Source organism: Thalassophryne amazonica, chromosome 17 (genome assembly GCF_902500255.1).
Source record: "Thalassophryne amazonica chromosome 17, fThaAma1.1, whole genome shotgun sequence".
NCBI lineage: Eukaryota > Metazoa > Chordata > Actinopteri > Batrachoidiformes > Batrachoididae > Thalassophryne > Thalassophryne amazonica.
The window spans coordinates 9,173,332-9,283,684 of record NC_047119.1 but is presented as its reverse complement, the minus strand read 5'-3'; the positions used below and the strand labels follow the sequence as shown (position 1 = coordinate 9,283,684).

Below are 110,353 nucleotides of genomic sequence, written 5' to 3'. Positions count from 1 at the left end.
GAGTTTGCAACTGTCACTATGATCCAGGGCCCGTATGGACAAAGCACCCTAAGGCTAAAAATAGCTCCTAGTGACATCATTCTAAGAAAAATCTTAGAATTCCTCAAATTCTAAAACATTTCTTAGAATTTTCCCTTGGTAAGATGAAAGTTGTCCACAAAGCACCTTAGGATACACTTTTCACTTATGGTGACACTTAACTCACTAAACCAACTGAACTACAAAAACACAATAAATCAACAACACTAAAAACATTTTTAAACTAACATAAACCACAACAGCAACATTTAAAACTGCAAAACCCATAACTCCCATAATGCATTACAGCACAAGAATTTACAGGTTTAGCGACCGGCCTGGCGATCGCTCCAATTTAATTTTGCTGAGTATCACCATCATGACATTCAATTATTTCCACGATTACGCATTTCTTAATGCAGTTATATGATCGGTTGATTTTACTGTTCATTCATATGTAGGAGCGCAGAGTGCATTTATTTTTTTATTTCCCTTTCCATGGCAGCCAATCACAGCTCTTATGGGACCACGTCATACCTAGCAACGGGGTCAACCCCGCCTCCTCACCAAGATAGGAGTTTCAGTCTCCTTCTTGCTCAGACTCATTCTCACCTGCTGGCTCACTCTTAGGCTAAGATTCCTTGCCAAAAATTTTTAGGCTAAGTTAGGAGCTCTTTGAGAGGACTTTGAGATGCTTCGTGGATATGGGCCCAGACTATCAATGACTTTCTGGACTCAGCCATCAGAAGTGTATCTGTATGCGGTGAAAGTGGTGACCTTGTATCATTGCAGTGACATGTCTCTCGATAGTTGGCCTTTGAGACTGAGAGACACCTGGGATGAGCTAATAGACTCAGGAAGTCCTTGGACAGATCTATTTGGTCATGTAGATACCTTTTGTATAACAATGGTGTAGGTCAGTGGTCTCCAACCCTGTTCCTGGAGAGCACTTGCCTTGCATGTTTTCCACATCTACTTGCTCCAGGACACCTGATTTTTTACAACAATGGTCACAAATGTTTTAAAGGTTTCGAATATTAACATGAAGGTAGGCAGGCACCTTTTTGCTGTCCAAGACTTTAGATTTTACAGTACAGGGAATTCCAAAGTCAACCATTATCCGTCAGTGTCCAGGAGCCTCGTTAATAAATTGTGTATACACAAAAACCAAGCATATGCCATTTTCCCCCCACACATGAACTTTCATTTAAGAAGGAAGAACCTAGAGTCAGAATGTGTGTACCTGACACGTACTTCATACCACACATTTTTCAGAGCAAGTCGAGCCTGATGTGTTGAAGTGGAAATGAAAACTAAGTCAAGACAAAAATGAACATAATTCAAAACATCCCATGTGTGACAAAGCTTGCACTTCATATTAACATACACTTTGCTACTAACAAACTGCAGTTTAAACAGAATGTGTTCTCAATTTTAATAAATACTTTTATGAATTATTATTTATTTTAATGATTGTTCAGTCAGGTGACATTTGGAAGCATGCACTGGTGGAAGGAATCGTCGTATCCATCACACTATGGAAGTGCCCTGGGTCCTTGATTCCAACAACCCAGGAAGACAAGTGGTCCATCCTCACTTCTCGAACATACCAATCAAACTGTCATGAGTATCTGAAATGTGGGTGTTCCCTTGGTCATTTCTGGTTTCTGGGGTTATCAACAACCTGCTGGATCATGACATGATAAGTGTGCCACATGGCCTTACCTTAGTTCAACAGAAGGAACAGAACACGAAACATTTGGACCTTCATTTTTCTGCAAAGTATCAGTATTAAGAAACAGCTCTGTCCAGGGACCTCATGACTCCATTAGTTCTTCCAAGGCATCTCTCAGTCTCAAAAGCCAGGGACCCAGAAATATAAATGTTACTGCCACGGTAAATCAAAGTCTCTACAGGCTCAGCACTTTTGCTACATCCAGGTAAACTTCTGGTGGCCTGGTCCAGGAACTCATTGAAAACCTGGACCCTAGTCTTGAATCAGGACAATCACAAACCCAAACATTCTGACGTTGCACTCAGCTTCTCAACTGCTTAAATCAGGGCATCCACTGAGTCTGCAAAGAACACAGTGTCATCAACGAAAGGTCAGTAAACCATTCCGCATCAATAATTTTCACTGTTTCCACAATTAATCAATCAATTTTATTTATATAGCGCCAAATCACAACAAACAGTTGCCCCAAGGCGCTTTAGGCGGTTCAGGGTCACCTGATCCAGCCCTAACTATAAGCTTTAGCAAAAAGGAAAGTTTTAAGCCTAATCTTAAAAGTAGAGAGGGTGTCTGTCTCCCTGATCTGAACTGGGAGCTGGTTCCACAGGAGAGGAGCCTGAAAGCTGAAGGCTCTGCCTCCCATTCTACTCTTACAAACCCTAGGAACTACAAGTAAGCCTGCAGTCTGAGAACGAAGCCCTCTATTGGGGTGATATGGTACTATGAGGTCCCTGAGATAAGATGGGACCTGATTATTCAAAACCTTACAAGTAAGAAGAAGAATTTTAAATTCTATTCTAGAATTAACAGGAAGCCAATGAAGAGAGGCCAATATGGGTGAGATATGCTCTCTCCTTCTAGTCCCCGTTAGTACTCTAGCTGCAGCATTTTGAATTAACTGAAGGCTTTTCAGGGAACTTTTAGGACAACCTGATAATAATGAATTACAATAGTCCAGCCTAGAGGAAACAAATGCATGAATTAGTTTTTCAGCATCACTCTGAGACAAGACCTTTCTAATTTTAGAAATATTGCGTAAATGCAAAAAAGCAGTCCTACATATTTGTTTAATATGCGCTTTGAATGACATATCCTGATCAAAAATGACTCCAAGATTTCTCACAGTATTACTAGAGGTCAGGGTAATGCCATCCAGAGTAAGGATCTGGTTAGACACCATGTTTCTAAGATTTGTGGGGCCAAGTACAATAACTTCAATATGATTCAAACCACCGCAGCGCAGTGCCTTTAATACCTATGGCATGCTCTAATCTCTGTAATAAAATTTTATGGTCAACAGTATCAAAAGCAGCACTGAGGTCTAACAGAACAAGCACAGAGATGAGTCCACTGTCTGAGGCCATAAGAAGATCATTTGTAACCTTCACTAATGCTGTTTCTGTACTATGATGAATTCTAAAACCTGACTGAAACTCTTCAAATAGACCATTCCTCTGCAGATGATCAGTTAGCTGTTTTACAACTACCCTTTCAAGAATTTTTGAGAGAAAAGGAAAGTTGGAGATTGGCCTATAATTAGCTAAGATAGCTGGGTCAAGTGATGGCTTTTTAAGTAATGGTTTAATTACTGCCACCTTAAAAGCCTGTGGTACATAGCCAACTAATAAGATAGATTGATCATATTTAAGATCGAAGCATTAAATAATGGTAGGGCTTCCTTGAGCAGCCTGGTAGGAATGGGGTCTAATAGACATGTTGATGGTTTGGATGAAGTAACTAATGAAAATAACTCAGACAGAACAATCGGAGAGAAAGAGTCTAACCAAATACCAGCATCACTGAAAGCAGCCAAAGATAACGATACGTCTTTGGGATGGTTATGAGTAATTTTTTCTCTAATAGTTAAAATTTTATTAGCAAAGAAAGTCATGAAGTCATTACTAGTTAAAGTTAAAGGAATACTTGGCTCAATAGAGCTCTGACTCTTTGTCAGCCTGGCTACAGTGCTGAAAAGAAACCTGGGGTTGTTCTTATTTTCTTCAATTAGTGATGAGTAGTAAGATGTCCTAGCTTTACGGAGGGCTTTTTTATAGAGCAACAGACTCTTTTTCCAGGCTAAGTGAAGATCTTCTAAATTAGTGAGATGCCATTTCCTCTCCAACTTACGGGTTATCTGCTTTAAGCTGCGAGTTTGTGAGTTATACCACTGAGTCAGGCACTTCTGATTTAAAGCTCTCTTTTTCAGAGGAGCTACAGCATCCAAAGTTGTCTTCAATGAGGATGTAAAACTATTGACGAGATACTCTATCTCACTTACAGAGTTTAGGTAGCTACTCTGCACTGTGTTGTATATGGCATTAGAGAACATAAAGAAGGAATCATATCCTTAAACCCAGTTACAGTGCTTTCTAAAAGACTTCTAGTGTAATGAAACTTATTCCCCACTGCTGGGTAGTCCATCAGAGTAAATGTAAATGTTATTAAGAAATGATCAGACAGAAGGGAGTTTTCAGGGAATACTGTTAAGTCTTCAATTTCCATACCATAAGTCAGAACAAGATCTAAGATATGATTAAAGTGGTGGGTGGACTCATTTACATTTTGAGCAAAGCCAATTGAGTCTAATAATAGATTAAATGCAGTGTTGAGGCTGTCATTCTCAGCATCTGTGTGGATGTTAAAATTGCCCACTATAATTATCTTATCTGAGCTAAGCACTAAGTCAGACAAAAGGTCTGAAAATTCACAGAGAAACTCACAGTAACGACCAGGTGGACGATAGATAATAACAAATAAAACTGGTTTTCGGGACTTCCAATTTGGATGGACAAGACTAAGAGTCAAGTTTTCAAATGAATTAAAGCTCTGTCTGGGTTTTTGATTAATTAATAAGCTGGAATGGAAGATTGCTGCTAATCCTCCGCCTCGGCCCGTGCTACGAGCATTCTGGCAGTTAGTGTGACTCGGGGGTGCTGACTCATTTAAACTAACATATTCATCCTGCTGTAACCAGGTTTCTGTAAGGCAGAATAAATCAATATGTTGATCAATTATTATATCATTTACCAACAGGGACTTAGAAGAGAGAGACCTAATGTTTAATAGACCACATTTAACTGTTTTAGTCTGTGGTGCAGTTGAAGGTGCTATATTATTTTTTCTTTTTGAATTTTTATGCTTAAATAGATTTTTGCTGGTTATTGGTGGTCTGGGAGCAGGCACCGTCTCTACGGGGATGGGGTAATGAGGGGATGGCAGGGGGAGAGAAGCTGCAGAGAGGTGTGTAAGACTACAAGGTGGTGTACAGTGGTCCCTCGCTATAACGCGGTTCACTTTTCGCGGCCTCGCGGTTTTGCGGATTTTTTTGGTCCAATTTTGCATGCTTTTTTTTGTTTGTTTTTTTACAGTGCATTGTGTTCTGCGTCCTCATCAAGCAGGCCGGTCGCGGCACCGCAATGGGAGAGCACACGCATTGTGTTCTGCATGTCTGTTTATAAGAATCTTCTCGCCCAGAAGAAAAAAAAAAAAGAGCGCCAACAACTACCCATAACTGTGTTCTTCACTCGGAAAAAGACACCTGCACCGAGGTGTCACTTAGTGGATAAAGACGCGACAGCGGAGCGACGCCAGGACGAAGAGGCACGATCAAAGGCACTGTGAAATACTGGTCAGTCACTATTAATAATTTCTTATGTGTCCAACCTCGTAGGTTAGTTGTTAAAATTAAATTTGTTAGTCCTAAAAGCCATCATAATTATTTATAGGAAAACATTCTATTTTTATTTCTCAAAAAAAAAATGTTTGGGCCTGAAAACAGGTTGGTCTTATTTTTCTACTAAGGATTGAACTTTGAGAGTGTTTACACACGAGAGAAAAGTGAGAAAATGTTAATGCCTGTTTGAGTGTATAAAGTGTGTAGTGAGGGGTTTTACAGTCTTAAAATGTCTATAATAATTGTAAAAAAATAACACTGACTACTTCGCGGATTTCGCCTATTGCGGGCTGTTTTTAGAACGCAACTCCCATTTCAATACAATGCTCCATTTCCAAGATCCACAGCCACAAATGCATGTGCTGTAATATTTTAGAATTAGTAAATGGATACACTGAACAGCAAGAAATGTAGATGAAGACCTGATCGTGAAAAAGGCATTTTGTGAGTTACAAGATGACCCGCATTTAATGTTTTTGTGATTCTGTTAAGATGCATTTTACAATTATTCCATTATGAGGGCAGGTATGATTGTTTTTCTATCAACATGTGAACACAGAGTAGGGTTCAGATGGGACATTCATGCATCCTTCCCACCCTCAGAAAATCCTGGCTATGCCCCTCCCAATGGCATACATAAAGCAGTGTTTCCCAATCCTGGTCCTCAAGACCCAAAGTACTGCATGTTTTTCCATTTGTCCTCAATCTACTCAGACCAGTCTCAGCTCAGTGAGGTGTGTTCAGCCAATCAACATCTAGCAACAACAAAACACAAATGATTTGGCTCATTATGCATAATTAGAGCAGACAGAATATGTACAGTACTTTGGACTGGGAAACACTGAGATAAAGTCTGTGTTGAGAATGGGACTATCCTGTCATCAATTGAAAGCACTCTGGGAGTTTTCAGATACAGTGGTTACTGTACAGCTTGTGTTAGTGGAGGAAGACTTGTTTAAGTGAAGTTATCAAACTTAAAAACTTGTGGTGAAGGACTACCATGTGGTCAAACTGCCACAACCACACTCTCAAACAAGAGTGCAAATTTTTCACCTTTCCACCTTGCAAACACAACAACTGAGCCCAGATCTCCAAGAGGCATCAAAAAGAAAGGATCACAGCAATAACACCATATGCAGCAAAAGTCTACAACCAATGTCTGTTTTCCACAAAAGACAAGTTATCAAAACACATTAACGTATGTGATTACCGCTAGCTGCACAATGTGCACATACACATCACAGGGTTGTTGCAACACAACTAACTTGCACAACTTGCCAACTGGCTACAGAGGTAGCTATATAACTCAAAGATTTTGGTTTGGAATGCAACATGAAAGACTGGACCACTACTCTTTTTTTTTTTAAGGATAAAATCCATTAATTGCCTTTATTTTCACCAAGTACCGCTCCTTTGCCTCTTTGCTCAGTTTGTTTCAGTGCAGAATCTAACATTTGCTTTTCTCACAGTCTATTTGTGGGTTTCTTCATCTCTATATATCCAGCTTCTTCTCTTTTGTTACTGTGTTGCATGTCCTTCAGTATGGCAGCCACTACCCAGAATGCAGTGCTCTATGATATAATTGTCAGTTCTCTGTGGGCAATGTTCAAATGAGGTCAAATAGACCTGATTAAAGTATAACACAACATAACTGTAATTATTATATAGCTGTCTTATTCATTCAGTCATTACATTTTCTGAAGTCACACTGGTCTGTAAGGGGAAACATGCAGTTAATCTCTGAAACTTTCATGTTTCTGCAAAGAAAAAAACTTTTTTGTTGTATGAGTGCTGCATCAATTATTCAATTAATGGATTATCCATCCATCCATCCATCCATCTTCTACCGCTTAGTCCAATTAAGGGTTGCAGGGGGCTGGAGCCTATCCCAGCAGTCATAGGGCGTGAGGCAGGGTACAACCAGGACAGGACGCCAGTCTGTCGCAGGGCCACAAACAGACAAACAAACACAGACACACCTATACGCACACCTAAGGACAATTTAAAGATTCCAATCCACCTAACCCGCATGTCTTTGGATGTGGGAGGAAACCGGAGCACCCGGAGGAAACCCACGCAAACACAGGGAGAACATGCAAACTCCACACAGAAAGGCCACGGGAATTGAACCCACAACCTTCTCACTGTGAGGCAACAGTGCCAACCACTAAGCCACCCTGCCGCCTAATGGATTATTAAATGACTGAAATTAATCTACAACATTTTATTTATAACTGATTGATAATTTTGAGCATTTTTTTTATAATTACCAAATTCTCTGATTTCAGCTTAGTAAATGTAAACACATTTTAGTTTATTTCATTAGGTTTTTCTTAGCCTACTCCTATCCTGGATTTTGGACAAAATAAGACATTTGAAGGTATCATGATGGGTTCGAGAAAACATTGACATTTTTCACCATTTTCTGACCTAACAACTAATCGATTAAATCAAGAAAATAATCAGTTTGATTATGAAAATAAACGTTACTTGCAGCCTGATGACAGTCACTGTCTTAGTTGCTTCTAAAACTAACTCTGTTGTTACAGTTTTATTATTTAACAAAAAAAAGCAAGTGTGTGACAAGCACTGTAGAACCAAGAAACTAAAAACATGTCCAACTGCCATTTGAGTGCGAATTTGTATTTTTGAACCTATCCTCTGAGCAACTAAATATATGGCCTCTCACTGAGAGGGAAGAATACGACTCAATACGGTCACAAAATAAGCTGAATAATAATACAAATAATAATAAGAAGAAGAACACAAATAATAGTGCAAAATAATAAAATAATAAATATAACACATTATATATATATATATATATATATATATATATATAAAATAAAGTAATAATAAAATAAATAATAAAATAATAATAAACAAAATAACAAAAATAAGCAGTAAAAAGGTGGAGAGATTTCATGCCAGACTTGTAACGCTCAACCTAAAAAATAGCCACGATTAAAAAAGGTAACAGTGTGATACGCACTGCAAAACCAAGAAACTAAAAACATGCCCACTGCCATTTCTGAGTGAATTTGTATTGTTGAACCTATTCTCCGAGTTACTAAACATCTGGCCTCTCACTGAAACTTCGCGACGGAAGAATACGACTCGGTACGATCACCGACTTTGACTGACAACCGCACCAACCAATGGCATTCGAGGAAATGACTATAAACATTCCAAGCGAGCCCGTGACAGCCAATTAGCGGCACCGCTTTAATGGCTCATGTTAGATAGGGTCAGAGAGGCCCAAACCCCGGGGAGGCAAAATAAAAACCGCCGAGGAAATTAACGAACGTCGTTCAAACGGTTCGTGGTGCAGAGACAGCACCGCTTCAGCCGGAACAGGCTAACGTCTGTCTCTGAAAAGAGTTCTGGCTGTCATGACCATGAAAGAAAAGGAACACAGCTCGAAAAGGAAGAGCACCGGTGGAACCATAAAAAGCAACACTTACCCAGAAACTCTCCAGGAAATAGGGCGTTATCATCTTACTTCACCGCAAGCTTTTATTTTCGTTGAAATGTAACTTTTAAACCGTTAAGACTCCACCGTCCTCCCCGCTCCTGTTTCTGCCGTTCCCGTTTTCCTCCTCTCCCCCCTTTCTTCTCCCTCCCCTCCTCCAGGCTCCTCCTCCTCCACCCGGCGACTCCGCTCTTCTTCACGCGGTTTTACGGCAGCTTTTAACCAAAGAAGCGGGAATTACCGCTACCAACCGGCGATAACTGCCAACAGCAACACAGAACGAACCCCCTTCACACAGCATTTTTCCTGCATTCTAAAGCAATCTGGGAAGCTAAATGCTAACATTTTTCATACACTATTTTAAACACCAGTGGGCTTTTCATTCTGCATGCAACAGCATTCACCAGTAAGCCTTTGTTTATACAATTTTCCAATTTCAATTTATTTTCATTTATATAGCTCCAACAGAGTTGCCTCAAGGCGCTTCACACAAGTAAGGTCAAACCTTACTAACCCCCAGAGCAACAGTGGTAAGGGGAAAAACTCCCTCTGAGGAAGAAACCTCAAGCTGACCAGACTCAAAAGGGTGACCCTCTGCTTGGACCATGCTACAGGCATAAATTACAGAACAATTCACAAAATGAATATACAGGAAATGCTGTTGGTAAACAGAGGGGAAAAAAAACAGAATCAGGCATCAGAAAGACAAGAAATACAGTATAATTTGCCAACATTAAACAAGAAAAACAGGAAATACTTAGGGCCACTAGCCCTAAGCTTCACTAAAAGACCCAGAATTTAGGTAAAGTTGAGGTCGCGGCACACTCCATTTCTTAATAAAATGAATTAAATGAGTAAAAATCGTAGAACTATACTATGCCAGTATGCTAGCCATAAGAAAGCGCGTCTTAAGTCTGGACGTGAAAGTCTCCACAGAATCTGTTTTATTGACACAGGTAGATCATTCCACAAAACAGGGGGATGATATGAGAAAGCTCTGTGACCCGCAGAGTTCTTATTTACCCTGAGAATGCAAAGCCCAGGCCGGTACGTACGTTTTAATTAGGTCAGGTAGGTAGGGAGGTACCAGTCCTTAAAATCTGATCTCACTGGGACAGGAAGCCAGTGAAGGGGTGCCAAAATGGGTGTAATGTGGTCAAACTTTCTGCTTCATGTCAAAAGTCTGGCTGCACCATTTTGAACCAATTGGAGAGCCAGAATGCTGGACTGCAGTAAACCAGAAAATAGAACATTGTAGTATAGTCTAGTCAAGAAGAGATGAACGCATATATCAGGGTCTCACCATCAGCCCTGCAAGACCTTTACTATACTTTATCACCTTTGGTCGAGATCTGCAACTGTCCACGGTAAGAGTATTCCCACTATTACTCAATGAATTGATCAAATATTTGAAGTTCAACGGGCTGTTATTTCAGTTCAGTGGCTGATTTTGGCAAGACACCAAGTTACTTTCAGTGAAATTCAGTGATGCCACAGTTACTTAGAAAAGTGACTTTATTAGTTACATTTTACAGGTACTTCAGTAGCAGCTGCTGAATATATAACAAAATAACTAGTAACTTATTTTTAAGAGTACTCAGAAAAGTAGTTACTTTGCTGATTACTCAGCCTTAAGAGTAACCAAGTTAGATTATTAGTTACAAGTTGCTGGTAGCTGCTAATGAAGTAACTATATAAAGTAACTGCCAACACTGGTGGAATTTGCCTTTCCATCACAAGTGTTTCCCAAGCGAATGAGATTTGAGAATGTTTGTTTCAGTCCATAAAATGAAGCTTTCACAGAGCCTAAACAGGATTTTCAATTCAAAACTTCAGAAAGACCGCAATTTTAATAGAGTTCTCTTGAACTTTCTGAAGACTCTAACAGCACAAAATTTTCCTTTTTAAGTGTCTTGATATTTTGGACAATAACACTTTTCTGTATTGTTTAAAAGCATACTGGGTGGCTTAGTAGTCAACACTGTAACCTCACAGCAGGAAGGCCCTAGGATCGCTCCCCGCCTGGTTCTCCCCATGGTCGCGCCAGCTTTTTCAAAAAAACATGCAGGTTAGGTGAACTGAAAATATTGACTATAGGTGGGCCCAATGTGTGCTCTGAACTAAATATGCAAATGTATGCAGATGATGCAGTAATCTTTACCCAGGGAAAGTGTGACAAAATATCTGTAGACCTCACAAATTTGTCTGTATATGGATCTGTGATCAGCTGGCATCCTGTCCAAGGTGTACGCCACGTCTCACAACTAACTGCTGGGACACGCACCAGCACCCACTGCAACCCTTAATTAGAATAAGTGCAGAAAATGAACGAAAGATGAAAACTTACCGTTATGTCCCATTTACTGATCCAGTTCTCAGAAGCAGTCACTGACAAATTTTATATTTTCATCTCACATTTGCAGCAATTTTAACACAAACCGATTTCCGTGTACAAAACAAAATGTAAAAGTTTAGGAATACTTTGTGACAAGGAAAGATTTAAAAGAAGGAAAAAAATTACGTAAATTAGCAAAATGGGTTTGTATCCCACCTTATGGTATTACATACAGCCCATCCAGAAAGTATTCACAGCACTTCGTTTTTTCCCCCGCATTTATCTTACAGCCGTATTCCAAAATGGAGTAAATTTTTTTATCATAATGACATGAAAAAGATTTTTTTTAATAAAATAAAAAAAAAAAAGAAGGTACCTAAGTATTCACACCCTTTGCTCAATACTTTGTTGATGCATCTTTATGATGCCACAATCTTGGTGCACCAATCTTTAAGCTCCATCAGGTTGGATGGGGAGCATCAGTGCACTTTTCAGATCACTCCAGAGATGTTCAATCAAATTCTGGTCTGGGCTCTGGCTGGGCCACTCAAGGACATTCACAGAGTTGTCCTGAAGCCACTCCTTTGACATCTTGGCTGTGTGCTTATGTCATTGTCCTGCTGAAAGATGAACCATCACCCCAGTCTGAGGTCAAGAGCGCTGTGGAGCAGGTTTTCATCCAGGATGTCTCTGTACATTGCTACATTCATTTTCCCCCCACAATCCTGACTAGTCTCCCAGTTCCTGCTGCTGAAAAACATCCCCACAGCATGATGGTACCTGGTTTTCCTCCAAATGTGACACATAGCATTCACAACAAACAGGATGCACCTGAGATCAATTTTGAGCTTCAATCAATGTCCTTTATTTAACCAGGTAAAAAAAGAAACTGATTTAAAACCTTTTTCAATGGTGACCTGGCCAAGAGGGCAGCACAAAACAAATTAAACAAAAAATTGTCACCATTCCACACATTACAGAAAAACAAGTGGAATTTCATGACTAGACAGTGCACAGCTTCCTGGCAAAGGCTGTGAATACTTGTGATTTCTTAGTTTTTTTATATGAATGTGCAAAAATCAACTTTATCATTGTTATTATGGGGTATTGTGTGTAGAATTTTGAGGAGAAAAAAAATGAATTTCATCTGTTTTGGAATAAGGCTGTAGTAGAGAAGCTTGAATCTTCGACTGGTGAGCAACCCAGTCCAGTCGAAGATTCAAGCTTTTCTACTATGTAAACCACCTGGACAACTGAGAGCCTACACAGAAACAATAAGGCTGTAACAAAATGTGGAAAAAGTGAAGCGCTGTTAATACTTTCCCGATACACTGTATCTGACAGGGACAGTGAGTTTCAACTTGTGATCTCTGCCGCCATATCAGAGAACTGGTGTTAGTTGCTGACCGAGATAACAGGAGACTCCAATTAATGTCATACCAGCAATGGCACGTCAAGGCAAAGCTACACAAACACATGACAAATTTTTTTAGTATATTGTCCACTTGGGACACTTTGCACTATATAAACAACTTGCTTAACAATTTGTAATTTGTATTTGGGGAGCAGTGTTTTATTGTGAATATTTCACATATATTAGTGTCCTCGGTTCAATTCCCTATCAGACAGGAAACACAATACGGCAGAGGTCTCAAACTCGTTCCAGAAAGGGCCGAGAGGGTGCAGGTTTTCTTTGCAACCACCCACTCTACCAGGTGATTTCACTGATTCCATCAGTTTGTGCAGTTGTAATCAGTTATCAGTGAAATCACTTGGTGGGAGCGGGTGGTTACAAAGAAAACCTGCACCCTCTCAGCCCTTTCTGGCGCGAGTTTGTAACCTCTGCAATAAGGTGACCTTGAGCCAGGTCTTTTAACCCCCAAACTTGTCTGTTGAGTGCCTTGTGCAGTGGAGCCCTGACATCCGCAAATGGATGAGTGTAGCATCTGTTCCATTATATAAAACCTTCGCCCCATAAAATAAGAATCATCAAACCTACGGCTCAATGACGGGCTAATCTCTAAAAGTGAGATTAGGTTTAGCCAAGACAGACGTGCCTACTGTGGCTGAAGGTTTACTACAAAAGTTTCTGCCTGAATAAGGAGAGGTGGCCAACAGATATCCATTAGTTGTTTGTTACTACTTTGACTTCTGTAACATTCTTAGATCCTGAATGGTGACGTGAGGTCTGATCTGTAAACCTAAGCCAGAAAGGTTGTTGTGTCACTATTCATCTATTTTGCTTCGATCTTCATTAGAGAATCAAAGGGGGCAGATCCTGACCTTTAACCTTGAATGCTAAACTTGTCAGTAACCCCAATTACTCTTCCAAATTGATCTAAAATCTGTCCATGTCCATTTGAGACATCCTGCTAACAATCCAACAGTCTAATGGCAATGACAACCTCCTTGGTGGAGGGGGGGGGGGGGGAGAACCTGTTCTCCCATCAGAGGGCCCAGGGCTCTCCACCCGAAATTCTGCCTGAAGAGGGGATGGGTCAATGCATGAGCATAGCCCGTATCATTATTCTATTTAATTTTAGGTGGGCATTTATTTATATATATATATATATATATAGGGCCAGGAGGGGGTGTAAGTAAGTAAATAAGTTTTATTTGTATAGCACCTTTCACAGACAAGAGCCACAAGGTGTTTCACAACATAAAAATCACAATACACCACACAGTGGCCAAGACATTTAAAAACATAGCATAGCAGCCCAAAACCTAAGCAAAAGCTTGTGTAAAAAAGAAGGTCTTAAGTTGGCTTTTAAAAGTGTCAACAGAGTCCAGTGAGCGTAGAGACAGCGGGAGACCATTCCAAAGCCTGGCACAGACCTCAACGCCCTGGCAGGGGCATAAGGCTGGATGAGATCACAGATATACGGAGGTGCCTGACTATGTAGAGCTCTAAAGGTTAAAACCAAAATTTTAAAATTGATCCTGTAGAACACTGGCAGCCAATGAAGCTCCTTTAAAATTGGGGAAATGTGAGTCCTCCTGTTGGCTTGTGTCAGAATTCTCGCTGCAGAGTTCTGTACCAACTGCAGTCGATGCATCTCCTTGTTTAGACATGAAAACACAGTTACAATAGTCTAAACGTGTTGACACAAAAGCATGAATAATAAGCTCTAAATCATTTCGTGACACCATTTTCCTGAGCTTAGAGATGTTTCTTAGTTGAAAGAAGCAGTTCCTCATCAGCTGTTTACAGTGCTGTACTAAAGACATATTTGTCAAAGATGACACCTAAGTTTCGAAGACTTGATTTTGCAGACTGGCCCAGGTCACCCAAGTACTGTTGAATACCTGGAATATGGGCATCAGGGGCAATAACCAATGTCTGTTTTGTCTGCACTGAGCTGTTATTCCTTAGCCATTGTTTTATTTCCACTAAACAATGGAGGAAGGAATCGAGCCTCTTAATCTCAGACGGCTTAAAGGAGCAGTAAAGCTGGATGTCATCCACATATAACTGGTAAGAAACATCAGTGAATCTTTGAATGATCTTACCTAAAGGGATCAAATACAACAAAAACAAAATGGGGCCCAAAACAGAACCTCGAGGGACTCCACATTACAGGTCCGCAGGCTCTGACCTTATCTGGTTAGCAGAAACGCTAAAGCTACGTCCGGACAGATATGAGAAAAACCACCGAAGAACTGACCCCGACAGTCCGACATGATCCCTCAATATACTCAGCAAGACCTGGTGGTCAACAGTATCAAAGGCAGAGGACAAATCCAAAAGTACTAACAGTGCATTTCCCAGCATCAGCAGACATCATAATGTCGCTGGACACTGTCAGAAGAGCCGTTTCCGTAGAGTGTTGTCTACGAAAACCGGACTGAAACCTGTCGTGAATGTTATTCTGATCCAGGAAGAGTGTCAGTTGGTCTGAAACCACACTCGAGGATCTTAGACAGGAATGGGAGCTTAGAAATAGGTCTAAAACTACTTAGCTCCATTTGATTTAAACCTGATCTTTTTAGTAGAGGCAACACTATGGCATGCTTGAAAGCACTGGGAAACACACCGGTGGACAGAGAAAGATTTACCATTTTAGTAACACACGGACCTATTACCTCAAATACTTTAAAGAGCCTGTAGGGAAGGATGTCCAATGAGCAAGAGGAAGGTTTCAAGGGTGGGCTGATGCTTGGCCCTGGGCCCTCTGAAGGGCAAACAGGGTAATATACAAATGTAACATTCAGAAGCACAGAATAATGTAAACAATTTATTCCAAACAATGTACAGATTTCAAGCAATGGCAACCAGTCACACCCACTATAATCATCTTACAAATATTGTTACAAAATTACAACAGTACAATATAGATTCTTTGCATGATCCAAAATATTTGGTGGCCCCAAAAGTATTTTTAATACAGCAGCAGCTTATTTAAAAACAAAACAAAACAAAAAAAATGTCTAGTAAACTGATGGCTTTTCTAACATTAGTAAAAATGATGAAGGCAGTCCAATAGTCTGAAGGCTAAACAATATAATTTGACTCTTTTTATATGGGCAGATAACCTACAAAATGCAAATTTTCAATAAAACTTCATAGAAAGTCAAAATTTGCAAACATTAAATTGATAGAAGTCGCCTTATTCGAAATAGTTTTTTCAATACACAATACTGTATATACTGAAGGAAAAAAAAAAAAAAAAGCTAAATTCTCATAAAAAAAAACCCCACTTCTTCATGGCATTGTTTACGCATTGATCTACATATCTGCCATAGAGTGATTACAATCAAATTTGATTAAATAAAAAGTATGAGCAAGTTAACATTTCCAATTTATTCTTTCCCTCTGATTGTAATTACAGGTCTGTGTCGATTAACACGCAGGTATGAAGGCCAGAAGCTTTACTAACCTCAACTGTCAAGGAGCTGCATATAAAGGCGCACATAAAGGGGAGGAAAAAAAAAAAAAAAAAACACAACAACACTGGACACAGACAACCTGAGGTTAATCCATAAAACATTCAAGTAGTGAAACAACTACAATGTACGTATAGCAGCAGTCACGTCAGAGATACAGCACAATAATGATGGGAGCATGTGATTCATTGTAGACAGAGACATGGCTGCAGCCACCCCCCCCCCCCCCCCCACCATCATGCCATGATTACTTTTTTTTTTTTAAACATGCTGGAATGTGACAGACAAAATTACTTCAACTTCAGAACACAAAAGGACATAGCACATAAACAAATGCATAATTGCCTCTGTATTCCATGATGCTTTATGTCATGTATTGACAACAGTGTTCGAATTGACCAGGAGAACGATTAAATATATTTTACGATCTGAATGTATACAAACAGGGCTAATTTCACAATATCAAGACCTATTCACATTAGGATATTTATTACTTCCACTTACCAACAGTGGAAGGTGGAGGTGTACCTCCAATAACAATGTTTTATTTTGGGGGGGGGGCAAGCTCCCTGCTTTACCTCACATACTAACGGTAACAGCAGTTAGCACCAACGGCAGTTACAGGTTTCTTTAAGAACACCAGTTAGTCAAATGCACATGTTGACGCAACAACGTCCAAGAGTGATGTTTTGCAATTCTGGAAATCTGGTTATTTCCAGAAAACTATTACTGGCCACTAACAACTGCACCCTGTGGTCATCCCTATTTGTCTGTTTGATTAACTACAAGATATCTCAAGTAACTGACATGTGTTGACTATATTTTGTAGCGATACAGTCCTTCGATGAAGAACCAGCCGTTTTCGTGGTGATGGGGACCAGACCTCATTTCCTGCCTTTCTCTCTCCCTCTTGCCTTAACTACAAATTTTTGAGTTAATGTTGACATCAAAATGATACAGGGGAGATACTATACCACACACATGCACAGTCTCAATGTTTCTAGTATCCTGTGATTTGGTTTTTCGTAGTAAGTTTACATTAGGTTCTGTATATGTGTATACAGACTAGGTTTCCTCCTTCAATATGGCACTGGGCCACAATTACTCCAGCAGAGGTGTGCAGTCCAAGTTCCCTTCTCGTTGCATTATACGATTATAATTTAGCAGCAACAGTCTTGTGATCTGTGTCAACAGTGAGTTCATATTCTGAAGTGTACTGCATTCATTCTGAGCATCTACAAATCCACCTGTCACATGCATCGCAAAGGGTTTAAAACAAAACAAAAAAACCTACCATTACTTCTCTGGCCAGCAGAAGAAAATACATTGAGTACCTCGGCATGAGAGAAGAAAAAAAAAATATATATAGATATATAAAAAATACTTCATATCTCCAATCCATCATGGAATACATTCAGGCTAAAAAACACTTACACAAAAAAAAAAAAAAAAAAAACACAGGGCAAAACAACCAAAGATACATTGCATATTCACAGTATTCAAACTCTATACATCCAGCTACAGGGTAAGAGTTTAAGGAGACCACCCCGGTGAGAGTCGAGAAGTTGATGAAGTCCTAGTGTTGATACAGAAATGGTTATTGTGAACTTTTTAAACTTGATAGCTGATGGAAGCGCCCCTCCCTCCCAGTCTCCCCATCCCACTCTATGCTGAAGTGTGAGGGGCCACCAACATGCAAAAGATGAAAGCATCCAAGTACATCACAAAGCACAACCACCCACAGAATTACAGCGATCCTCACTATCATGCTTTTAACACAAGAAGCCGACGACCAATATAAACCCCCGTACTCTAAAGAAAACACATTTAACACAGATTTGATGGTTTGTATTGTTTCCGACAGCCACTATCAGGAGACTGGTGTCTTTACTGTACAAGACCGGAAAACGAGAATGACGACCAGTACGCGTGCGTCTGGTTTTTCCCTTCACGAGACTCGATGAAAAGGCTTATAAGCGATGATACACTTGCTGATGAACATCTATGTGCAGAGCACATCACATTGCCAGCACAAAGGCAGGGATTCACACCAACATCACAGCCTCACAGTCACAATCTTACACATTCCCTAAATTCTGTGTAAACCCAATTATGCTACATTACAGCTGACCACTGTTAAGTCAGTGAGAAAATGAGAGGAGAAACAAATTACAAGGTCAAAGGACCTTATCACAGGGTAATGGCAGCCATCAAAACAAACAAACAAGTTCTACAGCTTCCCACTTTCATACAGGCATGGTGCACAGAAACCGTACTTCAACTCTAATCTTCTGCTCCCCGCAAACGTAATTTAACAGCATTTGCCTGAGTAAAGAACAGCAACACATATTCCGTGTGACAGTTACAAGTACTGAAATGATCCGATACTACACAGCTGACAACTTTTTAGTGGTATGTGGTGTTGTAAGATATATTCTACAGTCAGATCCCAAACGAGTCGTTCACAGCCTCAGATGCTATTCTTTAGCTAAAACCTAGCTTTGTGTTTAGAGCAAATATGTTTTACCTTCAAATTATTCCCATGACATTTGTTTGAATGCTTTTCTTGAAAGCTGCCTCTCACAGAGGAGGGGCTAAACGGATTATAAATGCACACTGAACACTTCCCGCACTGACCATTCACCGTGTGCACACTGCCCCCCCACCCTTAATCACAATTTAACGGCAGATGCTGTTGTCGAGATTTGCAGCACTTTCGCCATTTTTTGTTTACATTTCTTGTCAGTAGTGTACGTGAGCAAACAGAAAAAAACATTTTGGGCAGGGGGGAAAGTGGCAACATAAGGAGACATTTGTGACCGAGATGAGATTATATTAATTTTCCTCCCACGATGAAGATTTTCTGCCAGTACTTTTCCCCCTTGCCTGTGCGTAGGGACACTGAGTGCTGCAGCCACCACCTCCCTCCCACCCCAACATCCAGGATGGGGAGAGCACAGCATCCCTTCCCACCCCTTAGCAGGCAGACCCTTCCCCCCCCAGTCGAGGGCAGTACGTTCCCTGGGTAAAAGAGGTTTCCTACACAGTAAAGGACCTGTGCAGGGAAGAAAGACATCCATTAAATTACAATGCACTCACACAGAAATGTCTTTTATAGTGAATAATCAAAACTGAAATATTTAACCTGATCTCTCACAACAGTGAGTCACGTCAGAGTAGAAACTGACCTCGGACATGAAGCGCACGCCTGCGGAAAGGGTTACACCCCGTAGAAGGATGCCAGCCGCTCTTTCAGCGGCATGGGGAACTGATCTGAGAAGCGCCTCCAATTGTCCTCTCCCACTTGGTTCTTAAATCCGTGTAGGATCTGAAATCAAAACACCGTGACCGTTTCACGCCAGGTTATACCATTCTAAACACAGGGTTGTTTTTAGCAACACTTATTCCACCTCTCTGCAACACTGACAAAGTTAGGTTAGTAACATTATTAGTTGTCACAAAAGAGCTTCATGTGAAAACAAGGCTGCACAATCATGGCCATCACAATGCGCTCATACGCAAGTCCTACTGCAGGAAGCGAAATGTCAAGTGAGGCCAATTAAATCAAGCATGTAACCAGACAACATTTTTTTGCTTGCCTGTGGTTGTCAGTAGTAAACTCTAGGGAAGGAAGCTCATGAAATGTGAGCTTGTGTACCAACCACCCAACAAAACTGACCTCAAGAGTACAATATTGTAAGCTACTTTATCACATTATTTCTTAGCATGAAAATTATAAAATATCTGAGCTGTTGTAAACTCAAGCTAGTCTGCAGCGGTGTATTTTGAACTTTTGTTGTGAAAAGTCAGAACAGAAGAGGTGCATCTTTGAGGGGTTTGTTTTTGGTGACTTTTAAAGAAGCTCGATTTGAGAAGCTGTCCTTAAAATGAGTGAGAATCATCACCAAAAATGGTTGCAAAAATACGAGTATGATTTTACACTCAACAAAAATATAAACGCAACACTTTTGGTTTTGCTCCAATTTTGCATGAGATGAACTCAAAGATCTAAAACTTTTTCCACATACACAAAATCACCATTTCCCTCAAATATTGTTCACAAACCAGTCTAAATCTGTGATAGTGAGCACTTCTCCTTTGCTGAGATAATCCATCCCACCTCACAGGTGTGCCATACCAACATGCTGATTAGACACCATGATTAGTGCACAGGTGTGCCTTAGACTGTCCTCAATAAAAGGCCACTCTGAAAGGTGCAGTTTTGTTTTATTGGGGGGGGGATACCAGTCAGTATCTGGTGTGACCACCATTTCCCTCATGCAGTGCAACACATCTCCTTCGCATAGAGTTGATCAGGTTGTCAATTGTGGCCTGTGGAATGTTGGTCCACTCCTCTTCAATGGCTGTGCGAAGTTGCTGGATATTGGCAGGAACTGGTACACGCTGTCGTATACGCCGGTCCAGAGCATCCCAAACATGCTCAATGGGTGACATGTCCGGTGAGTATGCCGGCCATGCAAGAACTGGGCCATTTTCAGCTTCCAAGAATTGTGTACAGATCCTTGCAACATGGGGCTGTGCATTATCCTGCTGCAACGAGGTGATGTTCTTGGATGTATGGCACAACAATGGGCCTCAGGATCTCGTCACGGTATCTCTGTGCATTCAAAATGCCATCAATAAAATGCACCTGTGTTCTTCGTCCATAACAGATGCCTGCCCATACCATAACCCCACCGCCACCATGGGCCACTCGATCCACAACACTGACATCAGAAAACCGCTCACCCACACGACGCCACACACGCTGTCTGCCATCTGCCCTGGACAGTGTGAACCGGGATTCATCTGTGAAGAGAACATCTCTCCAATGTGCCAAACGCCAGCGAATGTGAGCATTTGCCCACTCAAGTCGGTTACGACAACGAACTGGAGTCAGGTCGAGACTCCGATGAGGACGACGAGCATGCAGATGAGCTTCCCTGAAATGGTTTCTGACAGTCTGTGCAGAAATTCTTTGGTTATGCAAACCGATTGTTTCAGCAGCTGTCCGAGTGGCTGGTCTCAGACGATCTTGGAGGTGAACATGCTGGATGTGGAGGTCCTGGGCTGGTGTGGTTACATGTGGTCTGCGGTTGTGAGGCTGGTTGGATGTACTGCCAAATTCTCTGAAACGCCTTTGGAGACGGCTTATGGTAGAGAAATGAACATTCAATACACGAGCAACAGCTCTGGTTGACATTCCTGCTGTCAGCATGCCAAATGCACGCTCCCTCAAATCTCGTGACATCTGTGGCATTGTGCTGTGATAAAACTGCACCTTTCAGAGTGGCCTTTTACTGTGGGCAGTCTAAGGCACACCTGTGCACTAATCATGGTGTCTAATCAGCATCTTTGTATGGCACACCTGTGAGGTGGGATGGATTATCTCAGCAAAGGAGAAGTGCTCACTATCACAGATTTAGACTGGTTTGTGAACAATATTTGAGGGAAATGGTGATATTGTGTATGTGGAAAAGGTTTTAGATCTTTGAGTTCATCTCATACAAAATGGGAGCAAAACCAAAAGTGTTGCGTTTATATTTTTGTTGAGTGTAGGTGAAATTATTTCCTCAACAAGTGTTGACCAAAAACAGGTGTGTCACACTGAGTGCACTTTGCAGCATAAAAAATAATTATACACACACACGCAAATACATTTCTTATTAAAAGTAAAACACCCCGATTGTACATTTACAGTTTTTTTTATGAATACAGCTGCCCCTCTCAAAAAACAAACCACCCCAAGGTGTGTTTAAAAAAAAAAAAAAAAAAAAAAAAAAAATCAGATTTACGATGCAGCTGGATACCGTAAATTTAAATGTTTTAAAAGAGGCAATAAAGATGAATAAATAAGGCCATTTCTAATTCTAATTATGCAGAAACCCAAGTTGTGGTTTGGTTGTGGGGAGTGACCTAGCAAATTAGAGTATGATTAAAGAGTAATTTGTGTTCAGCATTTACCTTGTAGAACATGTCTCTGAGATCATCCTTTGGATTAACCCAGGAGGCCACTGCATCACAGAAGAATATAAAATCCTGTTCCAGAGGCATGAGACAAAATTTTTTTAATTTGCAGGATGATTAGCAATCGTATCATGATCTGGCTGCTGCCACTAACCTGCACCACACCACCTGGATTGACACTGATCATTGTGCAAATTCCTCTAAATGCAGAGTCTTTCTCCTCGTTGTCTCTTATATTCCGCAGAGAGGTGCACCTGGCAACAGAGACAACAAATTTTAACAACATCATCATCATAACAGAGCAATTTTACATCTTAATTTCAATTACTGCAATTATAGCAAATGCCTACAGTGCATCCGGAAAGTATTCACAGCACTTCACTTTTTCCACATTTTGGAATGTTACAGCCTTATTCCTAAATGGAATAAATTAGTTTTTTCCTCTCAAACTTCTACACACAACACCCCATAATGACATGATTTTTTATTTTTTTGCAAATTAAAAATAGAAAAAAAATTCTCTCACCTCCCTGATTAAGGTCCTACTCCCAAAATTGCTCAGTTTCGATAGGTGGCCAACTCTAGGAAGAGTCCCGGGGGGTCGGAACGTCTTCCATTTACAAATGGCCAAGTCCCCTGTGCTCATTGGGACTTTGAAAACAGCAGAAATGTTCCTGTATTTGTGCCTTGAGACAATCCTGTCTCAGAAGTCTACAGACAACTCCTTTGACTTAATGCTTGGTGTGTTCTGACATGCACTGTCAACTGTGGGACCTTATCTGTAGACAGATGTCTTTCCAAATCATGTCCAACCAATTGAATTTACCCCAGGTGGACTCCAATCTAGAAACATCTCAAAGATGATCAGTGGAAATACACACTATATTATATATTTGTTTGTTCATTTGTTCGAATTAAACAGTTGGATTTGCCTGGTCCGAACCATATATATATATATTTTTTTTTTCCTCTGTCATTATGGAGTATTGGGTGTAGACTTGAGGGAAAAAATGAATTTCATCCATTTTGGAATAAGACTAACAGTAAAGTTAGAAAAAGTGAAGTGTTGTGAATACTATCCGGATGCACTGCATCTGTCAAGTCATACTCATGCCTCTTCAAGAAATAGCACCATAATAATACAATCAAACAGCCTAGTGTGTAATATTAAACTCTCAGCACTACATACAGATATAAAGCAGTTTGTTTATGCAGTTCAGGGTTTCTCAAAAATCACATTTGTGTGGAAGGAAACTTTATTACTTAAAGCAAATCAAACATGCACACAAATTAAAATTGAATCAATTTTTCTTTTTCTACAAAACTCCGCCAACTTATCTTGAGCAATATGTTCAACAAAACCTCATCTATAGCACCATTGTATATTGTATACTGTATATTTTCAGAAATAGTTTAGAGAAGGTCTGAGGTAATTCTGGGACAGACACATGCAGCTGGAAAACTATTCATTGAGAAAAGGCTTTAGGGATGCCTTGTGCTTTGGGTTTTTTCTTTTTGGCAGCAAAGACTGCATCCTTTGTTGCTGAACCAGCAGGCATGTGACAATCTGATCCCATGCATCTTTTAGGTTGTTAGCAACAGTTTACAAAGACAAAAGCTAAAAATTAAACAAATTATAATACATGAAGGTGCTACTGAGGCAAAACAAACAAAAAAAAAAACATCACAAATAAGACCTAAAAGAGGACAGGGTTAGTCACATGGTTGGCAGTGATTACAAACTGATAACAAAATACAAAAAACAAAACTGAAAAGACTTCTTTTGAGAAGATAAGTGAGGAATGAGAGAGAAAAGAGCAACAGGAAGAAAAAGGGAGCAACAGTTACGTATGGTACATGCTTCGCACGCGCGCCAACACTGCTGCAGCCAAAACAACTAGGTGTGTACTTTTACATTTGAGATTTGCACATCTTGCAAAAAATAAATAAAATAAAAAGACCTTTGGTGCAGTGATGCCAATGACTCAATTTCTAAGTTGCTAAATACAGAAAGTAGCAAGTGGATGTGAAAATGTTCCAGCAAACTCAAAGACATTTTGTTCATTCTCCCCCTCTGCTTCCGATAGTTTTGCAACTTGTAGTCCATAAGTGAAATTATCCTATTGTTCTGAATACAAGACTGATTTTTATTGAAAACTCCTCTGGGGAAAAAAAAAATGCTAATCTTATATCACGGTCAAGGGTTTTACATGTTATGTACACTACATCTGCAACAGTGATGAATACAAGTCTAATGAATGAACTCCCACCCCTAGGACTGAAGTGACTTGTCCGTCTACCTATCTTGCAGTGTGCATGACAGAGATGCAGTGATCATCCTGAGAAGAGTGAGGCCCAAATGCTTATGGTGAGGAATGTAGAATTGCCAAGCAAATCTCAAACACCCAATAAATACAGTCAGTGAAAGTGTAATGTTCCATGTGAGCCCATCTAACCAAACTGTCAGAAAAGCTTACTGGTCCTAAAAGTGGCAGTGTGGGAAGAGAGAGAAGCTGTCTACAGCGTTTCTTTTTACAAGATTTATATTAAAACATTTTCTTTTCAGAAAGTCTTTTTCCAAAAATATGTCTTGCAAAGACGAGAGGGGTTGCCGTCTTATATTCTTGACAATATCAGAATCTGTTATACCTATTTTTACTGTCTGACTGGAAACAATTTCCATAATTCTGCTATGTTTTCAACACAAGAGTATTTATATAATGACTTTGCTCTTCAGCAGCACCAAAAGCTCTAGTTTCACTCAACAGCTCTGAACTGTAGAAGGGTCTGTGCTCGTGCAGTGCATGTACCAGACCTTAGGAGACAGACAAGAAGACAGAAAGAAAGCAGCAAGAAGATGAATTAAATAAAGATTGAATAATACACACCAGGGTCTTATAAACTGCTGTAGCATGGGTGCCACCTCTTGAGGACAAACGTAACCAAGACGACCAATTGTTATTGCTAAGGTAACGCAATCACGGTTACACACCACCAAACGCCAACCAAGACATGAGCAATGAGGAGGGGAGGAGAAAAATAAAGAAAACACAAACAACTCAGACATAAATCAACAGAATCTGTGTATGATAATAAAACAGAAGATTTCACTCATGTTGATTATTACTGCCCCTTAAGTAATGGGGAGAAAATGTAAAAATATGACACTAAAAATACATACAACACGTTTAAGGGAGAACACATTGACAACTTTGACAAGACATTCATAGAAAGAGGCAAACAATGGCATCTGCTTTCAAAAAAATCATATGGCTCAAACAGCAAACGCTACTCAAATCAGTTGTGAAACTGATTAAAATTCATTAGCATGTATTAAAAGTGTACGTATCAGAGTAAGACACAAGCTAACTGAGTTGTAGCATGTGTATGTGACTGGACTAAACATGAAAAGATTAGTTGGGCTTTCAGAGATTTCTCCCTTAAACACACAAATGTTAAGTTTTCCATACGGAACAGAAATTGACTTTTGTCTTTTGAAAAGGAATGACAGATTACTCCAAGCCAACTACATGGAGGGAGACTAGTATCCAACACAGCAGGTTCTTATGAGGCAGAGAGGAGGGAGGACCTAAGTTTCAAAGACACAAAACTATGCAACATTCTCATTAACAAACAGGCATTTATGAACAGTCCAATGACACATGCAGAAAGCAGATGGTATGCTCATTAGAATAAAGTTCAGTGCAGGATCAGCTGATCAGATAGGAAAAGTGCCGCAATGCGCGCCACTAATTTGTCTTTAACGTCACCTTCACTGATTACGGTGGCATTATGCGGTTCTCAATAGGCCTGCAACGACAATTACTTTATCAACTTATCCTATGGTACAGATATTTTTGCTGAGCTCAACATTTCCCCATTGTATTTACACGTGCATTTATGTAAATAGGAATGTAACTAAATTTTCTCCTACAAGACGCTAAAATAAACAGGGTTTCACTGCCAATACAACACGCGGGCGCAGCACATTTTGCTGTCAAGCTGCTTCTGTCTTCTCATCTGCTGACCTCCGAAATGACATGTGCAGTAGTAGCAGGGTGGACCAATATTTAGGGGCGGACTGTTCGGTCTGCGACCCCGGTGCCACGAATATAAGAGCCGTCAGTGTATCGTAACAGAAGTGGTCGTTACCTCAGAGATGGCTACAGACAAATCTGCCAGTGAAGTACATCTTACGGTTGTGTGCCGTCATGTAATCACACATGGGTTCTATCGGCTCTTTCAAACCATCGTAATTTATAGGGATGTGAATCGTACAACTCACGATTCAATTCGATTCCGATTCTTGGGGTGACGATTCGATTCAGAATCAAATTTCGATTCAAAGAGCTCTGAGAAATAGTTATATTACTTAAAAAATGTTTATGTTTAAGAAAATGCAGCTTTACAAGGTTAATCAAGTAATTCGAGATGTAAATTTACTTATCTGCTTTGCTCGTTTGGAGTTGGCCGGCTTGCGGACTTGAAGTGTTTCTGAAGTACTTGACTTTCATTCTGCACACTGCATAAGTCATGTCAGGTTCCTTCTTACACAGCAAATAATAAAATCCAAAATGCGCCCAAACATTTGCCTTCAGCAAAGACGGTGCTGGCTGAATTTGCTCTTTGTCCGCCATGCTAAGCTACAGCCACCGAACTCTGCAGCTCACAAGTGTTTGAAGCATGCAAGACCCCACCCCCTCGCGGGGACGCTGTAGTATGGAAGCCGTTGCCTGACAAATGGTACACGCAGCGAGTAAGAAAATGTTTTAAAAAATGCTTTTTAAAAATCAATTCTTGGACATTTTGGATCGATTCAGAATTGTAATAAATAAGAATCGCGATTCGGACGTGAATCGATTTTTTCTGACACCCCCAGTAATTAACATGAGCCAATAATTATGCTTTGTGCTCAGAGTGAGAATATCATAACTCTGCACTCAGGTGGTAACTTCGCAAAACATCACAGCTTTTATCTTTCATACTCGCTTGCATTTCCACTTTCAATATCCCTGTGTCCTGACTTTGACTGCATTTTCTCCTTGGCTGATTAGCCTCGGCTTGTTTCTGTGAATTGTTCTGTAATTTATGCCTGTAGCATGGCCCAAGCAGAGGGTCACGCCTTTGAGTCTGGTCAGCTTGAGGTTTCTTCCTCAGAGGGAGTTTTTCCCCTTACCACTGTTGCTCTGGGGGTTAGTAAGGTTAGACCTTACTTGTGTGAAGCGTCTTGAGGCAACTCTGTTGTGATTTGTCGCTATATAAATGAAAATGAATTGAAAATTGAAATTGCTCCTCAGAAAAGAACGATGCGATCCTATGAAAGCTAATAATCACCACCTTGCTGGATTTGTTTGTAGCCCTCCAAGGTCTATTGCTACCAAGTGATGTGATGCCAGAACTGAAATAATGTCAGACCTGACGGGCCAAATAACATTACTCAAGGCCAACAGGTGCATAAATAGTCAGAATGAGACCAAATGGAGTTTGTTTCAACACTGCACTCCTTAGCTTTAAACTTTGTGCTGAATGAGAGCCAAGCCAATTAACATGAATAAGCTGGTATTTTCTGCTTTGTTTAAAAAACTCATCTGCTTATCTAAGTGTAACCAAAGAGTCTACTTTGTTGTAGTTGTGTGGTTTTATTCATTTTGGAACATTTTCAATGTTTTTTTACTCCACACTGCAATTGCAACATCTGCGCATTTTTAAGAATCAACTGTTACCTGCTCTTTTAAAGAGTGCACTTGCATCATTGGTGATGTAAAAGTCTTAAAATGACAATATTTATTGCTTTTTTGGGGGGGCCAACATGTCGGCTAACAAAAAGTAGTTATCGTGACAGGCCTAATTCTTCATTCTTACTTAAGTTCAGTGGCAGTATGGTTAGCCTTGATATCTCTGTAGAGAACTGCCAAATAATACCATTTGGACATCTTGTTTTCAATTCATGAAAACTTTCACTTTAAAGAGTTTACTTTTCTAAAGCAAACAGCAATAAATCATCAAAAAGCTCCGAAAGCACAAGTCTTTTCAGATTATTGGGTATCCTGCATCAAACATTTGCCATCCTTAACATTTAACATCTACTAGCAGATATGCATCCACATTTAAAGAACGTTAAAGAAAAGCAACAAATAAACTGACAGCAAACAAACAGGAAAACATCTGCAGAGTCCCTCGCCCCCCCCCCCCCCCCATGCCCCCCTTTAGGTAGGCTATGCTTCACCCTTGCATATGTATATAATTTTGCCAAGAGGGATCACAATTATAGCTCCCGTTTTATGTGTAGCAACAAAGACAGAGTAACATTAAGTGTTCTTGTTGTTAAGAATATTGAAGGCTAAATGTCTTCTATTCTGCACTAATCAATGAATAATTACGACTGTTCTGGACATTTGTTTAAGAGGTGCACTAATGGCTAACTATGAGGATGGAACCCACCCATCTGACTGCCTACACTGTGCATTTTGCTGTTTCAGTATACTACTTATTAAATCCAAAACTGGTAACTGGCATGGATGGCTCAATTTAGAAGTGCGACAAATTTCATATCAAGGCAAGTATAATGCATGCCATCACTTTACATTTCCTTTATCCCAATTTACAGTCCACTGTGCCAGGTTGTAAACCCTGGTAGTTGAAATGTTCTGCATACGTTCGTGAAACCAGAAAAAACTAAGGCTCACTGCATAGGAAGATTCTTTGGACAGAGATTAAACTGCATGACAGGTATCCTAGAGAGAATTGTGCATGATGTCTAAATAGACCTGTCCGTGAGGCAACCTGGCTGGCTGGCTCAGTAGTGCCACCGAGTGGTACCTGTGTTCTCCAGCAGAGTCTTTGGAGTGTTGGGCCTGTTAATGATCTCCACCAGCTGATGCAGTACCATGCCGATATATGGTTGCATTTCAGGCCCTAAAACGAAAACAACTCTTTAAAAAATAATGGATAATAGAGCAAGTTGCCATGCGATTGTTACGCAAACGATCTGGTAAGGAGAAACTCACCCATTTGTATAGATATTTCCCCAATTGCCCATGTTGCATTGTTGCACACTGATATGAACTCTGGGTTTAGATTTGTACCCAGTATGGGCATAAAATCAGCTGGAAGGAAAACAGATAAATATAGCAGTTAAGTAATCTATTTCCAAACAGTGCTACAGTGTGAACTGTAATAAACCCACCAATGCAAGGCTTGACATGCTGAAAACAGGCCTTGGTCAAATCTCCCAACAGAGCAAAAGAACTTTGACGCACCTCTGGCATTTTATCCTGAATAAGCAGACAGAACAAAGTTTAGCAACACAAGAGTTTCAGATCATTTACTTACCATACCCTTTCAAGTGTCTGCTCAACGCTCTCACCTGCATGCACTGGTACATAAGCGTGAGGATGTTGCTACGAGCAACCAGCTGCTCAATGGAGCCTCCTAAACCCTCAGCTAGTCCGCTCAGCAGATCTAAAGCCACGATCATGAAGTCTTTGTCGGGGGCCTCGTACTGGTCTGGCTGAGAGTGATGAAGCTGGACGAGTGAAAGAATGGAGGAGAGACTTTAAATGTCACAAGCGCATGTTATGTAGGAGAGCGGGGAGGAATCATCAAAATAATACTTATACACATTCCATGAAGCTTAGATGCTTCCATCATTACACTATCATTCCCACAATTATGTGTGTACTAACCCCAAGAGTACTGCACAGGTTTAGACAACCCTATTTGGGGATCATGCCTGGGTGAGGGACAAACTGATTAAAAGTTGATGGAAATCTGCCTCTCTCTCTAATAATAATAATAAAAAAATCTATCTATATATATAGCTGAGTGAATCCTTGTCATTTGGTTGGTGCTTTGTATGTCATGTGACATGGATTATTTATCCCATTTGTGTTGTATTTATCGTGCAAATTTGGTTCCATACGTTTTGTACCACTGCACACTGCAAAGCCCACCCATGCACACACTAGTAGGGGCGGCGTTTAGCTGAACATGGTGAAGTCTGTTTTGTTGAGGATGAGACAATTTCAATAGGCTAATTAACAGTGCTAATTCTTGTAACACACACAATCCACTACGCCATAAGCCGTCCAGACATGAAGAGCTGTTAGGATGAAAACCTGGACAAATTTCTGACAATTTTTTTCACCAGATTGAGGAAGTACACAAAGTCTTTTTTTTGGATGTATAACTGACATCTGTTTTTCCAAGTTGACAGAATAATTTTGGACTCCTATTTAAAGTTCGTGCTGGACTGTTGATGTCAAAGCACCAGTGACACACACCAAAATGCAAGTCCCTTTTATGTTGTTTATAAATTAATATAATATCAAATGACAAGGATCTATTTTAGCCGTTATATAAAACAAATAATGAATGTTTTTACATTCTTTCAATGGAATGAATATTTAGTTTGGTGAAAGCTGGAACAGACCATTCCATCTTTCACCTCATGAAATATTCATACTATTGAACTCAAACATTCAGGATTGCGAGCTTTTTTTTTAAACACACTGCTATTATTTTGAACAACTGTATGACTTACCTGTGGACCAACATAAGGTTTAACAGTTTGTCTGACACTGAACGAGGTCAACAGCTTGTGATTCAAGTGGATAAAATGTAGACGTATTGTGAACACAGTAACAAGGCGTGGGAAAAGTCACAGCACTCACCATGGCCTGAGCCAGAGTTTTCTGGACCAGATTCACACAGCGCTGATATACAGGCTCACAGTAGGGCAGGAAGCCACTCTGCAGGGCAGTGGCTACAGATGACAAGCACTGAGGAGAGTGCACACAGGAATACAGTCAGTGCCCTGACCACACAACATCACCGTAAACACTCGTAACAGGCACAGAGAGTACGTCTGTTAAAAACTCACTTCTAATAAAGGAAACAGATCTTTGTCTTCATCTTTTAACTGGTTCCATTTCTGGATCAATGGTGGCATCAACATTTGGATATATTCCTTTAAAATAAAGGAAACACTTTTTAAAAGTAAATAAAACCATATTTACGTAACATTTTCCACTCTCAAACACACTGCAACTACGCAAAAAAAAAAAAAAACACCACATTCACCCTTACGTTCAAGCAAATTCAAGTTTGTTTACCTTCTCACAGCAACTGTGGAAAACTACATGTGAAGATACATGGAGCCTTGCTACCCCTTTGAAAGTAAGTTTTGGGATAAATAGTAAGTAATGTGTGGTAATTTTACAAGCAACACTGGCCTTGGTGGCTACCAACACCCTGTTATTAGCAACAAGGCTTCAGGCAGACGCAAGGTGTAGTTTACAAGTGTGTCTGAACAAGCCCAGACATGTCCCAATATGACAACATTCTTATTAAAAGTACATAAAGTCACTGCAAATTATGTTAAAAGATGCCAAAATTACCCAAAACGAGGTTAATTGGTGCTCAAATGTCTATCAGAACCCAAAATGTCTTAATCCAATATGCAGTAAATTTAGTTACTCTCAGAAACTCTGTGGACTCACTGACTCCATTAATCCTATGCTTGCCATTGCGAATCACAAGAAATATAAAAACACATAAAACATATTTCTGTTTTCTATACCGGTTTATTCAGGTGGTGCCCCACAGAGTCTGCAAGTGTTCCTATGGCATCATAAAGAATTAGCAGATTTTTGTGCTGGTACTTGCTGAAAGCAAAAACCAGAGTGTCCAAGATGAATGCCAGGTATGGCACCAGCTCTGTACATGCCTCCTCCTCCAAAGTGGCAAAGGCACTGTTGGAAAAGAATAACAAAAAAGAAAAGATAAGTAATGAACGAAAAGGACTGTTGACTGTAACCACTTAAAACATAATGCTAAAATACCCTCGGCCGTATGAGCATTAAAAAAAAGAAAAAGAAAAAAAGAAACAATGTGACCTTTTGACCCCTTTTGACTCAAGGTTAGCCGTCTTTAAAATTGTCCAAGGTCTGTGTCCTAAGAATGCTCCCTATGAATTTGAAGACCCTGGCAGTAATAGGACTGGACTTATGCTGAACACAGACGGACAGACACAAAGTCTTCGCAATACCCGATGGCCGTATTTTGGCCTCAGATAAAAATGTATCAATGATTCTTAAAAACAGAAGCATTGCTGTTAAATGGAAATACATTCCAAGGAGGTATGACGGTGAGGGTTAAGGTTTAATAAAATATTTTTAATAATAAAATATTTCCCACTTAACACCCCTCAAAGGATTAAGATGAACAGTACCCACCCCACCACCACAGATGGTTCATTTCAACTCCATTGTGGTGGCATACAGGAGCAAAATTACAAAAACAACACTCTCAATACTTTTGACCTGACTTGTTTACAGGACACATGCATGTACCATACCGCTATCTCAATAATCACAATACGGCTTTCTTCAATTGTGCCGCCCTACAGCCAGTTATACATAAAGCTCACTCACCTGCAAGCAGCCTCCTGCACACGCTTGTTGCTGTCTAGAATACGTTTGAGGAGTTCGGTCATTAGGGGCTTCAAGTAAATATCTGGAGGCTGACTGACAACCCAGTGGGCATAGCGGCTCAGGGTCCAGCAGGTGATAGAACGCACCAGGGCCTTCTTGTCAGACAAACACTGGACGAGATGTGGGATGAGCTCAGGCAGGTATGGGATCATGCCCTGCATACAGCCTGGAAATAAGGATATAAAATATTACTTCAAGCAAGCATTTCTTCTGTTTACTTATACTGAGAGGATCTACATTTTTGCTTGTTTGTCCCATTTTATGTCTTACCTTCAGCTATAGCGCCCAGCACAAGGATGCCAGATTCTTTAACAACCCACTCCGGGTGGAAGAGCAGCTCTTTGAGTAGAGGAAGAAGGTGCAGCAACAACTCATCCCTGAACACGTTGGCCAACACATCCAACGCCGCTGCTGAACACTTGCCTAAGATTGGTCAGACGTTGAGACCAATACAATTACAGACAGACATGCACACGCAGACAAGAAATGCTATCAATGACAACGCTCACATCGGATTTCTGGCAGTAAAGAGAAATGGTGGCCAAGACAACTGTAGGAGGGAGGATGAGTTAAAGGGAAAGTGACATTGAGAAGTTGGTGATCATAGGCAATGAACTCACGCAGGTTCCAGTCGGAGATAGTGTCATCATCATCCAATTCATCATTATCATCGTCATCATCTTCGATGCCATCACCTTCATGCTGCTGGGCAACTGTGCGAGACCGGTGGAAGCGTGGTCTGATGTCTTGCTCATTGTCAGGAATTGCCTCATCTTCCTCAATGTCTCCCTGATGACGTACATCAAAGACAGGCGTGCTCGATAACCACAAACATAGTTAAAGGGGACTGGACTACAGCATATCATGATAACACACATGATGCATTGAAAATTTAAAGTAGTATGTTCAATTTCATTTTAAACAATGGGTACTTAGCTGTTCATAGTCAATATGGAAGGAGCTAACAAGCCTATTAGAGAGCAGGAAGAAATTCGAGAGCAAGCTCTGGAATTTCTAAGCTTATACATCAAAATGCATGACCATTTGAGCAGTGTTTGAGCAAAGCAAGCACTGAAATAGGGCACGCATGTGCACACAAGGACAGGCAGAGAGAGGGAAGAGAACCAGCGAGGGTCACGAAAGTAACTATGAAAGTGAACTTGCATTCTCTAAAGCTGAAGAAATTGTCCAGTAAAAAGGTTCTCCCACCAAACAAGACATGGAGGCTCTGTTGTGTCTGTCCAGAATAAAAGCCCTACACATTCAATGCTGCTGCTATAATGACATTTGTGTAGCACTACCTAAACCTCTATACACAAAGTACCTTCCAATACAAAATACAATTACAGACAAAAGTTTAATTAATGAATAATGTGGTTATGCAGGCTTCAGTCATTATCAAAATACTCTACAAACTGGGGGCATTATTAATTAGACTTAAACTGGTAAACTGGAATGTTAAATGTGGAATGGAATGTTAAAATGTTCATGTTAAACTGGAAAGAACAAACTCATCTATCCTTCCATCCAATCATTCACGCACTGCACTTTACAAAATACATGGCCTGGATTTAACAAAACTCAAAAAGCAATGACTCCATGATCCAGATGGAAGCCTCCATTTCACACCAAGTGTCGAGCACAAAATTACTTCTTCCATATACACTCTCTCTCACAATCAAACATGCCCCCCCCCCCCCCCCCCCCCAAAAAAACTGCTTCCAGTGACACCCCTCTGTTGTCTCTTAAACTGGACAACCTATGGATGCTTTGTTTTGGTTCGTCCATAACATACCAACAGCTTCTACTGCCCTTGTCATAAAGTAGAGCAGATAGCTCAGTGGAAAAGGAGCTGACCTGTCGATATGTAGACAATTAAATCAAATCCTCCTGATGCCATCTGTGCAGATTATATATACCTAAACAGATATATATAGATAGATAGTATTCGCACGTGAGAGGGCCCAGGGCAGAGTATTAGCCTTGGGCCCTCTTTTGAAGAGAGTTTATGAAACACTCACCTAAAATAAATTAATTCTGTGACACCCCCAACACATTGTAAAAAGCAAAAAATGAGTTTTCACAATGTTCATCATCTTTTTCACATCTGACTTGTGATGACATCATACGTTTGACCATGCTCTTATTGTGAAAGACTCTTTTGCAAGAAACAGGAAGTGTTCTGTGACAATGTGGCTAGCTTTGTACAAGCCCCAGTCACACGATAGAGCTACTTTCAATTTGTGTTTGTTCTTGTCCAACAAAAGGACTTCCTTTTTCTATGCAGTAAAATGAGTTCCTTGCCAGCTAATGTCCACAAAGTTGATCAGACAGTTTTGTGCATGTTCAAAACTTAGAGGGAAGTTTAAACTTAGATATTGGCTGCTGCCATTTTGAACATGAGAGAGTTAGACACTGTTTGGGCACACAGCATTTCTGGACCAAACACAGGGAAAAGTGACTTCAAATGTTGACAGCCAACGACAGTCTGGATGTTCTACTGTTTCTATTGAGGCTGACGGGAAAAAGATTTTTTTTTTTTTTTTAATCTTAAGCAGGAAACACGGACACCAACAAATGGATTAATTAAATGAAGACTCATCTGGATTTAAACAGGTAGGAACTTTTAATCTTCCGTGAGAACCAGAGTTTTCTGTTTTAACATAAATGCTGTACAAAATGTTTCAATGAAGTAAATTACTGGCTGTCTGGTTAATACTGAAAACTGACTGTGCATGACACTTTTTTGTGTCAAGATGAAAAAGGAGTTTAACAGCCAGCAAGAGCGAGAGAGATAAACTCTACCAAAATAAATAAGTTTTCCCCACAGACAACTGTGCATCACTGAAAGCCATGGAGTAATTATTCATCTTGCCTGCAAATACTGTCTGTGCATGTATGTACATAAACTCACCTTGAGTAGGATAATGTCAATCTCTGAGTACTTCATCCCATTGACAAGCACTGGGGTGAGCCTGGAACAGCATCCAAAGGCAATATTATTAGAATAGGCAAGGGCAGGTTAAAGCCGTCAGGGGATCGCACACATGTAATTCTTACTGTGGGTAAACTTTAGTGTGACACCACTAGGGATGGGTATTGATAAGATTTTATCAATATCAATGCCATTATCGATTTGATTCCTTATTGAGTCACTTATCGATCGATACCTCTTGTGAATTTTCTGTGTACTAAAAGTAGGCTTTACAGGTTTTCTATGTCAACAACATTTTAAATTGGTCACTGGATCCTTGATCTCTGGACATAAATAAAATAAATAAAATCTGTAGTTTTTGTCAAAAGCATTTCCTTTGAGACATTTTGGCAAGAATGTCTCTGTACCTCTGAGCTGAACTCAGTTGGCAGCTACACGTCAGCGCAGGACGTCTCGTTTTGGAAGGAAAAAACGTTTTGATCGATTGCAGTTTGTTTGTATTACAACATTTGGAAAGAGGTCATTTGATTTAATTGCCGTTTCTCTTTGAATTTATTAATTCCAGCTGGACTCTAGCGTTCTAATTTGACTCAGCAGAGAGCCACGCAGCATTTGGAGCCATGTGAACAGAACGGAGGATGATTCTCATTTCTTTCTCTCAGCAAGACAGGAGTCCCAGTTAGTGACTTTAATAGAAACAAAAGTAACTCACGATTGACATATTCAGGGATGAAAGTGGTAAAAAACAAAAAAAAGCTGAAACCCAAAATTACCCTCCAACTCCCGCATGAAAATGCTTGAATTCTAGAATCTCTGAAATGCAATCTGGGACTATTCCAGACAAACTGCAGTGAGTGCAGCATCCAATTTGGTGAGAGGGGGGGAAAAAAAAAAAAAAAAAAAAAAAAAAAAAACTTTCCTTATTCAAATTCATTCTGGTAGTATTCTGCTCTTACTAGGATGCAGCAGTTTTCTAGCTTGGCAGACAGTTCAGGAGGAAATCACTGAAGAAATTAAACTGAAAATATGGTTTGACCGAAACAAGCTGCCATTAAACTTAAAACAGGGATGAAATGGAGGTGTAAGAGTCACTAGGTGTTCACAGGAAACATTTATTTCTATATGTATTTATTTATTTTCATTGTTAGTTGATTTTATCTTTTCTACTTTTTTTCATTAGGTTCTTTTTGTCTCTCTCTAAAATTGTATTGTAGCATTATTAGTTATTATTACTATTATTGTTGTTGCTATTATTAATATATGAATAAAATATACAATTTGACTCTTTTACGACAACAAACACTGAGCCATTATTATACAGAAAACAAATGCACACAAATGTGCTGAGATGCGAACAGCTTAATGCTAATTTTAACATTGAAAACGCCATAGACATGCTAATACGTTAGCATCGGTCCCGTTTTTAAGTTATAAAATACATCTATCAACTGTTTCAGAAGACCATAACAGGTCGGTTTAACACAAAAAAGGTAATTACTCAGACATACGCTCTAGGTTTTTAGCGGGGAAAATTAAGATAAAGCGAAATAAAAACAAATCAGCGAAGCACCAGATCGAATCACTGCTTCGATTTGCGAATCACTGCTTCGATTTGCAAATCACTGCTTCGATTTGCAAATCACTGCTTCGATTTGCAAATCACTGCTTCGATTGGTTCAAGGTTCAAAGCAATGCCACGCTGCAGAAAAGTTGATTACGGACCCGCTGCAGGGTCTGTAATCAATGTAGAGAAATGATCATTTTCCCGACAAACACCACCAAAAACAACAGCCACTCTGAAGGACCGATAAGGGAATCGTTAAGCAAATGGTTATTGATGTCGGTGAATCGAATAATTTCTTAACGATACCCGAAAGGAACCGGTTCTCGATACCCAAGCCTAGACACCACAACAGTTAGGGTTCTTAATCTGTCATCTTGTGGTACAGAATGATATATACATTCTGGTAACAGGTCTTCAACAACAACAACCTACAGCCAAGGCTGTCAACCATATTTCAATTTCAAGAGTTACATCAGTTTATTCCTTCAGCATATGTGCATGTATCTGTAGGCAGTCTTACTGAGGCAGATGTCCACACAGGACGTCCTTACATACTGGCTGCTCCGCCAAAGTAAGCCAGAACTCACAGGCCTCCAAGGCTACATTTTCATCTTGGTCTTGTGTCCTCTGTAGCATGTACTAACGTGACATGAGAAACAAGATTAGACTTTATGCTTTTCTTATATTTTATACTAAAGCAAAATACAAATTCATTCATCCTTTACAGAGCATGACACTAACAGCTAACTGGATACAGTCCCATTGCAGATCTTTTCTACTTGCAGGACTCTTCCTGACAACACGTGTGCTGCTGGGTCATCTGGCAGCACACTAGGTTTAGTCAAATCTACGTTACACGTGTCTAATTAAATGGCCCTGACGAGAGCCAAGCTAGCGTAACTAGCATCAGAGCAGACTTAATTACTGCCAAGTAAATCATTTAGTTCTTTAAAAGAGTATTTTATTGCCATTAAAATTTTAGACATAGCAGTTCTGCAATGCCACCCTTACCGGTTTGGGATACGAACTGTTACAATGGGTAGGATTAACCTGTTAATCCATTACACCCTTGTCTTTAGCTGTACCTACACGCAAGCATAAAACACCTTTTGAGCCTCCCCTCCCTCAGTATATTAGCCAGCTACCCCAAAACAAAACTCACCTCTACAATATTGTGCATGTGTGGCAGGAGACGGTCCAGGCGGACCTCCAAAAGCATGACAAGAGCCCTGCAGACATTCTTCCTCACTTCTGGTTCCTCATCTGTTGCCAGGGCAAACAAGTTCTACAGAGTAGAAAAAGATGTGAAATAGCTTATTTTAACAACACACAGACGAAAGAATAAGGACTAATACTGCAAGTTATACATTTTCATACAGCCTATAGTGATTTACAAAATGTGCTGCAGAACAAATGTTTAGATTAATAAGACCTGAAAATCAAACTGTAGTATAAAAAGCATTTAAAATGTATTGCTTATAATATTATATTGCCATGTTTCAAAGAAGAGAGACGCAAAGAAGCAACAAATTATCAAACAAATGCTCCCCAATGTTTGTTGGAGCAGGAGTGAACAATGGGGATGTGGAACAGTTCCCGGCCTACAAAACAGACGTGCATTTGCTTCCGAGTGTGGGGGGGGGGGGTAAAAAGTAGGTGAACAGATAATGCAATATGATGAAACGTACCTCAATGAACGGATCGATGTGAAGCATTAGAGCCTGAGTCCTGCTAATTATGAACTGATTGACACAGGCGATGGCATGAGACCTGCAAATCGATAACAACTGCTCAAGAACCACAAAGGCAAGATTTCCACCTCTGCCAATCCTTGTAACTTACAAATATAATAAAATATTTGCTTCTCAATGGCTCTATAACGCAGTGCATCTGAAAAGTATTCAGAGTGCTTCATTTTTTCCACATTTTGTTACATTACAGCCTTATTCTAAAATGGAGTGAAAGCACATTTGTTCCCTTCAAAATTCTACTCACAACACCACATAATGACACCATGAAAATTTTTTAAAATTATTTCAAACTGATTAAAAATACATAATGAAGAAATCACATATACATAAGTATTCAATCCTTTTATTCAATACTTTGCTGATGCACCTTTAGCAGAAATTAGAGCCTGAAACCTTTTTGAATGATGCCACAAGCTTGGCGCATTTATCTCTGGGCAGTTTTGTTTTGTTTATTCCTCTTTACAGCACCTCTCGAGCGCCATCAAGTTGGATGGGAAGCGTCTGTGCACAGACATTTTCAGATCTCTCCAGAGATGTTTGATTGCATTCATGCCTGGACTCTGGCTGGGTCACTCAAGGACATTCACAGAGTTGTCCTGAAACAACTCCTTTGATAGCTTGGCTGTGTGCTTAAGGCCCTTTCACACTGGGCCCGCTTCGAGTTGCTTTCACTGGGGTCATGACGAAGCAGAAATGTCTGCATCAGGTGCGCGCAGCAGGGGGCAGAGAGGAGGTGAGGGCGCAGCCTGCCGGTTCTCTGCACAGATAAATTAGAGTGCACAGTTTGGCTGCAGCCAGACTGTGCACTCTAATTTATCTTCTAGTTTATATTTGTTCTTGTGCTGAGCTGCAGGTCTGCACTATGAGTTCTGTTATAGTTTATCTTTCGTCCTTTAACAGCGAGCTGCGTGCGTGCGAACGAACCGTCCATGAGTAAATGTGGAGATGTCTGGAGTTATACTTGATGTGGACATATCCTGTCTCTGGCAATCAGTCTGAGAGCAAGACTTGTGTCCTTTTTCGTCCTTTATTTAATGGCCCAGTCACACGGCACTTAACGAAGGGTGACGAAGCCCTGACGAAACAAGAAATCTGGACTTTCGTTGACATTGTTTAACCTTCACGCAGCTTCGTTCCTGCAGCGGGCGCTTTGTCGGGATTTTTAAACTGTTGAAAAATTTGAACGAAGGGCAACGAAAACCTCAGTTCCTCTGTGTTTCATTTTGCTGTCGTTCTTGACATTTTTTAATCGTTTGTGTAGTTTTTGTAAAGTTATTGTTTAACTTGTTTGACTTCGTTGGAGCAGCTGAACGTTTTCACACAGTGCAGAAGCCGGTTTGTGAGCGCTGAGGCTGCTGCTGCGTTCATGTACCGTTGGAAATTACAGGGCAAACTCAGCCTGCTTGCTTGGATTTTTTTTTTATCTGTGTGGGGGGACAGCTTCAATGGGCTCAGGCACATTACATAGGCCAGAATTAATCTTTTGTGTGGATATAATTAATTATTTTGCCACAAGCAACTGTTGAATTTGAAAACGAAAAAGTTGTGTAATTTCCGACGGTACTTGAATGCAGCATCAGCTCCTGCGTGCGCTTATTATTTTGTATTAAATATAACAATATGAGTAGGAATGACAATCCAGTCTTTCTGTACATGTGGCAACAGGCAGACAAATCAAAATGATGATATAAAGAGCTGCTCTGGAAGGCAGAATTCACATTGTGGATCAGTGATCAGCTGGTGGAAATAACCGCACGAGTCAATGTGCGCATTCACACGCACTGATTAATTTACTGCTGATATATTCAATCATCTTTACACTTATATTTATTCTCCCTTTTGACAGTTTTCTGTTATAAATTAATATATATGTCTTAGAACATAATACTGTGATACAGCAGTGACCACGGAACACTTTTTTTTATTTTAAATTGGAGCACGACGGACCACGCATCGTGTTTACAGACAGTGTGGATTCTGATGATGGAGATGATCCCTCTTTTGTTCTGGACAAGGAACCAGAGCAGGTGGTCCACCGACACCTCCACAGATTCTGTTAGTTTCTCCAGGACTCAGGCGCTATGAGCTCCGTTCCAGCGCCGAGTGCTGGAGCAGACACACATTGCTCCAGCAGTGGCTCCAGGTGCATTTCGTTGAGATCGTGAGCTTCAGTTTTGTTAAGTTCCTCTTTCGTCCCTTTTGCGCTCTTGCTTCGCAGACTGTTCGGTGATAAAAGCCCTTTCGTCCACCTTTTCTCAACGAATTGTAACGTTTTTTACTTTTTCCCTTCGTTCAGGAATCGTTGTGTGCCATGTGACTGGGCCATAAGATAAATATGACAGAGTTTGAGAGGAGAACAAGGAGTTGCCTGCAGCCAGACAGTTTTTTTTTTTTTTCTTTCTTTGAACTGTTCACGTGCGAACTTATCGTCCGTGAGTGGACTGGAGATGTCCGGACTTTTTACTGGATGTAGACATGTCCTGTCTCTAGCAATCAGTCTGTGAGCAGGACTTTTATGGACTTTAAACACAGTTGTGAGAGAATTTAAGAGCAAGGAGCTGCAGCAGCAGTCAGGCTGCAATCAGCATTTTTTTCCCATGCTCTTTTTGAGCACGTTGTTTCACTGCATTGTGTACACGATATAAAAACAATCCTGCATGAGTTGTACTTCAGGAACAATGGAACACAGCAGGAATCTTAAATTGGCGTCAGGTAACGTATTGTGAGGTTGTGACTTCCAGTCACATTGAGTGCTGTCACGTTGGCCTGACTTGCGTTGAAACCACTTAATTTCTGCGTCCAGCACAGGACGCAAAATAAATAAATAAATAAATAAAAATAAACATGTTTAATTTTTGGCGTCCGCTTTGCTTCGTCCTTGGCGTCCCTCGCGCTGTTGAGCTACATCGTCTCGGCACTGGGTTGCTTCCACGTGGTGCCGTTATGATGCAACTGAAAGATGAACCGCCGCTCCAGTCTGAGGTCAAGCACGCTCACGTTTTCATCCAGGATGTCTCTGTACATTGCTGCATTCATCTTTCCCTCAATCCTGACTAGTCTACCAGTTCCTGTCACTGGAAAACATCCCCACAGCACGATGCTGCCACCACCATACTTCACTGTAGGGATGGTGCCTATTTTCCTCCAAACATGACACTTAACATTCAACCAGACAGTTCAACCTTTGTCTCATCAGACCAGAGAATTTTGTTTTTCATGGTCTGTGAGTCCTTCAGGTGCCTTTTGGAAAACTCCAGGTGGGCTGTCATGTGACTTTCACTAAGGAGTGGCTTCCGTCTGACCACTCTACCATACAGACCTGATTGGTGGATTGCTGCAGATATGGTTGTCCTTCTGGAAGGGTCTCCTCTCTCCACAGAGGAATGCTGGAGCTCTGACAGAGTGAGCATCAGGTTCTTGGTCACCTCCCTGACGAAGGTCCTTCTCCTCTGATCGCTCAGTTTAGACGGGCGGCCAGCTCAAGGAAGAGTCCTGATGGATCTGAACCTCTTCCATTTATGGATGATGGAGGCCACTGTGCTCATTGGGACCTTCAAAGCAGCAGAAATGTCTGTTCCCTTCCCCAGATTTGTGCCTTGAAACAATCCTGTCTGGGAGGTCTAGACAATTCCTTTGACTTCATGCTTGGTTTGTTGCTCTGACATGCATTGTCAACTGTGGGACCTTATATGTAGACAGGCGTGTGCCTTTCCAAATCATGTCCAAGCAACTAACTTTAAGATATAGAAACATCTCAAGGATGACCACTAGTTACAGGATCTGTAGGAACAGCACCTGAACTCAATTTTGAGCTTCATGGCAAAAGCTGTGAATACTTATGCACATCTGATTTCTTTATTATTTTTAATAAATTTGCAAAAAATCTTTAAAAAAAATCTCACTGTCATTATGGGGTATTGTGTGTCGAATTTTAAAGGGGGGGAGTAAGATTTTCATCCATTTTGGAATAAGGCTGTAACATAAGTGCTGTGAATACTTTCTGGATGCACCGTACATCATGACCGATCAATAACAAATTAGATTAACACGTTATAGTTAAGTCCTTTCTTTTCTTATAAATCATTCTAAAATAATCTGGGTCAGTTGGATTAAAGGCAGAATTCAGTTAATTATTCAAAGATTTTAAATTCCAAGCACCTGGGGGGGAGAAACAAAAACGCTCACTGATCGAATCTGATCACCGATCAGATCGCATTTGATCAGTTTCCCCCCATCTGATCAACCCGGTCCTCCAGTTTGCCATGAATGAATAAAGCACCGTGACTCTTTAAAATTTCAAAGCTCTGGTCATGATCAAACCGTGACCGGCACTTTGATCGGTCCCCCCGCCCCCCAAGTGTAAAAAAAAAAAAAAAAACCTTTTGGAAATGGACTAGTTCAAAGTCCAGACAAGAGAAAGTTCATAGCGAATGACAAAATTTTAAAAACAAAACATCGTACCTAATCTTAGGACTGTTGTGCTTGAAAAACTGCAAGAACTTTGGGATCATGATATTTAGTGGACGATCCAGCATGTCACTATCCAGGATCTCAGCAGAGTCCTCACAGATCTTCTGCAGGGCCCCAAAAGCTCCCTGAAGAAGACAAAACCAACAAATAATGTGACAAATAAGATATACTTGAGTGTAGAATTTTAACTGGAAATGATCAAAATTAAAAATTGGGGATGCATTTTGTCAGTGTAATTTATCAATTATTCTTTCAATCCCAACAATCGCTGCTGTAGGTGACCAATAAATAAAAAGCAAAAGTAACATATGCAGTATAAAACTTGCCCATCATTAACAAAATGGCTGTCCGAGACCCTGAAAAAGAGGCCAAGGTCATGACAACGCCACGTGCATGGTTAAATAGGACATTTATGTGCAATTTATTTTGTTATATACAACACAGTCTACAAGAATTCCTACAGTCAACCTATCACACTAAAACCATGAACGGACAGCATCACGACGATGCTGGTCTTAAAAATGGAACCATAACAGAATAATTACAATTCTATTAAAGATACATGTTGTACTCTCAGCTTCTTAAAAAGAACAGTTCAGAGAAAGCTCAGTGTTGCTATGATTTTCCTATTTGAGATAAGTGTATGTAAACTGATGACCACAACTGCATGTAAATGGTAAATAGACTGAATTTATATTTTGCTTTTCCATCTGCATCAGAAGGTCAAAGTGCTTTACAATTCCGCCAGGGTGCGGCCGTGCAAGGTGCTCACTACACTCCAGGAAGGCCCTGGGTGGGTTTTGAACTGACCATCCTCTGGTCTGAAGCCCAACACTTAACCACTGGACCATCACCTCCCCCATACACTCTTCCATGCAGTAACTATAAGATATCTTTAAAGTTTGTGTAATACACATTTTGTTTAAGTTCCTTTTCACAAAATTTGTGCCACATTTTCATCCTTAGCAATAGATTTAAATGTTTCTGGTCAAATAAACTTCATATAGTGACAAGCAGTGAAACACATGCCAGAAACCCCAAGCGCTTCTTATGGGCTTTTCAGACAGAGCGTGCAGCAGTAGGGGTGCAGAGTATGTGCAGTTGACTGTAGAAATTATATAAATTTGGCCGACTGTAGAGATTTAGACTCCACCGACAAACTGCAATAATGCTTGTTGATGACGTCATATCTTCCTCAGTGACTCAGAGTCTGAACAATTGGAAAAGGCTGCAGTCAGTGCCATTGGTGAGTTTAAGATGCATTTTGTGAGTAACATTATAAGCCATTTTAACCCCTAATTTGGTTATGTAAAAGTCACGTCACATGTAAAAGTCACCGAATTAAGCACTTCTCCCATTAAATTCACCAGAATCAGTCTCCGTTTCAAAAGTGCGAATTCAAACTCTGTATCAGTTTTTAAATTCTGTTATTAGGCCTACTATAACGCGAAACATGACTAATCATTTCCACAATGTTTTTCGTGAATTTTATGCTCATATTTGGTAAACGTATTTGCAGAAAGTCAAAGTAAACAGTCTCATTTCCTCATTCAGAAGTCTGCACCTTCCACAAATATTCAAACAAAGAGTGTGGGGAATTTGATTGGAGGACCGCTTAATTCTATCATATAACTGATGCGTATCCGCGTTAAACAACTCCAGAGCATTAACAGACACACTGTCATTGTTACATCATCTCCTGCTGTGTTCATAATATTTATTCATTTACGGTGTCTTTTTTTCTTGGTTGAAATGCAGATATGAAAATCTACCAGACTTAAAATATACACATTACTTTTCTTGCTATTTTATGTCTAAAAATAAGAATGTCCAAGGTTCACTGTCAGGTTAATCAAGAAATCATCTCATCTGAAACAACAAAAGTTATGGTTTTAATTTACAGATGAACATCAACATCAAAGATTTCTAAAGATTTTTTTTTAAACTTAAAACAATTTTAATTACAAGTTTTCCAATGTAAGAAATGTTCAACTTCAAAATGTACAGTAATCAAAAACTTAATCTAGGACAGACCTGGGCAAACTGTTGGGAAAGTGTAGTGACATGGACCCACAACAGGGGGCGCAAATGAACGGTCAATAGATGAGCCAAAATATAACAATTTAATGTTGTGAATGTGCACAACGAACATACAGACAATCTCAGAATATCATAACAGTCAATACACAAAGGTGACGTGTGGGCAGGCTCGAGGATAGAAGACGTCTGTCCTAAGAAGAGCCGGAACCACACGATTTCCGCCGCCCCAGAACCTGGTGAATACTGGAGCCGCCAAGTCCCGAATTCCCAGGTGATCACCGTCCCCGACTGTCGGATCTGGTACTGCTGGCGAAGAACAAAGAGTCAAGTGTGGGTGTGTGTACACCCAGTAACAACAACGGTGGGAATGCCACCTCCACCTCACACTCAGCGCGTTGCAGCGGTCTCAGCTGAAAAGGAGCGCCGTCTTGCACAGCCTCCTCAAAAACGACCGGTTCTCCTGCAAACACTCACAATAAACAGATTTACAAAGGCTGAGGATATTACCTCCAAAGAAGTATGATATCTCGGCGATGAGGTGGAGATGACGTCTGGTCTTTATGGAGTGCGATGATGAAGAATGTGTGACAGCTGTCAGGAATTAATGAGTGACAGCTGTCACTCCCGGCTGTGTCCGTGGTGGCAGCGCCCTCTCGTGCCTGAAGCCCGCACTTCAGGCAGGGCGCCCTTTGGTGGTGGGCCAGCAGTACATCCTCTTCTGGCGGCCCACACAACATAAACTGCGGCCCGGGGGCCACATGCGGCCCTTTGCATGTCTCTGTCCGGCCCTCATGAGGTCTGTGATTATTATTACATATATTAAAAATGTCAAGCTTGTGTGTTGCAAATCAGAGAGGTTTATTTAGGTATATTTAAATATTTACATATTACAATAATAAAAATTACCTATAAAAGCTATTAAATAGGTAATTTTTTGTAAAAAATTTGTAATGGGAGACAGCCGAGTTATCGATGGTGTGGCCCTCGGACATAATTCAGGTTCCCTATGTGGCCCCTTGTAAAAATTAATTGCCCACCCTGATCTAGGATGTTAAAAAAAAAAACATTTGTAAGATTTTCTTCAGAAGAATGCTGTGTATAAATTAGCAGATCTGATGTTCCTCTGACACATTTACCGCACTGTCAGCTTCCATGTTTGGCCTGATGCCACGTTTCTATTGGACATGCTGAGCTACATCACAGCGTGCAGCGGTGAAAGTTGGATTGATTTGAACTTTGACCACAGTAAGTGATGTCAAGCGATTGTGCACGCTCCCTGCGCAGTGTAGCGCAGGCGCGGTTTTTGTGCAGTGCTTCTCAGTGAAAATAATGGGTTTTAGAGCAATGCACACTGCATTTGTGTGCATCAGCATAAAAGGCCCTTTACCCCCAATAATACACTAAGCCATATTTAGTATGCATGGCCACAATATGCTGCAGACATCAGTCTAAAAAAAAAAAAAAACGCATGAGGAACAGATAACATACGAGCAACAGCACTGTCTCCAACACTGAGTTGTGTTTCCACGGAAACAAGGTTGCATTACTTTCACATGAGAGTTGTAATTTTATCAAATATCAAGGAACCAAACCCTTAAAATGACATTGAAGGTCAGGTTAACACAAATTAAATGTTTCAATGTTTCAGCCCAAAATAAACAAACATTTAAGACTCAGGGGAGAAAAAAAAAAAAAAAAAAAAAAAGAGTCCCTTATTTAGCACCACATTACTCACAGGCACCATGACGGAAAATGATCTTAAAAGAAACCAGGGAGAATCTGTTTCATTTAAACATTCAACAATAGAAGGAAATCTGACGACACTAAAGATAAACCTGCATCAACAGAACACCATCATCATGATTTAGGTTTGGTCTGTGACTCAGACATGTCAAGACTATTATGCAAAATAAAATGTCATTCTGGAAGCACTCCATATGCTGAGAAGTACAAGTCATTCCACTCAGGGTTGTGTGACAGTGTACAACAACTGGCATTACCCAAACACTTTATTTCCTTATATCACTCAACCCGAGTGCCTTGATGCACCATCTTGTAGTGTAGTTACTGATGTTTACGCGTTCCCTTCCAGACCAATCACCTCAAGTCTATGTTAAAGTGTTCCGGAACAAAAACCACACCAGAGTTTCTTTCAAGTCATTTCAGGCGAAACACTGGCACTGTTTTGGTCAACAACGCCAATGTTTGTACTAAAAACATAACTTCTCTAGGTGGCCAGAGAAGAAACAACCAGGACCAGCACAAACACCACACCAGAGGCAAGATCTCCGCCATGCATCACCCTCATGTGTTCCATTTAAAAATGCTGGAAAAATTCATGCATATCCACTTTTAATCAGCAAAGATTTCATTACATTGGCCTACCAAAAGGTGATGAGTTTATACTTAATTCTGCTTGAGCATGTTTTAACCAATATAAACTCAAAAGTACCTGCACAGTGTTCCCAAAGGGTCATTTAATTTATTTTAAAATAGTGGAAGCAAAAAGTGTTTTCATAAATTTTTTCCAAGACTGTTGGAAATAGCTCAAGGTTATGAAAACTGAAACAAGAGGCTGGGTAAGGTGTTACTCATCTTTTTTTCTTTTTCAGCTTCTGGGGGGTGGAGCCCCCCCAGACCCCCTAATTACAGCCCTTTTAACCCCCTGCCACTTTAAACATTTTTTTTTTTTTTTTTTTAAACACAGATGTTAAGTATTATTAAATGTTTTCAGCTAGTTGACAGTAGGGCTGTACAATATGGCCAATATGGCCAAATTATCATATCACAATATTGTCATATCAATATGATATGGCTATGATTTCACACAAAGTGCAGCAACAGTGAAAATTAAAACATTCTTAAACAAAATAGTAATAATACCATACTCGTTTTGCACTCATCATAAGGTTAAGATACAGTGCCCTCCAAAAGTATTGGAACACTTGGTATTTCACATTATATGTTCAATCTATCTGTGTCTGTGTGTGTTAATTGTTGCAGAACCTACCATCGGTTATTGGAGCAACTTTAACTTTTGACCCCTGTACAAACTGAAATTGACCTTTGCCACCATTCTTGCCATTTTTACCCCATAATACTCAGTCACAGATAGTCCAAACTATACCTTTTGGAATCGATGTGATCAGACAAATAATGTGGTATAGGTTTCAATATGATTGGAACATTTTTTAAATTTTGACCCCGGTGTAATTCTTCAATTGACCCCTACATGGCTGCCTATTGAAAATTTAAGTGGCTAATGTGCTTTTAAAAAATGGTGCTTGTTTCACCATTTGAAAGATTCTGTTATCTGCTTCACTATTGCTCTATTTAGGTAATGTCACTTTGTTTTATACTCATCAACTTGCAGCACCGACAGCAAAAGTATTGCCATAGTAGCTAATGTAACTTCCCAATGGGAGGAAATGCCAACCGCACAGAATGAAAAGATTACATTAAAAACATGTAAACAAACAGTGCTTGTTTGGGGCGGTGTGCATCAAGAAAACCCTTTAAGTCAGATTTCCATAGTTTTGTGTGAATTATCACAAACTGGGAAATGGCACTGCCCCCCTGCACAGCTTACAAGCTCGGTCTGTGTGTGACAAGAGATGAGAAGTGGGAGTGGCCTTCATGCAGTTCCCTGGCAAACACGAAGTGTAATCCTTCCTTTAAACCCTGCTGTGGAAGGTCATTAAAGACAAGCATGCATATCATGCAGATGAAAGCCAGACAGAGCAAATGGAGGTGTGAATGAAGCCAGCAAAATGTTTGAGAGCTTCAGTATAAATTCAGCTAAGACCTGAGGTGATAAGCCATTTGCCCTCTGCACAGGTATCAAACTTAACCTGACATAACTACTTTCCAACCTCCATTAATCAAAACAGCAAAAGTGCTTAAAGGCAAATATGAAGCCTTCTGCCAAGATTACACTTGGCACCCACCACACCTGCTGATGTCTTTTTATAGACACAAGTGTGGTGGCACCTTCCAATAACTACTGACCTTAAGCCACAAAACCACACTGGATTTATGGTCAAATAGCAATAACCAGATAAACTGGGAGGGAAAAAAAAAAAAGCACACTGTGCAAATGTTTTTTAAGCTTTGTGTCAGCCATGTATTTGCCAGCTTGACATTAGATAATTTGTAACTGACAAAGTCTGAAAGTGTTATTTACATCTTTTTCAGAACTGAAAGGCACTGTGCTTTAGACACACACACACACAAAAAAAAGGTGTGTCAAAAAGCCATTTTAAAAATAATGATCTTGAGATGCTTCTACAACCCCTGGCAAAAATTATGGAATCACCGGCCTCGGAGGATGTTCATTCAGTTTTTTAATTTTGTAGGAAAAAAGCATATCACAGACATGACACAAAACTAAAGTCATTTCAAATGGCAACTTTCTGGCTTTAAGAAACACTATAAGATATCAGGAAAAAAAAAATTGTGGCAGTCAGTAACGGTTACTTTTTTAGACCAAGCAGAGGGAAAAAAATATGGACTCACTCAATTCTGAGGAAAAAATTATGGAATCATGAAAAACAAAAGAACGCTCCAACACATCACTAGTATTTTGTTGCACCACCTCTGGCTTTTATAACGGCTTGCAGTCTCTCAGGCATGGACTTAATGAGTGACAAACAGTACTCTTCATCAATCTGGCTCCAACTTTCTCTGATTGCTGTTGCCAGATCAGCTTTGCAGGTTGGAGCCTTATCATGGACCATTTTCTTCAACTTCCAAAGATTTTCAACTGGATTAAGATCCGGACTATTTGCAGGCCATGACATTGACCCTATGTGTCTTTTCGCAAGGAATGTTTTCACACTTAATCTCTATGGCAAGATGCATTATCTTGAAAAATGATATCATCCCCAAACATCCTTTCAATTGATGGGATAAGAAAAGTGTCCAAAATATCAACGTAAACTTGTGCATTTATTGATGATGTAATGACAGCCATCTCCCCAGTGCCTTTACCTGACATGCAGCCCCATATCATCAATGACTGTGGAAATTTACATGTTCTCTTCAGGCAGTCATCTTTAGAAATCTCATTGGAACGGCACCAAACAAAAGTTCCAGCATCATCACCTTGTCCAATGCAGATTCAAGATTCATCACTGAATATGACTTTCATCCAGTCATCCACAGTCCACGATTGCTTTTCCTTAGCCCATTGTAACCTTGTTTTTTTCTGTTTACGTGTTAATGATGGCTTTCGTTTAGCTTTTCTGTATGTAAAGCCCATTTCCTTTAGGCGGTTTCTTACAGTTTGGTCACAGATGTTGACTCCAGTTTCCTCCCATTCGTTTCTCATTTGTTTTGTTGTGCATTTTCGATTTTTGAGACATATTGCTTTAAGTTTTCTGTCTTGATGCTTTGATGTCTTCCTTGGTCTACCAGTATGTTTGCCTTTAACAACCTTCCCATGCTGTTTCTGTTTGGTCCAGAGTTTAGACACAGCTGACTGTGAACAACCAACATCTTTTGCAACATTGCGTGACGATTTACCCTCTTAAGAGTTTGATAATCCTCTCCTTTGTTTCAACTGACATCTCTCGTGTTGGAGCCATGATTCATGTCAGTTCACTTGGTGTAACAGCTCTCCAAGGTGTGATCACTCCTTTTTAGATGCAGACTAACGAGCAGATATGATTTGATGCAGGTTTTAGTTTTACGGATGAAAATTTACAGGGTGATTCCATAATTTATTCCTCAGAATTGAGTGAGTCCATATTTTTTCCCCTCTGCGTGGTCTAAAAAAGTAACCGTTACTGACTGCCACAATTTTTTTTTCTTGATTTCTTAGTGTTTCTTAAAGCCAGAAAGTTGCCATTTGAAATGACTTTAGTTTTGTGTCATGTCTGTGATCTGCTTTTTTTTCTACAAAATTAAACAACTGAATGAACATCCTTCGAGGCTGGTGATTCCATAATTTTTGCCAGGGGTTGTAAGTGCTTTCAGATCAACAGTCCTTATAGAAGTATTCAAGACTTAAGGCAACACAACCTCAAACAAATGTTCTTAAGCCTGGAGTGGCCAGGACCCAATCAGCAGATATCAGAGCAATTTAGACAGCTATTGTATTAATCAGTTTCGGTTTTTTTTTTTTTATTATCATTAGTTGTGGGGGTGATAAATGACTTCAGAGGTGCACAATAGTCATGTGTCCCTGGTTCTCAAGACCAGGCACCTAAGTGGCTCTACTCTACTCTTTACTACTCTCCTATTTTACTCTTCCTTTTTAGATATACCTTTATATACTAGCATAGTTCCACCTTACAACTGGAATATTGGCTCTCACTGCGGTATTGTATCACTTCCTGTTCCGGAGCACAGCGGTGTTTTGCTGTATCTGTTAGCTGTTTAATCTGTGCAGTTAGATTGATCTAGATAACTAGATAATGATTTGTTTCACAGTGTAATCTTCACATGCCTTAACTAAAGCACTCCCTCTGCTGAATCACCTCTAAATTATTTACACATTATTCACTTTGTGTGTTTTTAGGAATCCGCTAGCTTAGCGCAGCTACTAGCTCTTAGCCAGTTTAGCATGGCGGCTTCTCCTGTCTCTCCCGCACTTTTCTGCTCTGGGTGTGAAATGTTTAGTTATTCCTCGGCCTCATTTAGCAGTAATGGTACTTGTAATAAGTGTAGCTTATTCGTAGCTTTGGAGGCCGGGCTGGGCGAATTGGAGACTGGGCTCTGCACCGTGGAAAATCCTACAGCTAGCCAGGCCCCTGTAATCGGTGCGGACCAAGGTAGCTTAGCCGCCATTAGTTCCCCTCCAGCAGATCCCGAGCAGCCGGGAAAGCAGGCTGACTGGGTGACTGTGAGGAGGAAGTGTAGTCCTAAACAGAAGCCCCGTGTACATCGCCAACCCCTTCACATCTCTAACCATTTTTCCCCCCACTCGGCGACACACCCGCCGAGGAACAAATGTCTGATCATTTCTTAATATTTACTTTAATGGACTACCCGGCAGTGGGGAATAAGTTTCATTACAGTAGAAGTCTTTCAGAAAGCACTGTAACTAGGTTTAAGGATATGATTCCTTCTTTATGTTCTCTAATGCCATATACCAACACAGGGCAGAGTAGCTACCTAAACTCTGAGTGAGATAGATTATCTCATCAATAGTTTTACATCCTCATTGAAGACAACTTTGGATGCTGTAGCTCCTCTGAAAAAGAGAGCCTTAAATCAGAAGTGCCTGACTCCGTAGTATAACTCACAAACTCGCAGCTTAAAGCAGATAACCCGTAAGTTGGAGAGGAAATGGCGTCTCACTAATTTAGAAGATCTTCACTTAGCCTGGAAAAAGAGTCTGTTGCTCTATAAAAAAGCCCTCCGTAAAGCTAGGACATCTTACTACTCATCACTAATTGAAGAAAATAAGAACAACCCCAGGTTTCTTTTCAGCACTGTAGCCAGGCTGACAAAGAGTCAGAGCTCTATTGAGCCGAGTATTTCTTTAACTACTAATGACTTCATGACTTTCTTTGCTAATAAAATTTTAACTATTAGAGAAAAAATTACTCATAACCATCAAAAAGACATATCGTTATCTTTGACTGCTTTCAGTGATGCCGGTATTTGGTTAGACTCTCTCGCCGATTGTTCTGTCTGAGTTATTTTCATTAGTTACTTCCTCCAAACCATCAACATGTCTATTAGACCCCATTCCTACCAGGCTGCTCAAGGAAGCCCTACCATTAATTAATGCTTCGATCTTAAATATGATCAATCTATCTTTATTAGTTGGCTATGTACCACAGGCTTTTAAGGTGGCAGTAATTAAACCATTACTTAAAAAGCCATCACTTGACCCAGCTATCTTAGCTAATTATAGGCCAATCTCCAACCTTCCTTTTCTCTCAAAAATTCTTGAAAGGGTAGTTGTAAAACAGCTAACCGATCATCTGCAGAGGAATGGTCTATTTGAAGAGTTTCAGTCAGGTTTTAGAATTCATCATAGTACAGAAACGGCATTAGTGAAGGTTACAAATGATCTTCTTATGGCCTGACAGTGGACTCATCTCTGTGCTTGTTCTGTTAGACCTCAGTGCTGCTTTTGATACTGTTGACCATAAAATTTTATTACAGAGATTAGAGCATGCCATAGGTATTAAAGGCACTGCACTGCGGTGGTTTGAATCATATTTATCTAATAGATTACAATTTGTTCATGTAAATGGGGAATCTTCTTCACAGACTAAGGTTAATTATGGAGTTCCACAAGGTTCTGTGCTAGGACCAATTTTATTCACTTTATACATGCTTCCCTTAGGCAGTATTATTAGACAGCATTGCTTAAATTTTCATTGTTAAGCAGATGATACCCAGCTTTATCTATCCATGAAGCCAGAGGACACACCAATTAGCTAAACTGCAGGATTGTCTTACAGACATAAAGACATGGATGACCTCTGATTTCCTGCTTTTAAACTCAGATAAAACTGAAGTTATTGTACTTGGCCCCACAAATCTTAGAAACATGGTGTCTAACCAGATCCTTACTCTGGATGGCATTACCCTGACCTCTAGTAATACTGTGAGAAATCTTGGAGTCATTTTTGATCAGGTTATGTCCTTCAATGCGCATATTAAGCAAATATGTAGGAGTGCTTTTTTGCATTTGTGCAATATCTCTAAAATTAGAAAGGTCTTGTCGCAGAGTGATGCTGAAAAACTAATTCATGCATTTATTTCCTCTAGGCTGGACTACTGTAATTCATTATTATCAGGTTGTCCTAAAAGTACCCTGAAAAGCCTTCAGTTAATTCAAAATGCTGCAGCTAGAGTACTAACGGGGACTAGGAGAGAGCATATCTCACCCATATTGGCCTCTCTTCATTGGCTTCCTGTTAATTCTAGAACAGAATTTAAAATTCTTCTTCTTACTTGTAAGGTTTTGAATAATCAGGTCCCATCTTATCTTAGGGACCTCAAAGTACCATATCACCCCAATAGAGCACTTCGCTCTCAGACTGCAGGCTTACTTGTAGCTCCTAGGGTTTGTAAGAGTAGAATGGGAGGCAGAGCCTTCAGCTTTCAGGCTCCTCTCCTGTGGAACCACCGCCCAATTCAGATCAGGGAGACAGACACCCTCTCTACTTTTAAGATTAGGCTTAAAACTTTCCTTTTTGCTAAGGCTTATAGTTAGGGCTGGATCAGGTGACCCTGAACCATCCCTTAGTTATGCTGCTATAGACTTAGACTGCCGGGGGGTTCCCATGATGCACTGAGTGTTTCTTTTTTTGCTCTGTATGCACCACTCTGCATTTAATCATTAGTGATTGATCTCTGCTCCCCTCCACAGCATGTCTTTTTCCTGGTTCTCTCCCTCAGCCCCAACCAGTCCCAGCAGAAAACTGCCCCTCCCTGAGCCTGGTTCTGCTGGAGGTTTCTTCCTGTTAAAAGGGAGTTTTTCCTTCCCACTGTCGCCAAGTGCTTGCTCACAGGGGGTCGTTTTGACCGTTGGGGTTTTTCCGTAATTATTGTATGGCTTTTGCCTTACAATATAAAGCGCCTTGGGGCAACTGTTTGTTGTAATTTGGCGCTATATAAATAAAATTGATTTGATTATAATATACAAGATATACCTTACTGAATTTTCATGCAAAAAGATTGACTGTGATCACCAAAGAAAAAAATATTTGCCTTTGTCCACCGCTCCCACTGAGTGTCTCAATTTCACATTTGGTGAAACGGTGCTTCTTTGCCTTCTTTCCTCCCCTCTACTACCATACCATAGCAATGTGGTGCAAACAGTGTTTTTATGTGCAAATGAGGTCCCTCAAATAAAACGGAGTGTTTCACATCCATTCATGGAAGAAGAATGGAGGGCACAGGTGCACATGCTTAAGATCTCACCATCGCAGATTTACAAAAGAGGACCACGCAAATGCACAGCTTTATAACGCCGGTGAAAATGTACATTTCTGCCTACATACAGTTTTACCCATGAAGCTAGAGTTTTATACGTTTAATCCCCGATGTTTGTGTAAAGCTGCATGAACTCAAATATATATATATATATATATATATATATATATATATATATAGTAATAATCATTAAAACAAATTACTGTAGCTCACCTGGATGATCCAATACGTCACAGTTTCAGCTAAAAAAAATGTGCATGGCCAAACTCCAAAGGTTAACAAACATGCATGTCAACATCGACATGTTCCGCCTATCAAACAAAAGGGTTCTACTGGTGGTGGAAACACAAAAAGAGCCAGACTTAACAATTCTGACCTGGACCGCTCGGTGGAAAAGGGTCTGTCAGTATACGCTGGCTAAACTGTCAAGGTGCAACAGGTCTATGACTATTCTCCCAGTTCCTGCTGCTGAAAAGCATCCCCACGGCATGATGCTGCCACCACCATGCGTCACTGGTCTCGTGGTTAAGTGTTTGTCTCAAAAAATGTGAGCGGATTTGAGAATGCAGACACCCACTCATGAAACTGCTGGAGTCTTGATTTGTTAATCAAGGACCATAACTCTCGTAAAATGGGCCGAGCTCTAATGATAATATGTGTATCACCAACCTATAACAAGGACTTGCACCAAATGACATCAAATTCCTCCAAAAATGTGAGATGAGTTGATGTCAGAATACTTGTACCGAGGGAGGGACCACAACACAATCCCCCTTTGGGCCATCGTCCAGTGGGGGATAGAAATAGTGACATAGACAAATGGCCATGAAGTTTCACAGAATTCTTAAAGATTTTTGTAAGGAGAACAGTAGGTTTTGTTTTGCCAAAGCACATCATGAAAACTATCTCAAATCATGTTGTAAATCAAATCAGGAAATGGGGTCATATGGTTTTTCGGTAAAAAGCTACAGAGACAGAAAAGACTTAATGCTGAATAATCTGCAGTCGTGGCTGCCGCTGCAGTTATACGCCTCCAGCTTATCAAGCCAGCAGGATGCTATCCAGAAGTTGTTTGGTCACCCACCCAGCTTTCAGCTTTAGCCTTTCATAATAAGCAGAGGCAACACAGTGTGGTCACAGGCAAATGTGTGCCAACTACATATCACACTGCAAAATAATCAAATATGTTAATTTGCTGTAGGTGGCGACAGGCGGAGGAGCGTCTTGAGCAGTCGAATGTTTTTTTTTATGTTAATCCTGCCATCTGATTGTGTGTTTGAGCGTGGCATGTATTGTCTATGTATGTTTGAGCGTGGCATGTATTGTTCATTGTTTGGGAGTGATTTGTGCAACTTCAGTCTAAATCTAAGCACTTAATTCGCCTCGCAAACTTACCTGTGACTATGAGGAAGTGGGTGTACTGGCCGCTTGTGCTATTGTGGCTAACCGGACTCCTGCTCGCGCTGGAGGTGACTATGCTGCGCTACAGCTGGAAGGATTTACTTGTCTTTCGGGACGTGGACTATCCTGCACCAGTGGATTTACAGACTTTCGCTGAGGTCATCTCGGCTGGACACCGCCGCACAAGCGGGTCGGCGCACAGACTGCGGAGGAAGCGGGGGCGGAGAGGAGGAGTGAGGCAGAGGTTGAAGAGACTCTGCGGTACATCCAGGTGTCCATCGCTCCCCTCTATTCGGCTCGCTAATGTCCGCTCATTGTAATCTTTGCTATGGTAATACAAAGGGCGCATACAGAGCCTATTAAAAAAAAAAAAAAAAAACACCACTCGGTACTGCAGACCATAATGTTTTGCACTTAATCCCATCTTACCGCACGAAGTTACGGGGGGGGGGGAGTGGTTAAGAAACAGGTTGAACAGTGGGACTGTGAGGTGCAGGAAAAACTTCAAGGCTGTTTTGACTGCACACTATGGGATGTGCTTTTAGAGGGCAACAGCTTAGAGGAGGCCACCGATGTGGTGACATCATACATCGGTTTTTGTGAAAACATGCTGGTCCCTACTAAAACTGTGAAAATATTTTCTAACAACAAGCCCTGGATAACTAAAGCACTTAAAATAACACTGAATGAAAAGAAAATAGTATTTAATTCTGGAAATCTGGTTGAAGGCAATATCATTCAAAACAGACTTAAAGAAATTAAATCTGCCCAAAGAATATACAAGGATAAGGTGGAGAGGCTCTTTCAAAGGGGTAAAGCCGAGGATGCCTGGCGGGGGGTCAAAACTCTGGCTGGTCTCCCCACATCCTCCTCATTATCAGGACTCCCGGTAGAAGTATGTATGCATATGGCTGAGGACCTTAACAACTTCTACTGCAGTTTTGACCGGGGGGACTACACACAGGACAGAGAGGAGCTCTCTGCACAGCTTTCCTCCATGGCTAAGATTACTCCTGACCTGCAGTTACTGCCTGGTGATGTGGAGCGCATCCTGAGGCAGGTAAAACCGGACAAGGCCCCTGGACCAGATGAGATCTGCGGGCGCCTCCTTAAAACCTGCAGTGGTCAGCTGGCCGGTGTCCTCTGCACACTGTTCAATCGCTCCTTGGCTGAACATTCCATCCCCTCCCTCTGGAAGTCTTCCATCATTTGTCCAGTGGCAAAGAAGAGCAACCCCACTATCAGCAATGACTATCGGCCTGTAGCTCTGACGTCATTGGTCATGAAGAGCTTTGAGAGGCTTGTCATGGCCCAGCTGCAGGTCGATGTTGGTGTGCATTCTGACCCACTCCAGTTTGCATACCGGCCACATAGGGGGGTGGATGACGCAGTGCTGACCCTGTTGCATGGTGCCATCACTCACCTGGAAAAGCCCAAGTCCCATGTCAGTTTAGCCTTTGTGGAATTCTCAAGTGCATTTAACAACCTGCAACCACATCTCATGGGACGTAAGCTGCTTGAGATGAACACCAACCCTCACCTCATCCTTTTGGTTCTCTCCTTCCTCTCTAGGAGGGAACAGAGGGTCAGGGTAAATGGTCATCTCAGCTCGATCAGGACAATATCCACAGGTTCACCCCAGGGCTCAGTCATCTCTCCAATTCTCTTCACTCTGTATACTAATGACTGCAGGAGCACTACCCCCGGAATAACATATCAAATATTCTGATGACACTATTATCATGGACTTCACTAACACAGATGGACTCCTACAGGCTGAACTGGACATTTTTTCACTGTGGTGCAGAGATAATTGTTTGGATTTAAATGTATCCAAGACCAAGGAAATGGTTGTCCTTTTCCACCATGGACACTCCACCACTCCCACACTTACAGTTAACAATGAAGCAATAGAAAAGGTCCACTCATACAAATACTTAGGTACAATAATTGATAAACTCACATTTCAACTCAACACAGAACAAATCTTCTCGAAATGTCAACAGCGCCTTTTTTTTTTCTTCGTAAGCTTCGCAAATTACAGGTTCACCACTCAATTCTTGCATTTTTTTTTTATAAATGCTTCATAGAATCCATCCTCATGTTCAATATCACAACCTGGTTTGGTTCACTCAGTCTCACCCATCATAACACTCAATAAAGTCATCAATATCAGCAGCAAAATCATTGGACAGCAGCAGGACTCACTCACCTCCATTTATAACCACAGAGTTGTGAGGAAAGCCAGGCAGATCTCCACAGACCTCCCTCACACTCTGCACCAGCACTACACCTTCTTACCATCAGGTCGCAGGTTTAGGTCCCTGCCTCTTAGGACTAAGAGGACCACCTCCACTTTCTTGCCCACTTCGATCCGCCTGCTGAACAGCAGCTAATGTGACTAGTTCTTTAAGCAGGCTGTGCTTGGCTTTTACTGGCTTTTGTAATTATATTTATTAAGTGTTGATGAAGTGCTGATTTTTATGGATTTTATCATGTATGAAATGTGTTTCTGCTCATGCTGGCGCTTTGTCTGCAAATGAAGTTCCTAATGGATAAATAAAGTTATTTTGATTTGATTTCACCCCCCCCAACCTCACCCATGACAAAACTATGACAAACGTACAGAAGCTCATACATTGAGCAGTGGTCATCCTTACCTCACATGTGTTGTAGTCCTCAGAATCCAACAACAGGCAGAGTTTAGGCAGAAGCTCCGGCCAGTTCTGGAGTTCTCCTTTAGAGGCAATGGTGGTGATTAGGATACCTGTCAGTGGAAAATTTGACTCTTAGATACACAGCTGTAGTAAGACAACAGAGATCACACAGGCTCTCTCACTGTTGAAACAAACAGGACAACAACTTTATGCAGATCCCATGAATCAGAGGTGGGGCAAAGTCATTTAAGTCATCAATCTGCAAGTCCCAAGTCAAGTCGGCTTGCAAACAACTGGTGGTCATTATGACTTGAGACTTACTGATTCATGACTTGGTGACTTTGTCAGACCTCTGCCATGAATCCTTCAGCAGACCTTGCACACAACAATCTGAATGTTAAAGCCATCAGCTTCCACAGAGATTGCATTCATAGAAAGGTGAGTGAAGACCAGAAAGCAGAGTTAAAAGTATTATTGGCATTATAAAAAAATAAGCCATTTTGCTCAGCCTTTAAATTGTTTAAGATAATATGCTCTTTTTTTCCTCAAGGTCCAACAACATAAGCATTTGCTGCTTTTCTTCCTTTCATATTATCTGTGAAATGAATAAGCTGGCTTTCTTTGTTAGCTGGACAACAGATTTAAAGAGGTCATCAGAGATTCACTAGATCAGTATGGCACTGCTGTTTTTCTCTGAGGTTGCCACCATGCTTCTTAAAGTGATTCTCTTCACTCTGCACATTTGTGTTGTTGCAAAGACCAAGTTAATTGCACTACTGCTGCTGGCAGCCCATTTTACTTAACATGCACCTCACAATAAATATTTCAGTGTCAAAGCACAAACTTTGAATAGGCTTTTAGTGCAAAAGTCGTGGCATCGCGGAGGGATGCTAATGTGAGCAAACTTTACAGGACTCCGTTTATCTTAAGTTTTCCTATAAACAGGCAAGCATTGTGACAACTATTAATATAAGCAGGAAACGGGTTAATAAAACACTATATGTCCAAAATAGATGTGATGCGCAATGACAGGAGATGCAACGCCAACTGGTGACAAGTTTTTTGTTTTTTTATTGGGGGTAAAGTTGGCATATTTAAATTAAAATCTACTAAATACTGAATCCCATCTCCTTCTTGGAATTTCTATTGTTAAGATATTTCTTGACGCCCACTGTTATTAGGCCCAATTGATACCAAACTTTGCCAAGGAAGGGATTATTACCGTGACCTTGTGGACTGGGTATTTTCAAAGTGAATTTTTTTTGCCACTGTCAAGCATAGGCTGATTTCTTTCTGTTATGCATCTCCAAGGATTGGCTATGTGTGTAATAAAAAAATGATAAACCGAGTAAGAGGTCTGTACGGAGAAATATCAGAGCGAGGTGTAAGTACAGACCAAACATCAGTGAGGTCTGTGCGAAAAAGATGGAGGTCCGATATTTCCCCGTACAGACCGAGCAAACAAGATTAATAGTTTATTATATGGCCGTTATCCATATAAACACACAAACTTACAGTTTCACCCAAATATGCTGCTGACTGTGATGGGCTCGTTCGGTTTTTCACCTCCATGAAGAACTTGCTAACAGATGGTCCCGCCGTTAGCAGGTAACCTTTCAATCCATGTGTTTTTTCGATGCCGTTTATATATTTCTGGAGTACGTTGATGTCCGACTTGGTTTGTCTAATCATGTTTATAGCTTCCTGGTTTGTAACGAAAATATGCATTGCTGACTGATTGTCATGGTAACTGGTCTGGATATGGGAAAATATCAGACCGGTAGACAGCCAATCAGAGCGTGTAATGCCATATAATAATGGACAATTATTCTAAGTCTATATAATACAGAACATTAAACAAAACGAAAATAAAATTAAGATGTACAATCAATAGAAGTTTTTTTTTGGTACAATCCACTTTTAAAAGACTGAAGAGCAGTTTCAGTGCTGTAGTTTATTTGTAGACTAAACCCACAGCATTGATGCTCTGATTCCAACATGTTTACATTTTTTTAATGTACAGAAAAATAAAACTGAAAATTTTGCAACTATTCTTCACTAGGCTGAAGGCAGGTGCACCGGCTAGTATGCAAGTGAAATGTGAGTCTACTTGTCTTCAAAATTTATGTTTGTTGCCAAGACTAAATAATTTTGTGTTTATGACAGAAATGTCACTTATGGACACTTGATATTGGCTACTCTGCTCCGACAAGAATGGCTGTGGTCAAACTAACTTGTCTTTAGGTTAGGTTTAGGCTAAGTTTGAACTTGCAGCACTGCAGTAGGGGGGAAAGGGGGAAACTGGAGCAGCACTTTACAAAGAGATCAGCACATTAGTGCTGTGCAAAGCAGAAACTGATTTAAAGGGAATTTGAGCCACAGGTTCAGTAAGATGTCACAACTGGCTGGCAAAACACCACCACCAAAGAAATAGGTCAAACTCTGGTTTTAGTGGTTCAGCACAAACAAGAAAGTCAGGGTAGGCAAGATGATAATCTTTTTGAAAGGAAATGCATGGCTGTCAGTGGACCCAAAGGGCTCAACTTACCCACAGTAGCTCGGATGAGGGGAGAAGGATCTCCGATGTTTTGGAGACACTCGCTCTTGATGAACTCAGATACACCATTAGGAAAGTTGTGATAGTGGGCTTTCACATTGTTCTTGAGTATCAGTCCACTCAACGAGCGTGTTGGCTCATCTTCAGAGGAAAATGGGACCAAAATATGGATTAACATTTTAAACTAACTCCCACATGGTGATACAATGATAAAGGGTACACTGTCATGGTGGGCTGTGCTTCTATCATCATACTACAATTTGAGATACTTTAGTGTGTCCGTTTCCTCCCCGACACCTTCCACCATACTTAATATGTGGATGTCAGCTAACCCCAGAATTGCCCTTGAAGGGAACGCTTTGGCAAATATCAAAGCCATCGGGTTAAAGGTCAAAATCTTGATTTATATTTCACTCCCATGTCCAAACTTGGCACACAAATGTAGGCAGGGTTCTGGAATTGTCTATGCAAGATAAAATTTAGCAGAGATCACTCACAGGGGTCAAGGTCATATGTGCCTCTTGGCCTACTCCTCCCATGTCCTTTTGTTGATTTCTATCAAACTTGATATGTCAATGAAGCCTGATCCCCAAAACTGCCCTTTAATAATTCATTTTGGCAAAGTTCAAGATCACACATTTTAATTTTCAACCCAATTTTGACAAAATGTGGCAAAAAGTGCCCAGGCAAATCAGACCAGAGGTCAATCATTTGGGGAAGGACACAGTCGCTGGGATCAAATGTCTGATTGCCAATGGCTTTACTGTCTTCATACCTACAGGTACAAATACCTTGTTACCTTAATAACAGAAATGGATCATCCTATGCTCTTTCCTTCTAGCCAACATGAAGAACAAGCCCAGGAACATAAACACCAAAAAGTCTTAAATTAACTGTGAGGGAGAGTACAGCGGAACACAATAACAGTGCACTACAAACATATCTATGACTGAAAACGGCTTTGAACACAGATTCACCAATTATATGCCATTTATTAAGACTCTGCTCTTCACCGTTTCGTTAGGTTTTCGTGAGTCATCGACTGTTACAACCACTGAACTCAAATATGTATAAGCTTGCTCAGCTGCAACATTTCTGTCTTTGCATGTTTGACAATTCTTTGTTGTGCTTTGTTATAGTTAGTATGGCCAAAGCAGATTGTCACTCCACTGCGTCTGTGTTAGACAAACCAGTATTTGGGTGCTTTACTGTACAGACCATCGTGCCAAGTGTCAACTGTGCCAAGAATTAGATTTAAAATTAGAGTGACCCACATTCTGGTCAACGGAATTGTGGCCAGACAGACAGACCTGATAGCAAGTGGTTACACAAAAATGCCTGATGTTCACACTCCGAAGTCATCAGAAGAGAATAATTCAAGATGTTACTGAACAGCACACTGCAAGAACAGGCAAATGGAGAGCTTACCTTCTGATTTTAGCTTTGTCAAAACAAATATCAAGTAGTTGTTGAAGTCTGGGTACTGGTTCAACTGCTCAAGTCTCTGGAAAAACATGGTTGAGGAAGACAAAGTGCCAAATGTACACATTTAAAAAAAAAAAAATGAATGGGGGGTTAAGCAGTAAAGCAATGATCTAAAAAAAAAAAAAAAAGTGAGTTATGCAGAATTTCATTTGGTTTAAACAAATAGTTTACGTTCATCCAGATGGCACAGAGTGACATACATTCATGGTGTTATTTTCACCACCAATCACAGCACATCAGCAAGTAATTTGAATCTGTAGTGCTAAATGTTTGTATTGACAGTCATTACATCCAGATCCAGTTTGAAGTACAATAATAATTGTACTCACTATTATGACGTTGCTGGCATAGCCATTTCCTCTTCTATTTACTTTATGCATCCATAAAAAAAAAAAAAAAACATTCGTTCAAACGTTCTCAGAGAGCACAGCGATGCCACACCCAAATTTCAAAGTATCAGTGAAGTAGACAAAATGTTCCATAATCTTTTAAACTAGCAGGTTCACAAACAAACATCTAAATTAATTTCCACAAAATGTGCCACTTTCTCATACATTATAATAAGCCCCTTCGACTGTGCTCCCTTCCCTTCACTCGAGGTTTCCACAGCAGATCCGAGGAGAACCTGCATGTTGAATTGACAAGTATGCTGGATGCCCTTCCTGATGCAACTCCACATTACATGGAGAAATATGGCAGTAGTGAGGTTTGAACTGGGAACCTTCCTCACTGAAACCAAACGCACTCACCACATGGCCACCACACTGCCTTTCCCATATGTTATAATGAGGCTAGAAATTTGACCGTATCCACTGACTGAGCCCAGCCAAAATCAAGTCACATCAATGCAACTGCCAAGCTTGCTCAGGATTAGATGCAGTCCTTTCAAATTTTCCACAGAATTGCCAAAATATACTTTGTGTTAAAAATCTGCCCATTATAAAATACCATTACTCGAGATGTATATCACAAATTGTAGCTACTTTCATCGCGAGCAAACTATTTACATGGCAAATACAGTGAGCTGATGATGTGAGATCTCGCAGACAACATGACTGAAGAAGTTCACATCCTGAAAGTTTTGAAGTTTAGGCTGTATTTGATGGAAAGTTGGATTTTCTAGTTTGTTTCTCCATCAACTTCACTCCTTTTTTGAAGGGTGAGGGACTTTTAGTCTCAACTGAAGGTCTTTCTTTGGCTCCATGAAGCTGATGACAAGTATCATGAAACAAATAAATAACCACAGCTTCAAATAACTGTTGTAAATATTCTAACAGCAGATTAGTCTTGTCGCTGATGAAAGTGGCGGAAATACGTTTCCTCCACTCGGCATCTAGGCTTATACTCCGGGACAAGGTGAGAAGCTCAAATATAGCCACTAATTCTTCATACAGAAAGGATCCAGCTAAGGTGGTTCATGAATCTGGTGAGGATTCCCCCTGGTTGTCTCACTAGGAACATCTTCCAAGCATGCCCAACTTGGAGAAAGTCATGTACAAGACCCAGAACATGCTGGAGGAATTATATTTCAAAACTGTCTCGAGAACACCTCAGCATCCCCCAAGAAGAGTTGGAGGACTTGGCAGAGGACTGGGAAGTGTGGGATCAGATACTTGGTCTGTTGCTACTGTGGCCACGGTCAAATTGAGGAGGGTACACATTTGGAATGTGTGGCCATTGTTCCAAAAAGCGTATATATTATGAACTTAAAAAAACAAACAAACAAACATGGATGTCTGCAGTAAAATATGTGCACTGTTGTTTCATCATTCTGTTGAAGGATTTGTACTATTACTGTCTTAACAGGTACGTCATTAGACGTCACGACTGTAGTTCTTATGACGTCAAGTTTGAAAATCAGGACAATGAATATCCACAAGCATTTCAAAGTGTTAAAAAGAAAGACACCGGACCATGTATTTACCTGATTTTGTCAGAGTTGCAACCTCAAAATTTCCCACACGCAGATGTCATGAAAGCAGCGTGTGCTCACCCCAGAATTTTCACACTAGTACAAGCAACAAATACAAGCTCTGAATGTGATGTCTATCAAGAGACCTTATGCTGCGTTGCACTGTACTCAGAACTCTGAGGAAAAGTGCAATGAATCAGACATTCAAGTTGGAAACTTGGGCATGGGCTGTGTAGACAGAGTTTGTCAATCTGACACGCAGCAATATGGCACTGCACACAGTCAGTGGTAAAGATACTTAACTTTGGCATCCATGTTTTCCAAAGCAGATACAAAGGATCATATTTATGCTACAGTCACACTAGCTACAAAAGACAGAGACAAGCAGTTCACTTGGCAGGGCTGTAAAATGAAAATAGTGAAATCCAAGGAAAATTTGCAGGGGGTCTAGGGGGCATAGGCCCCCAGGAGTCACGATCTCGGGTCCCATGGGGCCCCAGAAACCAAATAAATTTTTTAATATAATGACAGATTTTCAGCATCTCCTGGAAGAAAAAAAAAAAATCTCAAAATTAGTGCATATTTAAATGACCCTATATTCAACCTTTCATTTGCACCATCAATGATAATGTTGAAATAACATGGAAGTAAGACCTGGAATGATTTTCCTTTTTTTGTAAACCAAATTATGCATTAACTCAGAACAATTAAACTACATGAAAATCACGAAGACTGAAAAGATTGTTACAGAATTTCATGGAGTTTTCACAGCCATGCTTGCTTGCATGCTTGATGGGCTTCCCCAGGGCATGCATACTACATCTTTGTAAGATGTCTTAGAAATCACTTAAGAAGCGTTATCTAGTTACAACAGCAATGTTTTTAGAATTAGATGTGTTTATTTCTTCCTTAGTTTTACAAAATATACAAAACATATTCAATTTATACAGAAACTAGGGCTGCACGATAGGACCTAAAATTCCTATGGCAGTATAAATTGAATCCCTTCACGGTAACGGTATATACTGCGATATAAACCTAAGTGTAAAAATTATAATGCGTCAAACTAAATAAATAAAAATTACCAAATATATATATACACACACACACATACACTCGTATAATGTAATTTTTTTAAACATTTATTGTGCAGATCTCAAAACTACTGGTACAATTTGCCGGAAGGTATATCAAAGATGCGAGCCTAGATTTGATGTTTTGGTGAAAGAATTAAATAAATTTATGGTCAGCGGCTGAAGTTTCATCTCTTGAACACTAGATGACACTCCCGCTCCGAAAACATGAAGCACTTTCAGGACCATCGCTTCCTCCTTTACAAAACTCAACAAATCCACCAAAACATTTTACAAAAAAAAAATACTTAATTTACTCATATCTGAAGTCAGTCTGGATAAACTGATGTTAACTGGCTGATTTTGTCTTTCCTGCTTCGGTCAAAAAAAAAAAAAAAAAAAATTATATATCATTGCGTTATTAAATGTGGCGCTTTCTCAAATGTCTAATTCAGGACGTGATGGAGCCCTGGCCTTGCCCCAGTGCATCGGCTGAAATAAATAAACAACGGCTTTGCAAATATCAGCGACAGAACAGGCATCTCACAAACTCACATGAACAGCAGCGAGAGTCAGTCACCTCAGCTCAGAATACCCCTCTCCACCGCAGCAACTAGTTCACACACACATGCACACAGCTGCTTCACAGAGGAGTTTTCACTCACTCGTCACTCACTCATCTTCAACCTCTTATCCAGGATTGGGCTGTGGGGCCAACAGTTCTAGCAGGGGACCCCAGACTTCCCTTTCCCGTGCCACATTGACCACCTCTGACTGGGGGATCCCGAGGTGTTCCCAGGCCAGTGTGGAGATATAATTTCTCCACCTAGTCCTAGGTCTTCCCCGGGGTCTCCTCCCAGATGGACATGCCTGGAACACCTTCCTAGGGAGGCACCCAGGAGGCATCCTTACCAGATGCCCAACTACCTCAGCTGGCCCCTTTCAACGTGAAGGAGAAGAGACTCTACTCCGAGCTCCCCACAGATGACTGAATTTCTCACCCTATCTCTAAGGGAGATACCAGCCACCCTCCTGAGGAAGCCCATTTCGGCCACCTGTACCCACGATCTAGTTCTTTCAGTCATGACCCAACCCTCATGACCATAGAATGAAGACTGACCAGTAGATCGAGAGCTTTGCCTTTTGGCTCAGCTCCCTTTTCGTCACAACCGTACGGAGAAGCGAATGCAATACTGCCCCCTGCTGCACTGATTCTCCGGCCAATCTCACGCTCCATCGTCCCCTCACTCATGAGCAAGACCCCGAGGTACTTGAACTCCTTCATTGGGGCAAGGCCATATTCCCTACCCGGAGTAGGCAATTCACCGGGTTCCTGCTGAGAACCATGGCCTCAGATTTAGAGGTGCTGATCCTCATCCCAGCCGCTTCACACTCGGCTGCAAACCGATCCAGTGAGTGTTGGAGGTCACCGGCCGATGAAGCCGACAGGACCACATCATCTGCAAAAAGCAGTGATGAGATCCTGAGCCCACCAAACTGGAAACCCTCCTCCCCCTGATTATGCCTCGATATCATGTCCATGAACATCACAAACAGGATTGGGGACAAGGTGCAGCCCTGGCGGAGGCCAACCTCCACCGGAAACAAGTCCAACTTGTTATCGCGATTCATCGGTGGAGTCCAAATCTCTGCTGTCAGCCAAAATTATACCGTGTTAGGCCTACCTCTAAACCTTGTAGACCTAACAGAAATGCAGCAGTTTCTGAGCATTTTTCCGCCATTTCAGATAAATTTACTCACGCGAATAACCAGCTGACGTAACACTGCGTATTCACTCAGACTGGCAGTCACCGTGTCACTCAGTATTCGCATAAAATAGACTTCACGTCTATTTTTGCTCCACGTAGCCGATGGAAGCGCGACCATTGTCTCTTGCCGCTGCAAAAACACTCACACTCTCTGAAAATGAATGGGAAGTTGCCACTTTGTAGCTAATGTGAACATAGCTTTTTAGCTCGGAAGTTGGAAATACCAACTTGTTTTTGACCTCTGACTTGCAATGAAACGCAGTATTAAAATGTTGACGCCTGACTCTGCTGGCGTTAGTGTGCACCGAGTGCCCATCTAGTGCCCATCTCCCTCAGGAGCTCGTTTGGCCACAAAATACGGACTTTGCTGTTGTCAAGCGATTCCAGTCGCGCAGGGATTAAACACTGCGCTCAAGGACACTAGTTTGTGATGACACAATAACATTAGCGTTACTGACCACGCACAACGCGTCTATACCGTCAATCTCAGCGAAATGCAACCTGCTGTCAAAAATAAACAGGAATACTCTTCTTCTTCTTCGCACATACAAAAATAAGTCAATGTAACAACCGTGTACCTGTTAAAAACGGTAACCACCCGGCTACTGTTAGCTGCGTTAGCCTGTTGAATTTAGCTAACATTACCAAGTGCTCAGAAACAACAAACCCGGAGCTCGAGCTTCCAACTCGGTGCAGAAAAGGATACTTGCTGGACGGACCTCTGTGTGGAAGTATCTGGCGACTGGGACTCTTTGAGAAGCTGTAAAATCTGTCGAAGTCCGTGCTCGTCGGGCTTCCACTCGCTCTCCATCTTGATGAGCTCCTGCGGATAAAGAAAACACGAGTCACCGCAGACGATTTTAATTTAAACCCAAAGCACACAAACGGTAGGCTGACCAATATGAAACACGGAGAGGCGTTTTAACTTAGCCGACCTGGTGTACAACAGCTAGCTTTGTGTCGAAATATTAGCGTCAGTCTGTCTGGTTTTTCAGACATGGGCCTCTTCCAGCGGGCCGTACACCCTAGATATAAAAACACTAGATCTCCAAAGTGCGAGACACGGCAGCGAACGCTACACCCTCGCCATATTGGAAATGTACAAACGCGATCGGCCAACGTACTTGATGGGTTTGTTGGACGCTTTCAGCTTGATAAAATTAATTAAAATCTAACATTATGGGGAAATATATTTTACAATATGACAAATGTTTAGATATCTCCATCACTGTTTGCCAAAACTGGAGTAACTTTAACTTTTGGCCCCTGTACACACTAGAGGTCAGCGATACCAGGAATTTTTTGTATTGATCGATACCAAGTAAATACAGGCCCAGTATCGCCGATATCGATACCGATACTTTTTCATATTTAAGCTTCATAGAGCCAAAGGATCCAAAAGACCTAGGATAGAATTTCGCCAAACATTGTACGTGACAACAAAATACTTTATTATCACAATCAACATTTTTGTTTAAAAAAAATCACACAACACAACTTAAAACAAAATCTCCTGAGGTAGAGGGCTGACAAACCACAATACAACAAAATGAACACACCACAACAAATTGGCTGGCACCGCTGAGTCACGTGACGGTGCAACAACAAAAGACCAGAGAGGGGAGGGTGCGCTGCTCTGTGTTGTGTGACAAAGTGCAGTGCTGCTCTTACAGACAGAGAGTAGACTTTGATGAATCTGCGTGCGCAGCAGTCAGTGCGTGCAGGAGAGGAAAAAAAGCTTGAGTATCGATCTTTTTACACGAGGATCGTTCAATATCAATACCAGTGCTGGTATTGATATTATCGATATTAGGATTGATACACCAACCTCTAGTACACACTGCGATTGACCTTTGTCACCATTTTTGCTGTTTTATTTTTACCCCATAACGCCATAGAATTCAGCCATAGATTGTCCAAACTATACCTTTTTGGAATTGTTATGACCAACACCCCTGTTCGTCATGATGATAAACAGCACATGCATCAAGTAATTATGTTGTCTGATCATACAGGTATGTCTGTGTCTCCCAGAACCAACAACTATCACGTCAGTCTTCTCAGAATATGTTGGTAAGAAATTACAGGACGTCCACTTTTTCCACTGAAACCAGGCAATCCTTTAAATTCCTAAGATGCGATACATTATTCAAATTAATGGGCAAGTAAAACTGTCATTGGCACATAACAGTGAAAAACAATTCCATAGATGTGCAGTATCTGTTCAAGATGTGCACTGTACAGTAGTGTTCAGAATAATAGTAGTGCTATGTGACTAAAAAGATTGATCCAGGTTTTGAGTATATTTCTTATTGTTACATGGGAAACAAGGTACCAGTAGATTCAGTAGATTCTCACAAATCCAACAAGACCAAGCATTCATGATATGCACACTCTTAAGGCTATGAAATTGGGCTATTAGTAAAAAAGTAGAAAAGGGGGTGTTCACAATAATAGTAGTGTGGCATTCAGTCAGTGAGTTTGTCAATTTTGTGGAACAAACAGGTGTGAATCAGGTGTCCCCTATTTAAGGATGAAGCCAGCACCTGTTGAACATGCTTTTCTCTTTGAAAGCCTGAGGAAAATGGGACGTTCAAGACATTGTTCAGAAGAACAGCGTATTTTGATTAAAAAGTTGATTGGAGAGGGGAAAACTTATACGCAGGTGCAAAAAATTATAGGCTGTTCATCTACAATGATCTCCAATGCTTTAAAATGGACAAAAAAAACCAGAGACGCGTGGAAGAAAACAGAAAACAACCATCAAAATGGATAGAAGAATAACCAGAATGGCAAAGGCTCACCCTTTGATCAGCTCAAGGATGATCAAAGACAGTCTGGAGTTACCTGTAAGTGCTGTGACAGTTAGAAGACACCTGTGTGAAGCTAATTTATTTGCAAGAATCCCCCGCAAAGTCCCTCTGTTAAATAAAAGACGTGCAGAAGAGGTTACAATTTGCCAAAGAACACATCAACTGGCCTAAAGAGAAATGGAGGAATATTTTGTGGACTGATGAGAGTAAAATTGTTCTTTTTGGGTCCAAGGGCCGCAGACAGTTTGTGAGACGACCCCCAAACTCTGAATTCAAGCCACAGTTCACAGTGAAGACAGTGAAGCATGGTGGTGCAAGCATCGTGATATGGGCATGTTTCTCCTACTATGGTGTTGGGCCTATATATCGCATACCAGGTATCATGGATCAGTTTGGATATGTCAAAATACTTGAAGAGGTCATGTTGCCTTATGCTGAAGAGGACATGCCCTTGAATTGGGTGTTTCAACAAGACAGTGACCCCAAGCACACTAGTAAACGAGCAAAATCTTGGTTCCAAACCAACAAAATTAATGCCTCGCAGATGTGAAGAAATCATGAAAAACTGTGGTTATACAACTAAATACTAGTTTAGTGATTCACAGGATTGCTAAAAAAACAGTTTGAACATAATAGTTCTGAGTTTGTAGCGTCAACAGCAGATGCTACTATTATTGTAAACACCCTCTTTTCTACTTTTTTTTACGAATAGCCCAATTTCATAACCTTAAGCATGTGCATATCATGAATGCTTGGTTTTGTTTGATTTGTGAGACTCTACTTAATCTACTGGTACCTTGTTTCCCATGTAACAATAAGAAATATACTCAAAACCTGGATTAATCTTTTTAGTCACATAGCACTACTATTATTCTGAACACTACTGTAAAGCTCAAACAACAAATGACCTAAAAGAGAACCCTGAGGCACCCCATATTTCACTTGAGGAAAATTTGAAAGTAGTGCTGTTAAACAAAACACAATGTAATCAGTTGGATCGGGGAACCATCCAAGCTGTCTACAGTAAAGATGGGACTCTGTTGACCTCAAGTGAGGATGCAAACCAGCGCTGGAAGGTAACACTTTGAGGAACTCCTGCATCAGACCAGAGCACCCTCTATAGTAGGGGCAGAGCTAGAAGCTGATGGAGGATTATCAATTTCCCTGATGGAAGTCACTGATGTAGTCAAACAACTCTGCAGTGGCAAGGCCCCAGGGGTTGATGTGATCCATCCAGAAATGCTGAAGGCTCTGGGTGTGGAGGGATTGTTTTGGATGAGAAGTTTCTTCAACATTGTGTTGTGGTCTGGGACAGTGCCTAAGAAGTGGCAAACTGGGGTGTTGGTCCCATATTTAAAAAGGGGGGACCAGAGAGTGTACTACAGGGGCATCACACTACTCAGCCTCCCTGGAAAGGAGGGTTCATCCGATAGTCGAACCTCAGATTGAAGAGGAACAATGCGGGTTCCATCCTGGTCATGGAACAACCAACCAGTTCTTCACTCTCACAAGGATCCTGGAGGTGCCTGGGAGTTTGCCCACCCAGTCTACATGTCTTTTGTGGACTTGGAGAAGGCGTGTAATTGTGTACCCCGGGAGATACTGTGGGAGGTGCTGCGGGAGTGTGGAGTGGGCGGGGGGTCCCTTCTCAGGGCCATCTAATCTCTGTACTCACAAAGCGAGAGCTGTGTTCAGGCCCTCGGCAGTAAGTCAGACTTGTTTCTGGTGGGGGTTGGCCTCCGCCAGGGCTGTGCCTTGTCACCAATCCTGTTTGTGATATTCATGGACAGGATATCAAGGCGTAGTTGGGGGGAGGAGGGTTTCCAGTTTGGTGGGCTCAGGGTCTCATCACTGCTTTTTGCAGATGATGTTGTCCTGTTGTCATCATCTGGTGACCTCCAACACTCCACTCCAACACTCGCTGGATCGGTTTGCAGCCGAGTGTGAAGCGGCTGGGATGAGGATCAGCCCCTCTAAATCGGAGGCCATGGCTTTCAGCAGGAAACCGACAGATTGCCTACTCTTGTTAGGGAATATGGTGTTGCCCCAAGTGAAGACCCCCTCGGGGTCTTGTTCACAAGTGAGGGGACAATGGAGTGTGAAAATGGCCGGAGAATCGGCGCAGCAGGGGCGATGCTGCATTCACTCTACCGTACTATGAGTAAAAGGGAGCTGAGCCAAAAGGCAAAGCTCTCGATCTACTGGTAAATCTTTGTTCCTACTCTCACCTATGGTTATGAGGGTTGGGTCATGACCGAAAGAACTAGATCACGTGTACAAGCGGCTGAAATGGGCTTCCTTATGAGGGTGGCTGGTGTCTCCCTTAGAGATAGGGTGAGAAGTTCGGTCATCCGTGGGGAGCTCAGAGTAGGGTCGCTGCTCCTTCATGTTGAAAGAAGCCAGCTGAGGTGGTTCGGGCATCTGGTAAGGATGCCTCATGGGCGCCTCCCTAGGGAGGTGTTCCAGGCACGTCCATCTGGGAGGAGACCCCAGGGAAGACCCAGGACTAGGAAAGGGAAGTCTGGGGTCGCCTGCTCGAGCTGTTGCCCCTGCGACCCTATCCCGGATAAGTGGTTGAAGATGAATGAGTGAGTGCACTAAGATCCAACAGCAGCAACAACAACAACACTGAAGTGGTTTTTGAATCCATAGCAGAGGGTCATTCACCACGTTAATAAGTATGTTTCCATAGAGTGGTAAGTTCTGATTGCCGATTAAAGTAGTTCAAAGCTTGTGTGAAATCAAAGAGGATATCACACAAGCTTTCACGTTTTGATCCTCTGCAGACCACAGATGCGTTTCACCATTTTGCCAGTAGGTGGCAGCAAAGGACAGAAAGGCGTCTTGCCTTTATCGTTAGATGAAGAGGAAAAAAAAAGGCATCTGGGATTTTGGGACTCTGAGCTGAATACTGAATACAGCGTTTTTCCTGTTTCGGTGATCTTAGTTATTTCGTTTTTCTCACAAAGGATCACCGAAAAGACAAAGAAGTCCCGAGAACGTCGTAGATTTAACACTTTTTTGACAAACACTCCCTTTGGTCTTCTTTCACTTCGCTCGTCATTTCTATTCTGCCGTCTGAAGAGGAACCATGAGCTTTTTGTTGTGAGTTACACCAATTTAAAAGTGTTCTTATTTTGCTTTCGTTTTAAGTGTGTTTGAGTACTTAAATGCCGCACGTCTAGCTAACGCCACCAATAGCATACTGGGGGCTAAGACTACTTCCTGGACACATCGGAATGTCTGCTTTAATGACCTTTCGTAGGTGTCTGTTTATCTTTTTGTTATTGTAATATAAAACAAATGTCGACAATCTATTAACGCTAACTTTAGAACAGCGGCCAGTGTATTACACTGCAGCGAATTGAATTGGCTATTTGCTGGTGTGAAGACTGTTAGCTGTGGCTAATCAAAGAGCATGTCAATGAAATCATCATTGAAGTCACTTTAAACGCGTTTAGCTTTTATTTTATTTCATTTTTAGCTACATCTTTTGTTTCATCTCAGTCAGGTGCATGTTACCAGCTGTATGTGATTCCTTCTAAATCAGAAGCCCTTCAAATAAGTGATGAGGTTTATAATTACACTAGGAAATACAGTAGATTGCGTGATTAGATTTTGACGTTTTCATACCGGTGTGTTGTAGACTGTAGTTACTACTTTTGTTAATCAATGTTCTATTTTTTTTAACTACTTATTGTCAGAAATGGCAATTAAAATTGTCAGTGGCTGATTCGTATGTAGTGCCTCTGATTGGTCAGTCTAAGTCACGTGACTGTGATGCTGCTTTACCTCTATTTTTGTTTTCTGTCCCAATGACCGAAATTACGTTTTGAACTGACAGTCTTCAACACTTTATCTGGTTCCAAAGTACATGTTATTATGTATGGTTGTATGGTGATTATTACTGATGCACTTTATATATGTAAAATAGAAAAATAAAAATGCTTTGACATGACTGGGATTTGAGCCCAGGTCCTTTGGCTCAAAAATCACCTACCCTACCACTTAGCTTGAAGTTATTATACATGTCACAGAGGAATGGATATGAGATAAACTCTAACCCTGTAGGATAATTAACACAGCTACATGCCGATAGAATTGCATATTATCAATAAGGCTATGTACACATCGCCACTTCAATTACAATTTCCCGGAGTCCACAGTGATATCTTGCTTACAGTGATGCAAACCAGAGGGAATGAATAAATAATTTGATAAGTGATTAAAAAATTTTGGGGAGGTGATGGTGGTTTAAAGCGCTGGGCTTGAGACCAGAGGATCCTCTGTTCAAACCCCAGCCTGACCGGAAAATCACTAAGGCCCTTGCTTGGGCAGGGTCCTTAATCCTCAACTTTCTCCTGGTGTGTTGTGAGCGCCTTGCATGGCAGCACCCTGACATTGGTGTGTGTGTGTTTGTATGAATGTGAGGCATCACTGTACAGCACTTTGAGTGTCTGATCCAGATAGAAAAGCGTTATATAAATGCAGTTCATTTACCATTTAAAATTCACAAATAAAATACTTCAAGACTGGTTTTGTTAATTGACTGAACTGTATGCTTTTGTCTTTGTGTAGTACCCATATGTAATGGTTTATTTTTGGAACTAGCCATGGCACTTCCCTCACGTATACAAATGTTTGTTGTAAACTCTGTACTTCTCATACCATACCTCTAGAATTCATGTCTTGGTCTTGGTATGCATACTGTACCTGTTATAGTAAAGTGTGCATGACCCACTTTGATATAACTGCTAGATCATTACTTGTGCTTTGAGTTGGCTTTAGATTTGGGATCACTCATTGTGAGATAGGGAAGGGAATATAGAACTGGTTCCTGTTGACACCTGGCTTCAAATTTTTCAGTCTAGGGGAATTGTATGCCGTAGGCCTTACTTATTACTTTTGTCAATGCCGCCATGTTTTTCTGATAATTCAGTGTTGCAAAAACCCATGCATTATGATATCAGACAAACCTTCACCTAGAAACAATGAAAACAGTTGCAGAAAACGATGCTGAAAACCTGTGTGGATCTGTGTTTTTCCACAGAGAAAATTGATAAGTAATAAAGATTTGGACCAATAATCAGAATGACACCTATCAGTAAAATCTTATTTCCCATCCCCCATGTGAGATGAGTTTAATCAGTCAATATTTAGAAAGACAATGGCACATTTGATGTTGTTTAAAAGCTGAGTGACCATTTGATAAGGACACTATTGTAGGAAGCCACCAAGACACCCATGATGACTGAGAACTTCAGTGGCTGTGATTATTGGAGAAACTTTTCAGAAGCAACTTTTGCTTGTTACCTCACTAATCACACATTTTCAGTTCAGTAGAACAAAGAAACAATGTTAAAAGAAGATTAAAAGAAAATGTCACAGCACTAATAAAAGTCTTTAGTTTTAAAAAGGCCCAGATCAGTGATGGTGTGTAGATCAGGGGGGTGCTTGTTTCAAAGTCTGTGCCCAGCAACTGAAAAAGCCCAGTCATCCCAATGTTTCAAGTTTGATCTGGGGACCTCCAACAGATGGAGATTGGATGACCTCAGAACCTTGCCTTGATCACGTAGTGCCGATAAATCACTTAACGATGGTGGTGCGAAACCATTAAGAGCTTTAAAAACATATATTAAGATTTTAAAGTCAATTTGACAGTGGATGGGAAGCCAGTGCAGCGAGTAGAGGATAGGGGTAATGTGCTCACATCTGGGGGTGTTAGTTTAAAGGCAGGCTACAGTGTTTTGCACCAGCTGCAGGTGATTAATCATAAAGTGAGAAACACCAGTATAAAGTGCATTACAGTAGTCAAGTCTTGAGCTGATGAAAGCATGAATAGCTTTTTCCGATCGGTTAAAAAAAGGTTTGACTTTTGTGAAAAGATGTAATTGAAAAAAGTTAAAATCCTTTTCTGTGCCACTTCACTATGTGGCTGTGAGTGGTGGCACAACAGAAAAATGTTGCACTATGCACACTTTCTTCAATCGCAGCCACAGAAGTCTATTACTTATTCATAGAGTTGTCATGGGTGTCTTGGTGGCTTTCCTCACTCATTTCCTTTTTTTATGGTCACTCAGTTTTTGAGAACTGCCTCCTCCAGACAGATTTACCATACAGTAGCATACTGTTTGTATTTCTGAAAGATTGATGGAAATGACATCCAGGACATAATCATTGACTTGGAAATATTAGTGTATAAAATATTGTGGCCGCTTGCACCCAGTCACTAGCAGCGACAGTAGCTGTCACTCAGATAGACCACACCCTTAATTAGATGTAAGTTTATGGACCCCTCCCCTCCAAAGTTGTCGTGAGCATAGGTACCACAGACCACAACTGTGGTTTTTTTGTTTGTGCCATACTGTAGACATGTTTATTATGTCATTAAGTTGGACTTTTTATATCACTTGACCTGTACTGTAGACTCTCACTTTAATTGATTATTGTGTGGCTCAAGTAGAATTTAATGTTCTAGTTAAACTAAAAGGACTATTGTGTGATCTGACACGTTGGAAAAACTGTAAAGTTTTTGCTTAATAGGGCATTACGAAGGAATGCATTGCCTCATGAAATGCCCTCATTAAGTATCATACATAGACAACATTTTGGCACATTGCACAGAACCCCCAGCTTTTGTCCCGTCTACCAAGCCCAACAAATCCAATGTTTTAAAAGCCATCTTTACATGACCTCATGATTTGTCATCATGGTCGACTCCCTCTTTATTTCTCACTCTGTTTGTCTTCCTCTTTCATATATGACTCACATTCAAAGCCGTTCAACCAAGACGTTCAAGCCCAAGAAGAATATCCCCGAGGGCTCTCATCAGTACGAGCTGTTGAAACATGCAGAGGCCACATTGGGAAGTGGAAACCTGCGCATGGCGGTCATGTTGCCTGAAGGAGAAGACTTGAATGAGTGGGTCGCAGTCAACAGTAAGGACAGAGTTCACTCCCTCCCCACCACCACCTCCCTTGATACATTCATTGTGCTATTTAGGTCATGCTAATGTTAGTCTCCTTGTTTTACATTATATATATATATATATATATATATATATATATATATATATATGCTAGTTTAATGTTTAGCGCTTTAAGTGGTTACTGGGATGATCAGCTGTAATTACATGTGTTCCCACACGAGGGCGAAGCTACTGAATACTGTGTTAAAAATATAGCAGCAGAAGAAGAAGCAGCCAGACATGTAATGCTAGCAGCTGCAGGTTTGGTGATTTAAACGGCCGCCGTTTTTCTCTTACTCGTATATGTACTTATGTCTCCATATACATTTCTACACGCTTTACTTTTTCTTGTTCCCCCTCTTTTTAATATTATTATATTTAAGTAAATATTGGAGGAGTGGGATACAATTAGTTATACCTAACAGCTAATGTTAGCTTATCTAGCCGGCATTAGCAACGTTCATCGTAGCTTACAAAAAGTTGGTTCCTTTGTGTTTGATAACGATCTTCTCCTGTGATGTCTTATCCTTCTTATGTCTTATTACTTATTATATATATATATATATATATATATATATATATATATATATATATATATACACACACCTTTTTCTTGAGCTGCTTGGGTGGGTAGGGAGAGTTCCCATGGGATAAAAAAGCTTTTTAACCTACCATCCCTGGTTCTCAAGACCAGGCACCTAAGTGTCTCTACTCTACTCTTTACTACTGTCCTATTTTACTCTTCCTTTTTAGATATTTAGATATACCTTTATATACTGGCATAGTTCCACATTAGAATTGGAATATAATATATAAGATATACCTTACTGAATTTTCATGAAGCTAATGAGTATATAAAGACTGCAACTTCTCTAAAATAAGGAAATGGTGCTACGGGATTTATGAGAGCATTTACCAATGACAGCGTTTATCAAACTATGTGATTCTTAACTTGATCTGACTGAGTTTGTGGGACAACCGGCCTGAAAAAAAAATCTAGGGCAATCAATCAATCAACCAATCAACTTTTTTCTTATATAGCGCCAAATCACAACAAACAGTTGCCCCAAGGCGCTCCATATTGTAAGGCAAGGCCATACAATAATTATGAAAAACCCCAACGGTCAAAACGACCCCCTATGAGCAAGCACTTGGCAACAGTGGGAAGGAAAAACTCCCTTTTAACAGGAAGAAACCTCCAGCAGAACCAGGCTCAGGGAGGGACAGTCTTCTGCTGAGACTGGTTGGGGCTGAGGGAAAAAAACAGGAAAAAGACATGCCGTGAAGGGGGGCAGAGATCGATCACTAATGATTAAATGCAGAGTGATGCATACGGAGCAAAAAGAGAAAGAAACAGTGCATCATGGGAACCCCCCCCACAATCTACGTCTAAAGCAGCATAACCAAGGGATGGTCCAGGGTCACCCGATCCAGCCCTAACTATAAGCCTTAGCGAAAAGGAAAGTTTTAAGCCTAATCTTAAAAGTAGAGAGGGTATCTGTCTCCCTGATCTGAATTGGGAGCTGGTTCCACAGGAGAGGAGCCTGAAAGCTGAAGGCTCTGCCTCCCATTCTACTCTTACAAACCCTAGGAACTACAAGTAAGCCCGCAGTCTGAGAGCGAAGCGCTCTAATGGGGTAATATGGTACTACGAGGTCCCTAAGATAAGATGGGACCTGATTATTCAAAACCTTATAAGTAAGAAGAAGAATTTTAAATTCTATTCTAGAATTAACAGGAAGCCAATGAAGAGAGGCCAACACGGGTGAGATATGCTCTCTCCTGCTAGTCACCGTCAGTACTCTAGCTGCAGCATTCTGAACCAACTGAAGGCTTTTTAGGGAACTTTTAGGACAACCTGATAATAATGAATTACAATAGTCCAGCCTAGAGGAAATAAATGCATGAATTAGTTTTTCAGCATCACTCTGAGACAAGACCTTTCTGATTTTAGAGATATTGCGTAAATGCAAAAAGGCAGTCCTACATAATTGTTTAATATGCACTTTGAATGACATATCCTGATCAAAAATGACTCAAAGATTTCTCACAGTATTACTAGAGATCAGGGAAATGCCATCCAGAGTAACGATCTGGTTAGACACCATGCTTCTAAGATTTGTGGGGCCAAGTACAATAACTTCAGTTTTATCTGAGTTTAAAAGCAGGAAATTAGAGGTCATCCATGTCTTTATGTCTGTAAGACAATCCTGCAGTTTAGCTAATTGGTGTGTATCCTCTGGCTTCATGGATAGATAAAGCTGGGTATCATCTGCGTAACAATGAAAATTTAAGCAATACCGTCTAATAATACTGCCTAAGGGAAGCATGTATAAAGTGAATAAAATTGGTCCTAGCACAGAACCTTGTGGAACTCCATAATTAACTTTAGTCTGTGAAGAAGATTCCCCATTTACATGAACAAACTGTAATCTATTAGACAAATATGATTCAAACCACCGCAGCGCAGTGCCTTTAATACCTATGACATGCTCTAATCTCTGTAATAAAATTTTATGGTCAACAGTATCAAAAGCAGCACTGAGGTCCAACAGAACAAGCACAGAGATAAGTCCACTGTCCGAAGCCATAAGAAGATCATTTGTAACCTTCACTAATGCTGTTTCTGTACTATGATGAATTCTAAAACCTGACTGAAACTCTTCAAATAGACCATTCCTCTGCAGGTGATCAGTTAACTGTTTTACAACTACCCTCTCAAGAATCTTTGAGAGAAAAGGAAGGTTGGAAATTGGCCTATAATTAGCTAAGATAGCTGGGTCAAGTGATGGCTTTTTAAGTAATGGTTTAATTACTGCCACCTTAAAGGCCTGTGGTACATAACCAACTAACAAAGATAGATTGATCATATTTAAGATTGAAGCATTAAATAATGGTAGGACTTCCTTGAGCAGCCTGGCAGGAATGGGGTCCAATAAACATGCCGATGGTTTGGATGAAGCAACCAATGAAAATAACTCAGACAGAACAACCGGAGAGAAAGAGTCTAACCAAATACCGGCATCACTGAAAGCAGCCAAAGATAACGATACATCTTTGGGATGGTTATGAGTAATTTTTTCTCTAATAGTCAAAATTTTGTTAGCAAAGAAAGTCATGAAGTCATTACTAGTTAAAGTTAATGGAATACTCAGCTCAATAGAGCTCTGACTCTTTGTCAGCCTAGCTACAGTGCTGAAAAGAAACCTGAGGTTATTCTTATTTTCTTCAATTAGTGATGAGTAGAAAGATGTCCTAGCTTTACGGAAGGCTTTTTTATAGAGCAACAAACTCTTTTTCCAGGCTAAGTGAAGATCTTCTAAGTTAGTGAGACGCCATTTCCTCTCCAACTTACGGGTTATCTGCTTTAAGCTACGAGTTTGTGAGTTATACCATGGAGTCAGACACTTCTGATTTAAAGCTCTCTTTTTCAGAGGAGCTACAGCATCCAAAGTTGTCTTCAAAGAGGATGTAAAACTATTGACGAGATACTCTAACTCCCTTACAGAGTTTAGGTAGCTACTCTGCTCTGTGTTGGTATATGACATTAGAGAACATAACGAAGGAATCATATCCTTAAACCTAGTTACAGCGCTTTCTGAAAGACTTCTAGTGTAATGAAACTTATTCCCCACTGCAGGGTAGTCCATCAGGGTAAATGTAAATGTTATTAAAAAATGATTAGACAGAAGGGAGTTTTCAGGGAATACTGTTAAATCTTCTATTTCCATACCATAAGTCAGAACAAGATCTAAGATATGATTAAAGTGGTGGGTGGACTCATTTACTTTTTGAGCAAAGCCGATAGAGTCTAATAATAGATTAAATGCAGTGTTGAGGCTGTCATTCTCAGCATCTGTGTGGATATTAAAATCGCCCACTATAATTATCTTATTTGAGCTAAGCACTAAGTCAGACAAAAGGTCTGAAAATTCACAGAGAAACTCACAGTAACGACCAGGTGGACGATAGATAATAACAAATAAAACTGGTTTTTGGGACTTCCAATTTGGATGGACAAGACTAAGAGACAAGCTTTCAAATGAATTAAAGCTCTGTCTAGGTTTTTGATTAATTAATAAGCTGGAATGGAAGATTGCTGCTAATCCTCCGCCACGGCCCGTGCTACGAGCATTCTGACAGTTAGTGTGACTCGGGGGTGTTGACTCATTTAAACTAACATATTCATCCTGCTGTAACCAGGTTTCTGTTAGGCAAAATAAATCAATACGTTGATCAATTATTATATCATTTACCAACAGGGACTTAGAAGAGAGAGACCTAATGTTTAATAGACCACATTTAACTGTTTTAGTCTGTGGTGCAATTGAAGGTGCTATATTATTTTTTCTTTTTTAATTTTTATGCTTAAATAGATTTTTGCTGGTTATTGGTGGTCTGGGAGCAGGCACCGTCTCTACGGGGATGGGGTAATGAGGGGATGGCAGGGGGAGAGAAGCTGCAGAGAGGTGTATAAGACCACAGCTCTGCCTCCTGGTCCCAACGCTGGACAGTCACAGTTTGGAGGATCCAAGAAAATTGGCCAGATTTCTAGAAATGAGAACTGCTCCATCTAAAGTGGGATGGATGCCGTCTCTCCTAACAAGACCAGGTTTTCCCCAGAAGCTTTGCCAATTATCAATGAAGCCCACCTCATTTTTTGGACACCACTCAGACAGCCAGCAATTCAAGGAGAACATGCGGCTAAACATGTCACTCCCGGTCCGATTGGGGAGGGGCCCAGAGAAAACAACAGAGTCCGACATTGTTTTTGCAAAGTTACACACCGATTTAATGTTAATTTTAGTGACCTCCGATTGGCGTAACCGAGTGTCATTACTGCCGACGTGAATTACAATCTTACCAAATTTACGCTTAGCCTTAGCCAGCAATTTCAAATGTCCTTCGATGTCGCCTGCTCTGGCCCCCGGAAGACAATTGACTATGGTTGCTGGTGTCGCTAACTTCACATTTCTCAAAACAGAGTCGCCAATAACCAGAGTTTGATCCTCGGCGAGTGTATCGTCGAGTGGGGAAAAACGGTTAGAGATGTGAACGGGTTGACGGTGTACACGGGGCTTCTGTTTAGGGCTACGCTTCCTCCTCACAGTCACCCAGTCAGCCTGCTTTCCTGACTGCCCGGGATCTGCCAGGGGGTAACTAACGGCGGCTAAGCTACCTTGGTCTGCACCGACTACAGGGGCCTGGCTAGCTGTAGAATCACTTAAACATTTCAGATGAGAAGTTTGGGCTTATTTTGTAAGAAAATTTTGAATTTATTTTTTCAAAGTGAGTAAAATTAAAAAGGTACCGCTGGGTACCAGAATGGAATTCAAGTTACCAGTGTCTGTTCAAACCTAGAAGGTAGCCAATAGACATGAGAGTTCTTGGCAGATCCACAGATATCTGATTTTGCATCGAGACTCATGTTCACCTGCAGTTAGTATGATTTGATACCGCAGCCAGTGTAGTGTTTTTCCAGTGCTGGATACGACACGCAATTTTATTGGCTGACCCGGTGAGCTTCCAGCCTATTTGCATAACTGCAACAGTCATTTACCACAACATTATGTGAATCAGTGTGAAGATAAATGTCAAGGATGACAGTCGGGGTTTTGAGATTGACAAAACCGTGAAAAACTGTTTCATGTACGCTAAAATGAAACAGTGGATCATGGTTAATGTTTCAGTGTTATCACTGGGTGAATTTTTACAGAAGATTGGCATTCCATGAAAACGTCATGTATATTATGTGTACATTTAGTCAGCTATGCATCATGTGGAACCACAACTTTGGAGGAGCACTAGCAAACACAAAAGCGTGTTGATAGACGGACAGTGAAACAGACAAATAATGTGTTCCCAGTAGCTAGCCTGGCTAGCAAAGACAACCCACAACCAGATTACACCTGATTTGTGAGTCCAAAGGGTGCAGGCCACAGGGTCTCAGCTAGGGGTGGGTGGTACACTGGTATGATAGTGGGTCATGATATGGATTGTGCAAGACTGTCAACATGGTGAGAAATCAGTTTTTCAGTTCAATTAATTTGCATAAGGCCAAATCACAACACATGTTGTCTCAAGGTGCTTCACAAGAGCAGGGTTCAAAAGAACAGACCCAACTCAATTGGGTGATCATTCATTCTGGCATCCATAACAATGTTTTTTCCCCTATGATAGATGAGAATTTTTTTTATGCTTTCTGTTTTCTAGTCCCGTTAACAAGACAGCATCCCCGGTTTGCTACATTGTGGCTGCAATACTTGCAGTTTTTTGTTTTTTTTTTGTAGAAAATTGGCAGTGTTAAAGAACAGGCTAAAATTTCACAAGAAGGGGAAGTTGAAAGCAGAATGACTTCTTTCGCCAAGTTTTATTGACTTACCAAACATGGATGCTTCACACAATAAAGACTTCATTTTATTGTGACTGAACAGTTCTGCCAGTTTATTCTAAGCATTTCTGTTTTCCTGCGCCACCGTGGTACCTATGACTAGACTTTAGTGATGACAAGTGGCGTGTTTTGGATAATGACTAAATAACTACATAATGTTGAAATATATCTGCTTTCAGTCACCTTGATTACCTCCACCAACTCAAAGGAGATGAGACGGCAGAAGACATGTAACTGCTTGCTTCTGTTTGTGAGCTCTGTCTCAAAAGAAATCTGCAGATAATGTTTGTGGAGTCATGGACCGTGGTAGTCATTTAAAGTTGTAGAGGAGCACTGCATGTGCCTTGAAATCTTCCTCTTCACCAGTTTTTGGACATATTGACACTTATAATTGAGAGCAAGGTGTTAATATGCCACGGGTTTAAAAAGTGAATTTGTCAATTTCTTGGAAGGTTTATTAATATAGTGCACTAGAATGTGTAGATTTGCAAATGAGCAAACATTGCAACTCATTGTGTCCATAATTGTTAAAGTGCCAAGCAGTGACCCCTGTATCTATCTCATTTGTAGACCAGTTCTGTTGTATTTGAAATGGTGAACATGGACCTGTACTAGTTCAAACAAAATGATCCCATAAAGGTGACAACCATGAATTTGTCAGGTTGCTGAACATCCCTCTATTACAGGTAAAAAAAAAAAAAAAAAAAAAAAAACCCTCCAGCTAGTTGAGCAATGCCTTTGATGTGCTGTTACTGTCAAGCTTTTAAATCTTTGAGATAAATGTATTCAAACATTGAAGTGAAATAATGTCTGCTTCCGCTGGATTTATCCTGACTCATCTGTTTAGGATGTTGAGATTAGCATCTGAAACATCAACGTTTGCATGACCAGCTTTTAAACTGGATGTTTTCAGCTGATGGAAAGCCAAAGATTAATGGGCACAGGAACACAACGGATATGAGGGAGTAAAACGTTTCCGATACTGATGTATACATAAAAAATGCTGCAACTGTGGAAAGAGCCTTGGGGCTACTTATGTTGTGATTTGGTGCAATTTGAATAAATTTAATTGATTTAGGGACTGAATTGAAGAGTGATAACAGTTTTTAAAAGATAACTGGAATATGCACAAGTATAATATTTGGTCTTGGCAATAGCTGTCAAGTAAAAAGGAGCAGGATTTGGCTTTTTGTTGATTTGGATGTTTTGTTTATGCATTTTATTTGTTTTTAATCATTTTTTCCCCCAGCGGTGGATTTCTTCAATCAGATCAACATGCTCTATGGCACCATCACAGACTTTTGCACAGAGGAAAGCTGCCCAGTCATGTCTGCTGGTCCGAAGTAAGTGACTCACTGTTAAGCTGCGAGGGACTTCATAGAGAAGTTTTTTTTTTTTTTTAAACACACTGTAGTTTAGCAAGGCTCAGGACAGATTTATGAGGGGTGCAACTTACAGAACACAGAAAAAATATTTAGAAGACTTGATCAACACTTAACTCAATTTTATGCCAAATTTAGCACATGTTCTCATACTCCAAAACACCATTTATAATCCCAAGAATGTTGTCACTGGGTTTCTGTGGGCTGTAATGGATTTGTGTCCACACCAGAATACAAGCAGTAGTGGCATTGGTGGCCACCCGACCTTATGGTGCTTTCCCTTTGTACTTTGAGGTTTGGAATTTTCCATTTTTTACTAGTTTGAGAGGTCCTGCAACTTATAGTCTGGTGCAACTTATATATGGGGGGAAAAAAAAAATCACAATTCACGACGACCACAAATTTTCTTTACACTTGAAATGAGAAACACACCATTAAATTGCCTTTTTGTAAAAAAAAACAAAAAAAAAAACCAGAGAGGTGTGAACTTCCTAACAGGGATTGATTACTTCCAGCATGTGTTTAAAACCGAGTTGGTCACACTTAAAGCGTTCTTTAAAGGAGCGATTGTCATGGCGCGCTCCAGAAAAAATACAATTAGCAATCATGCTCATTTAAAGCAAATATATATGAATAGATGTCTTTATCATTTAGCAAAAAATGTCTCATGACACAAAGAACTGCGCCATAAAAACACACAGGAACAGATGTTCATGTCCACAGTAGAGTAAAAATATGCACAGTAAACGGATAAATGCACTGAGATGATTTAAAATTGAACTCACGGTAAGTTTGTGTTGGACCACTCTGTCTTTTTGGGAAATGTTCCATGAAGAAAGTAATCCACAAGGTCAGTGCTGTGCTCGAAGAGTCCAATTGATAATCCATCATTAAACAAGGAAGAGGAAAGTCTCAAACAGCTGAGTTCTGAAAAGGGAATCAAACAAAACAGTCTGTCCTCTGATCACAAAATGTGGTCCTCGCAGTTCCATAGCTTAGAAGATCCACAAAAGGAGCCCATCCAGAGGGAGAAACAACCCGCAAGGCTGGCCCACCAGTCCGTGCCTTCAGCCGGTGGGAGAGGGGAGGTGATGGAGCGACTGCTCTCCCAGCCACAGTGTGGGCTTATTAGTCCCGTCTCTCCCCCAAAAGTTACGGTGTGGTGTAAATCTGTCTCAAGATGCCTTGCTTCCTGAAGGTGACTTCAGAACCACCACCAGGCCACATGGTGGTATAGTGGTTAGCACTGTTGCCTCACAGCAAGAAGGTCATGGGTTTAATTCCCACCTGTGGCCTTTCTATGTGGAGTTTGCCTGTTCTCTCTGTTTATGTGTGGGTTTCCTCCCACTTTTAAAGACATGCAGGTTAGGTGGATTGGAAACTTTATGATTGTCCAGGTCTCCCTTGCAAAAGAGGCCTTGATCTCAATGGTACTAACCTGGTTAAATAAAGGTTGAATAAATTGCGTCCATAAGCCACTGAACAGGTGAGGTGAAGGTACAGTTTGCGCTTGTAACAAAAACAGCTTCCGATAGTTAAAGGAGTGTTTTGCTTTAAATATATAAATGCTACACAGGTTTTCAAACGTTTCATTGTGTGGTAAGTTCACCTCGTGTGAAAGAAGCGGTTTACTTGCATTTTGTACCTTTTTATAGTGACATTAATTAGCTTGTTAGCTCTGCTCCTTTTTTGTTTTTTTTGCACTCCTGCATTTTTTGTGGCTCATTTAATACATTTGCACAAACGTACTGTCGCACTGTTCATGAACATTTCGAAACCTGCCTCGGAACATTGTTCCAAAGCCAACATCAAAAAGAACATGTGCTGGATGCTGGCACCTGCTGCATGGTTCTGGAATGTGCATCCATATTAAATGATAAGTTTCACATTGGAAGGCTACACAATCTGTGCACAATCTCTGTGTGCACAAACACGCTGCTTGTTTGCTACATTTCTTTTGTCCAGCAGGTGGCAGATGTCTGAGAGATTACATAAGAAAAAGTTGCTTGTCAAAGCATCATCATATGCTGATGAGATCAGAAGTGAAGCAAAGTAGGTCCTGATTAGTACTTGGGTCGGGGACTGCTTGGAAAGAGCAGGATCTTTGAGCATGCTTCTCTGTGTAGAATTGGAGTTACGTCAGGAAGGGCATCTGGTGCCATGTCAGACTTGTGCCAAATTCCAGTGCGGCTCTGTGCCAGATTTGCTGCGGCAACCCTGAACAACTGGGGGCAGCCGAAAACAACAACAAAAAAAGAAACTGAATAGTTGTGTAGAGCCTGTGTGTTACAGTAGAACACAGACACGCATGCAAAACTGCTCCAGGAAACAAGAGGTTTGGTTTCTGTACAACCTCTGAGTCCCGTATGGCTTTTTAAAGTCAGTAGGTAAATGTAGGCAGCAGCACACTTGCCTCCGTGTCTGCTCTCCACCAAGTCCTAGCTGTGCTCTCGTGGTTGGTCACAGAGTTTTGTTGGGTCATGTTCTGTTTTATTAGATGATGAGTAGACTGTGAAATCTGTTCCCCACAAAGTGTCACACAAACTTTCAAAACCTCAAAAACAAACTTAAACAACATCTGTTACAAGGCAGGACATCTGCAAAAACTTTCCTGAATTACTACATTGCACTGTTACCAAGTGTTGACCTTTTTAAAAGACCATTTCATGCCAGACTATTCTGATTTATGCACTGTGTATATAAACACATGCATTTATGTTCTTTTTAGTTTGGTTGTTATAATTACAGACTTTAATAACTGTAATCATGTTCTTGTATCATGGATTATTTTTCACTCGTGTTTTAGAACATTTCACACACACACACACACACACACACACACACAAAAACATTCTGCAAAAACATCCATATTTATGGTTGTGATATTTAAAATAATAGGACATACCCGTTGAGGTTCCTCATTGGCAAAGTGCACGGTGCACACTTCCTTACACAGAGCGCTTCAGCCATGCTGACTGTGGGGAACTTCTGCTAAAAATATTTAAGGGCGGCTGCAGTACATAGTTGCTTTTGCTGCCTTTAAGGCCAATAATGTGTGATATATCTGTGAGAGGACAGCTTGCCTTCAACTTTCAGCTGATCTTTTGATGTCACGTTTTGTTTTGTCCAGTGTAAATGTAGATCTTGGCTGTGTGGCACTGTGACTTTTTTCAGAGCATTGCTTCTTGTCAAAAGGCATCCACACTGGACAACATGCTGACAGGAATGTGATTCAGGTCACCTCTGTGGTTTGGCATCTCTGTTGTCCTTTGTATAAATTTGGAGTGTTCAGATGGTCACCTAAAAGGAAATCTGATTTAAAAAAACAAAACAAAAAAAAAAACAGGGCCTTTATCCCTCCCAGCTATGGGACTCTGCAGGGTCTTCTTATCCATAGCTTGGCTTCACATGAGTGTCTTCTAATTGTTACAGTACTCACAGGTAACTTTAGACCTTCTTTGATCACTCTGGAGCTGATCATTAGCTGAATCTTTTTCTTTGTTCCATTTCAATGGCGGTTTTCTGTTTTCTTCCACATCTTTCTGGTTTTGGTTGCCATGAGTACACTGTTCTTCTGAACAATCACTGGAACGGCCCATTTCACTCAGATTTTCAGAGAGAAGTGCACAACAATCAGTATGGACAACATTTGTTGCCTTCATCCTGAAATAAGGGCCACCTGTAAGGGTGTAATAAGGGTCAGAGATAGAAAAATGAAGACTATTTTTTTGAATGGCCTAATATTCCTTTTTCTTCAATATCTGAAGTAAAAACAAATCTGATACATTTTTCTTAATGTTTTGATTTGGAATAGAATGTGAAGTGTTCCCAATATATTTTCGTGTAAGGAAATAAAGCTATTTTAAGGATTTTGGCCTTTACTCAGTGTTTTTAAACTCTATTATTTTGAACGTGTGTGTGTGTGTGTGTGTGTGTGTGTGTGTGTGTGTGTGTGTATATATATATATATATATATATATATATATATATATATATATATATATGACTAAATATAAATATTTCAACTGTCAAGTTGCTTCTTGTATCATAAAAAGCAATGCAGCATTGCACAGGTCAGATATCAACTCTCTGATATTTAGAATTCATGATATTTTTAACTATTCATTAGCCAGTGTCTATTTACTGAAGTTTTTAGTTTTCCCTATAGGTAAGCCAGTGTTCACCCTGTGGCCATGCTAGTATCCTAATTCAGTATTGGATCGACTAGCACCTTTTTTGTCTGAGTGAAAAGTTGAACCAACTCCCCTCCCCCCAACCCAAAATAAAAAAAACAAAACAAAAATAGCCGCTAGATTGCTAAATCTCAGAGTTCCCTTTACTGAAGCCTTGTGTAATTCACAAATCCAGTGTGATGCAGTGTCACCACAGCCCAGACTATAGGCAGTTCTGACCTAGGCCACTGCCTCAAATGGTTTAACACATCACATAGCAGTATGACCTCCTTACATTTCTGAGAATCCAAATTGTGTCAGTTATGGCAGCCTAGAGAGATAGAATATCTCAAATGCAGGAAGTTGTATGAAGTGACAGAGTCTAACCACAGCTTTGCATTTTATAACTTCTGAACTGTCTGAAAATATTTGCTGCAGTTGTTTCAGGACAGCTGTTTTGAAATGTTTGGAAAGGTTTCAGAAATTGGTGCCTTGTCATTTGTGCACAGGCTATGTACATAAGCTTTAACTGCAGCTGTTGTAGGCTAGTTGAAATGAGTGGGTGGGTTATGTCACTGACTCTGCTCATTTTCTAAAATGAAGTATACACCATGTGGTGAACCCCAGCATGAGACTGAAATTAAAATTCTTTCCTTTTTCTTTTTTTTTTTTTAACACAAGTCCTGAATCAGTTCTGGATGAATGAAATTGATTTCCACATTTTCTCTTGTATTTGTAGGTATGAGTACCACTGGGCTGATGGAACAAACATCAAGAAGCCAATCAAATGCTCTGCTCCCAAGTACATTGATTACCTCATGACCTGGGTGCAGGACCAGCTGGACGACGAGACGCTTTTCCCTTCCAAGATCGGTGATCTGTCACGTCTGTGCACTTTGATTGTTTAAAATGTGTTTGTAGAAATTTGAACAGTGTCACGTTTCCGTACACCATCGAATACTAAAATGACTTGAAATATTAAAGAAGTGATAATTAACACCTGCATCATTGCTAAAATTTTAATGGATTTAACTCTTAAAGCACCTCACATTCATGGGAGTGTACCAACATGGTCTTCACCCTCCCAGCTAGCTGGGGCTTGTGCTGCTTGGGGCGGAGCTGCATAACAATCAGCCCAAGGAAATGTCGGAAGAATTCCTCAGTACAGTACATGGAACTCAGTGGAAAGAGTGTGTGCGCACACTTTATAGAGCTGCCGTGGTTCTTCAGAGTTGAAAAAATATTAAAGTACTACACATTCACTGTGTTTGTGGGTGCATATTAACAGCTTTTCTTCTTTGCCTGACTTTTTTTTTTTTTTTGGGCACAAGGCGTCCCCTTTAAGCGAAACTTTATGTCTGTGGCGAAGACCATCCTGAAGCGCCTGTTCAGAGTCTACGCCCACATCTACCACCAGCACTTTGACTCGGTCATGCAACTACAAGAGGAAGCTCACCTCAACACGTCATTCAAACACTTCATCTTTTTTGTTCAGGTAATATCTTGTTTGTTAATGTCGGGATCGATGTGTTTGATTGCCCGTGACAGTGTTTAGCAGCTCATCTGATTTTGTTTTTTTTAGGAGTTCAACCTGATTGAGAGGAAAGAACTGGTCCCTCTACAGGAGCTGATTGAAAAACTGACAACCAAGGACAGATAGATAAACAGCAGTGTAATCCTTGTTTTTATTGGTCTCCCAGTTTTGCACAGATACCCACCACATCCTGGCTGTATGTATGCAGTATATACTATATTTCCATATGGGAAAGATGTTTTAATGAGGCCAGGAAGAAGGAAGGGTCTTGATAAGTTATGGCACCAGGGCTAACGATATCAGGGATTACACACTAAATTGAACAAGCTACAGTAAAAGAAACAGTAACCGAAAAACACTTTTAGCTCAATTGGGGGGAAAAATCTCCCAAATTTAAAATGGTATCGATCTTTTTGTTTTATGTTTTACACAACTTTTTATTGCTTTTTTCCACCCCTCTTCTCCACTTTCCCCTCATCTGGACTTTTGTCTATTTTGTTAGATTTCCAGTTCCAAGTCCCCCACAGTTGAGACCCGTGAGTAGGCAAGATTGCTGTATCACATTTGTTTTAGCCAATTCAACAGTAGTAGCCCGATGTACTTTCCATCTATCGACAGACAGCTGGGTAGCCATTTGCTACATTTGAATAAATTAAATGTCCACATATGTCAATATATCAAAGGAATCCCAAGTGCCTGGCATGGCTGATAGTCACCACTGCGCCAAAAGCGAGGGCTGTAAAATAAAGGCCATATAGTCACTGACATTAAAACGACTCATTACACATCCGCCTGTGTGTCCATGGCTTTAAATTTGTCATGGCACCTCTGTTCTTCTTGTATTGTTATTTGGTTCAAATAGCATTTTCTCTGTAAAACTGTCCTGTTCACCAACCGTGTCTTTATTTGGGTAGAAAATCTTCTTTGCCACTGTCCAGGATGTGATATATGAATGTGTGAAACTAGACTACTCAAAGAGGAGTTTTTCTGAGAATTGCCACATTTCCAGATGTGCAGCGTACTGCTATTTGTATGGCTCATTTTCATTGACATGGCATGTTTGACAACTGATGGGCTCTGTTAAAAGAAAGCAGTAGCATATGCTGTCATATTAGCGGCTAGCATGGGCATATCTGGTTACGCTAACTGTCGTTCAAGGATAAGTTCAGTTTTTTCAGCACAGACACTAATATTTATTTTATCACTTGGAGCAAAAATGAATTTAATCTGCGCTATTTATTTAGAACACAAACCTTACACCAGCAAACATCAGCTAACTGGCTAATTATTGTTAATGGACGGGTGATAACTGAGTAAACCACTTTTTTCCCACCACTGAACAGGGAAAACAGGGAGTGTGTGGTTGCACGGACCGTTTCCACGCAGGGCTAAACGTGTGCACATTTACTCCATTTAAATGTAAATAAGCTTTTTAAAAAAAAAACAAAAAAAACATTTATATCGTTAGCTGCTTACCTTTAGTCATCCTCCATGCAGCTGTTCATTGAACATTACAGGTCGACTGCCTAGAGGCGCTTGTTTTGTAAGACCAAGCCGATTGAGTTCATATTTCCCCCAGTGAAAAGATTGTGGGGGGAAAAAGAAAACGCCTCGGTAACTAATGGTTAGTGGTTGGTTCTAACCATATATCAGTCCATCAACATCACATCTGGAAATCCAGTAATTCCTGGAAAACTTTTATCTCTGATACCATAGTGTGTTGTAGCGGGACCTAAAAATATAAATTGTAGTGTTTTCTAGCAACATTTTCCTGTGTATCCCCATGCCCATTTCTTCCTTTTAATACTGTAATTTTAAGGGTCTTTGAAAAATTTCTAGGGATCTAAAAGTCTGTACTGTATATATGGGGCCATAATTAGTTGTGGAAACTTTTATTCAAAGCCACAACCTCTACATTTTAGAGGAAAAAAAACCCAGCAACTTAAAAATAAACTAAAAATTATCTTTGGCTTTCATTACATCCCTTGTTTTGCTGTCCGTGAAGCACTTTGAACAGTTCTGCTGACCTCGTGGCTGAATGTGTTGATTCTGCTTGGGCTGCTTCATGAGAAGCTGGTGTCATGTGATTGCGCATAGATCCTCCCTCACACAGTTCTCAAAAAAGCGAATGTTGAATTGCTTAACCTCCTCTGAAATAGGCTCTAAGGCACAAGTGAGATTTTGTATGTTTTTTTTTTTTTTCCTATGAGGTTGTTTGTTGCAGTGCTGCAAACAGCGTATGCATGAACCTTTCGGAAGCGCCAACTGTAGTTTACTATGCAAGAACTAAAAATGCTCAAAGGTATTCGGCTCATTTATACTTTGTGTTTGTCCTTTATTCCTTTTCATTTAAAGTGCTAGCATTTCTGGTGTAAAGCAAATGTTTTCACCTTTGAAATTTTGTTTTAATATAAAGTGACATGAATATTTTCTATAGCTTAATATCTGAATTTTCCCAGAAATGCGTTGACACAAAAATGCGCACATGTAAATACCGAGGTTTAGACCCATCTTAAATTTTTTTTTTTTTCTTTTTTGCTAGGCATGAAGTCGTAGCTTTTGGTTTCAAGAATTCATTGTCTTTTTTGTGGCTGTTTTCTGTTGCTGTTTAGGTTTATTTTAATCATCAATATTTTCCACTTCCTTAGCTAACGATTTGAATGTTGTGACTCACCAGATACCTGAAAATGTAAGAATCAGTCATGCTGAACACTTCCATCCTTACATGCCCGTAACAGCATGTTGCCTACAGGTCTTCTCCTCGACTGTATAACTGATGAAACGTTTGTAAATAATGAATAATGTCTTGATAGGGGATTTAATGCTACTGAACTGAATTAAGCTGTTTACAAGGCAAATAAAGGTGGTCTTGACTCTTTGAATGCTTATAACTAGTAAAAGTGTAGGATTAAATTTGCGTCACAACTATTCAAATGTCTTCGATGTCAGATTAAGGAAAATGACACTAAATATAGAGTTGGTGAAAAAGACCAACTTTTCCTGTTGAACAAAATCTTTACATGGTGCTGGAGTCTTTAGTAACAGATCTGGCTTAAACTATTTGTGTAGGTTTCTCTTACCTACAGTGTCTAGAGTAATTTGTAAATTGACATCCCGTCCCACTGATTTAGGATTTTATTTTTTTGTCTGCATGTAGTTGTGATCAACTGCACTACACAAAGTGTGTTACGTGTGTGAAAAAGCAGGTGATCCCTAGACACATTATTTTAAAAATGTCTGCATGCTTGAGATAAACAGCGGAAAACTCCTGTGGATTATTTTACAGAAGGTAAACTGTGCCAAAATACTGGCGTGGATGTGCACAATCCATATGGCACATTCAGTTGCAGCAAAATACTGAGGATATCTGGTAATAATTACTTCGCCTCACATCCCTGTATAAAGTCTGTCCCACCCAAGTAAATTATATACGAGTAGTAAGAGATTTCACAGTCATACTGCATAGCTACATGACAGTTTTTATGAAGGCAGCAGGTGAGGAAATATTTTGTGGCTTTGCTATCTGATCACAATTCACGTTCAACAACAAAGTGAGAAACCAGACCCATTTTAATACAAATGTTGTTGAATGAATTGAAGACTGTTATCCAAGTAACTGAACCGTCATGTCACACTGTGTAATGTGGCTGAGTCTAGCTCCACCACCTCAAGTCAAACCAGACCGGCTAGAACAGTCACAGAAACTGAACTTTTGGACGTGTAATGCCTTCAAGGTGCGGTGCAAACTACCATTCAGAACAAACCAGCTTCACATCTAAGTCAACCAATGACCATATTCTGGTCAAATTCTAACACACACAACGTATGATTCATAAAGCGGGATTCAGTGGAAGGAAATATCGGTAAGTGTATTTTACTATTCGACACTGCATATTTTTTTTTATTACCATAATAAATTAATCGACGTGTCGTACAAAACGGGGGGTAATTACATAATGTAGGATTTAGCCGCTAAAAATTTCAAACAAATTATATATACCGTTCGTTGTTCGAGCAGATTTCTGGACTTGTCAGAAATACAAGGCGCGGTTTTGGTTTCAAAAAACAAAGTGTTGTTTGTGTTCAGCGGCAGGAAAGTCGACTTTAGTGCAACTTCTGGAGAAGCAGAGCGCCGACTGGGAAGTAATACCCGAACCGATCGCCAGATGGTGCAACGTTCACACGACGACGGGCGACGACTTTGAGGTATTTAAAATTTAACACGCCCCCGAGGGGTGACGTCATCATTTTTGTTGCCAGATTACTTGCATCACATGTTGCCAGACGGTCCTACGCCTCATTGTATTTGTACTTGGGTGTAAGATAATGTAAGCAAAAATAAAAAAATAAATGAGCCTCCAGGTGGTAATATTTTTTGTTTTCTAAACTTTTAAAGCTACCATGTCAAACAGCTTTGCAAACCACCATATGATAATTTTGAATATTGCATACAGAAAATATTTTGTTTGCATAATTGAGAAATTATATATATATATATATATATATATATATATATATATATATATATATGAGTTCAGATGCAAAACCCAGTAAGTATTTTTTTTTTTTTTAATGGAGAAAAATGCAGTTGAAAATGGAGATTTAAAGGAAACCATATTTGGAAATGCACAGACTTTCATCAATAAAATTAAAATAGTTTGTTCAAATTTTCATATTTTGCACACTGATGGTCCCCTTGACAGCCACGTACATATTGGCCTCAACTAAAAATTTATGGTTTTAGAGATACTGGGTTTAGCATCTGAACTCTTCATATTATATATATATATATATATATATATATATATATATATATATATATATATATAAATCCTGATTTATGTGCATTTATATAAAATGTTTCACAGTATTGAATTATTATTACTTGATAGTACTAGTTTGTCTGTCAGCAGGATATCTGAAAACTATATGAATGGATGCATGTATTGACTGAGCTGTACTTGCATCTCCTTTATTCCAATGTACTTAAAGTTTTTTGACCCCCCGTGTCCAGGAGCTGACGACATCACAGAGATGTGGAGGCAATGTTTTACAGATGATGTATGAAAAACCGTTGCGGTGGGCTTACACCTTCCAGAGCTACGTATGTATCAGCCCTGTGCGTGCCCAGATCAAATCAGCCAATGGGAAGCTCCGGGAAGCTGAGAACCCTGTACAGTTCTTTGAGCGCTCCATCTACAGTGACAGGTAATGTGCACAAAACTGGTGATTTTCTTTTTTTGCATGTATGATTAAAAATATCATTCACATCAAAGACGAATTAAAAAAAAAAGCTTCGACATTCATTTACTATAAATTGGTTGCAAATTGTTTTGATATATGGGATATGAAAATTTATGTGGGTTTGAAATTTGAAAGATTTCATCTGCTTTTTTTTTTTTTTTTTTTTTTTTGCAAGAACTAAACAAGTTCACATGATGATTTTATAACCATACATATATGCATTTACCTTCCAAACAGCATGTTTCCTAAATATAGCCATTTTAAAAATGGATGGAAAAGCTTTCAGAAAATAAAACACGCACACGTGTGTATGAATGGATGAATGAATAAAGTTAAGCTTGGAAATGAAATGATGTAACAAACAGGATTATTTCAAGCAACATGTTCCTTCAGCTACACCTGCTCCCTGTTCCCATCATGCACATGATTATTCCATGCAACAAGTCCAGACATGACCACCAGGTGGCAGACACATTACATTAGCAAAACAGTTTTGTTTTTTAATTATTTTATTGTTTATTAATTTTTTTAGTTGATATGGTGCATTAAAATTACACATTCTATCAGATTTTCCTCAATATGCACCCATTTAATCTGGTGGCGTATAAAACATTAGCATTTATTTAATTATGTCCCTTTGCATTTTATAGGGTACATGCCTAGGCATTTGCCAAAGCCTAGAAATATGCCATATGAAGAAGTGCGCTTTTGCATGAGGCACTTGTGAATCCATGTATATTCTGCACATGATGTTATAGGTACATCTTTGCCGCCAAGCTCTATGAGAGCGGGTCTATGACTGAGACAGAACGGTCCATCTACCAGGACTGCCACAGCTGGCTCCATGATCAGTTTGGCAAAAACATCAAGCTGGATGGGATCATTTACCTCAGAGCGTCACCAGAGGTACTCTGCCAGGTCGCTGTTGTTCTCTTCTTGCTGCTTTTAGCTCCGACACAAGACTAACAAACCAACACGTCACTCCACAAAGTAGCTTCTTTTTGTTGTTGTTGTTATGTGCAGAGATGTTTGGAGAGACTGCGCCTGAGAGGCAGACAGAAGGAGCAAGACATCCCTCTGGAGTATTCGGAGAAGCTGCACTTTAAGCATGACAGCTGGCTGCAGCACAGGACCATGAAGTGAGGAAAACCCCCACAAATCAGACTGGGGTTCAGACAGTTCATGAAAACTAACAAGCCTGGAGAGTAAAAGTATTAAGATCTGAAATAAATCTCCATAACGAGGAGGAGGGAGGACACTCTGGAAATTTAGAGCATGATGGTGCTGGAGGTCAGGAGGCGCTCCAGCATTTTACTTTTTTCAAATACCAATGGAAGCCTTCAGCTGAAACTTCAGCTTTACAGTTTATCTAAAACTACACTGCTGTCATTTTTCATGAGCTTAACTCAAACATCTAAAACATTTTCTACATACACAGAAAAGACCTATTTCTTACAAATATTGCTCACAATTCTGTGTTGGTGAGCACTTCACCTTTGCTGATGATAATCCATCCCGCCTCACAGATGCTGATTAGACAGCATGACTATTGCACAGGTGTGCCTTAGGCTGGCAACAATAAAAGGCCACTCTGAAATGTTCAGTTTTATCTCACAGCACAATGCCACAGATTGGCCTGCTGACTGCAGGAATGCCCACCAGAGCTGTTGCCCATGAATTGAATCTTCATTTCTCTGCCACATGCCATCTTCAAAGGTGTTTCAGAGAATGTGGCAGTACATCTAACTGGCCTCACAACCCCAGACCATGTGTAATCACACCAGCCTTCACATCCAGCATGTTCACCTCCAAGATCATCTGAGATCAGCCACCCGGACAGCTGCTGCAACAATCAGCTTGCAGAACAAAAGAATTTCTGCACAAACAGTCAGAAACCATCTCAGGGAAGCTCATCTGCATGCTCGTCATCCTCTTCGGGGGCTCGACCTGGCTGCAGTTCGTCATAACCAACTTGAGTGGGCAAATGCTCACATTTGATGTTGTCCAGCTGTTGATCAACTCTGTGCAAAGGAGACGTGTTGCACTGCATGCAGCAAATGGTGGTTACACCAGATACTGACTGGTTGTCTGACCCCCCCATAAAGCTAAACTGCACATTTCAGAGTGGCCTTTTATTGTGGCCAGCCTAAGGCACACCTGTGCAATAATCATGCTGTCTAATCAGCATTTTGATATGCCACACCTGTGAGGTGGGATGGAGAAGAAGTGCTCACTAACAGATTTAGACAGATTTGGGAACAATATTTGAGGAAAAAATAGGTCTTTTGTGTATCTTTGAGTTCAGCTCATGAAAAATGGGAGCAAAAACAAAAGTGTTGTATTCATATTTTTGTTCAGTGTACAAATTCCGAGCGTCAATAGAGTGAAAAGACCAATTTGAGTAGGATTCGATCTAAATAAGTAAAATCTTTAATATGATCACTTTTAAAATTAAAGAAGACACTGTATGTAGTGTATGAATCCTGAGTTTTAGGCAAACAAATATTACAAATAGTGAATCAAAGATAATAGTACATTATTAAATATATCTTATTTTTTCAAAGTATTAGAATTTGGTGGTGGTGGTTATTACTATTATTATTATGGGCAAAAAATGTATTTCAAATACCAACAAAAGTGAACCTTTAAGGGGTGAGGGGCAGAGTTTTCCCGCCACTCACCCCTGTGGGTCCGCCCCTGCACCCGAGGCCTGCAGTGTGTGTGTGCAGCTGCTGTCTGTTTTTTGTTAACATCGGGCTATCAAACAGCGAGGCAGATGTGCGCTGTCAGTGATCTCAGATAGACTTAGTGTGTTCAAGCTATAAAATGCCTAGTTTAAAATTAAAAATAAAAATTCCAGACACCCCCCCCCCTTTTTTTTTTCCTGAGTTGTTCATTGTTGTGCAACACATCAGCACAACTTGGGTGCCAGTGAAAAATGTTGCATTAAAATAATTTCTCACCAGCAGCCGCGATTGCTGCAGTGGCGTCATTAACTGTCACGTCTGATCCACAGCATAGACTTTGAATACCTCAACGATGTGCCGATCTTAACGATGGATGTGAATGATGAGTTTAAGGGGGATAAAATCAAGCTCACCGACATGATTGAGAAGGTGAGTTTGAACATTTGTTTCCATCCAAATATTAGAAAAGGACATGAAACTGACATGGGTCAAAAACCTGGTTGCTAAACTAAAACTCTGTACTCCAAATCCCACCGCGATTTTTTTTTACAAGATGATGAGTATCAACTTGAATTTGACTGCAAACCTCCTGGTGGACACCAGCAATGAAGGAAGCCATCCGGGTGAAAACTGAAATATTTTCTCATATAACAGTTGAGGAAATGGAATTTTTTTTTTTAGGCATCACATTGGGTGAAGCACAAACATACTGTAGGTGGGGTGGGTTTTGGAGGCCATATTGAAGGGCTGTTTTTAGTTCCAAATTCTGGCAAACTGTTTGCTGAGGTTTGGCACAGGCTGTTTTCAGCAGGAACACAGTTTCTGGCAGTGCTGCTGGAACTACATGGTATCTGACTTTTTTTTTTTTTTTTTACATACGGGTGTCCAACAGATAGTTGTTTTGTTCCGTCAGCTTCTCTCCTCTAGTCCATGGTCTACTGAAAAGTGTAAATCTCTGTTGAACCAACTTAAAAAGAAGTTTGTGGTACTTTTATAATTAGCCTTTGTTTTTTTTCTGTGGGAACACAAGAGTTCTTCCACAAATTAGATGCTAATTTCTGAAAATTGTGCTTGTTCCAGTGGTAAAGCACTTTTGAGATACAGTCCTGATCAACTTTATTGGTATTACTCCCGATTTTTGAGTACAGAAATGAATGCATATAAACTAAGATTTTTATAGTAATAATAAATGAAATGTCCAAAGTTATTAAACAACAACAAAAGATATATTTTGTAGAGACACGTTTAAAAATACAGGCAGAAAATGTCTGCGTAATAGTTATTGGCCCAATTTGATGAATTAAGTCAGGGGATGGATAGATGAACATGTATGCATATCAGTTGCATTTAATTTTGAAACTGTTCCATGCAGCCAGAAACAAAATTAATTTTATTGGCTCATTATTTATATATATATATATATATATATATATATATATATATATATATATATATATATATATATATATATATATATATATATCACCTTGTTAGCAAGCCTGAGCTACCAAGCTAATTAATGTTAATGTACAAGGTGCAAAGAATTCAACAGTAAGCTGCTTCTTGTCACCACTGTCTAGTCTGTTCAGAGCTAAACATGTGCACATTTACCTCACTAAATGGAATTAAACATTTTAAGACTCATACATTTGTGAAATATTTTAGTAAGCTTTACCTTAGCTGAGCTATCTTCCTCTTTGTTGTTCTGGCTGTTCCACAAAGTCCAGACAAGTGGAGTTCTGAGTCATGTGAAGGTTAATCCCTGTATTTATTCAAATGCATGATCTTTCAGTTTAAGATCATGATTTATTAATTTTACTCTTGCTGTAAGACCCAAGATGTCGTCCTTATTTAGTTCATCATCTTGTTTTAAGGCAGCTGGTATCCAGCCTAATGGTAATTATCGCCACCTTCTTCTCTGGAGTGTGAATCACAGTACCTCTTTTACATCAGTATAAACCATCAATGAAGACGACGAAGAAGAGGAGGAAAACGTTGCCACGAACAGCGGGAGAAGAAGAAAACTAGAAGGGTGGAAATGAGAGTGGGGACTTTGAATGTTGGTAGTATGACCTGGCTGATATGATGGAGAGGAGAAAGGTAGACATATTGTGTGTGCAAGAGACCAAGTGGAAGGGAAGTAAGAGCAGGAGCATCGGCGGTGGGTACAAGTTGTTGTACCATGGTGAGGACAGGAAGAGAAATGGTGTTGGGGTCATTTTAAAGGAAGAGTATGTTAAAAGTGTGTTGGAGGTTAAGCGAGTGTCTGACAGGGTGATGAGTGTGAAGTTGGAAATTGAAGGGGTGATGATGAATATCATCAGTGCATATGTCCCACAGGTTGGTTGTGAGATGAAGGAGAAAGAAGATTTCTGGAGTGTGTTAGATGAGGTGGTGGAGAGTGTGCCCAAGCATGAAAGAGTGGTGATAGGAGCAGACTTCAATGGGCATGTTGGTGAAGGGAACAGAGGTGATGAGGAAGTAATGGGTAGATATGGTATCAAGGATAGGAATGGGGAAGGACAGATGGTAGTTGATTTTGCAAAAAGGATGGAAATGGCTGTGGTGAATACCTACTTTAAGAAAAGGGAGGAGCACAGGGTAACATAAGAGTGGAAGAAGGTGCACACAGGTGGACTACATTCTTTATAGGAGATGCAAGCTAAAAGAAATCACAGACTGTAAGGTGGTAGCAGGAGCGAGTGTCACTAGACAGCACAGGATGGTTGTTTGTAGGATGACTTTAGAGGTAAAGAAGAAGAGAGTGAGAGCTCAACAAAGGATCAGATGGTGGAAGCTGAAGGAGGAAGACTGTGAAATTTAGCGAGCAGGTGAGAGAAGCACTAGTTGGAGGGGAAGCAATTTTGGACAACTGGAAAAGTACTGCAGATGTGGTGAGGGAGACAGCTGGGGCAGTACTGGGTATGACATCTGGACAGTGGAAGGAAAACAAGGAGACTTGGTGGTGGAATGAAGAGATCCAGGAAAGCATAAGGAGAAAGAGGTTGGCGAAAAAGTTTTGGGATAGTCGGAGAGATGAAGAAAGTAGACAGGAGTACAAGGAGATGCGGCATAAGGCGAGAAGAGAAGTGGCAAAAGCAAAGGAAAAGGCATATTGCGAGCTGTACAAGAAGTTGAATAGTAAGGAAGGAGAAAAGGACTTGTACCGATTGGCCAGACAAAGGGACAGAGCTGGAAAGGATGTGCAGCAGGTTAGGGTGGTAAAAGATGCACATGGTAATATGCTGACAAGTGAGGAGTGTGTGCTGAGAAGGTGGAGGGAATATTTTGAAGAGTTGATGAATAAAGAAAATGAGCGAGAGAGAAGGCTGGATGATGTGGTGAGAGTAAATCAGGAAGTAAAAGATATTAGCAAGGAAGAAGTGAGGGCTGCTATGAAGAGTGGAAAGGCAGTTGGTCCAGATGACATTCCAATGGAGGCATGGAAATGTCTAGGAGAGATGGCAGTAGAGTTTCTAACCAGATTGTTTAATAAAATCTTGGAAAGTGAGAGGATGCCTGAGGAGTGGAGACGAAGTGTGCTGGTTCCTATTTTCAAGAACAAGGGTGATGTGCAGAGCTGCAGTAACTACAGAGGCATAAAGCTGATCAGCCACAGCATTAAGTTATGGGAAAGAGTAGTAGAAGCTAGGCTTAGAAAACAGGTGAAGATCTGTGAGCAGCAATATGGTTTCATGCCGAGAAAGAGCGCTACAGATGCAATGTTTGCTCTGAGAATACTGTTGGAAAAGTACAGAGAAGGACAGAAAGAGTTACATTGTGTGTTTGTGGACTTAGAAAAAGCTTATGATAGGGTGCCAAGAGAAGAGTTGTGGCATTGTATGAGTAAGTCTGGAGTGGCAGAGAAGTATGTTAGGGTAGTGCAGGACATGTACAAGAATAGTGTGACAGCTGTGAGATGCACAGTCGGAATGACATTCATTCAAGGTGGAGGTGGGATTACACCAAGGATCAGCTCTGAGTCCTTTCTTGTTTGCAGTGGTGATGGACAGGTTGACAGATGAGATCAGACAGGAGTCCCCATGGACTATGATGTTTGCAGATGACATTGTGATCTGTAGTGAGAGTAGAGAGCAAGTTGAGTCTAGTCTGGAGAAGTGGAGATATGCTTTGGAGAGAAGGGGAATGAAAGTCAGTAGAAGCAAGACTGAGTACATGTGTGTGAATGAGAGGGAGCCCAGTGGAATAGTGCAGTTACAAGGAGTAGAAGTGGTGAAAGTAGATGAGTTGAAATATTTGGGGTCAACTGTTCAAAGTAATGGAGAGTGTGGTAGAGAGGTGAAGAAGAGAGTGCAGGCAGGGTGGAGTGGGTGGAGAAAGGTGGCAGGAGTGATTTGTGACCGAAGAATATCAGCAAGAGTGAAGGGGAAAGTTTACAAAACAGTAGTGAGACCAGCTATGTTGTATGGTTTAGAGACGGTGGCACTAACAAAAAGACAGGAGGCAGAGCTGGAGGTGGCAGAGCTGAAGATGTTGAGATTCTCTTTGGGAGTGACAAGAATGGACAAGATTAGGAATGAACATATCAGAGGGACAGCTCAGGTGGGACGGTTTGAAGACAAAGTCAGAGAGGCGAGATTGAGATGGTTTGGACATGTGCAGAGGGACCCAGGGTATATAGGGAGAAGGATGCTGAGGATGGAGCCACCAGGCAGGAGGAGAAGAGGGAGGCCAAAGAGGAGGTTCATGGATGTGCTGAGAGAGGACATGCAGGTGGTTGGTGTGACAGAGGAAGATACAGAGGACAGGGTGAGATGGAAACGATTGATCTGCTGTGGCGACCTCTAACGGGAACAGCCGAAAGACAAAGAAGAAGATAAACCATCAATGATAAGTGTTTTTTTTTTCCTGACATGTCTCTGAAATATAAGTTGCAGGACCATCAAAACAACTTTAAAAAATGCACAACTCAGTCTAGAAAGTACAGTTTATCAAAATAGTTGATTTATTTGTCAATTCATAATTCATAATACTGGTTTGTTGTTTTTGCAGGTGAAGGAGTTCTTAAGCACGTTGTAGTGCTGCCCTCATGACAGAAGGTTTGATCGACACTGAAAGGAACAAGACGAAGAATGAATTTTAACATGATGAAAGGCTTCAACCATGGCACAACTGACTTTTTTTTTCCTGACCTGTACCAGGTTTATATTTTAGTTAAAAAGGTCACGCTCCTGGCTTGTGTGTTTATTGGCACATTAAATTTAAGTGGGTTTTCATACGTTTCGTGGGATAGCAGACCTTCGTCCTGCAGTTTTTAAATATAACGCAATACTAAAATACCCTCGGCCATATTAGTACAAAAATAGGAAACAGACTGACCTTTTGACCCTTTAAAATAGGTCAAGGTTAGCCATTATTGAACTTGTCCAAGGTCCGTGTCCCAATAATGTTCCCTGTGAATTTGAAGATCCTGGCAGTAGTAGGACTGGAGTTATGCTGAGCACAGACCGACAGATGGACAAATGGATGCAAAGTCAATTCCCGAGCCCATATTTTGACTTCGAGTAAGAATGATTCTTAATTGCTGAAAGATAAAAAAAAAAAAAGTATTGAAAACAGAAAAACAGGAGGATATAAGCTCCATCTTGATGAACTTTTTAAAAAATAAGACAATCCATGTATTTTTGAGGTTTCATACTATCTGAGTTCTCCATGTAATCACTGCAAAAACTGATATCTAAGAAGGTTAAAACAGACTTGTTTAAAGAAAATTTGACTTAATTTTTTGTCTAAATAGAAAAATAATCTTGTCAAGCATTTGTTTTATAAAAAAAAATCTTATTTTGGGAAAATGCATCTCACTTTTTCTTAAGTTTTTCCAGCTCATATCAAGTTGTATTTAACCAGTAACAAGGAAAGACAATGGATTTCAAATCATCCAAGCAAAGGAACAAGATTGTTTTCCTTATTTTAAGATAGAAGCTAATCTTAAAGGAAGAATTCTGTCTAGTTTTAAGGCACATTTTGATTATTCAGTGCTTAGACATTTTTGCCCCACTGGCAGATTTTTTTTTTTTTTTTTTGCTTAATACAAGACAATTTGGCTAGATTTCAGATTATTTGTCTTATTTTGAGAGGGATAGTTTTTGCAGTGATGTTGCATCAGGAGGGGCATCCGGTATAAAACTTGTGCCAAATCAACCAGCGGATCCACTTCAGACCTGCAGTGGTGTCCCAGAGTGAAACAAGGGAGCAGATGAAGGCACTTGCTTGTGTATTATTTGGTGAAGTACTTTGGTAGCGTTAAAGTGCTATATAAACAAAATAATCTGTACGAAGCTGAATGTGCTCTGTTGTTTTGACATCAATTTGATTTTTGATTTTGCCGTCTATTGCAGGGTAAAATTAGTCTGGCAGTTTGAGAATTAGCAAATTTCTTTGCAAAGTCTGGTTTACCAGAATAAGGTAAATTGCACTAAAACTACAAAAAGAGTTTAATTGCCGATTATCAATAAATATTGTGTCATTATGTAGCCTTGACTCTCAGGATCCCCAGACCTGATTGATTTCTGGCATCCCCGGAGTGGCAGCCTGTCCAGTGTGGAACACCCCCTCCCTTTTGTGACCCAAAATGCTTTTTGGGTAAGATTAGTTTTATTGGGGGAGGTGGAGTATTCTCTTTTACCCCAGGGCTTTTGTAATATTTATGGCCAATTTGCACAGGTTGGGGGATAAGAAAGCTCAGTATGAATGACAGAGATGGGAGTGGCTACTCATTAAACTGACCTGACTCACAGCCATCACCTCTGGTGCCCATGCTTATTTCCAGTTTTTGTATTGTGAAGCAGACAGCCCAGTCTCATAACCTTCTCCCTTCCCTAACCATAACCCGCCTGCGTCACCCTGCATTTTGTGCTCCCATCACAAAATTAATTTGTGTTCATGTCACAAAAATGCAGTGCTTTTTGTGACAGTATCACAAACCAATAGATAAATGTACTTTTTGTGATACCGTCACGAAATACAGTTGGAAGTCAATGAAAATCTGACTCCCCATGGAAGGAATGCTAGTCTGGCACAGGTTACTTCTTCAACCATGGCCGGTACCCATTTTTACAGCTGGATGGACTGATGTCTTTACAAATGGGAGGAAACCCACACACACAGGGAGAACATGCAAACTTCACAGAAAGGATGAGGTGGAATGTGAACCCACAACCTTGCTGTGAGGCAAAGAGTGCTAAACACTAAACCACTGTGCTGCCCAGTGATAAATTAGATACAGGTAACTATTGTCCAATTTCTATTCTAAGCACAATATCATAAAATTGAGAGTAGTCTACTTTCAATAGAGATAAAATTGGAGCCTCAGTTTCAGCCCCTCTTTTTGTAGAATGTTGATTACCACAAGGCTCTATTCTTGGGACACTATTCCTTATATATGCGAGTGATATTTAATCAGCTGTTTTCTCTGATATGTGGATGATACCACTCTTACAGGGGATATAGAGCAGAGTCAGAGAATGGCGCTTATGAGTTTGGTTATGATTTGCCAAAACATTATAGAGATTTTAAAGACTTTCAGGCAATACAAAATGTGTTGTTTACACAGGTTTGTGTTATTGTGATCAAACATTCCTGCAAGATATGATTAAGGGAAAAAGTACTAAAGAAAAACTGTCCAGGTTAGGAGTTATGGTGGCAAACTAGAATCAGGACTTGGGCAGAACAGTACCCCAGGATGCAGGACAGCTCAGACACAGGGTGGTGTTAAAGCACAGTTTTATTGAACACAAGTAAGAGTCAAACAGTCAGACTGACAGAAGGAATCCTCTTCATAAACTGGTGACTATGAACTGAAGAATCTTCATGCTGGTGTGAGCAAACTAAGGAGTTCTAAGACTGGAGAGTTCCAGACACAAACAGAATAAACCAAGGAGTTCCTCTTCATAGAAGATGAGTTCAAACACAGAATTCAAAGCTAGGATTATCTTCTGCATAAAAAGTGCCAACTGAGGAGTAAGAAAGCACTTCATCACAGATGAGTGACTCAAACTAGGTTCAACTAAGGACAACTAAGTACAAACTCAATGACAAGATTCAACCAAAGTCTTTACTTCTTAACAAATAGGTTCAAACCCAGAGATCAGAGTTAACTCAGAAAGTCTTTTCTTCTTAGTAATGAGTTCAACTCCAGAGTACAGAAAACCAATACCATACTCACTACCAAGAGAGGAAACAGAAAACAAAACCATCAGCCTACAATATACAAGTGTTAAAGCAACGGACTCTTTACTAAGGACAAAGCAGGAGTCACTAAATATAGCCTTAATTGTTGCAGGTGCAGACCCAAACAGGTGAACTTAATCAAAGCCTAATGTAGGGGATCTAAGAAAACACCAGAGGGCAGCAAACATTCAGACACTACATGAAACTGAAGATAATAAAAGGGAACACCAGGTGGCAGCAGAAAGCAAGATACTGAAAGAAACTGAAGGAAATAAAAAGGCAAATGTAGAGAATAGAAAAAGGTGAAATGAAAAGATCTGATAACCTAACCGGGAGAAAAGAGTTGATAGAAGATAAGAGGAGACAGAGACAAACAATGAGGAGACAGGAGAATAAACCAACTAAAACCCCCAAGAGCAAACCATCAACTCTGTCATCACTTTTACAGCCAGCTGGCTTCAGATAAGTGAGAGTACTGTATGTACTCAAGTAATAAGTAAATATCTGGAGCTATTTTTGCATCAGGTCAACAGTGCAACCTTTGCAAAGACTCATGCGACTGCCAAGTGTCATACCCTTCTTGTTTATACTGTTGTTGTTTATCCTTTTTAATGTCCCTGTTGTCTATATGTTGGTGGCCATAAACCTTGTGGACTTGTGTTCCTTCATGCTCTTGCTCATGGTCTGTTCAGGTTTACTTGAATAAATCCATAATTCCCAAAATCAAGGGTGTGGCACCACAGCCGCTATCAAGAAAAATGTAAACTGTCTCACTGTGCACACATCTGCCATGTCCACCTCACTGGGGTCAGACGTGGGCTAAAGGGTGACCCTGAAGAAGAGAGAGAGAGAGAGAGAGAGTGAGGGATATTCAGGAACTGGAGTGAATTGGATCCTGGTTTTAAACCCCAAAGCAGCACAGCTGCACAGGCTATTCTAAGTGTAGCAGCTGGTGGGAAAGTCACCTTCCATCCAAAACTCCTCCAAGCAAGGAAGTCGAACTCCCCAAAGTCTCCAGTTTGCTGGTGTGTCGTTCCAACCAGACTCCTTGAATCATCAGCCTGATCCAGTTGCAGGGTGTTGTCGTCGTTGTACTCTGGCCAGCTTTGGCCCCAGACATCCAGCAGGCAGGATCTCAGACAGAAAACAAAGCAAATGTTAAGTAATCAAAACAACTAATCCATGGTAACATCCATTTTAACAAGAAATCAATAAACATGCTTGTCACCACTTGAGCTAAACCTATAGTCCAGTCCTCTAACACAAGAAATTTAGTTTGGATAAGTCTTGAGTCCTCCCCAATCAGTTATAGAAATGAGATTGACGGCAATGATTCAATACAGCGACTGTGAATAAACGAGTGACGGAAGCCATCAAGACACCCAGACAATTCTGAAGGAGTTATAGGCTTCTATGGCTCTGACTCGATAAAATGTGCATAGCACACCATTTGTCTGTTGCATCACCAGTAAAGGCTTCATGGCGGAATGGCACAGAGAAGAATTTTTTTCAAAGTAAAATTTCAGCTACAGCTTGCCAGGAGGACCACAGGAGATTCGAGCCCAGATTTCACGTGTTTTCTTGTCGGAAAAGCCTTCTCTGTTTGACTCCACCGGCCTGCAGCCACAGAGGTCTCCTGTTTTGGTGGCTTCCCTTACTAGTCTCCTCATTTTGAGAACTGCCTTCTTCAGATTGGCCGTAGAATGCCATCCTGTCTATTTCTTAGTGATTGGTGGAAATGAAGTCCAAGACATGTTTGGTGACATGCAACTATTTACAGTAGTGTTCCGAATAATAGTAGTGCTATGTGACTAAAAAGATTAATCCAGGTTTTGAGTATATTTCTTATTGTTACATGGGAAACAAGGTACCAGTAGATTCAGTAGATTCTCACAAATCCAACAAGACCAAGCATTCATGATATGCACACTCTTAAGGCTATGAAATTGGGCTATTAGTAAAAAAAGTAGAAAAGGGGGTGTTCACAATAATAGTAGCATCTGCTGTTGACCCTACAAACTCAAAACTATTATGTTCAAACTGCTTTTTTAGCAATCCTGTGAATCACTAAACTAGTATTTAGTTGTATAACTACAGTTTTTCATGATTTCTTCACATCTGCAAGGCATTAATTTTGTTGGTTTGGAACCAAGATTTTGCTCGTTTACTCGTGTGCTTGGGGTCATTGTCTTGTTGAAACACCCATTTCAAGGGCATGTCCTCTTCAGCATAAGTCAACATGACCTCTTCAAGTATTTTGACATATCCAAACTGATCCATGATACCTGGTATGCGATATATAGGCCCAACACCATAGTAGGAGAAACATGCCCATATCATGATGCTTGCACCACCATGCTTCACTGTCTTCACTGTGAACTGTGGCTTGAATTCAGAGTTTGGGGGTCGTCTCACAAACTGTCTACGGCCCTTGGACCCAAAAAGAACAATTTTACTCTCATCAGTCCTCAAAATATTCCTCCATTTCTCTTTAGGACAGTTGATGTGTTCTTTGGCAAATTGTAACCTCTTCTGCACGTCTTTTATTTAACAGAGGGACTTTGTGGGGGATTCTTGCAAATAAATTAGCTTCACACAGGCGTCTTCTAACTGTCACAGCACTTACAGGTAACTCCAGACTGTCTTTGATCATCCTGGAGCTGATCAATGTGTGAGCCTTTGCCATTCTGGTTATTCTTCTATCCATTTTGATGGTTGTTTTCCATTTTCTTCCACGTGTCTCTGTTTTTTTTTTGTCCATTTTAAAGCATTGGAGATCATTGTAGATGAACATCCTATAATTTTTTGCACCTGCGTATAAGTTTCCCCTCTCCAATCAACTTTTTAATCAAACTATGCTGTTCTTCTGAACAATGTCTTGA

The 110,353-nt window shown here is 40.5% G+C and overlaps 4 protein-coding genes across 14 annotated transcripts in view; 2 read left to right on the top strand and 2 right to left on the bottom strand.

The window, feature by feature from the left end:
* fcho2 (FCH and mu domain containing endocytic adaptor 2) overlaps window positions 1-9,046 on the bottom strand; it is a 107,582-nt gene extending 98,536 nt beyond the window's left edge. For all 9 annotated transcript variants that reach the window (XM_034193056.1, XM_034193059.1, XM_034193060.1 and 6 more), the window contains exon 1: window positions 8,888-9,046. In XM_034193056.1, coding sequence (XP_034048947.1) covers window positions 8,888-8,920 — 33 coding nt within the window. In that variant the 5' untranslated portion in view covers window positions 8,921-9,046. The remainder of the gene's footprint in view (window positions 1-8,887) is intronic.
* A 6,409-nt stretch (window positions 9,047-15,455) lies between these two features.
* Window positions 15,456-69,161, bottom strand: tnpo1 (transportin 1). 2 transcript variants are annotated; one of them, XM_034191722.1, is made up of 25 exons: window positions 69,027-69,161; window positions 68,798-68,914; window positions 63,281-63,356; window positions 61,844-61,993; window positions 59,299-59,405; window positions 43,289-43,422; window positions 38,765-38,846; window positions 38,239-38,361; window positions 37,597-37,715; window positions 35,492-35,552; window positions 33,198-33,366; window positions 32,848-33,000; window positions 32,518-32,743; window positions 31,665-31,836; window positions 30,966-31,052; window positions 30,757-30,864; window positions 29,451-29,609; window positions 29,271-29,358; window positions 29,092-29,190; window positions 28,904-28,999; window positions 24,973-25,048; window positions 22,239-22,338; window positions 22,082-22,156; window positions 19,306-19,445; window positions 15,456-19,172 (listed from the first exon to the last, which is right to left on the bottom strand). In XM_034191722.1, the coding sequence occupies exons 2-24, from the start codon at window positions 68,900-68,902 to the stop codon at window positions 19,338-19,340; spliced, it is 2,673 nt and encodes an 890-aa protein (XP_034047613.1). In that variant the 5' UTR covers window positions 68,903-68,914; window positions 69,027-69,161; the 3' UTR covers window positions 15,456-19,172; window positions 19,306-19,337. The 2 variants fall into 2 exon arrangements, 1 of the variants encoding a protein (XP_034047613.1); XR_004565920.1 differs by lacking the exons at window positions 15,456-19,172; window positions 19,306-19,445; window positions 24,973-25,048.
* Window positions 69,162-73,743: 4,582 nt separating this feature from the next.
* Window positions 73,744-94,232, top strand: LOC117529078 (MOB kinase activator 1B). 2 transcript variants are annotated; one of them, XM_034191780.1, is made up of 6 exons: window positions 73,744-74,009; window positions 77,682-77,842; window positions 85,512-85,605; window positions 90,556-90,689; window positions 91,148-91,311; window positions 91,399-94,232. In XM_034191780.1, the coding sequence occupies exons 1-6, from the start codon at window positions 73,996-73,998 to the stop codon at window positions 91,474-91,476; spliced, it is 645 nt and encodes a 214-aa protein (XP_034047671.1). In that variant the 5' UTR covers window positions 73,744-73,995; the 3' UTR covers window positions 91,477-94,232. The 2 variants fall into 2 exon arrangements, with proteins under 2 accessions (XP_034047671.1, XP_034047670.1); XM_034191779.1 differs by lacking the exon at window positions 73,744-74,009 and having other exon boundaries at window positions 77,650-77,842.
* A 744-nt stretch (window positions 94,233-94,976) lies between these two features.
* dck (deoxycytidine kinase) lies at window positions 94,977-104,556 on the top strand. Its single transcript, XM_034192978.1, has 8 exons — window positions 94,977-95,084; window positions 95,189-95,213; window positions 95,438-95,556; window positions 96,365-96,558; window positions 97,353-97,500; window positions 97,618-97,733; window positions 99,611-99,710; window positions 104,295-104,556. Exons 1-8 carry the CDS (start codon window positions 94,977-94,979, stop codon window positions 104,319-104,321), a joined length of 837 nt encoding a protein of 278 aa, XP_034048869.1. The 3' UTR covers window positions 104,322-104,556.
* The last annotated feature ends 5,797 nt before the right edge of the window (window positions 104,557-110,353 follow it).

Excerpts from the sequence above, each read along its gene's own strand:
- tnpo1 (XM_034191722.1), bottom strand. The coding sequence starts at position 68,902 with ATGGAGAGCGAGTGGAAGCCCGACGAGCACGGACTTCGACAGATTTTA. Across the intron at positions 43,423-59,298 it reads AGGACTACAACACATGTGAG|GGAGCTTTTGGGGCCCTGCA; the intron begins GTAAGGATGACC and ends TGTCTTCTTCAG. Across the intron at positions 22,157-22,238 it reads ATCCAGGTGGTGTGGTGCAG|GATTTTATATTCTTCTGTGA; the intron begins GTTAGTGGCAGC and ends CCTCTGGAACAG.
- LOC117529078 (XM_034191779.1), top strand. The coding sequence starts at position 77,665 with ATGACTCACATTCAAAGCCGTTCAACCAAGACGTTCAAGCCCAAGAAG. Across the intron at positions 77,843-85,511 it reads TGAGTGGGTCGCAGTCAACA|CGGTGGATTTCTTCAATCAG; the intron begins GTAAGGACAGAG and ends TTTTTCCCCCAG. Across the intron at positions 90,690-91,147 it reads GCTTTTCCCTTCCAAGATCG|GCGTCCCCTTTAAGCGAAAC; the intron begins GTGATCTGTCAC and ends TTTGGGCACAAG.
- dck (XM_034192978.1), top strand. The coding sequence starts at position 94,977 with ATGTCACACTGTGTAATGTGGCTGAGTCTAGCTCCACCACCTCAAGTC. Across the intron at positions 96,559-97,352 it reads CGCTCCATCTACAGTGACAG|GTACATCTTTGCCGCCAAGC; the intron begins GTAATGTGCACA and ends ATGATGTTATAG. Across the intron at positions 97,501-97,617 it reads ACCTCAGAGCGTCACCAGAG|AGATGTTTGGAGAGACTGCG; the intron begins GTACTCTGCCAG and ends TGTTATGTGCAG.